This window comes from Chaetodon auriga, chromosome 11 (assembly GCF_051107435.1).
Source record: "Chaetodon auriga isolate fChaAug3 chromosome 11, fChaAug3.hap1, whole genome shotgun sequence".
Taxonomy (NCBI): Eukaryota; Metazoa; Chordata; class Actinopteri; order Chaetodontiformes; family Chaetodontidae; genus Chaetodon; species Chaetodon auriga.
Window position 1 is genome coordinate 22,809,569 of NC_135084.1, and position 143,822 is coordinate 22,953,390.

The window sequence follows — 143,822 nt, forward strand, 5'->3', positions numbered from 1 at the left end:
ATCCGAGCCACATTGGATTTCTCCCAGTGCTGCAATCACACCAAAGGTGAGAGGACAGGAGTGAGGAGGGGATAGTGTGTGTGTGGGGGGGGTGATGACAGCCATGCTGTGCTCTCTGCTGTGATGTCAGAGGGTAACCATCACATTGTCTCTGTTGCTTGGAATAAAGTTGTGTATATATATAAAAAACTGGTGATGACAGCTAAAACTGTGAAAAAGAGCAACTGTTTCTGTGATTCTGGTGTCATGAGCCGAGTCGAACTGCCACTGTGTCTTTCCCAACTGATGTGCAGCCAAAAAAAAAGTTGTCATGAACCACATTTGACTCAGTGGGAGTTTCGCTTGAGCGGTCCAACCTGTGGCCTGCGTGCTGCTGACCCCTGACGGCCGCACTGTCAGCGGCGCGCTCGCTGTCAGCATGGCTTTTTAACGGCGCTGGCCGGCTGACACGGAGGACAGCAGGAGCTTGACTGTGACACGGCCAGCAGCGGCACACAGCTGAGAAGTCTTTTAACATCAATAAAAGTCACATTCGTATTCTGGACGCATTTCCGTCCATCGTGATGGATGCAGAGCCAGAGGTCTGAGCTGTCGTTTACAGTCAGGTGGTTTTTTGGAGCTCTTTCCGTTTGTGGCGCTGCAGTCCCACGGGGGTCTCCGATCAGATCGCAGGGCGCTGTTAATTATCCAGACCGCATAGTGTTTGCTGGAGCACACACCATCATGAGAGCTCTCCTCTTCTTTTCTGCTCATCGCTTCTGTTTCAAATGCACAGTTTTGATTTATTTTTGTAAATGGCGGCTGCATGGACGGAGCAGAATGGAAAATTAATGTCTCCATTTAACCAGCACAGCAACACGAGCTCCACCAAAGCCTGATTCACTGAGCCTGAGCCTGACTGCAGCTCTCTTTACGGGCATCACGGCGGAGCGGACGGTTTTGTTTTACTGAACAGTTGCCCGCTGGTTTGTTGTGATGCTGAGGAGCAGACTGGCGAACCTTCTCAAAGTCTTTGCCACAACCCAGAGCAGAAACTTCACAACTTGACAAACTGCGGATGGTCTAAACTTCTGTCTTACCTGCTTTACTCTCTGAATCAATAACCATAAAACACACACTGGGCAGGAGCTGCAGAACGGCGCACATGTGATGAATCCAGACAAGGAAACCAAAGTATCCTTCATTGTTTCATGTAAGAGCTACATTTTCGCCCCAGTGCTAAGTCAGTCTGGATGTATGCAAACTAAAACTTTCCCTAACCCGACTTGAATTTGATGCAGACCTGAACCCAGATCTACATTCAGAGGTGGCGTCTGCTTTGTGCCCCTGAGAGAATCCGATCTGGTCTGTTTCGCTGCCGTGCAGCATAATGACGACAGTTCCTCAGAACAAATGAAGCTCACAGTCCTGGTGTCAGTTTTCCTTTCGCAATCTCATTTTAATAATCCAATTTATGGCAGCACATAATCCAGGTTTAGTTGGAACAACATACTGCTCATGTAATTGTCTTCATTTCAAATCACCGAGGTGATGATCTTGAGTTATAATCTGAATTTATTTCCCCTCCTCACGCCGCAGCGTTTGTCATTACAGCTCGTCCTCTTGTTGTTCTCCCTAATGAGGTGTTATTGGAGGCATGGATGCACCCCCTCTGTAAATAATACCTGCTGACAAACACCCATTCATCTGGATCAGAGTCCTGTGTGTGTGTGTGTGTGTGTGTGTGTGTGTGTGTGTGTGTGTGCAGGCAGTGGGAGGCCGCATCACATCTCAAAGCTTTGTCCGTGTTTCAGCCTGGAGAGAGAGAGAGGAGAGGTGTGCCTGTGACATCTCCAGCACCTGCCGACGGTGAAGTTATCTCCTCTCTGCAGACCGATGCATATTAATGTCCATCAGAAATGTCACACGGTAGAAAAGAAACAGCCAATAGCAACTTTTAAAGGGCCAAATATGCACAGGTGTGAATTTATGGTGATCGGATCTGCTGTGTTCCGGCTTCATATAGCAGAGGAATGACTTTGCTTTCTGCAGGTGTTTAAAATGTGTTCACCGACTGACCTCGTGTTCATTGATTCAAGCCAATCGTTTCACAAAGGCTCTGCTTTTACAACAGACGCTACTGGGAAAAAAAAAAAAAAAATCATGAATTACAACAGAGCAAAAAGATTAAAGGAGCAACAAAGGTGCAGCTTAAAGGAAAAAGATCCAACGTTTTATTTTCAGGCAACAGAAGTGCTTCTTACTAAAATATCTGTACAAATTCAGATCTTAACAGTTACCCTCCGATGTGTTATTATAGTTCAAAAGCTGATTGTGTCTGTTTGGTCGCTCGACTGGTTTGGACCTGAATAACACCTGAATCAGCCACTTTCCCAAAATCCTTTGCTCGCCATCAGCTGACGCGACATAATTTTTATTCTCACACTTGTTTTGCGTCTCTGAATCTGCCTTTCAGAAAAGGAGATTTGTCTTTTAGACATAAATAAAATGTTTTAGTTGGACTGATGATGGAACGGAAAGTGTAGTTTTAGCCAGCAGTAAAAACCGATCAGCGTCTGCCTCAATACTTTGACTATTCAAAACTACATTAAGAGCAGGAGGCAGGAAAGGCCCAGAAGAAGAAATCGGTTCAAAATAAATCTAAAAATATTTGACATGAGATGTAACGCAATGAAAGAGAATCATGTCGGATAAACGCAAAAAGTTCATGAGAAAATGAGAAATGTTCAATGTGAACGGATACATTTTGCTTCCAGCAGGCGCAAACAAACAAAAATATAAATTAAAAAAAACAGCAAAAAACACAAAAACAGCTGGAAATTGAGTTAACTAGGCTCACTCACTCAAGTACATTAAATCACGATTGTTTTCCCACATTATCCACATTGGAAAATGTATTTAAATCACCTCAAACCCGACGAAGCTGCTTCAACTTTCAACGATTCCATGAAAAATACAGTTCTTCATTTCAAACATGTCACTGAACCACAGAGAGAATCGATATAAAGTCAGAATTTGAAGATTTACATCGTTAGATATTTACACTCGTCCCACTGACGGTGCGGACATATTATGAATTCAACATCTTTGCAGAGTCTTTACAAAAAGAACCAACCACAGAAGCAAAAGCAGAACAAACCCAGAGAAGACGGAACATGACTGCGTGGTTCTGTTTGTGTCTTCCTGTCTTGTTGAGCCGCCGCTCGGGCTCAGTCTGTGGTGTAAAGCACTGAGGCTTGACAAGGCATCTCTGTCTCTGTCCGTCTCCTCAGCTCCTGCCCCGGGCAGGTCGGGCCTCCACCTAAATGAAAAACTCTTTCTGGTTCTCGCTGGGGCCGTTCTGGGAGCCGCTGAACGCCAGCTCGGGGCTCTCTTCGCTTGTCACTGTTTTCACTTCCTGGCTCTGACACGTCCCTTTCCTCCTGTAGAGGACTCGAGCCATGATGGCCAACGCAGACACGGTCACAAAGATGGCCACCGCGATCACACCTGCAAGGCAGAGAGAAGGAAGTTGGATCTTTGTCCTCTCGTTTTAGACAAAGATCACAATGAGTTCTTCTTCACGGTGAAAAAATGTGACACAATTAGCCTGAATTAGATGCAGATACAAACCACTGATTGCACAAAGGATTTCCCACTTCAGGCCAATACGTGCAGGTCTGTGTCTCAACAGATCTGTTCTGGATTGAGGTCTCGACTCCTCCAGGACATTAGCATAGCTGTTTTGTGGTAGATATTAGCTCCATAACTCAACCCTAAATTCACACTTCTTGCTGCTAAGTCTCAGTACCTGGATAATTTTATAACTGCCTTAGACTCATGGTTTCCACCTCAGTGTGTGACGTAAGCTCAAAAGCATGTCTGCAGTGCTGTATACCAGATTATAACCGAATGCATAGTGACTTTATAATCTTTGTTTTCAAATGGGACAGATCAGAAGTGAAGAAGCATAACATGAGGAAATAAAGCTTCTTCTTTTTAAAAGCAGCTGGTCAGTGGCGCAACAGGCAGAGAGAAAACATTACTTTCGCTCATCATTAGCAGCGCAGTCAGCTCATTTCCCCCAGGCTCTCCGGGTAATTTCAGCTATTAAAAGGTCTCTGCACTGATGTTAGCATTAAAAAAGTGCTTTTTTATGTGAACTATAAAGTCATTTGTATTCTAATTAGTTGTGGTTTCCTTTGTGTGCTCAGACGCAGACACGCTGTTTGAGTGACAACTCAGGGCTTTTTTTATACCGCTACACAGTATGCAAATTTCATGAAAAAGCTCTTGTCTGACAACCAATGAACATTTCAAAACAAATGACAGGTCTCCACTCAAATATATACACTGAAATGTGTAATATCGGGGTGCACATTGCAGGTGTTAAATTACATGACAGGAGCGAGTTTTGAACTGCATCTTAACTGAAACTGATCGATGATAATGGTAGTGTGACAGGGAAGATCGCTGCTGCTACAGTACCTCCAATCAGAGCTGAGTCACTCCTGATGGCGTTCACCACAGGCTCACCTGTTCCCACTGATCCAGACTGGCCTGTAGCACGCACAGACACAACAGATAGATGAAGAAGAGATGCAGAGGAAGCATCACAGGGGAGTAAAAAGACGAAAAGAAGACGAAGGGGATTGTTCATGATACGATAAGTAGAAATGGAGGAAGGCACTGCAGAGGGATGCTCAGTGGAGACAGGCAGAGGCAAACAGGAATCATATCCAGCCTTATTGGACACCGCAGCACATCCACACAATCCTCTGTACGAGTGACCTCAGGGGAAAGATACGGCAAAGGAAACTCTCCTCCTTGGCCTAAATTAACTGCCTCATCTCGAGGCCATTAACCCAATGCCATTACATTATTAGAGACCCAAAGGTCCCATTGTGAAATCTGAGAGGCAGCACCCACACAGGAAGCTGGGCACTTCCGCTTATGATAACCTCAATATTCATTAATTTGAGCCCCTTGAGAAAGTCGGTACTCTGTAGGCATACACCTTCAGGAGCTATCGCTATCCACCATTTCTGTGTTTGCTATTCATCCATCCTTATTTTTTGGGTAATGTGTGCCACAGTTTGCTGTTTTTTGTTGGATTTGAGAGTCTGCTGTGGAAAAGTGAGATTTGCAGTTGCAGCATGCAAAGTCAAACTTTACGAGTGCTGACGTCGAACTGAAGTTTGAATTCTTTCTACCTTTTCGTGTGAAGTAAAAATAAACTGATGATACTTCAGCTGTAATATTTAGTATTTAAAACCATTTTTGGACATTTAAGTCTGAAGCCTCTGTTGCATATAGCAGTGACTGACTGACATTTGAGAGCCGGCGTTGTTTGGAGAAGCACTTACAGCTTGAGCAGACCACATCATACTGAATATTAGAGGCCACGAGTGTTATTACAAGTCTTTGTTTTCTCACCAGGTGGTGACAATGCCAGTAAAGAAAACATCAGTTTCCTCTGACCTGATAGGTGGTGTGTGGTTTCTGCTGCGTAGGGATTGGCTGAAGTGGAGCCACAAACGGACTGGACCAGCGGGCCGGAAATGGTGACGGGGCTGGTGCTCGGGTGGAGCAGAGCAGCTTTCAGGGGGCTGACGGAGTTGAAGAGGACGGCAGACAGACAGCCTGTGAAACCCAGAGAGGCGAGCCGAGACAGCTCCGGGTCCAACTCAGCAGAGTCTGGAGACCAAGACAGACAGAGAAACAATCATATAGGCCTTCACTGAATATAACAGGCACCAAGCACTTTGCACTAGTCTCATTGATAACACATTTATCAATGCTGAATCAAGCATTACTTTTTACAGTGTGTTTGCAGTGACAGTGCAACACCTGCTTCTGTTAAGTCCCACAGCCTCTCATCGTATTAACCACCTATTTCTTAGCCTGTCTCCGAAGGCGCTGCTCAAAAACAGCATATCTAGGTCATGACAAAGTAAATTACAGAGGTGTTATGTCTCTCTCTCTCTCTCTATGACGTCTGAGCCGTTTAACAGGCACACCAGGCAGAAAGGAATCAAGAGCAGAGGTGTTGGTGGAATCGTCTGTCATGCTGGGAAAGGTGGACCTGCTGGTTCAGTTAATGAGGAGGTCAAATCACCCACATCGGCTTCAGACACTTTATCTGAGAGACCTGAAGTGTCTTTTGTCCATGTCGGATGAGAATCAGAGGCAACAGCATCATCGTGCTAAACCCGCTGTATGAGAACACTGTTCTAACGCTGCAGTGCAACCACTACACCCAGGTGGGACCAGATGATTGGTCCAAAGAAGATGCAGTATGCATGAGGTGGCACCATCGAATAACCTCACGAGAGAACGTCCTCCACACTTAGTACAAACACAGCAGCGAACATGAAAGAAAAACAACCCTCTCGCTGAGCTGAGCTGCAGACTTGAGCAGCAGGAGAATAATCAGAATCATCTCAGCAAACAGATCGGCTGATAAACACTAATGCGCACGCTGCTCTTAATGAGCAATGAAAAAGCCTGTTTTCTCCACTCGAGACAAATGCACTGTTATTAAGCACCGTATGAAACCCTGCATTAGCCGCTAAGTTCTCCGTAGCTCTGTTTTTTTGCTTGACTCGTACACCAGGAATTCCTCTAAAAGCCACGGTGGAGGGCAAACTGAAGCCAGATCATAAACATCCTCAAACTATTGCACTTTTTTAGTCACGTTACACTGTTTTTCTCCTGCTTAATCCTCCAGACAGCAGCTGTTCTGGGGAACCAACCATCATGATGATGAAAGTTTCCCTTCCTCACTGTGTGGTAACTCAGAACATCTCATCTCGATCCGTCTGTCTGAGCGCTCTGCAGCCTGAACGGCCTTGTCTGGGTCTTTTGTAGCCGCCTCACTTACCGTGCACTCTGCCAAGAACCAGCGACCTGATGGCATTGAACTCCACATCAGATGTCAGGTTGAAGTCCTCTTTGGTGTTCCGGTCAATCTGAGAGAAAATGACAGGTTACACTTGAAAATGAGTCTCTGAAAAGAAATAAAACCCTTGCAACCAAATTGCACCGTTTAAAAATAGGAAATGACCTCCTTTAGCTGAACGATCGACGCTCTTAAACGCCTCTGCAGAAGATGGAAGGTTAAAAAGTCTGAAACAGCACATCGCACCCTTACAAGCCAAATGTTAATACATCAGAAAGCAGGTAAGGAGAGCAGATCAGAGTACTTTTCTGAACTGATATCTGGAAACATTCCCAAAGTTCCCACCATTTTTTTTTTTTTCATTCCTTGTGTTAATTCTGCCTCTTTCACCCGGTTTCAACCATCACAGTGTCAGTGTGTGAGAGCACAGTCTCTCATATGAACTCCTGCATCTCAGACATCACCCCCACTAAGCTGCCGAGGAGTTGTTCCCCTGTTAATTAGCAGATTTTCAACAACTCTCTGACCTCTGCTTCTTTTCCAGACAGTTTTGAGCTTGCCGCTGTTCACCCACCGGCGCTAAACACACCTAACCCGTCATTAAGGGACTACAGAACAATCTCAACACTTCTCCCTCCGGTCGCTAAACCTCAGGTGACTCAGTGTTTAGTGCTGACTGAGATTAATTTTTCAATCTGTGTGTGTGTGTGTGTGTGTGTGTGTGTGTGTGTGTGTGTGTGTTACCTGCACAGAGACAGCGTCTGCCAGTCTGCTGATGGTCACAGCATGTAGCTGTCCGTTGGCGAGGTTCCTCACTTTGCTCGTCAGGATCTCGGCGTCTTTGCTGCTGTCCAGTCTGTATCTCACCTCCAGCTTGTCTGCACACACAAATCAAGAAAAGACACTCTGGTGTGTTACTGTGTGACCTCCCAATGAACAAATAAAGCTCTCACAACCAACGTTTAAAGGCCACCCGATCGCTTGCAGGAAAAAAATCACTAAAGTTTCCTCAAAATATTGTCTTTGCTGTGTCTGTCCTCGTCTACTTTGATGGAAATTTATTTTCGAGAGTATTAATATGTATCAAGAGAGATCTGGATGTTCCACGGCAACAGCAGCGGAATAATAAGCTGAGGAGAATTCAATATTGTGCCAAGTGCTGCCAATAATGGCATGCAGTGTCAACTTAATTTATATGATTTCCACATAATTTCAGATGGATAATTTAATTCCATTCACATGAATAGCATGTAATGTCTGCAGGCTGTGCGGACGATAAGACAGCCAGGAAGAGGCTGGAAAGTGGATTTTCCATTTTAGAGCGCAAGTGCATAATAACTAGTGCGTATTAAAACATCTGGACTGTTGAAACTCATACGAGCGTATCTTAATAATAACTGTGAACGCATGTAAACCTGGTGAGGCCACAGTGTGAGAAGACCTGGATATGAGAGCTTCTGCGATGGAGGCAGAAAGAGAGAAAGTTTTCCCAAGTTCAGACTGATTCATTAATTATATTCTGTATCCCTGCTAATTATTTTTCACTCTTGCTGCCTTTTGTGATGTGCTTATAGAGGCGAGAGGCAGCCTGGCGGTGCGTTCACACCGTAATGACCACGATTACAAGCCGCAGGAGGTGACTGACTGACAGACGCCTCTGACTCTGTCAGCCGCTCGTAGGTGGCGAAAAGCTGATGGCTCAACTTTTCACCTTTCAGCAGCTGTTAACAAGTTCCACAGGTCCTCATTCGCCATTTGGTTCTAACGATGGGAGCTACATCTCTGAGTCTAAAAAGAAGGAGCATATGTTTATATCAATTCACTCTTGTTCCCTCTGGTGCTGTCAAGTTTCAGTTGCTATAATAAAACATTTCAAAGATGATGCTCTTACACTGTAAAACGTCCAGCTGATGCTCCGCAGAGAGCTCGCAGAAATGACATCACGTGAAGACAAACTGTTTGTCAACTGACACTCGCTGTTACACCTTTTAACCATTTAAGCACTAAAGCAGCTGTCGATTAAATGTAGCAGCAGCAGAATGTAACCGTTCACTATCAGTGCAGATTGATTATAATTCAATGTCATTAACATAATGAGGGCTCGGTGGTGCGGCAGCAGAGAAACAAATCGAGGCATTTATGGCCCCATTTAGTCTGAAAGAAATGATCGCCTCGTTTGTCAAATAAAAAGGGAAATATGCATCTTCAGGCAGGCTAGTTTGATATATCCATTACTACATGGCAGGCTGGTTGTCTGTGATTATAGCGGGCTACCGACTGAGTTTGTGATGCCTTGTCAGGAGTGCCTCTGCAAGAAACAATGTAATTACAACAATATATTTTCTCATATTCATTCATATTTGTTTGATTTTCAGCTCTGCAGTCTTTGGTGTTTTCAGAAAGTGTCTCTGCTCACAGCTGCATTCAAACACAACAAAAAACTTAACAAAAGAATAGGAGGGACGGGAAGTTATCATTCACCATGATGGATCAGTGAATGAAGCTTCGTGTGATTCAGATGGACTAAAACTATCAGATTAAAAAGGACAAAGAGGGCAGATCCCGTAAAAAAAAGACCAAAACTAACAGTGTGTTCGTCTGTCTCTCAACGATAAAGCATGTGCTGGGGACTATTTTCAGAAGCGGACTGATACTCACCAATACACATTTAGTGCTCTAGCATCTCATCCCTCTGGCACAGAGGAGTGAGATGCATCAGGCTTTGACTACACAGACAAAACTTATAAAAGACCGAATGAGTGCAGAGTAGAAAATCTTTTTAAATCATCAAGGTTGAGGTGACACTTCTTCACAGGTGCAGCTACAGCTTCTCTGATTGCTAACAGCAGAGCGTCACCAAGTTAGTTCAGAGTTTTATCACCAAAACAAACCTGTTCCAGGGTTTTGATGGGGTGCTTCAGTTTTAATGCAGCTACCTGCCGACTACCTGATCATCACGGTAACTCTAATGACCCGCCGGCCATCAGCTTCCTCCAGTCGGGGTTATTAAAGCAGCCTGTTCACAGTCGATTTACAGCTAATGTAGGTGGAATCCTGCTTATAATAGCTTTATCAGCCGTCTTTGTCCTTTCCAGTTCAAATGACCCCACTTGCTGCTCTTCTGCGAGAACTCACGACAAGCTAATTAAACAGTGAAGGGAATGGCAGCAGAGGAGAGCTGGATGAGAGCAGTAATAAGAGGAAGAAGACGAGGAGGAGGGGGGTGACAGGAAGTTGATTCAGTCAGGATGTCTTGATATCAGCGCCTTCAGCGTACTGTTGTTATTCTGATGCAGTGCTGGATAACACGTCAGGTTGTTTCATTGATTAATGATGAGGTATGCACTCATTTGCCAGTTTATTGGCTTTGCGTACCTCATCGTACCTCACCAGGCGAAAGCTGCTCGGTTTTTGCTGAAGTTACAGGCGTTGATTCACCTGTTTGAGTGTTTTGGAGGATGCAGTTTTGTGTTAAGAATGAGATAACTGAGGTTCATTAAATTCCCTTTTCATGTTACCATGTTATTAATATGTTAAAAATATGTATGAAATGCATATTTACATGAGCATGTTTTGTTAAATGCGTTAATACAGTTTGAATTTATGTAACTTGATTATCTGAAAGTTAACAGATTTTACATTATCCATTTGCACTAAGCACCACAACCAAGTTGTCTAGTTTTTGTTCTTCAAACATGCTTTTTCATGTTAATTCAAAGGCTCTATAAAGCCACCAACACATTAAGCTTAATGTGCACCATCACTACTGACACCGTACTGGAGCGTTCAGGGTCTTCCAGTGAAATCCAGTGAATGAAACAAGATCAAACATAACAGGGCAAGTTACAGAAGCCGTGGAGCTTGTTTACAGGGTAAAGCAGACGAAGGAACAAAAGCCGCCTTCATTCAGTCGAGAGATTTAGCTCCTGGTGATGTGAAAGGCCAAGCCAAGCGATGGTGGTGGGAGGATGTGAGCGCTCACCCTGCTTGTTGAGCAGCAGAGCCAGGTACTCCCTGTGATAGGAGCCCACGTAGAGGAGCAGAGCGGGACTCTGGCTGGTCCTGAAGCTCAGGGAGACGTTTTCTGCTCTCAGGCTCATGTCAGAGACGATGGAGGAGGGCAGGGCGCCGCTGCTCCTGTTCAGCTCGTTCAACACCAGCTCCTTGAAGGCGTAGCTGACGGATGTTCCGGACTTGAAGCTGGCTGAAACCTCTGCAGGGAGGGAGATACAACGTCCAGGAGGTTAATTACAAAGCTTTGGCTGTTAAAAGCTGAGTTTTACTGAAGTGAAAGTTTGGTTCCCAGCCTTATTTCGCTTGTTAGTTAGGCTCTAACTTTTTATCCTGCGCTTACACCCACTGAACAGTCCACTTTTCCACATCAACATTGTCTCCCAGAGACAGTGTGACAGTACGATTTGCATTTAAATTTGAATGAGTATACAGTGTACATCCTCACAGGAACAGCTAATGTTTTAAGGGAACCGTATCAGTGATTCATTTACTGTATGTGCAGCGTCTGAGCCGCGCTGACAACACCTAATTAGTGAGCTCGAGAATAAGCAGCCGCAGAAAAACCGCCTGACAGGTGAAAAGTACAACACGAAATTTGGCTGCTAATTATAACACAGTCGTGTGTCAGGGTTGTGATTTCCGTCGCAGATATACCTGTGGAGCTCCAACAGACAACACAGCTGGGCTCGTTAATTATTGAATACATACGAGGCTGTGTTACGGTGCTGACGTGATGACTCAATGTTCCTGTGATAACTAGGTGTAAGAAAGTCTAGGTGTGCGCTCTTAGAGGAACTTTAAGGGACGCATGAAATGACAATAATCTCACAGGATGTCTTTCACAGGACGGCCAACCAGAGTTCCTTCACAGTCAATACGTTTTAGAGTCAAAGGATTTAAAAAGGACAAAATTCAGGCTGCAATGCTGCAAATGTACAAGAGAGTTGGAACCTCAGATTACTTGAGGTTTAATTAACCTTTAATTACTTAATGGTTTAAACACAGACACCTGGGTTGAGGTCTCAAGTTACAACTCATACAGCGTTTCATGAATCATTACAAAGATGGCTGAGGAAGAGCTGAACCCAAATCTGCTTCATCACTATGTTTCTGAACAGACCTTCAGTACATGTACACCACAACAGTCTTTTCAGGCTGCGGTGCATCTCCACAATGCGTACCTCTGTCGCAGAAGGCGCCGGTGTAAGCTGACGGGCCACAGTCGCAGGAGAAGCTGTTGGGTCTCTCCGCGCAGCGACCCTGGTTCTGGCACAGCGAGCCATAGCTGCTGCAGTGGCCCGGACAACCCGCCTGAACCCCCGGGGTGATCTTCGCCCTCTCCTCCAGGTCCAGGGTGACGCCGTTCAGCTGCAGAGCCCGAATACAACCCCGAAAGCCCTTCTGCCTGGACGCCGTGCCTCCTGAGTGTGTGGGGAAACATTTTGATCTTTGGACAATTTAACTGTAAAACATACAAATGTTTATTTATTGATGAGTCTCAGAAGACGACACACACTCTTTATGTTACTGTAGACCATTTTTCAAAGAATACTGTCGGGTTTTGTGCATTTTAATATATTTTTCCACCTTTTTCCTACCCTAACTGTATGTGTCATACCGTACAGAAACGAAGAGAAAGCATATCATATCATCTCTGTGATCAAATTGCCGAGTGACAGTGACTGATACCTGATTTTAACATTAACAGTCACGTATACTCTGCACCTTCAGGGAATGTGTCACCATCCTCTGATTTTCTGAAATGATGCAGTGATGAAACACAGTGAAACACAAACTGGCAGGTGAAAAATTCAAGCAGTTGACTTTTTACTGGCTTTCTTTCTGCCAGCCGAGCACCTGCTGATTGTTGATATCTGGAAGGTTGGTGAGCTGTCAGTCTGTCTGTCAGTCTGCGTGTCCTGCCTGGCTGGCAGACTGTGACAGAAAAACAGTTTTCCCTTTTCTAGGGCAGAATTTAAACTCCAAAAGTTATTGTTTTCCGACTTCTCGCGTTACAACCTCCAACTGTCCTCAGAGTTCAGGTTCTGCAACATTATAATTGTCTCAGAGTGCCAAACTGGCAACCTCAAGACTGTTATGATGAGATAAACAGCTTTCCAGGCCTGCAGAGTTGATGAGGTTCATATCAGGGCCTGCAGTTTCATCAGGAGCTGTCAGGAAAGGACTAGCTTAACTAATGGACTGAGTTCAAACACTGTTCCAAGGTTACTGCAAGGAAACTGACCACTACAAACGCAGCTTCTCACTGCATGGTCCGGAGGGTGTTTCTATCAATTTGTGAGGATTTCGTGTCAGTCGATTAAGTTTATATAAAGGAATTTCTTCCATCCACTCAGCCTTTATACCTTACATTGAGGTTCAGGAACAAGGATTGTTATAGCCTGATTGATCTTGCTTAAAGCTGTCACTTTCAACGTGGATCAATAACCAGAGACGACACTGCAATATGTTCCCTGCGCAGTATGAACTGGGATGGGTGATGAGTTTTGCTGAGGGGTTTAGTTTCTGTCACTATCTGCTTGATTCAGGAGGAGCAGAGGAGAAGGAGATGGAAAACCACCAGCCTCCCTGGGGTCAATGAAAATGTGCCGTGCGAGTCATTTTTCGTGTGGCATGTGGGTGAAAGAGAGACAGTAAAAGAGCGTGAGTAAAAGAAGGGAAGTGAGAGGAAGGCAGAGACGGAGCATTCGAGAGGTCCTACAGCCATTAACATCAGCACGCCGCAATAATGAGAGCTATCACATGGTGTTGTTTTCCAAACAGAAATCATAATTAGAAAGACAGAGAGATGGTGTGAATATTGTATAATAATCCTCGAATTGCATTTAATTTGTGCAGCAGCCCGTCTCTCCCACACACACACACACACACACCTATAAACAACTGGCTGTTGAGCTGCAGGTGGATGTGCCCATCAGCAGGCGCCTCCTGCGTGGCAGCAGGGAGCTCGTCGAGGCGAAGCGACGCCTCTTTAACGTTGCGTTCGGCTCGAATGCGATGCCACCTGTCGTCGTTCAGGGGGAAGGCGGCCTTCACGCGAACCTCCAGCGGTCCGTTACCCACATCGAAGGAGAAGAGGACCTCAGTGGAGGCTGCGCCAGGGGAGGGAGAAAATCAAGACTTAGTGCACATGTTCAGAAGTCTCATCTTGTCTTCTACGTCTCCCCTCAGCCTTTGCTTCACACGTCACACCTGTACACAGGTGAGGCGTGCTCAGGCATGAAGACACATGCACAAGCTCCTGCCCCATTTCTCCAAGGGCAAGGGCTGTGTTTTCCTCTTTCATGGTCATGTTAATCTACAGATGTGAAGCAAAACCTACAGTATTTATTTTTCAAACACAGAAGAACCGAAGAAAAAAGCCTCTGGCCAAAGGAGTTGCTGTAGCTGCACATACAATCTCACAGAAGTGCTAACAACAAACTCACCCTGCCTCGCTTCAAACACACCGAACCTGTGTTATTTACTCAGCGATTGTGAGACCATAAAGTGCCTTTTCTCCTCTCCAACCCTCTCTTGTCAGTGATTTTCTCTTATTACCCTCCTACCAAGGACCAGGCTCACACTGAAACTTATTCCCTGTTACAGTTACACCACATGCGGAGGGAAGAATGTGAGGTGCATTTGCAGAGCCAGTCGAGCTCTGATAAGAAATATATTCAGACTGAAGTCATGTATAACTGAAGTGATGCAAACCCAAAATGATACCTAACAGTTCACAAGGACGTCACACTAAAGAGCAGCTGTCATAGCAACACTTGAGAATGACTTCTTGACATCTAGTGGTCGTTGACAAGCAGGTACTGAGATGAAGAACTACTTCAGGCTTCCTGCAGCAACCAGCTACAAGGACGCGAAGCTCTTCGATATGATGATCGGCTACATTCGGTGCTGAAGGAACCGCATTACTTCTTAATTCTCACAGATGCATTTCTGCTGGATACGTGCAGACAAAATAGTTCCTGTTCTGGTGACAAATGTGTGAATCCTGCACCACAAATGATTTACAAATGTGAGTGCTGATTTGGGAGTAATTTGAGGTATTTTTACACGGAACATTCTGGTGTCATGTGGCTTTAATTTCGATAACTTCATGTACCGACTCACAAAACAGAAGCCCAAATAAATATATGAGATATTTACTTTCTCCCTGCAGAGACTGTCCTCCTGCTGTCCAAAAACTGCAAATTCATGTACTTTTGCTAACAAACACGCTGCACTGGTTCAAGGGGAGACATCGGATGAGCATCTGCAGCCTTCAGCCTGATTTCTTACATAACCTGGTTTCTTTGGGAGATATATTATACTGTATAGTGTTGTATAGTAATCATAAACAGTTACCTGTTCTTCTGTCAACACCAGCCGCAATGGTAGATTAATTGTCTTTGGCAAACAGATAAAAAGATAGAAGACTTAATCAAGAGTTGTCATAAAGGACAGCTACAACAGCACATGCGAAATACCATAAAGTGTTTCAGTGCGATGATACAGAGAGCTATAAACTCTGGTGGTTATAAAGGAAATGTGTCGCAGTGGATGGGAAAAATACCACCGTAGTGATTTCCCAAAGGAGGAAGAATAAATGGCAGCATTGCTGGAGAAGTATTTTTTTTTTTTTTTTGGGTGAGAAACACTGAAGTGGAGTCTGAGGCAGGACCGTCACCTCCAGCTGAGTTCAATCCAGATGAAACTTTAATTCCCAGGATGAGCCTTTCTGCCTGAGTCCGGATTAGACATCTCACCTGGAAGGTTTTACTCACAGCTGAGTTCAATCCGAATGAAGTCTTTGATGCCCAAGTTTTCCAGGAAGACCCCGGACGACGAGGTGGTTTTAAACAGGAAGGAGATGTCTGCGCTTAGCTCGCCGTGAAACGTGGGAAAGTGGAGGTAAGACGTCTCCTTGTCAAAGAACGCAGCGTTCCACACATTTTCTGCAACACAATGGAAATCTGTTAATTCACACGACAACCGCAGAGTGGAGGAACGAGTCGAAACATCAGCTTTCAGTCCGAAAACCAGGTGACATGTAGGACTCTGGGCTGGACTTACTATCTCCATGGCAGCGGAGATGCCCCACCATGTAGGCGCTTTCTGACCCAGGCCTCTGGACGTCCCCCAGCACCAGAGACCTGACAGGGAGGGTCTCCTTATGGGTCAGCAGGCCCGAGTCGTTGGCCCTGGAAGAAGGGAAAGGCCGAAGCAGAAGAAGAAGAGATGTGGATGTCTGATGGGAAATGTAGTCCACTGCAGTGATAAATAAAATGTAGCAACACGAGCAAAGAGGTCCAGGTTTTGTTTTTTTAGCAGCATCCAACACACCCCCTGGCTACCCAGTGACCGAGACCAGAAAACCAAGCCTCTAGTTCTTCCATGCCTCCACCTACATCACTGGACACGTCAAATGATGGCGCAGCATCCATCAACACTGACTGGACAAATGTGGTAAAATTTCCCTTTAAGACTTGAGGGGAGAAAGATAAACTTCAAGCACCATCAACATGAGACAGATAAGAATGAGAAGACAGAGCGTAAGAAGTCATTTGTTTATCACTGTTGTCAGCTGAGGGAGATGAAATAAACAGGAATAAAATGTCCTCCAGCAATAAAACGTCAAAAACAAAGAGAGGAGAGGTCAATCATGACGAACGACCACACCGTTCTTATTTCTTTAACGCAGCCTGATTCACCATCTCGATGTCTCGATGATGTCAGTAAATATGGAATACCATTCAGGGCGGTCAGCATCACAGTTGCAGTGGTGTCTGGGGTCCACGCAGTTCTCCTGCAGGCCGCAGGCACACTGCTGGCTGCCCGGTGGAGCCCCGCCCCAGTAAGTCTGCACCTGTCCTCCACCTGGACCCCCCACCCACCAGCTGAGAGGAGGGCCGTCTGCAAAACACAGACACACTCATTTTTTTTACTTGTCAGGACACTTTATTGGCTTACAGCAGAGGCTTTCCTGAACTTCAGCCTAATCTCAACCTCAAGAATCAAAGGCTAAAATTTTTCTCACACACCAGTTAGATTAGATGCACCTACTTTATTTAAGTGTACCTAATAAACTGATGCAGTCTGGTGCAGCATCCCTGCCATTAACGCTCCCTTCATGATGGTTATAACGTTCAGCTTTTGTTGGAAGTGTTTCAGTGAGTCGCTGATTCAACTTTATGGGCATTTAGGAGGCTGCAGTTTGTGCTGCTGTTGAACTGTGTGAAGAAGTGTTTCTATTATTTTTGTCACCCCATTTAAAACAGCGAGGACAGGCAAAACCGCAGGAGCACCTCATGCAACACACTTCAACAGCTCCACATGCTTTTTGGCTGCATTAGCTTTAGCCAGGTGTGCCTAATAAACTGCCACCTGAGTGTAAATAACCATTAATCATAATTAACTCTTAAAGGGTCACTCCATAGATTTTGTCCTGCAATCCAATAACGTTGCAGGACTTCAACTTCAGGTCAAGCTCTGAAAACACTGGATGCTGCTTTTTCTATAATGCAACTCAATAGCTAACTGTTTGCACAACTTTATTTATAGTGGCTTCATTAACAGACTCCGCAGCAGCAGCAGCCTTCACTGTGTTTGTCCCTGCCGGCAGCTGCTCATCCGACGTCCTTTCTAAAAGTTTGAAATGATATCTACGTGGTGCCGCAGAATATCAGCGAGCTTCACCCGGTGTGTTGAGGAGGCGTGACTTCCTGCAGTGGTAGGTCAGCTCCTGTTCGCAGTGCTCTGATTGGCTAATGATGGCCGCCAGCTGCTCCTCCTCGGACGCGTACTCAAAGTGAGCTGAGTGCTGATTCCTTCCCGCCGCCGGCCGCACTCTGGTCAGCTCCGTGTTATTGTGCTGGATCACCATCCACGTTTTGTCCTCTGGCGGAGAAAAAGAGGAGAAAAATACACAACATGCATTTTTTATTTTTCATTTTGTGTTTGTATGAGAAGCTCTTCGCTCTGCAGGACTGACAGACAGGAGAGGCAGGATGAAAGAGTGAGAGGGAGGGAGTGGACACGAGGGTGCCTGCAAGGTGTGTTTTGATGTGTGTGTGTGTGTGTGTGTGTGTGTGTGTGTGTGTGTGTGTGTGTGTTTTGATGTGTGTGTCAGCTACCTGTCATGTTGCAGTATATTAGCTGTGGTCTGATGGGCCCGCTGCCATCAACATCAATGTAATAATACCCAGACGTGTTGCCTTTGTGTTTGTATGCCTCACAGGACTGCTCGTATATTGCTGAGGAGAGAGAAGACACACACTATCATCATCATCATCATCATCATCTTCATCATCATCACACAACAACAACAACAACAACATCACAGCATGTTTACGCCGTCTTTTCTCTGCTTGGTTGCTGACTGCTTTGGAGCTTCAGTGTTTTGTTCACAGTGGAGATGACAAAGCTTCCTCCAACAACAGGCCTGCACTTAGACTCCTCGCCACAATTATTATACAAAGTGCAGGACTGTATGCAAAATATTAAAGGTATTCTGCTATCAAACCATTTTAAACTGCTTTTCTAAACTTTACGCTGGCAAACTGTAGTTAAAGTATTCACTATGCAGCTATGTAGGAAAGATATAAACCAGCTCATGGTGACGACAAGGAAGTCAAGAATATTCTCATTCCCAGTGTGTCAAATACTGATGTTTTGTCATGCCCTCAGAAACAGATCACACAGATGCACAGATCCTTTTAGCGTGTACATTAGACACACCAGGAAGTCAACTAACTCATATGTAAACTTTAATATTTGACATTCAGAATAATGTGATGTGGTATAAAGAGAAAAAAGTGAGCAAAGGGAGGAGGTCAGGGTGGATAAACAGGTAAATACGTGTTGATTTTAAGTGCTGTTAGACTGAGCCCGGCTAGTCCCATTTCCAGTCTTTACGCTAATCTAAGCTTATTAATCAATGGACAAATGTGACAGTGGAATCAATCTCCTCATCTCAGGCTCAGAAAGAAAGTGAACCCTCACCCTGACCCCTGACCCCTGACCCCTGACCCAAACCCTACAGGATCTGGCTGTGGGGGCTGACTGACAGGGGCCTTTCACAGACGATTGCCAAAGGACTTTTTTTTTTTTTTTTTTTTTTTACATCTTTATAACAGAATAATAACACTATATTTGAGCACTTTTGTGAAGTAAAATCCTGTTTTTCTGAAGAATAGCGCACATACATTCATTCTCAAAAGGACGGTGAAGAGGCAAAGAACTGACATGTTCCTCTGATGGATCTACTTTGGCTGGAAATTGGAGTATCTCTGACAGAAGAGCCATGTTATTTATCCCTCTTTTTAAACCTCTCCAGCTCCCTTTGTTCCCACTCCTTCTCCCCACCCCCCCCTTCTCTCCTCTCAGCTTCCCAAACGATGACGATTGTTGCGAACAGGTTTGATCTCAGCCTGACCTCCTGCCACAACGGCGTCTGCAGGGACCTCCAGTCCAAAGCAGCAGGTTGTCTCAGCGTGTCCACGAGTGCAAACCTTTGCATGTACACACACAGAGCCCATACTGTGTGCGTGACCTTTGAGCAACAATAACCTACGTACAGCTGTGACAGGTGGCGCCGCTGTAGCCGGTGGTGGAGCAATTACAGTGGAAGGTGCTCCATGATTGACTGCAGCTGCCTCCGTGTTCACAGTGACTCAGAGAACACCTTCGAGACAGAAAAAGCACACATTTAGAGCCAATTCTCCTCTTCACCCTTCCCCGTGTTGTACAGGCAACTATACTTGAAGGTACTTGTACTTAAGTATTTCAGTTTTCTCCAACTTCAACTTCTCCTTCACGAGTTCAGTGAGAAATATTGCACTTTTTATTCCACTGCATTTATTTCACAAGTTCAGTTACTTGCTACAGTGGCTCTTTCATGCATTTTTCATTTAATTTGCAGTATATGACACAAAGACTTTGGCTGGACTGACTCTTCTTTCATTGTTGGTTTTATCTTCTGAAGGAATTTGTTAATAATAATGAAATGACAAAATTGCACCAGTCTTATCTTTAAGTTGCGAAAGGATAAGAAAGACAAGAGGAGTGAATCAGAAATGCTCCTCCTTTTGTTCTTCCACAGGAGCAGTCATGGTGCATTGAAGGAGTTTTCCAAGCGTGAATATGTGTAACTACATGTGTGTGAGGCAGCGTGAAGTGTGTGTATCCCTCCACCAATGACAGCTGAGGCTTCCTGTCATCCGCTGCAGCTGACTGGAACAAATCTCTGAATACGATGCTCACACACTCAGGTGAATATTACTTTTGTCCTCTGTGGACGTGACTTTAGAGGAGCCGCTTTCCTGTTGATCAGCAGCGTGTTTGTGGGAACTCTGCTGATTTCTCTGATTGGAAAATAATCCCGGTGTTATTATTTTCTCCTACAGCTTCATGTGAGCTTCGTCATGGGTTGCGGCATCCGAAATACACACAGTGAAACGTGTTTGTGTGCATTTTGCTGCTGTTAATTGCTTTCCCTCCCAGTGTCAGCCCAGTGTCAGGAGTGAGCTGGTGCAGCAAGCAAGCAAAACAGGGAAGAGAGGGAGAAAAAAAGGGTTGGGACATGGGAAACAGTGAGAGGAATGACGGAGATACTGTAAAGAGAGGGAGAAATCCAGGAAGGGGAATTAAGGTTGAGACACGGATCGAAGGAGGGGAAGGAGGGAGGGAGCGACAAAGGGGATTGAAGGCTGGGATGAATGGAGCTCAGCGGCGACTGCGTAAACATATTTGGAGGGGAAATGAGGTCAGCGAAACGTGACTGCAGAAAAAGAGAAAGAGAGAGGGAGAGCAGCATGTATTTTTAATCTTTCAGTCAGTTGGAAATTCACTGTTAGGAAAAGCCTTACTCAGCAGGCTTGTCAGAGGGTTAACGTTTGCTTTTTAGCACCAATTTCTTTGCTTTCCTTTTCTGTAGAAGTTAGTTGGGATGGAGGCAGGTGCAGGACTTTCCATAGACTCCACCTCTTTGTGCTTTTAATAAACGCTTTCTAAACTCAGCCAGTCCATTGTTGCCACACATTTCTGCAAATATGCATATCCTGCAACACGGAGTCCACTGTTAAATTCAGTGTGCATATGACTAACCGAGCGGCGCTTATTGCAGCAAAAGTGTAGGTTGGAGGGTTGGAGAAGTGAAAATCAATTCTTCAAGATGACATTTTATTGAAAGAAAAGCTGCTCAGAGGATAATGTGTTCGTCGTATGTCGGTGGGCAGTAATGATTTGGAAAGACGTCTAATGTTATGTTCTGAGAGAATGTGTTATTACTCACACACAACACAACATTAAACTGACACAGCGGAGCTTCATGTCACATTTTGTGCAATACAGAAAGAGGAAAGAGACATGTTAGTATTTAATGATATGGAAACGTCCAGATTATTGATTCTATCCAACGGTGTTAATGGTTATGCTGGTTCAACGGACTGTTAGCCTCGTACATATCTATCTCATAAAATGTGATATTGTCCATCAAAAGCAAGATATCTGGATTTTTTATGAAGTGTGTTTAACTTTAAGATGCAACACCAATCCAACTGCTTTCTATTGTTCCGTACATCTAAACTGTAAGAGTCAATCACAAACATACGCACACAGTTAAGCATTAAGAACAGAATTATAATGCAGAGCTGATTCATTTGCTGAGATGTGTTTAATCTCCATATCAGGAAATCTGGCGTGCCGGACCTGAGTTCTGCAGATTCTCGTGAAATGTGTGCTTCACTCACGGCAGGGTAATAATACTTTAAAACTGCTTTTCTCCATGGAGCATTGGAGTCCAGAGCACATGAAACAATCGGTGTCAGAAAGATGGTAAAAACGATCGTGATCATCTGGCAACAGCTATTTAAAAAGCAGGAGCAGAAAGCAAATTGCACCAAGTAAGAGATGTTTTTTCTAACCTGCAAAAACTGAAAAAAATATCCCAGAATTCTTCCAAACTCAATCATCCAGAGCCAAGCATCTCTAAATGTGTGTGTATGCATGTGTGTGTGTCCTGGATAGTGTATTAATAGACAGATAAATAGAGCTTGGATGAATGTTATCCAAAGAATGGTGCTTTTAGGTCTGACCTGTCGATGATGCCACACATGTCGATCTGCAGGTGACTGTAGTTTCCCATCAGCCTCTGCTGCACCATGATCAAGTCCACCGGTTGGCTGTCCACGGTCAGCAGACGCATGCAGCCCTGGAACGCCCTGAAGGGGTTCATGCACTCCTGGCTGCTCCCTTCAGCAGGGCAACCTGCACGGTCAGCCAACCAAACAAGGTGAAACCCCCCCGAACATGTCTGAATAATGCTTGTTTATGCTCTGCTTATCTCCCTCTTACCACCAAAGAAAAGATGACTTCCTGTTGTAACAGGAAACGAGGGGCTGGCGTGTGCAGAGGTTCCTTCATCTCCGTCCACGACGACGACCAGATGTCCCCGTCTGCAGATCAGCTCCACAGAGTGCCACTGACCGTCATTCAGAGCCGAACCTGAGGATGCCCACATGCACACAGATGCAGTTTACTGTACGCCAAGACACCGGCTTGATTTTAGCTTCATGAGGGGTAAGATCAGAATTTCAGTCGTTCATTTATCGATTCTCTGTGTTTGCTTCGTCTCGTGGGAAGGTCAGGGGTTGGGCTCAGCTACAAAACAACGCTGTTGAAACTGCTGAGGATTCAGTACGGGGCTCAATCACTCGACTACGTCTTTCTGATCATCAGGCTTATTGGCACTGACATTTTCACAGTTTTATATCGTGCCAAGTGTTCAGCTTCCAATAGACAAAAGACCAATAACATCATTCAGAATAAAGGCATTCCTGTTCACGCTGGGTTACATCACTAAGAATATGAGTCCATCCTTGCTCTGGTGTGAATTTTTGAAAGATATCTGGACCTTGATGAGTTTTAACTGCACACAAATGGAGAAAATGAGGGTTTAAGTTGGAGGTCTGGGGTCAGACTGACCTGCACTGAGCTCCAGCGGCGCTCTGCCGGACTTGTGGATCTGTAGGTGGAGCCTGGCTTTGCTTAGGTACAGCCAGACTGCGCCGTCTTGTTTCGGGAGTCCAAAGGTCAGCAGCAGCCCCGCCTTGTTCCACGTCCGAAACTGAAGCCCCACTGATGCGCCCACCAATGACGGCTCTGTCATCCCCGGCAGCCAGAGGAAGCTCTGGGGGCTTGTGAACGTCACAGCAACAAAAACGGGTTCAGCACAAGAAAAGGTCACATTACCCTGAGATAGGAGGAGAAGAGGAGCGGGGAAAGATACGGAGAGAGAGGAGTTATTACAGCAAAAGAGGGAAAACATGATAAGGCATGAATATGAATGCATTTCCAAGGCTGCGTGGCGGCGCACTGATGCACAGAGATCTCAACAGCAAGTCTCCTTAAAGAGCATGAGCTTATTACCATAATGATAATAGCCAGGCTTAGCCAAACTGAAGGCACCAATGTCACCCAACAGCTTTCTAAGGTCAGAGAGGAAGTGTGGGGGAGCAGCAGGGGTGAGAGACAGAAAAAGAGAGGAGGAGAGAGGCAGAAATGAAAGTGTGATTAAAGGACTGGGAGCTGCTGGTTGTCTCTGTATGCAGGCTCATGGTTTTGAGACGTAATTGCAGTAAGTCTGATGCCATCGCATCAACAGTGATGTGTTACATCCCAGGTTCCCGGCTGGGTTTCTATTTTCAGTGGAGTATGCAACACACGGACACTGGATCAAATCTAAAAGCTCTTTGTGGGTTAGTTAAGGCGATATACAGTAACGCAGACTCAGGAGGAGAATGCTGGAGAGATTCAGCCGAGCACACACATGCACACACACACACACACACACACACACACACACACACACACACACAGGCAGATACACACGAACATGCCGTCTCATTTACAGTGAAGGGGATGTAAGTGAGGAGGTGTTTGCCTCACTCCTTAAAATTTTAATAAGTGACTTTAAGAGAATTTTTTTTTAGAGACAAAGATTCAGAAATGATTCTGAAAGGGGCCATTCTGCACAAAGTGTACTTTTACTTTTATACTTTGACTTCAGTAAAACTTGACTTTTACTCATAACAGAATATGCACGACTCTATGCAAGTAAAAGGTCTGAGCACTTCGTCATCACTGTCCATGGCCGTAGTACAGGTGCTAAATATCCCAAACCATTCTTCATATTAGAAGCATTTCATTTCTGACCAAAATTATTAATTATGTCGCTTTACACGCCCTTAAATCCATCTCAGATTGGGACGCTGTGTAAAACATGAATAAAAATCCAATCATGTGTTCACAAAGTGGTGAGCCTCGCTCCATCCTCACTTGTGAACCACTGAACTTTTCCAGGATGCCCCTTTCATAGCAATCATGATACTCTCACCTGTTACCATTGAACCTGTTCACCTGTGGAATGTTCCAAACAGGTGTTTTTGGAGTCTGTCTACAGTACGCACATGGTAACATACACACACACACACACACACACACACACACACACACACACACACACAGACAGACACACACACACACACACACACACACACACACACAGACACACACACAGACACACACACACACACACACACACACACACACAGACAGACAGACACACACACACACACACACACACACACACACACAGACAGACACACACACACACACACACACACACACACACACTTTTCATTAGCACTTTGTGAGCCAGGCTACCTTCACAGTGACCCGCTGGTCCTTCTGTTTTGTGAGGTCCACCAGATTCACTCCATTGTAAAGAAGGTTTTCCAAACAGCCGTGGAAATTTCTGTGCGACCTGACTGACCTCGGCGAGTCGAGGCCCTGCTCCGCTCCCACACTCATCTGTCCAAAGAAAAACATGAGCGTACCACAAATACATCTAAAAAAAAAACCTAAATGTGAGCAGGTGTGACAGTTGCCACCGACACAAACACACCTGGTCATGGTCCCAGTGGGTGAATCTCGGTGGGATCTGCACCCACAGCGTGCTTTTATCCACGGTGAGGTTAAGGTGAGTGCTGTGATGCTCCACTGCGACGTGGTGCCAGTGCTGGTCGTCCAGCAGGCTGCCCACAGACACCACATGCTGGGTGTCGGGAGATGAGCTCCTGCCTGGAGGAGGAAGACAGAGAGAGATGGAGATGTGCCGATGGTATATTTAATTTATTTTTTAAATAAAAGGAAATAAGTTAGAGTGGATGTTTGAAAACTGATATTGATGGCAAATATTTACAGCTGCTGAATTGTCTTCCCTCTGGCTGCCAGCTCGTCTCTTTTGTTAATTCCTAATGTTTTATTCAAGGAGGGAATCCTGCTTCGATATCTTTGTATTTTCCACAGCACAGTAGGAAACGCAGCCTGTGTGTGCACCATATCCCAGTTTACTCCTCATGAACTGGCAGTCACACTTTTCTGTTGGGGATCACATCTCAGGACCAGAACCTGATCTACACCTACAACTGAGAAAGAACCGCAACAGGTAGCTGATTACACATAATTAACAGGAAAAGAAGCAGCGAAAGAGGTAGAGATGCATGAATAAATGACAAAGGAAATGCTGCTGGTTCTCTGCGCTCTGCCAACACTTCTGGGAGTGCCGAGTTTCTGCTGAGAGGAGGAGCTGAGCTGAATCCAAACGGTCATTAAATATGAATTAGATATTATTTGAAAGGAGACAACGTTGTCTGTGAGGGAAAAGAAGCAGAAGAAGAGTGAAGAAGACGGAGGCCGAGACAGAGTCAAATGCGTTCGGTCGTCAATTGTCATTGATCTGTCGGGCAGATACCTGGCAAAGCTGAGGCGAGAGAGCGTGAAGAAGACAGACAGAGGTAGAGGAGGAAGGAGTGAAGTGCACTTAATCACCAGCAGACAGATAATAGCACAAACAGGCAGAGGCAAGTGTTTCACTGCAGCCCTGTCACCAAGAATTCATGCTTTCACATTACTAAGTTGCAGCAGCAAATGCGTTTGCTTTGCCACAAAATGCTGATGAAAAGGTGCAACTGTATTTAATATGTTTTTAAACGTTACCAGCTCTTGCAATTCAATATCCGCTCATCGTAAACAATATTAAACACTCACACTATTCCGCTTATCTGAAGGTGGTGGTGATGTGCCAAGAAAGGCAGGGAAGAAGAAGGTAGCATGAAAACAATCCCCTCTTCTGATTTCTCAGTTTGTACATCCTCGATTCCTTTCCTCACCTCCTCTCCTCGCGTCTCGAGGAGAGAGGAGCCGAGGCAACGTGCATTTAAGAAAAAGAGACAGCCTGGCTTCAGAGCCGTCATTTTAAAGCTGTGTAAATTAAATATGACCTGTGGTAAAGCTGCAGTCTGTCTACAGTCTGCTGCTGGATTTCATGAGCTCTGTCAGATAAATACATCAGCGTTCATGATGACTTAGATGTTTAGTCTTAATTCAATTACAACAAGGCTTCATGTGACAAGAACATACAGATCTCATGCATTTGTATTTAACACTCACACACACATAACAATATGGTACATGGTTTTATATTCCAGCTGTGTGTCACACCTCTTTTATACATCACAGGTGCTGAAATGAACAAGTTTACACCTGTGCATCCTTGCTTGCCCTCTCCTCATTTGCATTTCAGGAACTGAGACCTCCTTCAAGACGACACTCTGCAAACGATTTCCAGGTCGCAGGCAGGACGACGGAGGAGAGAGGAGCCACAAAATATGGAAATGAGAAGAGCTCAGGTTCCAAAATGCAAAGCATTCAATGGATGCACACAATGCTTTTCAGTGAGTAACACTGAATGTAAACATAACCTTTGTTTGTTTACCTGAAAACAGCACAGCGCACCTTTAAAGAAGTTATAAAAATGAGGTTTTAATAAGGTGCAGGATAATTCTGCCTCAGCTTTACCAGCTTAGGTAATGTTTGTTAAGTCAAGTCCTTCATGTCTGCAGAAAAGTTTTGGGAGTTCTCCAGTGTGAGAGTCACTGGGGTGATCTTAATGTTCAGTGAGTATCCTCAGGGTTCAAGCAGCCCCTTCAAGGGATTTTCACAGGGAACTCTGTGAACTTCTCCTGTTTTTATGACCTGAGAAGTGGCCAAAAGTTCCTCAAAGCTGTTTTTACTTTTTGCAGCGTAGCTCTCTGTTAGATCATTCCAGACAGCTCCCCAAGGCAATATCACCTAATCATCATCTGTCTGCTTCTGCATTACGGCTCTTCACTCCGACTCCAAATCTAATTTTGTTGGAAGACACTGACAGGTCTTATCAGATGACAGCCTGCTGTAATTGTTTCAGCATTTTCATTTTATTCCGTTCGGCTTAAATGATTGAGACTGTGCACACACTCAGTCAACACAGGCGTAATGTGAAACCTCTGAACACGCTCACAACAAGAGTTTCAGGAGAAAAGTTCAGAAATCCTGTTTCAAGACTTTTCAAGAAGCCTGGAGAAAAAAGAAATAAAGAGTAAACATTGACTTCATTGATATTCCACTGCTGTTTGATGTATACAGGTATAGAAAATATGAGTTTAAACTTTCTATTATTGTAGGTGAGCTGTCAAATTGTCAAAAAAAAAAAAAAAAAAAAAGCCTCGGTGCTGCAGGAATCAAGCAGAGATTGTTGTTCTTGTTTCTTTCTTTTCATTTTTCCCTTTTCATTTCTATGACTGTGGCCGTCTACAAAATCAATCAGCAACACAAGACTTTAAAACGTCAGCAGCAGTCAGCGATCTCCGAACCCATCCAGTGTTTGAAGAAGTCACGTTGGACTTGACACTGAACGAGCGACTGAATTTGAGCCTCATAGTTTATGCATCTAATCAGCTTGTCATTGTGAGTCAAACGCGGCCTCTGGAGTCGGCTGTGGGCTGCAAAACGAGGCACAGCTGGGTCTCTCTGACATGAGCGCGTTGCTCCTCGGATGAAGGGCTAAGCGGTTTATTTACAACCCTGAACGCGACTGAGACACCTTCCTTTAAATCACTGTGGATAGAGAATGACATGCTAAGTCAATACAGCAGCATTGAGCACGACACACAGCCCACCGTTCACTGAGACGGCTGATCTGACAGACTGAATCCAGGATGAGTCATCGTCTGTTTGTGTACGAGCCACATTTCAGATATGTGTAAAACACAAGGACAGAATGTAATCAATTGCAACTGTGTTTAAGTTTTCTGAAGTGTTCCTGAGTCCATGTAGTAACATCCTTTATCCAATCATGTGTTCACAAAGCGGTGAGCCTCGCTCCATCCTCGCTTGTGAACGACTGAGCCTTTCCAGGATGCCCCTTTCATACGAATCAACCTGTTTGCCTGTGGAATGTTCCAAACAGGTGTTTTTGGAGCTTTCCACATCTTTCCCAGTCTTAAGTTGTCTTCAGAACAAGCAGATGTTTCATTTATGTTTTACAGTCCAGCTTCTTTGGAGCTGAGGTTAAAAAAAAAAAAAAAAAAAGCTCTCAGCGCTCAAGATTCTCTATTTTGTGCTGAGGATAAATCAAAGAACCCAATAAAATAAAATGGAGCCGGACCCGACCTGTGCTTTTGACACATATCTGGTGCTTACAGTCCCATCAGTCTGTTATTACATGATGGAGGCTCCGACAGCAACTGAACCTCCAGCCCTAGCTTTTTTAATGCGACCACAAGTCAATCTTCTCTATTTCAACGGCTTCTATCTGAAACTCTGAGCACCGCAGGCAGCTGCTGTCAACCCCTTCGGGAAGAATTTGAGAGTCTTCCTTCAGGTCATAAGTGAACCACACGATCTTTCACATTTAGACTGCATGCCATGATCCGACACGAAATGCTCTCTCTGTCAGTTTCTCTTGTATTCATACATGCACACATACAGCGTGCCATCTGTTTGCCTTCGTGCAAACAAATTTCCCATTTGGGAGCAAATTAATGTTTAATCTTGAAATGTAGCTTAAATAACAAACTGCAGCGCAAGGATTTAATTTGCGTATCACTGTACATTATTTATATCTAGCAAGCTTTTTCGTATTTTATAGGGAAAAGAAACACTCAGCTAAATCCCGTCTTCCTTTCTGAAAGCTTCTTTCTTTAACAAACAAAAGCGCAGCCAGAAGGCACAAGATCAGTGAAACCTCGCATATTTACTTTCGCAAAACATTCCTGTGGCAGGAAAAAAAGAAAAGAAGCTGAGCTTAATTATGAGCCAGTGAGCTACAGGACTATAAACATTTTGATGAATGTATAGCAGCGAGGAAATGGGATGCTTTTGGAGAGAGCGCATGAATTTTAATAAGCCAGTGTATTTATTCAAACAGTTTGGACGGCTCCGGGCAAACAGAGTGGAACTAAGTGTCTTCTGTTAAGTGCTGCTGAAGGCTGCTTAAGCTACACGGGGGAACAAAACGCTCATAATGTGGTGTTACAGCGGGGCGCAGACCAGTGCACAATAATGAGAATTTAATGCAGGTAAAGGTGCAAATGAGTTAATTAGTTGTTTTCAGAGTTAAAGTTTGTTAATTGTTTAAGGAGCACACAGAGGCCTTTAATTAAAGTGCCATGGAGCAAAGACCTGAACCAAACTGCTTCTGGGACGCAACACCGTGAAGACATGTAGAGCTGAGAGCATTTGTAAGACTGGAGGGACATTTAGCTGTGAAATCTGTTTCATTTTACAAAAATGACACATTTCAGGATGTTCAAGAAGCCAATCAGAGAAGCTTGAAAACATGCATTTGTCAGCATATTTAATGAATTAACATCGTAATTTCATGGGTCGGCGTATTCACAGCGCACCACAGAACATGTCACGTGTCACATTTTAAGCTTTCTGTGGGTCATTTAACGCTGTGTTTGTTTTATTGGTTTTGGACATGCAGGAGATGACACCATAGTCATGTGACCTTCATCATCATGGTAACAATAACAAACGTAGTTAATGTATGTGATGAAAGTTAAAGGCGTTAAGTAAGTTTACTTAAAGACGAAAGTTAAAATAAATCGTTGATTCTTGGTTTCACACGGATCACAAACACCACTCTCATTGGTGAAAGTCTTGTGTTTGTCTTGTGTTTGACTCATCCATCCACCCCACCTCTTCCACGCTTTCTCACTCTTTATTCTACGTCATCCGATTTTTTTAATATATAGTATTTGTGCCTAAAATGACACATAAAATGGTACACAGAAAGTGAAAAATGCACCTCAGACTTTGGCCTGTTATTCATACACCATCTGGTGTGAGACCAGAGTGGATTTAAAACTTAATCATAGCTGACACTTTCATGGTTTAGCCACCATTTACACCTGATATTAAAATACCATCTGTATCCAGAAATGTTATCCAGATAAGGAAAAACGCATGTTAACACAAGGTGGAAATGCAAATTGCCTTTGGTTCTTAAGTTGGCGTAAACACAGTCTGTATGGCGTGCTGCCGTCTGTAGGTTACACAACATAAAGATATTTGTTTTGAGCCAACAGAAATTCAGAGAACGAGCAAGGGAGAAGGCTGAAAGAGACAGGCCTCTAATTACTGATTATCTGTCTATTGTGAGGCGTAAAAGTGCCAAAAGTTGTGTTATTGAGCAGAGCTGCATGAAAAATGAAAGCAATATGACGAGAAATAAAGGATATACAGTGAAATAACTGTCCGTGCGTTACAATGGACTCATCTGTGCAGCTCATCTGCAGTTAATAAGGCATTTAAATTATCGAGCCACAGGCGAGGTACTGCAACACACCGGCACAAACAGGTGCAGTATTTCTTATACAAAGGAAGGAACAACTTCATGTATTACACCTGCCGAATTTACAACAAGGGACAAATAATTAGGATTTTTTCATAGACAGTGTTTGACAAAGTTTACAAAGTTTCTCCTGACTCATCAACTCACAAACCTCCATGATTTTTAAGGGAATCTGGGGCTGATTTCCCGCTCTCACATGACTTTTCTGGTTTTGGTTTTGCTCTGGAGTACAGAGATCTGATGTCAGTGAGGACAACAAGAACGCATTAAAACTACCAGGTGTAAAGACAAATGCCTGATAAGATCGTTTATACATAATTAATTATTCATTTATACAGATTGTATTTTAATACCAGATGTCAGTGGGGTCAGAGAGTTTGATGCAAAACAGCCACTAACAACTCACCATTTCACAAGTGTGCTGGCGACTTTAAAATCCTAAAATCCATCAGTGTGCAAGTTAAGCAGCAACAAAGTCTGCCTCTGACCTCGAATCAGAAACCAATCCAACTCCCCCAACCTGAGAAAAACCATGACAAAGCCTCATTTCTGTGCAACAGCAAAGAAGGAAGAGATACACAATTAACCTTGTTGTCACTCTTCCAAGATAGCGGCATGTCGTTCGTTACCATGAGAAATCAAAGGAGCGAAACCTTTGCACATCTATGGATGGACAGGCGTGTAGGATAAGAGCCGGGACACGGGAGAACAGAAGACTCCTGCACAATATCCTTTACACCTGCAATCAGAGAAATGTATTCATAGCAATGTTTTGGGAGACAGACCTTCATCAGGTTAGTTAAAGGTAATTTTTTTTTTTTTTTGCCTTGTCCTGACTGATCTCCTTCGTGCTGAATCTTCCAAATGAAGCCAAAAGAATATGTTCCACATCACACCCTCCACCACCAACCAAGCTCAGCAAGCAGAGAGCGGGGAGTGACGATGATAACTTCTCCCTCACAGCCACATAATAAACAGACGCCGAAGCTAGACGGCAGCCATCATATGCTACTGCTACACACCTCAGAGAATAGGAGAATATACTGTTTAATGAATTCAGATGCATAAATCCAATCCACCAACTGCACCAGCAGGCTAAGACCTTTAATTATGCATACTACAATCACAAAAGTAATATAGTGGTCTGCAAGGAGGACAATCTCTCATGACGCCGTTCGGCAGACGACTTCAGAATAGAAGTCATGAGCGTAGAAGCAGCATTAACTACAGCACATGTAGAGCTCAGCAGTTCAGATGCAACTGGAATGAAGAATAGCAAAGCAAGGAGACGCATAAATCCAGTGCTGGTGAATGGAAGTGTTTCTCTAATGCTTGAATGGAAAGTATTTCAAAGCTACGTGAATAAACAGCATGAAGGAATACACGTGCTAAACCACAACCACTAGAAGAAGGGCTCAGCCACCAGCAATTCAGTATTTCACCGCCAAAAAGTTTGAGAACTCAAAAGATACCTGACTTTTAGTATGACCCTGGAAATTGTCTTTCATTCAGCCCTAAATGCATGATCTACGGAAGACGGCATCCCGAGGGTCATTTCCTGAGACTTTGGAAAGCCCCCTCCACAGCTAAAGATGACATTATACACCTATTCGCACTGCAGATGATAAGATCAGATCATAACGTCGTGTGCGCAGGTGTCTGAGAGCTGTACCTTTTCTCAGCAGCAGGAGAAGCTTCCCTTTGTCCAACTCCAGGGTGAGGCTGTGCTCGCTCTGTCCCTCTGCGTGAAGCAGTATCCCAGAGTTCCTCAGGGCTTTAAAGTTCAGAGAGATGCTCTCCCTGCTCATCTGCCTCAGCCTGGGACTCAACCTGTAGAGGAGGCTGCTGCGGCCATCGAAGCTCACCACGTCAGAGTCTGAAAGCACAGCAAAACCAAGCATTAAACCCATGGACGTCCAAAAATGCAGCTAGAACTGAACATGGCCAAAATGCCAATCTATCTAGTCTAGCACTTTTTTTCTGCATCTTCAACTAATGAACAAAACAAATAAACAATTCTGGTTCCACTCTGACTAAATATCAATGAATAAAAACCTTTTATTGCCTTCACTGTTCATCCTTAATATGGGCTTGTCTTTCTATTATGTGTAAAAGAAGCACCAGAAAGCATAAATCATATAATTTGATTTTATTTGGTGGTGAACTTTCATGCTTATGTATCCATGAACACATTTTTAACAAACTAAAATCTAATATAACGAATGTCACAAATATTTTTTTGGTAGCATCATTTGTGTTATTATTTCCACTCCATGACCAAACATTGAAGGCCATGAACCAAATGCAGGTTTTCCCATAAGACAGCAGGCCGAGCGAGTGAGTGATCACGCACAAACAAAATGCAAACACGTCGCAGAGGAGCTAATGTTGTCGCTGTTGTCTGAGTATGAGGAGCAGATTATAGACAATGGAGCATCTGTCATGTCACTCTAAAGGCAATGATACGCTAACGTTGCCTGTCATGGTGCTGAGTGTCGCTGTGCCGCGAAGCTCACGCCTACAGTGCCGCTATCGAAGCATCAAATTAGAAATGTCAGCCGAGATGCATCAATTGTTGCATCCAGTGCATTTGAGCCTTTGTAGCTGACAGTGATGCTGGAAACACAACAAAGCCAAAATGTTCATTATTCAAAAGTAAAAGCCTCAAAGTTTTTTTTCTCATCCTTTTTAACCTTTTCTAATTAAAACCTATTTAATCAAACCGAACCAACAGCCGAACACGCGCTCTCCATACACTTGTTACTCATCAGAGGGTGATTCATTCTTGCACCAGGTTCACGAAAAACATCTTATTTTCATCACAGTTTCATGCGCTGTTGTTGTTTTACTCCCTCATGTTGTGATATCGCAATGCAATTTAATTTTGTTGCCTGTTTTATAAAAGTCAAAAAGTCATTTTTTCTCATTTTTCATTGCCTGCCTTTGTCTGCAGAGTTGGACTGGATTTGTTTTTTTTGTTTTTTTTTTGTTTTTCTTTATCTAACTAAGGATTTGCATGACAAGTCTGTGGAAATACCGTTTGGGGCCGAGGAAGAACTGATTAACTCTTCACACTGGCTTGACTTCTTACAGACAAATTACTTCTGCCTGCATTCATGTAACATAATGAAAGTTTCTCTGCCGAACTGCAGACAAACAATCACGTCATGGCTGTCCTTCCTCCTCTGCCCTCACTTCTCTTCTTCCCATGCTGTTTCTGTGTCTTTCTGCCCATTACTCACCTGTCCAGCAGGTAGGCTCCTGACGTTTGCCACATCTGGCTCATTCCTAACCAGCGCTGATTTGCTGCCTTCTTCCCATGTGCTCCTCATCTCCAATTAGCCTTGTGTGTGTATTTTACACATATAAGGTGTCTTTCCATCCATATTTATTACAAATCTGCACATTAAAACCTGAAATTTAACGCGCTGGAAGTTTGAAATAATAAACAAATATTGGAAAAAGGTTTTGCAATAAACAGCAGATGTAAAAACAATGACATTCTGGTACTTTCATAGGATCATGCTGCAGGTCACCCTCCGCTCCTTTGTGTGAGCCACAGCAGCTGATCAAAAATGCCAAAGGACACGGGTGGATGAGAGAAGGCAAATTGAAATAAAACACTGTGAATGCCATCTTAGATAATGGAAATGCCATGACGTGTCATGGTGCTTGACTGATTGTGTAATCCTGGTGGAGTCTAAACTACTTAAAACAGTGCAAAGTGTCATTTTTGCAGGATATAAACAAGAAGGTGTCAGTATTTGGTGCAGGAGTCCAGGCTTCTTTAGCGTATGTCTGTATGTGCAGAGTAAAAAAAAACCCAGACTGACTGTAAGGACATCCGTAGGTCTCCAGTCTGAGTCCAATCCGACCATTGGGATTCCAGTCCAGGGGGATCAGGCGGACGTAGCGAGCGATCACCGAGTGCTGGAGCTTGTGCTGGACCACGCTGTCTGCATTACTGTTACCTGGAAAAGCCTGGAAAAACACACCAACAGCAGTGAGTTAGCCTGTTTTCTGGCTGTCCATCCATGCACCTGTCCACCTTTCGCTTGTGTGTCACCTCAGAGATAACTGTGAAATTTCTCCCTCTGGATCTTAACTGCAGTCAAGCTTAGTGCTCTGTAAGTGAACATGTTCTTTCATCTTTGTATAGAAGCTGAAGGGCAATCCCCAAGGCCTCTGAGAGAAATGATACGTTTGATTTTCCTCTTAATGAGGGGAATATTGTGGAGATAGGGCCACGTTCCTGGTGAATGGTTCCTCAATCAGGTAGAAAATTAGATTTGTGAAGCACTAGTTGTAGTTTTATATCTTTTAGATGCTTTGGTAAACACTCGGTCTGTGGAGAATAACATTTATTAACCTGTGCAGTGCTAACACACTCCTTCTGCAATGTTGTTTCCTTTAAGCTTTATGTTGGACTTGATCTTAAGCCCTTTTATAAACTTTCTTTATAAACCATATAGATAACTTTAGTCTTTTCTCTTTTCAGATAGTTGTTCGGTGAGTAAACAGTATTTTGTCTGATTGTGCTCCAGCCTGAATCTTGATATCTTTGTGACTTGGTGTCTGTTCCTCTTTAATTATCTCTGCTTGTGATTTTTGTCTTGATTTTCTTCTCTCTTGGCTCCTTGCCATCTCAGTGTTTCACTTAAAACTGCGTTCCAGCTCTGAACGCTTTATCCGTTTTTTAATTTATATGCAAATACTGTAAACTCAACCTACAATTAAACTGCAGGATTTCAGCACTCTTAGAAAGTAAAGGGGCTGCAGGATGACTTAGTGGATGATGTCCTTCTTCAAATGGAGGACACCTACACAGCTGAAATGTCCTTGAACACACCACTAAATCCATAGAGTAGCTCCAGGCTGCTGGTCTCTGGCTGATCCTGACCTCTGACCTCCGTATGGAGGTGGGCAAGTAAAGAGTATTTCTGAACAGGATCAATCTCATGACTTTGACATTTCCACCTGATACTGTGCTGCTGTTTCTGAACAGAGTCCAGACCTCCACAAATGACAAATGAGGTGAACACACTTTATTTTATTCATTTTGTCATTCAACACCGGTTTGAGGGAAAGTCAGAGAGCAAAGCAGGGACAGAAAAGCTCTGATAAAACGGGATTTTAGAGTAAAAGAGGAATAATGTCAAAACTTGCTGGAGCCATTGACTACGGAAAGGGTTAAGAGACAACAGAAAGCATTAGAAAAGCTAAATCTTTGTAAACTGATTGAATAAGAAAAATGGAATATACATTAAGGAATATGTCAATGGTTTCACTTGTTATGTGCAGTAATAGCTCAAATTTATATCCTCTGAAGATTTATTTAAAATCTTACGTATTTCTGTTTTACAGAAATATGTATAACATTAAATACACATGACTAAATATTCATAAATCAAAGCAACTCGGCACATATTTTCCCCTCAGGATGACGCTCATTTACAGAATCTGCCTTCACCTGTTCTATAGGGAAATCTGTACTATCACTTTCTTAACCTCCATTAACACTGAAGGACGCCGTATCCCCTGATTAGGAGAGTATAGATCCCGAACACCATTTGCTCTTTCACACCTTTGCTGTGGATGTGAAGAGAGGAAGAGGAGGAGGAAATTAGAGAAAGAGAGAGCGTTACTCAGCCTCACAAACTCTGGCCTCTAAGCTTAAAAGAAAGAGAGGTCCTGCAGGAATTGTGACTGATGAAGCAGCTCAGCAGCCGACTCTGTTCCCCGAAAGCCATAATAAACTAGGCTGACTAATATGTGGAGCTTTGGAAGGACTTTTGAGACATGCCGCGGATTTATCCTGATTTATGCTGAGTGTGAAATCAACAAGCTTTTAAGCCGTGAGAAGCCCTCTTCTGGTCTGTCTCTCTGAAGGAGTCTTAGCCTGACATTAGCTTTACCCTCGCTGTGAGAGTCTTACCTCTCATCAACTTTAAATTGAAGCTGTTTGCCACAGCATCGCTGTAAATGGGAGAATTTTCTGTCGATACCAGGAGCTGCGAGGTAATGCTCGACTGCCTCTACCTGCTATCTAAGTATAATGTGGTTAACGCAGCAAGTGAGAGAGCCCGGAGGTGCAAAAACACACAGTCTCAAAAGGAAATGAGATGCTAATTCCACTAGATTTGGTACTTTTGAATAAACTGGAAGATTTTCCTTGAGATATAGCAGGCGAGGCATTCTGCACAGCGGCAGAGCTCATCTGGAGAGCTAAATGAAAGCTGGTTTTTCAATTAGGACAGACCATCTTCTCATAGTTAAGGGGGTTTAGTTTGCCAATCTGGTAAACCGAACTCATCATTAATAAAGGGAGAGAGATTAATGATGGTTATTAATGAGCGGTGCACCATGGGAAAGGTGGTGTTCAGCTTTTCATGCTGCTTGTTCTCTTCAGAAGTTGTTGTGCTGTGTGCAGCATGATGCTTTCAATGGAGCTGTGAACAAAGCTAATAATGCTAATGATCTGCAGAGCTGTACAATTGACTACACATTCTAATAATACTGCACAATACGATTATCCAACAGTATCACTTCAAATAGTTTCCTTCTGGTTGGTGTGTTGCAGTACTTTTTTTTTTTTTTCCATTTTCTGAGTCTGAACACTTTCACTGTTCCTTTGTTTATGGCCTGAAAATGAAAAAAACTGATCAATGCTTTGGCTGAGGATGTTGAACATCTGCACATAATATCAATTATCAACAGATTACATACAAAGTTATTTGTGTCATCCTTTAAAGGAACGTTATTATTGTAATAGGGACTTTTTTCCATTTTGACCTGTCGCAGTGGGAAAACAGGTGTAAATAATTAAATTAATTTATCCGCTTCGGTTTCGGGGTATTGTGCATTGCTGTCACACTGTCATTACTCACTGGAACGCTTGCGCTCACAATACAACAGAACCATTGTTAATGGTATTAATAACAATTAGTTAGCTGTGACACATCAAAATGCCTGCTGGGAAAAGGGCCTTTCGTCTGCTGGTTGTGTCTTGATGACTAATTGCAGACGCTTTCCTCCTAACACTGATAAATCAGTTCTACTGTTGATTGCATCACACAGAGCTGTCTGTACAGTTTTTAATATGATGCACTCACCCCTATACTGTCTTCCTGTCGATACTGTCTCCAGTTGTGTCCCGTGTCGCTGAACATCAGCAGGTAGGCCGTCAGCCAATCAGAGCTGCCATAGCGGCCCTGTGTGGCAACAGCAGTGATTTGCGTCCGCCCACCCAGGTCGACCTGCAGCCACTGATATCTGTCTGAACTCAGAGGAGACCAACCTCCAGCTCCTGGAGGGAGAGAGAAACACCTTTGTATCACCCAAAAAATGTGACAGAAAAATCACATTTGGGTTCTTTTTAAAAAGCAGAATGAAAAACACTGATAGGAACATTAATTGCGGGACACTTTTCACATGAAAGAGTGCTGGAAAATCAAAGGGGAATAAGATTAATTAAACACATCAACTGAGACTCATGAAAAGATGTGCACTGCTGAATTCTTTAAATACTGTCACTGCACTAACAAGAACAAAAAGTTTTCAAACAAATGCAAATGCAGAGTGTTCAGCTGTTTCTTAAAAGAAGCCCAAACTTATTTCATCACACACAAACTTTTCCGTAGTCTAAAAGCTCAAATGCTTTTTCCTGTGATGTTTAATTTGGAGCAGTCAAAAGAGTTTAATCTGCAGTTTAAGGACTCTTCTGTGCATAATGCAAGCTGCAGCTGAGGCGTTCGTGGTCAACTCTGCAAGCCTTATACAATATTAAAGTGGCCAGTCCACAGCAGATGTTCATATATATTCTGAGTAACAGGGCAGAGGACCATGAGCTTTAGACACATTAAATAATTAAAACGCCAAAAGGTGTGTGTGTGCTTGTGTGCACAAGTGAAAGTGCTGAGTCATACCAAACATTTGTCACTGTCAGAACATCATATGGACGGATTTTGCATGCGTCTGGACTACTTTTATGAGGACTTTCATGACACAGTGTGTTCCCTTGACCCTTGACCCATTTCAGCCCTCCTCATTAAGTCCATCTTTTTCCATTGGCTCTCCCAAACTTCAGCCATGACTCAGGTGCTATGGAGTAGAGGTGGAGCAATCGACACGCTGAGTCGACTCTGGCCAGGACATTTTGTTAACAGACCAAAGCTGAGGTCAGACTCAGGCTCATCTAACTTCCCTCATTGTGCCCATAAACTGTCTGCACAGAGCACATTGAGGATGTTATATGGATTTTATTCATGTGTATCATATGTGACAGTTCAGTTGACCTGATCGTTGGTGGCACTGGTCTTTACATTAAGGCCTATAATAGTTTTACCTCTTAGTAGCGCGTGAGTGTTTTTGTATCAGTGACAGCTGAATGTGATAATGGTGCTGTTCTCAAGCTTGTCAGACTGGGCTTAAACACCACGGACCAGTGCCAGACCAGGGCTGGAGTCTTGTCCCTGGACAGGCTCTGCTATGGAGGAGTGCTTTTACAAGTGGGTCCCCACTTTGTTTCATGTAGGATACACATGCACACACTTAGCAATTTGAATTATTAAAAAAAGGAAATGCATCTCAAGGACACAAAGTTATTTTGGTGAAAAACAGTGAATGTGAAAGTAAATGTGTTTGTTTACAAGAAAACTCCACCACAGGGAACCTCTAACAATCTCCTTTTAGGAGATTCAACAAGCCCTGCAGCTTCCTCTGAGCATCTTATCCCACTGATCAATGCTTTGCTCATCATTAGCTCTCCCCATTTGTTAACCATTTCCGCTTGAATGCCTAACACCAGCATTTTCTCCCAGGAGCACCTCTGGATCTAATCCCCATGACCACCTTTGCCCTTCACCTCCACCAACATTAGCGATGCCATTATTCTCCCCTTTCTGTGGGGGAGAGAGTGTCGGGCAAAACCGGGAAAGCCAGAAGGAAACAATAAATTAACCCTAAAACCAAGACTTAATCAAAAGAAATGCTCCTCATAACGATGTAAGAACAGGAAAAAGTCCACCATGAAACCATTTTCTATTGTTATACAGCAGTCAGTCACAACCAGCCATAATTCACACTGATATTAAACAGGCATGCGCTTTTAGTTTAACAAAAGAAATCATTGTATTTTAAAAAAAGATGACTGCTGCTCACTTGTGGGTGACTTTGCAGACAAATCTCTCATTAATAGTGACAACCACAGAGCGTATCAGTGTCTTCCTTTTGTCACTACAATTCCTTTGGCAGTGACAGCCATAGATTGGAGAAATGTATTGATGTCAGTAACAAAGCTCTTTTGAGTCGGGGCTCCGTGCCAGTTGAGCCACTTGGTTATCAGCAGAGTTTGGGCGAGGGCCTTCAGGAAAAAGGAGGAAAATGGCTCAATGCTTGAATCTTCTCAAAGCAGCGAGAAGTTTCAAAACTTCTCCAGGATGCACATTAGAGGAATCAGACCCCAGTTTCCAGTGGAAAAACTTGATCGACTTTCCAGAGATGTCTGGAAGTTTTTTGCAACATGTCATTAGAGGCATCGCTTCTCCACCCAACTTGGATGTGCAGCTACAGCACTGCCAGAAATTAGTGTTTTGAAACCAGTATCAAGGCTTTACCCAAGAATCTCTCTGCTCAGGATGAAATGTCCTCTGCAAATTCTGAACAGTTAGGAACTGGCACTTTAGAAGTCTTCATGATGTGATTGATGATGTCTGGGCATCAACCATTCCAGGAGAGGAGGCTGGAACACAGTGCTGGTCAAGCTGACAGCTCCAGCAACAGATAGCTAATAAAAAGTCCCTTTGGCTGCTTTTTGGACGGAGAGGAAGAGACGAGACTGAAGCAGACAGCCCGGCAGTATCACAGTATGAGCTCTACAGGACATCCAGCACGGACAATAAGTTTGTATGCAGATATAAATCATTAAGGGTTTGATTAGCAAGTATACTAAGACACGTTTGACAGTGTATATGATTACTGCATTGACTACATTTGTAGTTCATGCCTCGTGGCACTTTTGGTACAAGACAGGACGAGGCTTGTTTTCAGTGCTCCACATGTTCAGCCTCATCTAATGTGTCCTACAGAAACGCCTGTCGTTGATATGGAACTGCCAGATTTAATATTGTAACTAATATTTGGCCATTTATTTGTATTTTTCAGGAGAAAAGACCGGGAGAAAAAGTGTGAGTTCATTAATTGATTTGATCTATAATGGAGACATGAAGCAGGGAGATCACAAACAGCGGCAGACAAGATTGCATGGTGAAACCGAGGCGTGTAGGGGACCAGTCTAAACGTCGACGGTGTCATTACTCTGTAGCCAATCAACATTTACTTCATAATGATACGTTAAAGCAAAGGAACTTGTCATTTGCCAGTCTGAATGACAGGCGACAGGCAGCGTTGGAGCAGAAGCAGCAATTTTGATCAATGGCGGTTCATTTTATTTAAAGGCGCCGTGATTAAAGCTTTTTTCACATTCTTCTGATGATGGCAGGTTTTTGTGGGAAAAAGAGGAAATCCTGCTGCAGTCTGTGTGTCGCTTTCAGCCCATTCACTCCCAGTGAAATTCTAAAATCCTAAATAGAGGCTTTAATTTATAAGTCAAACAAGATACGAGTCACGCTGTAAAAATAGCCTTGTTTAAATGAGGTTTTCATAATGGGAAAACATGCATCTTCTGTTCCATAGGCTTTGAATGAGTAATCAGTGACTGATCGAGGATGTGGCTGACGACCAGTTGAGGAATTGGGGTAAAAAGTGCATTAATAACATTACTCTTTCCTCAATGAATGCACAGGTTAACAGTTCAACAAGACTGAGTTTTGAGGAAGCAAAAATAGCTCAGTGTTTCTCTTCAGCTGAGCTGTGTGTTGCCTCTAAGACTCTCTGCTCATTTTGCTGGTAAATTAACTCAGAATGAGGCAGCTCCTCGGAGGATGACTATAGAGGATGAGGAGCGTTAGCAGCAGCTGGAGGAGACGGACCCGAGCAGGGGTTCGTAATTTAGCCAATGATTTCTACGGAGAACAGCTGGGAATGTGGAATTAAAGCAGTTTTCTTTTTTACATCTGAAGCGTGTGCTGTTACCCTCAAAACTGAATAAGATTTATTGATCAGTCTAATTTAGTTCTAAACGCTAATTTGATTCAATTCTCAGGCTGGGAATTAATAACGAAATGTAACCTGCGAGTTGTTATTCTTAGCAAAAATAAATAAATAAATAAAATAATTGAAAAGGAAGAGCTAATGAGCCAAATTATCACCAACACTGAACAGAATAAACTGCACGATTGCAGGATTTGTATATTACTTATTTACGCACATTTAAAATTTATAGCACATTGTGTGCATCTTTAAGTGATTTCATGTATATGAACAAAACAATAATTATTACGTGGTTACATTTACCAGCATCTTTATTTTCTTTGTTTGGTGTCAGATGAAAAATATAAAAATCATAACATGTCTGCACTGTCCTTCCTTTCAGTCTCCATTACTTCTTCATCTCGTTGCTTCTCTCGTTCTCCTGTGCAGATAAATAACTTATGTTTTGCCATTCGGATGCGTGTCATCGTCCTTTAGAAGCATCTGATTCTCCTTAACGCAGATCAAACTCGGATCGGTAAACAGACAGAGTGGGCCGACTGAAGTGAAGGAACACAGCGGGTGTGTTTGCTCACAGCTTTTGCCATCAAACACACCATGGAAACGGCAACCTGCAGGCTGTGCTTCCTGCAGTCTCCCAGGTGGTGAAAATCATTCAGATCCTCTGTTGTGTCGAAGACAAAGATATCACAGCGCTTCCATCGGATTCTTGTTTCTGGTACGAATGTAAATCAGCCAACTCTGAGGTGTGTTTCCTCAAAGCCTCGGCACATATGTTTTCTTATTCATCTTTCTTTTCAGTTGGTGATACGTAAACCTTTTGCAAAGTGTGTGATTCACTTATCTAAATCACATGCAACATATATACAGAAAGGAGCCAATGGCTGCTCCACTCTTTGGCCTTATCTGTCTGTATGTTTGTCCGTCATTCACCCCGTGGTCTCTGTCACTTTGTGTGAGTCCAGCTGAGACTTGTCTTTGATGTTGTGTGCTGTGTGTCCTGCAGGGAGTTGAATCATGAGGTGAGCAGTGCTGCTGCAACACATCAGAACAGAAACAAAGGGGAGCCTCCTTTTACATCTTATTTTATCTGCACAACTGGTTAAAACACTGGGGGCAAAAAAAAGAGAGAGAGCGAGAAGAAAAGAAGTCAAGAAAGCAGCGATAAGTTATTGATGTTAAACTGATGAATTTTAGATGTGAATACTGGGGAGCATAGCCGGGGAATCGTTGAAATCACACTGTGGTCGCGCTGACATGTTACAGGCCTGGAACAGTAACAAGCAGTCTCTCGATGATCAGTCAAATATTATTATGTCGTGCTAGTCCCTTATTGACCTCGATATAGAAATTTACCTTCAGTATAGTCTCGTTTACAGTGTATGCAATTGGTTTAGAAATGAAAATCTGGCTGAACAGCTACCATGGAGGTCTGTCTGGGCTATGAATGAGCACAACTCCCAACTGCAGTGGTGAAGTATCTAAAAGTTGTGTCTGGTGCATAAATCTATATACATATAATCAATAAATATGGAGAAGATAAAGATGGAAAAGAGCAGCTCTAAGCAAACAAGCACCCAGATCCTTCATAGGGGGCAAAATGACTCCAGAGCAAACACAGAGACAAAACCCTGATACTCATTTGGGATTACCACGTGCTAAAGGCTAACCCGCTAGCAAACAACCGCTTACTTACATATCCAGTAGACATGATGCTTCATGGGCACTACACTGGAATATTATGAAAAGATTCACTTGACTTAAAGCTCTTTTCACAGAGAAAAATATCAGTATTTCTTCAGCTGTTTCTTCATCCGCTGCTTGGTTATTGTTTTTCTATGTAGTTTTATGCTAAGAGGGTAGAGTAGCATTTAGAGGGCATGTCTAAGCCTGGTTTCTGGTGAGACTACCGCTGTGTGTGGGCTGCAGAAAATAAAGCAAGCAAGCAACCACAGTACAATACCATAAAAGCAAAGTTACTAGCTGCATAGAGCTGCAGACGTCCAGTTAACCTGGTATTGAATGGATCTCAGGCAGCGAGATCTCAAGTGATCTCGTGAATTCAGCTGCCTCACAAGGTCAGGGAGAGCCCCCCCCTCCACAGAGAATGTGCTTTGTGTTGTACAATACTCCACCACACAGATTTAATGACCAAAAAAAAAAAGAAAAAAAACATGAGAGACTCACCTTCTCTGCGGTTCAGCTTAGCAAAGCCCGGCCCATGGCTGCCAGACAACTGTGAGGAGCTTCTGAAGGACGATGGCAGCAGATTGGAGACCAGCGGACTGTGACAAACCTCTGTGAATCACAGAAGGAACAGGCGGTTTTAAATCATGAAGGAATTCACAGGGAACAAGTTACTGCTGACCGTGAACTGTTGTGGATCTTTCTTCCACCTTCACAATAAGAATGCCCTCCTCGACTTCAGTGCTGAAAATGTCTCTAAGATTTATGGGGCCTAATCGTCGATTATTAGGCCTTAAATCAACCCTGTGTAAACAGCTTTCAGATGCTAATGAGATCCTGCTCAATAAAAAATACATTGTGTCCTATCTGCCTTACAGAGCAGACACATTAATGAGACAAACTGGCCATTGGCGTGGTCAGAGGAGGCTTTTCATACCATACACACTCTGATGGTCACGGCCGCACATTTTATATTTTGGTGAGCAAAAGTTTATGGTCAGCTCATACTTATAGGCTACACAGAAACATATGCATTTATGAGCCTTCATGTTTGATTCAGTAGCTTAAAATAGTTATTTTTCAGTGTAATAAACTGCACTGTAAACTTAAGTGACCCCGTGTGAGTCAACCCTGTGTTAATGGATGTTTCCTCTGTCCCTGAGAGCCAAACATCTCTTAGAGCTGAGATATCTCTCAGTGAGATTATATTAATGAAGGATCTTGAACTGTCTTTACTTTGTTTAGTCGAGATGTAATCAGACTTGGCCCTGGCACTGTGATATTGGATTTCTGCCCGTTAAGGTAACTTACACAGAGAGTTTGACTTTGGTCTCTCTTTCATTAGACTTTGATTTAACTGCCTTTTGTTCATCGTTGTGTGCTAATTTGTTAGTGCTATAATAACTTAGCCATGCACACTAATGTTAAAATGGTTATTAAAACATTTATCACTGGGTCAATGAAAACCTGACATAGTAGCCATGTGTAAAGAAGGGAGCTCATGAAAATTAGTAAAAGCTTGAGTGCAAAGATGCAGTTCTGAGATTTTATTTAATATGTGAAAATCCAGCTCTGAAGGCTCCAAATCAACATCTGTGCACTTCATGATCGATGTGCGGCAACAACTCTGGATACAAAAGAGAATATTTGATTATAAAACCCTTGAAAAGCTGTCTCCAGAAATAAAATCCATGCAGAGAAGCAGCTCAGTTTTAGGTGTGTACATGAACATTGATAAATTAACAGTCTCTGTGCCTGTGACAAAGTGCCATGTGATACAGATTTCAGTGTTGGACATTATTGATCGTGCCGCCTTCCTGCACCTTTAAAAAAACTGGGTCTCAAGGGAAATAATCCTGTAACTGCTGCACTTGATATCTGTCCAATAGAACCTTTTCAGTTGTTGCTGCAATGGTCAGTTCTTCTGCTGCTGATTTTAACTGTGGTGTCCCTCAAGGATCCACCTTTGGTCCGCTCTTGTTCTGAATACACTTACATCCTCTTAGCCAGATCATCCATTGAACCATTGTGCTTCCACATCAATGTTATGCAGATGATACACAGCTCTCTGTTTCTCTCTAATCAAATAACTCCAGCAGTTTAGATCCTTTCTTCAGATGCCTCTGTGATGTAAAATGTTGGATGTCCTACAAGTTTTCAAACTGAGATGTAAATGGAAGAAAAGTCAGTGAAAGTGAATTGATGTGTGATAAATAACATGTGCAGAAATGAAAGTCCAAAGTACATGGAGAAAACCTCTCAGATACATAAAGACCGACAAGCTTAGATTCAAGGAATAAAAGAGGTTCTCTTGTGGTTCCTCTCCAGGCAATAGACTGATTATTTTACTTATATATGCGTAACTTGTTGTCATCTAATTCATAGTTTACTTGTTTTATCTGAGGGTTTTGTGTTGGTTTTGGTCTTGTGAGGTCTATGCCAGGATCTTGAGGGGGCGAGAAGGTTTTTGAAGGTCTATCAGTAGCCTTTTCTTTTTCTTTTTGTTTGAAAAACTCAATAAATTTTTAATCACTAAAAAAATATATGCCATATTTAGGACAGAAAGTTGTAATTGGCCAGGTTTGCCTGGAACACACTATGAGGGTGAGTATCTTCAAGTCTTGTTGCTTCCACATGAAACAGAATCCAACAGAAAGCACACAGTCCGTTGTGAAACCCTCAGTGCCTCTGGTTATCACTGTTGGCTCCATTCATCTCAGTTTTTTTCTCTGATTTTAGGCAATTTTGAGCACACCTAACATTGAAGCTTTCACAGTTTGGCAGTTTTAGCACAATTTTAACACGCTGCAGAAGCATTTCAGAGGCACACAGAGGACTGAGTGTTATGGCTGCTAAAGGAGCATCAGCTCGACAGCCTTTGGCCTAAACACAGATATTGTGAATCATTAGTCTTTCCCCCCTCGTCAGCTCTCACATCCAGCAGAGTGAGTTTCACCAGGGTCCTCTCACACATCCTCTCATCCACCCATCTCTGCATCAACAGCATCCAATTTACCATGTCACTGGAACAGCACAGTATCCACAACACTCATGATTTAATCAAGCCGATGAGCATCTTCCTCCACTTGAATAAACAACAGCAATCAGGAGATTTCCAGGTTCACAGCTCGTTGAGGGTCCTGGACACATCTGCATCTCTCATGGTGATACCATTAAGCCATGCATCTGTGAGCACAGTAATCACGCCAAGGTTGTGCCCTCAAACATGAACCATAATCCTCAAACAAAAAAAAAAAAATCACAGTTTTTTGAAAACCTTCACAACCTCAATGACAGAGAAGAGCCAAGGCTGCTCGACCCTCCAATTAAATTTGTATATTTGCTCTAAAAATCTGGAAAAAGGGCTTATTCTGAATTATTCTGAGGTAACATACACAGATATGAAATGTTTGCCTTTTCCCGGCATCTGACACACTCATTTATGTCTAAATGCAATGTAAGGGGGAAATGAGCAAGAGGGCAGCATAAATAGTGCATGCAATGTACATTTACATGACACTTTGCATTTTTGTTACGCAAAGCAACATTCTGAGTGCCTGAAAGCACTCTGAGCAAAACCCTCCACCCTTACTCAGCAGAGACACCAGAGAATTTCCACATGTGGCAGTCGTCTATTGCAGAAATAATAATAATAATGATGATAATACCAGGATTTTAGGATTTGTAATCAAGATCATGGAAGCTGTGTAAGCACTACCACGAGTGGATAAACAATAACTGATGTAATTAAGCAGTGAATATTTTCCTCCCACTCCTCAAGACTTATGAATAAGTACAGTCTTGTGCTGTGATGTGTTGTGTTCACGTCACATTTTTGGAAAATCGAGGTGAGGCAGAGCAGCGACTCGTTTAGCCTGAGATGTAATTACCGATGACTAAATATAGAATTGATGGAGAGGAAACGGAAAGTTTTTCTGCCCCACTTTGACCGGGGGTTTTTGTTGGCTGATAATGACGGGGCACTAATTTGACTTGGAGTGATTTGGGTGAGACTCATCTGTGTTCTCTGCGCTGACCTGCCTGCCTTCCTCCCAGCACTCTTTACCAGCTGGAAGAGGAGCCTGTCTGTCAAACAGCTGCTGAGCTGTGAGGATCAGCACATGCATGGGCCTGGATGCTGAAAAACAGTGTTTATTAAGCCGATTTCTCAAAACTAATTGTACAGTTTTATTTAAGAAATTGGGATTTTGTAGGTGGTTTCAAAGACACAAACATACATTGCAAAAGCTCATAAACACTCAGAGACCACAGAGAGACACCAAAAAGCAAAAGACATACAAGCTCAAGGTCCTCATCATGTCCCTCTTGATTCGTGCTACAGATTAAAAATCCCCCGCTCCCCTGCTCTTCAGCACAAAACCTGTCTGTCGTCTCCTCCCCCGGTGGGAGGGCCTGACCCTCTGTATGGTGGAGAATCCTAACGCTGTGCAAGTGTCTGCGCTCCATGCAGGAAATTAGAAGCAACAGCCAAGTCAGAAGTCTTTCCTGTTGGTGCTCCTCTTGTGTCCACTGATGCATGTCTTAAGTGTACTCACTGCCTCACCCACTTATAATTTAGGACAAGGGCAATGAAAAACACAGTAGCACCTTGGGAAACATGAGTAGTGAGAGATTTCCGTTCAACAACCTCACCGGTGTATAGAATCACTAAGTTTGTGGCGGCATCAAAAGTGCTCTACTTTGCAGCAAAACTTTTTACGAGCGCAAAGCTTCCAACCATTTACTTTAAATTAAGCTTGCAGCCACTTCAGAAACGCTTTTTCCTGCTGTTTTCTGACACTGACACATATAATTTACAGATTATTCTACTCATTTGATTACCAAAAGAGCGGCACTCTGCTGCAAATCCTTTTTACTACCAATTTGCCAGATTTACCTTTCATCCCATCTACACAGACAGAAAACTGAAAGCGTCACAGCTGCAGTGTTGGAAAGGTTACAGAATCTGGCTTGTGAAGAGAAAGTTACAGACTTTAATGGCCGTCCTGGCAGGAAAAATATGAGTGACATTGCACCCTTGAACAAGTCATTTCAAAGCCTTACCAGTGGAGTGATGTGGGGATGAAAGGAACAAAACAACAGCAAAACAAATCATTAGTTCATCGGTGGTAGAGCTTGTTTTTGGTCACTGTTTAATATTCAGAATTTAAAAAAACGGACTCATTGAACACTGAATGTAATGTAGAATATGTCTTCAAAATAGCTGGTAGCTACTAGTTAATGACATGAACAACAACATGATATTTTCTCACAGCAGGTGACTTTTTCTCATTTCAAACACATTTTACTTTTTGTCGTTTAGGCAAAAAGTCTCCAGGCTCTTCAATTTAGTCAAATTACAGGACAGAACGACGTTCGCCCCATCAGTAAAAAACATTTCAACAGCGAACGCTGCACTGCACCAACAGCAGAGCTTACACTACGCCGGACTCAAGTGGAAACATTTACCCATGCTGTTGAGGCCAGCTGGTCTCTGTACAATCCAGGTTTGTGCGACCCGCGTCACGTGCGCTCATTTAGCCTCCACCAGCACTGCAGCAGCCTGAATTATACATAAACATCAACGACAGACGGTGTGTGTGTGCTGCAGGTCAGTGACACGTGACCGCCTCATTTCACCGCCAACACTGGCGCTGCGTTCATGCTTCATAATGGCCTCTGCCCCGCGGAAACGTTGCAACATAATCACCTGTTGAGCAGTTCTGCACTGTTAGTCAACATCTCCTTCTCCTGTCTTACGCTATTGATTCCTGAAGCAGTGTGTCACACATTAAGCTACTGATCAGCTCTTCTGGAGTTGGCAGGCGTTCAGCTTCACACACAAACAGGTTTCGGAAGAGGCCGGCAGACATGCAGGACTGAACCCACACTTTCTGTTTGAAGGACAGACTCCGAAACTTCAGCCTGCCGCCTCTAATTTACTCCAAGGTCCCTGCACAAACATGCAACAAAATCTGCTTCACGATTAAATGAACATTTGCAATGAGAGTATGTAAGTGACACTGCTTTTTTCAGCATGTAAAAAACAAATGATGGTTGATTATTATGTCATAGTTTTTGACTCTACTCCAAGAAAAGCCTAATATCCTTATTACTGTCTAAACTGAGATTGTGGCTATAGTTTGTGTTACAGATTGTTTGAGCTCAGCATAATGTTTTTATAAATATGCAAAGCTCAGCTTGTGCATATTTAACGACATTTCCCTCCGTGGAGCAGAGAGAAATTTACAAGGATGCGATGACAGTGGCACAGACACTTTTCTTGAAATAGTTATGAAGTACATTTCCATTTCTGGAGAGGCGTTACAGTATGAAGTCGCTGAAAAAGCCTTTGAGCATTTTCATCACATTTAACTTGAATGGTTCCTTTATCATTGCAGAAGATCAGACTGGTGTGCTTCTTCAGCCTTGTTTTCATGTTTTTTTTTCTGACAGGCATGATGTGAGGAACTAATTTGGACAGACAGATATATTTCTCAGCATTGCATTATGGGAGGGGAATCTTTGATGCTTGCATTTGCAGCCATGGCTGTCAGCGCTTTGACAGATTTTAGGATCATTACAAAAAGTCCTCTGTTGTTTTGTGCAGCCCGTATAGGTTCTCTGTGGAAGTTATTAAGACCCATATTTATGCTCATTGTTCGGCGGTGGCTTCTAGTGGCTGTAGGTAATTATGACGGGAGGAAAGGAAGAAGTCAGGTGACGTAGTGTAAAACGAGCAAGAAAGTCCACATATGGACGAAAGTTGCATAACGTACGTAATGTTTTTCACCCAAATCATGACCTTAGCTGATGTAAAAGGGACGGTATGTGTATCTCTGGCAATATAATATGATAAAAATAATGATGAACTTTATTTGTATTGCACATTTCATACAGGAATTGCGGCTCAAAGTGCTTTACAAGAAAGAAATCAAATGCACCAAATAAGTGCCTTACATAAAAAAGACATGAAGTGGACATAAAAACATAAATAATGAATGTAAAATAAGATGGAGAATAAAAGCCACTTCATAATGATCATAAGGATGAAAATAAAAAATAAACAGATTGCATTAACCCCAGAATAAAGCAATAAAATATATAATCTGTCCTCCCTGATGTCTGCAGGTCGTTCAGAGCTTTGCTAACCTCCACTGGTCATGTGTGTTGTTAATCAGCCTATTCAGTCATTTTTGTATGAGCAAAGTTTGAAGAAAACTCCGGTACTGGAGGAACGGCAGGTGTGCTCCTCACTCTCTGCCATCTCTTACATCTCATTAGCTGAGTCGTTAAATTGCTCGTCAGATTCCTGATCTCTGCTGCGTCTCAAAGGCTTGGCTTCGGCTCAGCCTCGTCCTGTGGCGTTCAATGTCAGCTGCAGGCTTTAATACCGACGACATTTCTTCTGCACTCACGTTTACCAAGACACTGCATCTGATCTAATTATCCCCCGTGGCAGCCTGGAGTGAAGGAGGGAGCAGATGGCCATTTACAATCTGAAGGAAGATGGAGACGGCTCCAGTGTGCTGCATGGGGCCATGTTTTGTTAGATTGTGCCCAGGACTCCTCCAGAAGCCCCAGAAGAAGATTCAACTGGCAACTAAAGAACAACAAAGTTGTTATCTGCTGAATCCTGAATGCACCACATTGGCACCCTCATCATCCTTCTCCTTTTTCTTCATCTGTGTTTTCTTAATGTGATGACTCCTCCTCCTCATCTTTCTCTTTATCTTTATCATCTTCTTCATTATCATCGTATTCATCTTCATCATCTACTACATGTGCTTCTTTCATTCTTGGCCTTCTTCTTCTTCATTATCATGAACATCATCTTCTCAGGCTTCTTCAACATCATCATCATCATTTATTGTCCTTTTCTATCTACTCGTCTACTTCCTCTTCATCATTTTCATTATCTTCATCATCCTTATATCCTCAACGCTTCAGCATCTTCATCATCGCCGTCATCATCATTCCATTCTCCTCTTCTATGTACTCAATGTCTTCTTCTTCACTTCACTCTCATCATCATCATAATCTCCTGTCTTTTTCAACATCTTCATCATCAAAATCGCCATCATTATTCTTCATTATCATTAGCATCAGTCTTTTTTCCCTTGATCGTCTTCTGTGTCATCTTCATCATCACTCTCATCTTCTTCTTCTTCTTCTCGTTGAGGCCAGCTGGTAGATTTACAGTAATAATGATTCATCACTTCACTTGCAGCCTTCAGTGGGAGGTCGGAGCTTCAGTATCACACCAGCATCCTTGTAGCTGAGGAAAACTTTTCCACCACGAGGGTTCGAATCCTTAAAGCTGTAGCTCGTCTCACCGCCGCACCCGCAGCCAGCGTCGCTTATAATTCAGTCCAATCCAGGATCCAGAGCGACAGGCCGCCGTGACCTTAGCAGAGTTTGACAGATTCGCGGATCAACTACAAGTCATCTGAAGTGATGACGGGGCCTTGTGATGAATGGGTGTGTGTGTTTAGGGAGCCAGAGCTCCAGAGGGACTGGCCTTCAGCAAATATCAGTGCGTCACAAACTCAGATGGATGGACTGCAGGCCTCAGGTTTATCACTTAACTACTTGTCCCTGGGTTAATAAATCTGGATTCTTGACTGACGGTTACAAGTTTACTCCAACGTCCGCTGCTGCCATAATGTAGCCTTGACTTCATCAGATGGCATTCATGGCTCCTCTTCTCTGAGCACACATTTTCATAAATGACACTAAAGAAGAAATATGAGAGAGCGTTTCTCCTCAGCTTTCTCTCACTTTTTCCATCTCTGCTGTCACAAACTCCAATGCCTCATGAATCACAGAGGACAGGTGAGGTTTTACGGGGAAATGCATAACATATTCACACTAATTATGTATTATATCCACAGGTTTATGTTCCTCTCACGACATCCAGCTCTGGACAATATTAAATTCTGATATTCTGGCTGAAACGGGCTCCATTCCAGGAACTAGTGGCGTTTATTAAAATAAATCTGAGTCTGGAGTGGAAGACAAATAGCCAACGCTGTCTGCTAAACCAGACATTAACCTGCATCGTCAATGATTATCAACCTGAGGTAAAATCACATGTCCAGCAGTCCATATCTGCTTTACATCTCCAAATTACTGCACAATGCAAGCTTGAAACGAACCCGAAGCCCTAAATAATAAGACCCAGATATTATCAAAAAGTGTGCAAAAGGCAAGATTAGATTTTCTTCAAGCACAGCAAGTTTAAACCAAATTAAATTAAAGCTTCATGACTATGCAGATGGCTTTTTGGCCATGCATCCTCATACCTAAACCACTTACAACTGACATATATCACCATTTCATCCTCACGTCTCAAACTTTGTGAAATGGTCGTTCCCGAGGGTTTAGAAAACAAAATTTCTTGGTGAGCTTTAGGAAAAGATTCTGGGCTAAAATGTTTGACATCTTTACACTACGTCAACTGACTGTCTCCTTTGCTTTTCCCATCACAATTAGTCAAAACACTAGAGGTTGCAAATTGACAATAAATATAAACATGGGTCGAAATAGCCAAAGTCATCACAAAAGGCTGTTTTGTTTGTACATGACTGAGCTAAGTTTTCTCAATTCAGCTCCAGAGAATTAGCAGCATACAATATACGACTAATTTGCAGCAGCAAATGTGTTTTGAGGGGAACAAAATGCCGACCAAAATACATTTACTATAAACATAATGAGGAAATGTTGTTACTTAAGTGTCTCAATGATCAAATTTAAGTCTCAACCCTGTGCATCTTATCTTTCTCCTAAAAGGGAGGGTTAGGAGGAATCCAGTCAGAACTCAGTAATTAAAAGATTTATTTCTGATGAGACAAAGAAAAGAATATTGTGAGGAGCAAAATTTTCCTGTGGGTGAAGAAATGTGATCGTCTGAAGGGAGTGAAAGAGGATGTGTGGAGCTCTGCTCTCTGTGCGCAGACACCATCAGAGAGGGGCAGAATCTGGATGATTGGCACAGAATTAAATGCATTTTCATTATCCTTTAACAATCACACACTCCAAATATTCTCCTTCATCTGATGACGACTGATTTCTGCAAGACTGCATGTTCAAGTGAATGATAATAGTCGCCTGGTGGTAGTGATGTGATAGTTTATTGATTCGTCCCCACAGACCACACAGGGGCAGTCCGATGGATCTGGTGGGGGCTCAGAGTTTTGCTCATGAACATTTCTCTTCTCACTTCCTGTACAGATGCTCCTGTGAAGGTACTCTGGACAGGACCTCAAAATGATGCTGATGTCATGAAATCACTGAGCTGCGTTCGTGAAAAGTGAGACAGGCGGTGCTTTCATGTTGAAATGGGGCCATTTGTCTTCAGCTCCTACAATCAATGCTCATTAGACGCAAAGAACAAAAAGAGCAAAAGTTTTTCTTTTGTTAACGCGAGCGAAACCTTTATTCTCGCCTTAATTGGTTTTATTGGCTAACAAAAAAAAAAAAAAAAACTAGTATCCCTGTTTTTTAAGTTAATAATCTATACTATGCTTGTACTGCTGCTGCTCTGACACTTACTCCCAGACCATAATCTGTAACTTTAACCGCAGTCACTTTATTAGCCTAAAGCATTGACTTTCAGGTTCTGTATGAGTCTCTTGCTGAATAAGCAAACACACCTGAATCTACACCTACAGCCAACAATCCCCACCCTCAGACAGCTCTGGGACCAAGTCAGCTGACTGAACGCCGCTCCTTGGAGACTGCTGACTGTAAGTGAGTCATTTGTTATCTGTGCACACACATACACACACACACGCACACACACACACACACACACACACACACATGCATGCACACTCACTCAGTCTTCTTTTGATCATGTTTGGGACATTACATAGACTTCCATTCATTTCCTGGAGGAGCATAACCATAAACACTACTTGCCTTACCCTAACCCAAGTCTTCACCCTAAAATTTAATGATTTGTATGATGGGGACTTTACATACATCTACAAACACACACACACACACACACACACACACACACACACACACACACACCATGGTGCTGCTTTGCTGTTTAGCATTCACTTGCTCTCCTTGCATCATGTTCACACATGGTTTTTCGCTTTGTATCTCAGGACGCACACACAAATGTGCACACACACATATGTGGACACACACACACACACACACACACACACACACACACACACACACACACACAGAGGCATGTACAGGCAAACAGGTTCAGAGAGCAGCAGTATTATCCGTCATTAGTCTGCGGTTAAAACAGGCACTCCACTGACTCCAAATCAGCCGAGAGAAGAGATAACGATCCCGTGGAGGACTTATGCAACCACACTGGAGACGCACGGAGAGAAAGAACGGAAAGTCTCTTGCGCCTCTCTTTTGTGCGTCTAAAGTCGTGTGTGAATTTGCTCTGACAGTCGCAGCAGCCTGGAAGCGCACGTTGCCTCATCAGAAGCACTCGCTGTATGTCAGCAGCGAGGAACGGCGCTTCTCCTTCTTACTGCTTACGCTTTTGAGGAAGCGTTGTGCAGATAATTGGAGGGGATAAGTGGCCGTGGATTCACAGTTGGATCTAGTGGGTTCACACAATTTGCTAAGACCAATTTCAGGTGGAAAACTGTACATCTTCGAGGACCAGGTGCAAACAGCGTGCATGTGTCAAAAAAGAAGGCTGTGCACAGAGAAATAACTCAGCTTTTGATCTTAAAGACGACTGAAGAGGATGAAATTTAATGACTATTTAATTTAATGACCATCTCACTAGGTAGCTGGGAACATGTTAGTGTTAGCAAGGGAGCTCAGGCTGCTCAAGAGGCGTCTTTGGACCACCCTGTGCTTTCTCATAACTCTGCAAACTGCGTCCTTTCTTTGTTTATCAACAGTTTAAATAAACCTTGATGCTGCAATGCGGCTAGCCTGCTTGTTAACACTGGTGTCCCACAGGGATGCGTTCTGTCTCAAATGTTCCACTCACTTTACAGATATTTAAGTTTGCTGATGATGCCACATTGGCTGGGCTGTTCTCTAATCTCAGGACCAATTAAAAAAAAAAGCTTACAGGCCGAAGGTTTCATCCCTGGTGAGCTGGTTTGCAGCCAACAATTTGAAGCTGAACGTCTCTAAAACAAAAGGAGTAGTGGTGGACATCTGTGAGAGTCAGAGCGGTTGTCTGGTGATAAACGGTCAGGAAATTGAACAGGTGGAGCATAACAAATTCTTGGGCAACAATCTCCTCTTCTTTAAAGTGGGAAGTCAAGACTACAGCAGTGCTGGAGAAGGCTGAAAAAGTTCTATAAATCACAGGATGGTATGATGCAATGTTGTGCTGGGATAGACAGCACACCTCAGCACAAGTCAAGAAGCATCTGGACAAAACAGTCGGCACGGCATCAGAAACCCTCAGCCAGGAGCTTCACCCCTCGCTGAGATCTACACCGCTGCAGCATGCCATCTCTCTCTCTCCCCCGCCTTTCCCGTCTCTCTCCAGCCATCTTATCATAATAATACAGCAGAAAAGAAAAAAACTTCATGTACAATGCCAAATCACTGCACTCCGGCACCTGCACTCTTTTGATAAGACATTTATAGTTTGCATATGACTGCATTCACCTCAGCGTCCCAGTTAGACATCACCTGTATCAGCACCATCTCCTCCCTCCACCTGCTCCGCTTGGAGCTTCTCCTGCTGTTCTACAACCATAAATCCATTAAAGAGCGATTCATGCAGCACGTTATTTGTTCTCTGAGCTCGGTGATGTCAGAGAAATGCCACCTCTAAACTGCAACTGAGCCCTCCTGCACTCGCAGAACACACCTGAGGGCAGTCACAGGTGCTGCCATCAGGGGGAGACGACATTTGAATTAAATGCACTAATTTTCTCTGTGTTTGCATGTTGGTAACTTTGGTCCAGAGGGGTACAAATACCTACAAATGCTGAATTTTATGTGTCTCATTAAAATTAAAAGTCGACATAAATGTATATTTACTGTTCAAGAGCAGCCCAGAGTAACTAGAGTACGACTTTAATTGATGCAGACGGAGAGAAAACGGTGACATTCATGGTGCATCACAGTTAAATGAGGAGGTTTTATTCCTCAGCTGTGTCATTTAGCTCAGTAATGTGTGGCTTGGCAGCGTAAACATGTAGGAAAAGGTTTCAGTAATTGACTTGCAGTAACTTTCTACTTCACACCTGCAGTGAAAAGTTAGACATTCTCATCCACACCCAATTAACCTCTGAGCTTTGTGTTTCTGCCTCTCCCCAGCTCGGTTTCACTGTTACTGTCCTCGGCTGCTTTGCCAAGTGCTGCTCTGGCATGGAAGAGAAACCCCCCACCTTTTGAAGTTTCAGGATGCTCCGATCCCCAGCCCCTCCCCCATACCTGCATTTTTAATAGTACACGACTTTGCTTCGTGGTACGGCATATGGCCTCCTCTCCAGATGTTTCTGTTGTATGTCAACTCTAATTATCTAGTGCAGGTGTCTCTAATGTGGTTCGTGGTTTATAACGAGGTTATCAGCAAATGCTCAGTGCATTTCATGAGCAGATCTTATTTTTATTACTATACGTTTATCTGTTCTCATTGTTTTTGCATTCTTTGCAACTCTGTCTAAAATTTCAATCTAATGTAATCTTATGAGAAAGTTTTCAAGTCCATTTTCTGCATCATTTTACAGAATCTGGTGGCACTGCGCCTCAAGGTGGCGCTACAGTGGCCTGACGACTTCTTATGGCTTTAAGTCGGTGGTCGTGAATCTGTGTTGCTTTGTAGACTTTGTACAGTCCATCACTGCACAAAGCCCTAATGCACCCGTACCCTGTCGGCTAACAGAACATCGATACTGGGCTCTTCTGCAGAGAAACTCCACATGAGGGGGCTCTGCACCTTTTCTGTCTTCCTTTTCTCTTGAGGATTCTTTACGAAGAAAACCCAGGGTGGTCATGACTGACTTGTCAGCCATTAGAGGGCTCACACATCATGTCTCTCCAGCCACTCCACCCACTGCTTCCCCTGTAAGTACACTGCTGCTTCAGTGCTGAGCAAGGTCAGAGTGACCGGCTGCAGAAACAGAAACATCTGCCCTCTCACGACAGTTTTACCTCTTTTGTTCACTCTGACAAATAGCTTGAGTCAGACCTTGCCTGTGGCACTGGCTCAGCACTAACACAAAGTCAAATAAAGTGTGGAGAGAGGTCTGGACATCAGAGATTATTAAGTGGATGATATACTGTATGTTTGCTCTCCAACAGGGCAGAAAAGAGATTTGAGCGCTGCTTATTGATTTGAGAGACAGCTGCAATTTCTTGTCTTTTGGTTTTGGGTTCTGATAGGCACTCTGCAGACTCCAAACTACTTCCTTCAGGGCAAAGAAATCTCTTTATCTCCTTTATTTTACTCTTTCAAAGCCCATAATGTCAGTGTGTCTCTCTCCAGCAGCTGTTGTCTGTCAAGGGGAATATAAAGCTGACATTGTAATAACTACCATTTATCTGTCTGTCCTTACTCTGCCCACACGGGATCCCCCAGTGGCATCTGATTCCCTCTAATATTTAATAAATCTCATTTCGCCAGACATGTTGACTCAGAATACATTTTAATAAAGCATCAGCCTCATGATAGACAAACATTTACCATCTGACACCCACTTTATTAGGCTGTGTTAGCAGCATTGCCACTAGTATGCCAGCGTTTGGCACATGTAAACACTTCCAATTTGAAGTGATCCTTCTGTGGACATTTCCATCAACACGGTTTATGATGAGGATCCCATATGGAGCATAAATTATGTTGTAGGCTTTTGTGACTTCTTGGGATAATTCTTTTTTAATTGCAATTTTCCCATCAACCGGTATCTCAGATCTTACACACACCACCACCGATCCTCTGAAAAGTTTAATGCCGTATGCAGAGAAATTGGGCACAGATATGAAATTGTTTGAAATTGGAAAAAAGAAAGAAATTTATAAGGAAAAGTGCGTGAAAAGAAAAACAAAAAGTCCCAGAGGGCTTAAGAAACATCCCGCCACCAAAGAAGATTAGAAGAAAAATGAAGTTGATGGAAAATAATCATTATTTTAGTCTCATTTTTGCTTTTGAGTACAATAAAGCAGAGACAGGTGAAGAGTCTCTCTCCTCCTGCTGGTCATTCTCTCCTCTGTGATCAACACCGAATGAATTCTGGCATCAAACCTCTGAGAGGAAATTAATTATGAATAACGAAATCACAAAAACCTTCTCTGATAAGCAGCTGCTTCGCACTTCAAAGAGCCACCACAGACTTCTGCAGCCTGTGCAGCTCCACCGGAGTGAGGCTTGAGTGCCTTGCTCAAGGGCAGCTGTTTAATAGGCTGAGTCACATGCTTCCTATACCGACTCCCGCTGCCCATTTAATAACAGTGCCTGGAAAACTGTGCATTAAATGTATGAAATGACATCCATTAAAAGATGATAAAACCTGGTGCCTTTCCAAATGACTCGTTAGTTAACTCACAGTATACATGAGTAAAAACTAAGTTTTTACAAAGAGGGTGAAAATACCTGTATGATCAGTAACTCCTGCCTGCTTTCTAGCTGCAGAAAGCAAAAGAGCAACACTTTTCCCAACATTTTTGAGATGTAAACTGATCAGCATTCAGATTAGCAGCCCAACATCTGATCTCTGCTGTCACCCAGAACAGAAATGTCACCGCACTCACCTCCTCTTGCTGCCCGGTGCGAGCTGAGAAGTATCAGGACGACCGCTGTAATAATTCCCTGGACTTTTTTACTCCAGAGATCCATGATGAAGTGGAAGGATGCTGCAGAAAAGCCCACCAGGTGAAGGAGGGAGACAGCCTGCCTCTCCTCTCCTCTTTACTCCACTCCTCCTCCTCCTCCTCCTCCTCCACACTCTCACACTTTCCAGATCCCTGATGAATTTTGCACTTCTGCGTCTGCAGCGCTCAACATCAACATCCGCCCGGCTCCACGGCGATGACAGCAGAGGCAAGAGGCTACTTTCTGTTCGGCTGCACTCTGCAGAGGGAGGGGAAGGAGGAGAGAGAGGGAGAGAAACACAGGGAGGGAGAGAGAGAGAGAGAGAGAGAGAGAGAGAGAGAGAGAGAGAGAGAGGGAGCTTTCACTACTGTCACTGCTCCAGTGAAAGGTACTCTAGTCATTAAAAGGACTTGAAGACCCCGTGCTCTGCCAAAATCCTCCAGCAGAAAACCCACTGCAGGCTACGCTATTCTGCTCCGACAATGTTTGAGAAAAAGCCATCTCAGGTCCCATTAGGCTCCAGGCTGCTGCTCACAGTCTGTTTGTCATCATGTAATGCAGCAGTTCGTGTCCGGTGGTCACGGAAGGAATCCCCAGCACAGAGTCACTGCAAATCAATTGAAAGAATCCCACTGAGAGAGGATACAAGAATTAAAATGACTGTTTAAAATCTAATTACAGTTTCTATTCTCTGTATCGTGACTGGATCTCGTGTCAAACATAAATTTGCAGATTTCCCTTTCTGGGAAAGATGTGTGGTGAAATTTGCTCTGCTTCTCGCTTTTGTTTTGCTTAATTTAACGAAGTAAAACAGAGATTAAAATATTATTTCCAAGACTAAAATAAATCCAGATAAATTAAATAACAGTGCTCTTTTCAAAGTCCTTAAACACAGACTTGAATACTAATCACTGACATTTGAAGGCTCATCTGGACCTTGTTTCAAATGGAAAACGCGGCGTATCTGAAGACTAACTTCACCACCTGAAAATCAGGTCTTGTGGTTACAAGTAAAGGGCACACTTCTAAGAGGTCAACAAGACCCAGGTTGGCCTTAAGGAAGTAGTCATTTTAAGCGAAAGCGTGATGATTTACTGACCCCTTAACAAAATCCTGCTGCTCTACACAGACAAAGCAAATTCAATCCACTTAAATGGCGTGCAAAACAGAAAAACAGGAAGCACTCTGCATCCTGAGTGTAATAAGAAGGCGTTAATATCACGGCCTGTCACCAACGACGAAAATCAGGGTGTGAAAGTAAAACACAGAAAAGCATCTTTTTCAGTAGATCGATACACATCCCACTGTGACGACATGTATGATGTCTGTATTGGAAGGTGGGGCAGTGTCACGGCTCATGAAGTGCCTCCTCATTGATCTTCCTGCTGCCCTGCCTTCCTCTTGAAGTCCATCCATGGGGCTTTAACATGTGTCCTGTGGCATTTAAGTGTTTGTGTTTCACTTCAACACCCCGATGACGGCTCTCAGCTGAATCTCAATATGAAGGGCTTTTTATCATCCTCAGGACTCAGGGCGCTTTGGATTTTACCTTCTTTGAAATTGTTTAGGTCCTTGACGCCGCAGAGCGCCTTTGTTTGCTGAGACCGACTGATTCTTGTCATGCCACTATATGAATGCTGACATAAACTTCTTGTGTATTCACTGAATACAGATAATACAAGTATGCAGGACTCTTTGCTATCCAGCTATTGACGTCATTACATTGCTGAGCTGCAGCTGACGTTGTTCCATGTCATGCACCTGTTGCTTGATGGTCTTTTCTGCATGACTTGGGTTTGTATAGACTTATTTTCAAAATGCAGTATTAATAGTTTTTATAATTGTGGCTTAGGTGTTGGATATTTATCTGTCTTGTTGCTTTGCACGGCTAACGTGTGCAAACTGTGGTTAATAACAGTGTTGTTCATTGGTGCTCTGTTGCTCTGTGCTGTTTGCTCTGCATAAATAATGGTTATTGTATGTGTTGTTGAATCAATGTTACTCTGTGCTGTGCATGCTGATTATGTTGTCATGTTGGCATTTCTCTTCTTCTACTCTAAATTAAATATGCATTATGAAAAGTGTGTGTAGCTTGAAAGGGCTACACTTAAATTTTAGTGTGTAACCCAGTTTTGTAAAAAGACAAAAAATAAATGACTTTGATTATTGTCTTATGTTTTTTTTTTTCTGAATCTGCCACTTCAATGCTTTTAGAGTATCTCACCAAATAACTGCAGCCGCAAATTAACACCAGCGCTGGCACAGTCATAGAAATGTTAATTAATGTTGGTAGTCCTGATAAAAAAAAAGAGAAAGAAATCAAATTCAGTTCAACGTGATTTATGAGCATTTAAGTCCAAAATCTTCGGTCTTTTGTTCCTGATATGGGTGTAACTATTTGCTTGTATGCTGTATGTTTGACATAAACAGATAAAAATCATCAAAGTTTTAATAATGCATTAAAGCAGACATATGATAAGACACTTAAACCACAAGTTAAAATTACATGAAAATGAGAGAAATCACTGAGAAATGGATGGAATGATCTCAGTCAGAAATTCAGATAAAGAAGCTTTGAGCAAGTTTTTTTTTTTTTTTTGGTCACAACTTCCAGCCTTTGTGATTAAACACAAAGACGTGGAAAAGAGGATAGATGATATGTTTCCTTTGAAAGGATGGCTGCTTTTTTTCCTCCATCTGACACAATCACTCCACATTCATTTGAAAGGCACCACACAATGGCGAGGTGACAGATGTAATTTCTTGTCTGAATTGGGTTTTCACACACAATTCTGTGTAAATATCTCAGTTCTGCAGCGTGAAGACAGAGATTATGCGGCAGTCTTTATCAGGATTATCACAGTTAATATTACTATTCCTGCATCACGCCACTGTGCTTGTTTTATCTGCCGTGATGACTTACCATACAGCCACACAGGGATGCTGGAGAGGCTTTTCAGGAGCGGAGAGGCAGGCGGCATGTGAATGAGGCAGGCTTGTGTGGGGAGAAAGCAGAGACACCGACTAATTCTGCCTGTTTTAAACATTTTTGGAAGGCGAGAAAGCATAAAGCAGGCAGAGCTTGATATTTGGATGTTAACGTCTCAGAAATGTTTATAGACTCAGGAAACTTTGTCAAAGTGATGAGGAGACTGTCAGCTCTACTGTAGATTAATGACCAGGTCGACAGTGAATATCTGCATTAGAAAATGTGTGTGTGTTTGGCTGATTCGTGGTCTAAATACAGATGTGGGACTGAGACCATCCAGTAGACTTATTTCATTGCTGTGGTTTTGTATATGATCATGGCTAACAGTATATCTTCACCTCAGAAGAAAACAGCATCCTGCTTTGATGACAGGCAGGCCCTTTGATCATGAGAGCAATTTAAATGTATTATAGAAATGTTTTTTGCCATGCTAGCCACGCGGCTACATGGATGTCAGTGTTTGTCTGTTGGTCGTCAAACCTTCACTTTGGTCCAACAGGAAATGTTTTATAAATTACCATCAAATACCAACATTCATGCTCGTGCTGTACTTCGTGCTCTGTCCTGATTAGCAAATGTTAGCATGCTAACGTGCTAACCTGAGATGGTTGAAATGGTAAACATTATACTTGAATAAAATCCATATGCTAGCATTGTCATTGTGAGCATATTAGCACGCTGATGTTAGCACCACTGTGCCTACATACCGCCACACAGAGCTGCTAGCGTGGCTGCAGGCTCATAGTTTAAAGATACATTTGATGGAGTTATGCCTGTTGTTCTTATGCAGACATTGACAGACATGTTAATATAATGTTACAGTATATACACCAATCCTGCAACCCTTGTGAGATTTTGCATCAACTTGGAAAACAGAGGCTTACAGAAGCACATCCGACATCTTGATTAGCTCTCCAAAGAGTTTCCTAATGCTTGATTGGTTCTTAATAAATGGAGCATCTTACATCCTATATAAGTTCTTTAAACACCGCTTGATTCTTTTAAATATTACTGCAATTAAGTAGAAGTTTTAGCTCAAAGTTTTGGAAAAGCTACTGCAAATTCAGTGATTATGTGTCACAAAGAAGTCCCTGTGAGGTCCTGGAGGGACAGACATAAAAGGCTTTTATAGAGCTCTGAGATTCAGTCATCAGGCAATGCAGGTTTAAGTTAAGTTAAGGGTTGTCACTAATACATTCTTATGGTAAATAAACAACTTGCTTTGCTTTTCTTGCTTTCATTTTGAGTTGGAACTGTTGAGAAATGAAACAGCTGATGAACTCGCTTAGCTTGTTTTAAGTGAAACGGCTGACTTTGCTTTGACATTGAACTCCGTTTGGTGTTTTGTGGCAAATTGCTTGTTGTGCTTCGACTTTGTCGCTTTGCTTTGCAGCTGTATTTGAGCCCCTCCGCGGGCTTCTGCCAGGTCTCGTTTTGTATAACTCATTTTTATTTTGCATACCAAATGAAGGCGGCCAATGACTGATGCACTCACACTCTGCTTTATATTCACAACACCTGCTGCAGGCCGTGCACGGATTTTGGCTTTGGCCGGCAAGCTGGTCAGCCAAAGCAGAGAAGACTCTTCGTGTTTGTTCAAGAGGTGAGCAGAGGTGCTTTAAACTCGTGAAAATAAATATTTGCTCTCCATCCATGAATGTAGAAGCATGTTGTGGGTGATGATGGCTTGAAACAAATCCTTTTTCTGTGTTTTAGTCTGAAAGTGATTCTGCTGCTGGAAATTAGCTTGATCGTCAGCTCACAATTTGAGCTGCAGCCACGTCTTTCTTTTCGCGATGGATCAAATGAAGATCATATTTTACTGGTTTCATGAATGTTTAATGAACGACATCAACATTAGAAAGATTCACCTCAGTTTTCTGATAAAGACGACACAGCAAAGAGAGCCAGAGGGAGAGAGTGAGCACAAACTGTGGAGAAAGACAATTATACTTGTGAGTTTTTTCCTCATGTCATGTAATCCTGAGTAATTCTGCGGTTTAGCAGCAATCTGGATGGAACGACTGACAGTGACAGCAGTCTCTTATTATGAGTCAGGTTGAGCTTGGTGTAACACAGGTGTCCAACATGAAAGGCACGGATTGATAATTGAGTGGTGAATTGAATGGGTGGTTAGGTCAGCTGGAGCACTTCCCAACAAAGGAACAAGTCTGCAACCTCTCAGACGCGTTCAGCACATTTCAGCTTGCATGAGCCTCGAACGTCGAGCTCAAGTTTAAGATTATAGTTTGTAAAAAAATTAATAGAATACCAAGCAGTCTCATATTGTAGTATTTGGAACAATTTTGAGCCATTTTTTAGATCAAACCGTTGTAAAAACTAATGTCCATACCATGATCCCATTATACTGTTACTTTATCCACGGGGATATTTATCCAGTGTTTTTTTGTGGAGGGATGACTTTGATGATATCATTAAAAAAAGTGCTGTTGTACCAGAGAATAAGAAAAAGAGAGATGCCGGCATTAGTTTTTCATTCCTCTGCTGCTGTTTTTAAGGGTGATACACAGACTTTTCAATGTCTCCTTGTCTCCCTGTCACAAAAAGTGAGACGCTAACGTTCAGTCTTCGGTCACCTTCAGCATGAATCAATCAATATCAATCAATCAATATTCCTTTATTTGTCCCGCGAGGGGAAATTTCAGAATGAAGAATGAAGGGAAGACAGCGCGGGCTCGCCTTGTTTTTTGGGCTGCATGAAGCATCCCCCTCCTCAAAAACTGTATCCTCTTGCAGGACTGTCCTTTTCAATTAACTGCACAGCCGTCTGTGATAACAGTATGACAAATAGCGGAGCTCCTCTGCATGAAGACTCCAGGTTTATGTCCGGCTCTCCACGCCGGTGCTGCTCGTTCGGCAGAAGTGGCTTCGTTTCCATTATTGACTGCACTTTGTTTTCCATTATTGACCATGAGAAATGTTTGCTTTCTTTGTGCCACATGCAGCTGACCTCCAACCAGCTACCTTGAATAATATCTCCTCATGAATAATGTTAAGGAACATCAATGAAATGAGTGATTCAGTCTCTCGTGCTCTCCCTTTGAAAAATCCATGCCTGGAATCTCTGTATATTGTTACTGTAAGCTTCATCAATTGTGTATGATGTGCTGTAGTTTCCCCTCAACCTGTCTTGAAAGGAGAGAGGGATAGCATCTAAGCCTTTTACTTTACAAGAACAGACAGCAGCAGTGTTGTGGGTTGAGCAAAGTTGATCAAAACACAATGAAGCCATAGAAGCAGAGGATGGATATCATGCCAACAGTCCCCAGAGACGTAAGCCGGGGCCGCGCTGCATTCAGGTCTTTTTTGGCCGCTGCCAGCAGAGAAGCTGCCATCGCCGTATCTCTTCGGCTTTCAAGCTTTAAATGGCCTTGCTCAAAAAATATCACAGATTTATTGACTCCTCTGCTTCTCCTTGGATCAGACGATGCGGCTCTGCTGGTTCTTTCCAGACTTTTGCTGTTAAAGTTGCCAAACTTTTCAACTCTCCCACCACTGAGATCAGAACAGGAATATCTTTCATTTCTTTTAAATCTCTTAAAACACACATGTTTCCTGTGATGTTTGTCTTTCTATTTTAATCTTCTTTTAACATAAATGTTTTTTTCCTTGTGTTTTTTTAATTTCATTGCTTTTATTTTCTGCTTTGAGTGCTTCTTTCTCCATAAAGCTCTTAGTAAAGTTTTTAAATAAAACTAGAGTACAAATGAAGTTGCATACTCTTATTTTTATACCCTTAAGAATAATAGTTAGAATAAGATTTCAAAAATAAATCCTAAAATGCATATCGGGCTGCTGTGTGAGTTATCTGTACAATTTGTCAGTTTCATTATGTTTTCAATGTTAATCTACTTTCTCTGTGACTAGTAGTAGTTGCATTATGTTCATAGGCTCATGCAGTGGCCAATCAAAATGTAGATATAATTTAACGTGACTTTTAATTATTCAATTTAATGAAAACTGAACGATTGCATAAACAACCGTCAGAGTTTGTGGCATGGACTCAAGAACCCTTGATTCTACAAGCTCTGACATTTTGACTACCTGACTGCACGACCAGCTAACAGGCTGTTTTACTGACTGACTGACTTCCTCACTGACTGACTGCTCTTACACTCTCCTCCAGACAAACGACAGCTGACTTCATGTCGGTGGCTTTGACCTCTGTGAGCAGCGGGGGAAATAGTGTGTGTCCTTTGGTGTTCTGGGAGCATTTAGGCTGAGCTGGGCTTTTTCGAGGTGCTGCGGGGGTATTGATGGGGTTGTGAAGCGTGATATTAGGTGCAGGTCTCGGTGCCGCGACGCCTCAGAGCCTTAACGATCTCGGAGCATTGCTGACCTGTCGGCAGTGACTGACAGGAGCCGCTCAGCTGGAAGAAAACGCCGCTTTGGGCCACGACTTTCAGTTAGACAACAGGGGGAGAGTCAGAGGCTAAAACTGCTGTCAGAGCACAGATTACTGCACAGCATGGGACATACAGTACAACACACACACAACGACACACACAGAAGTCAGTGTCCTGCCAGTGTCAGTGTGTTGTTAATCAGGGAATCAGACAGGTCACCCTGCCCAAAAGAGCCAAACGAATATTTTAGTGAAGATTTAGAGTCAAATGACGATTTAAAGGCTGTTTTTTGTTATTTTTCACAACTTTCTGGCTTTCTTGAAAAGGTAAATGAATGATTGAATTAGCTTCACCTTTGATTTAACCTGTCGATATGCAGACAGACGGGGTCTCACAGCCTGATCCGGTTCAGATGATTTGGTTTAATGTTTAGATGGCTTCTTAATTCTTAATTCTTGACCTAAACTTCTGAAAACAGACTGAAAGATAAATTTGTCAACGTATTATTTGTGCAAACTTCCTCATTATCATTTCTGAAGGTAAAGTTGGAGCAGGGCGAAGCGTAAAATGCACCCAGACTTGGATATAAGATACATAAATATACAAAGCATGATTAGAAATCGAGCTTGACGATCAGTCAGTCAGCTCTTGTGGTATTTTCCAATCAGTGTATTCAGAATCACATTCAATTGTTTGTGCCTTACTGTACTGGATCCTTTTGGTGGAAACTGATAATGTAATGCATTAGATTTTCAATCGCTCCATTCTTCATCAAGCCTGAACAGAATGTTAAAACATGTAAGACTGCTGTTACGTTTGCTTTTCATATCCTTTTTTTATTGCTTTGCTTTTGCACAAACTGCAACCAAGAGACAAATGTGCAGACAAAATGGCCCCAAAGTCTGCTTGATATATGAGACTGATGTGCTCTTTTACACTGATGGATTTACTTTGCATTTCCAAAACATTTCGGAGTGTGCCTTTGAGCCGCAGCACATATGCTCCAAACAGTCTTCAGCTGCAGTCCAGCTGAGTTCAAGGACAATAAGAAACAGCTCTCTTCTCTTCACTCTGCTGTTGTGCTTCAGTGGCACATTAGCATTTTACACGATACGTCTCAAATGCATGTGATCATTTTCCACAAGCTGCTCAGTGAAATTGGTTTAAAGATTGATATTGCTCTGACTGACCTGTATCTCTGTTAGCAGCATTACACCCGGTCAGTAAATCAGTCACGGTGGTGACCCCTGACCTCGGCAGTGGGTTTGTTTGTGTCTAATCATTCGATGGATCTGACCCCACAGATTTCTTTTGCTTTCTTTCTATTTGTCTGATACAGCCGCACTATAAATATCCCACATCCCTGGCTGTTATTTCATTTCTCTGACAGTGCTCCACTAAATTTATGGAGGTGGTAAAAATCTCTCTGCGCATTTCTCCATACAGCACGTATCTCTGCTGCTCAGGACGCTGTGATCAGGAACAGGCGAATTTATAACAGAGACAGAGATAACCTCTGCTCTGCAACCCACTCGCCATCCACATCCAAGCTAACGATTCTCTCCCCGTCCGCCTCAATCCTTCGCTGTCGCTCCCTCTGTGCCTGCGTCGTTTCCTCGATGTCCTTCTCGTCTGTCACTGCCAACACCTGTTTCCTCTCAGCCAATCTCCCGCTGACGAGAGCCGACAGCGTTAATCTGAGCAAACTGTTTTCCTCTTGAATGGAAGGTGAAGTTTACAGCAGGGCTTTCTTTTCGTGGCCTTCGCTCTCAGGCAGAGATGGGAAAGTGTAACCACTTGATAAGTGTGAATAAACTCTGTCTTTTCACACAAAGTTCGGTACCAGTGGTGTTGTAAAGCTAGACCGTGACATTAAACTCACAAGTCAACTGACAAGACGTAATCAAATATTTCTTCACTTGATTTCTTTTCCTCTAGTTTTCATAGCTCACTTTTCAGAGCATTAAAAGAGCAGGAATGCACAGAACCAGTATAAGACACACAAAACTAGGAATCAAATGATTGAAATGTTTATTATTGTCCCCAATTAATCAATTAATCATCCATCCCAGCATCTCAGATCCAAAGGTGACATCTTATCGTTGCTCATTTTGTCCAACCAATCAACTAAAATGCAGAGATTCATCTTACTCAGACACATTCTCACATCTGAGAAGCTGGAATGAGAGAATATTGATCATTTTTCATTGATATATGGATTCAATGATTAATTGATATCATAATTGTTGTCTGTTAGCCCTCAAATCAAGCAAAATCTTGTAAATGCCCGCTTTGGTTCACCAAATGGGTCGTAAAAGAGTCCCACTCACAGAAAGTCAAAAATGAAAACCCCGCAGTAACAACCAGCATGTCAGCAAACACAAACATGTCAGGAATAAGCTCTGTGAAGATGATTATTATGATCTCATGTCTTAAAATCCCCTAAATCCCATGTAAGATCACCAAGTTGATGCTCAACAGGACAACCTGCTCGCTCTCAGTCAACATATTTCAAGCTCTCAGTGGTTAATTCAGCACTGCGATCCTTTAAAAGAGCTTCCACAGGCACGCCTTGGCCTCTGAGCCCGGCGTTAACGGGGCTCTGAACCCGTCCTCTGCAACGAGATACATCTCAATCGCTAAAGACATGCACATTTAAACACTTGGCTGCCTGAAATGCCCACTGCCGACAGTTTACTGTGGTAAACCAGCAGAGTCCGCAGGTGACGAATTAATGGAGATCCTAACGACTGTACAGGATGGTAATGGAGCTCTTTGTGCATCAGTGGCTTCAGGTTCACAGGGTTAATGGAGTATTACTCGTCTAAAACCACGGTGGTAAGTACTCTGCTACAGAGGGCCGATGTAGAGCAATGCAGAGAGGAAAGAATGGAGCGTGGAGGTTAGGAGCAGGGGAGGGGAGAGGAGAGCAACGGAGAAGAGCAGAGAGGGAAGGAGAGAGATGAGGAGGTGATAGAAACCATGAGTCAGACAGGAAGTGAGCAAGAAAGTCTGACATCCACAGCTTCTGTCCATCTGTCCCAACCACTGTGCTATTATTCCTCAGATGTATAAATAGAAATGTTCATATATAAATGAAGGCTCGTTGTTACACATTGTTTGTTCATCCTCAGTGTAAATAATAGTCCTACAAACCATTTTTTTGCACCAGTATATCAAACTGAATACATTAGTGGCTCACTAATGATGGTGTTAACATTTAAAGGGTTATTAAATATTAGGCATTATCAAAGCACTGTTCAACTCGGGTCAAATACATTATTCTAAAAAGTAAACAGTATTTCAAACACTGTCGTTGAGAGCTCCACACAGGGTTCATCGGTGTGTGTATTATCACAGCCATCACTGACTGTATCGGCGGAGCTGTTAGCAGCATTGACGTTCGGCTTTAACTGCCATTGACTGCTTGTTGTTAATGCCGTTGATCTTCTGTTGCTGTACCTGCAGGCGGTGAGATAATGATGCGTTTGCGTTGGTCAGTTACATAAAGAACTCCACTGTGAAACAAGCTCGGAGAAAGTTGAGCAAGAGCTGAAAAAAACAGGACAATATGTTGATCTCGCTCGCTCTCAGATTACATAAATTGGAGCTGTTGTACTTACAGAAGTGTGTCCATATTGTGTGAAGTAGGCTGGATACCGTTCTGACGGCCTGCCCATGGGCTGTAGGAGTATTTATTATTTATTTTGTTGTTTCTTATACGCTACATACGCTGCATAGATGCTACATTCAGGCAACTCAGTGATGGCGTCTCTCAGCGATCCACAGATCGATAACACTGGTCTGGTAACATCCACAGAGGTCCAGACGATCCACTGCAGCCAAAATATTTAGTCCAAAACATGATAATAATCCTTTCAAATTAGCAGGCGATGTGCTCATCTTCCTCTCCTCTTTTCTTCTCTTTTTCACCGTTTCACCTTCACTATCTGTGGAGTGTCAGGTTTCCAATCACACCTGTCGTCTGTTCCTTTGTCGAGTCCTGACAAAAAACAGGATGTCAGCGTGAGCTGAAGCAGTGCGGCCACAGCTTTGTCAACATGTTATTTTTTTCTGTTTGTGCACACATCCGCACAATGCCAAACTTAATTAATAAGATTTTATTTCTGCCTGCAGGAAAGATTTGTGGAAAACTCCAGGAAACCTTCGGCTGCCTCTGCCCTTTCATTAGAGCGCTCTGACTCCTCAGTGTTTCTGTTCTGTGCTTTTATACACATACATGGCAGCGCTGTGCTTCTCATTGCCTCTCTGTTTTGTTTCTGCTCACTGTTGCACTGAAGGTCGTCGTGTGGGCAATTTTTCATCTGTGCTGAAATTAATTTTGGCCGCCTGCCTCTATCTCTGTCTCTCCGTGTCTGTGTGGAGGAAATGGACGATAAATCAGATAACTTTTCCTTTTGTCTGCGAGGGCAAAGTGGTCTACACAGAAGAAGTCAATGTTAAAACTTTATTTTTGCTGTAGTGAGACAGTGACACATCCCATCATCTGGGCCGTCCACAGTGAAGTGTTGCAGAAGAGCTTGAGTGCTTTGTTGTTGGTTGGTTTTGGTGTATGAAGTCCAGGTTGAGGCCACGTTCAGTGCAGAAACTTTGCAGGGGAGCTGTGAATCCTCTGTGTGTCATGTATTCAAGATAAATCGTGCAATCTGTTGTTTTGATGTGTTTATTTATTTTGATACTGACGTTACAGTTATTTTCACATTATAAAAATAGGATAAACGCTCAGAGAAGATCAGATTAATTCAAAATTGATCAGCCTTTCCAAGTTTGCTGTATCTCTGTTGCACCTGGAGGCATGTAATGAATGACTTTAACTGTGTTTGTGCATGTGGGTGTGTGGGTGTGTGGGTGTGTTGTGTCCTTCAGTTTGTTTCCCGGACTTTTAAACTAATTCCCTCTCTCAACGGTTCTGCCAAAAACCAACATGTACTTGAAACATTCAGGAAGAGACAAACACAAACGACTGAAAACTGGCTCCGAACAGCGTCGACATTAAAGCGTCAAATTATCAACAAACAGCTCAAATTTGGCCCTTTGTGTCCATTTAGCGATAATCAAGTAGTGGTGACAAAGCTCGAGCAGATGAAAGGACTGCATTCAGCCCGGGCCATGCAGCGAACAGCCTGTCTAATGTATTCCTGTCCCTTTGTACATTTGTCATTTGCTGCATTTCAGTTTGCTGCTTGCAAGCACCGATAAGGGAAATGGGAAAAGGAGGCTTGGATCTCCTCCAAGTTTCTAAAAATGATATTTCCCTCTTGTCATCCTTCATTTTGGAAGGTCTCTCACACTCGAAGATTTGGAGCTTCGTTAGAGGTACTTTAAAAGTCCAGTGTGGAGGACTGAACGGCATCTAGCGGCGAGGATGCACATTACAACCAGCTGGATACCCCTCGCCTCAGGAGAAGCGACGATGGGCAATAAAATCACAAAAAATGTGAAAGGCGATCTCTCCAGCCTGCGTTTGGTTTCTGTTCTGGAAACATGGCAGACAACATGGAAAGGTATCCACGTACCTCATTATAAGGTAACAATAACACAAGAATTCAATTTTTCAGGTGATTTTACGCGAATAAAAACATTTTTCTGACTATTATATTCAGTTTCTGCCAATAGATCCTGGGATTGTACCTTCACTTAGAAGATAAATAAAACATAAATGCATTGAAAGTCACTAAAATTTGGGTTTGGCTGCATTTCACAGTGTGGTTGTTGTTTGGCAGCTGACATATTTCAAGTTTCAGGCTGCCCTTGAATGCATCACACAAGGAGATTTTTCAACAAAGGTCCTTTCTGGCAAATGCGTGAACAAAACTTTGTCCAGAATAAAAAGCAGAGTGAAACAGCATTTGCTCTGTATCTGCTGCTTGATCACTGACATGACGAGCGAGCTTCAAGTGCAGGTGGATTTTTGAAAATGGCCAGCAGTAATGTGAAGTACAACTTTACAACTGATCCTTAATTATTCATAAAACTATTATCGTACCATCACAGTCCCGCAATCTTCTGCGACATTCTCTCATTGCAATCCAAAAAAGTAAAAAAAAACTCTCTAAACGTTCTTTAAAGCATTTTCTTTTCAGAGCGCAGCTGCTCCACGCCGCCATTTGGTATTCTGTTTATGACTGTGGAAGCAGGTACGGTGTCATTTTGCCGCTCAGCGAAATCAAAGCCGATCCAAGAGCTTTGATTACATTTTAAAAACAAAAATAACAGTTTTTGTCAAGCCGGCAGAGGAGTCGGCCTGCCTCGTCGTGATTTAGCGTCGTTTGTTTGTTCAAAGGACTCCGTGATTGTGAAGTTTACCTGTCATCAGCTCCTCTCACAGCCACACACGCACACACACCGGCGCACACTTCAAACCAATCAGTAGTCGGGGCAGCTGCCGGCACTGCTCCATTAGTGGACTATGAAATGGAAGTTAACAAATTCGTACCATGAAATATGGCCGGCAAAGGCCAGCTATGATAAGACTGTGCTGAATCACAAGGCTGCTAAAGCTGCTGAGCCTGAACTGTGCTGAAACTTCAGCAGACTCCCACATGTGCTCTGTATCTGCACTAATTTGCTCCGTCCTGCTGTGCATATTTCAATCAGTGATAGAAAATGAGAATAATTGAATAGCAGAATCATGAACCAGCTGCAGCGGCGCCGTCGAGCCACACTGAGTAACTGTTTACGATGATAAATAATTGGCTGTTTTATAAATTGCCTGGTCTGTAGTAAATTGTGTGTACATACAAATGGCTTTGCCACACAATCTCATTAGAGGGAAGAGGTGTTCCAAAACACTCTTAGCATCATATCGCCTGCGTCAAAGGCACAGAGTGTGTGTTTACTGCCTGCTTTCTTTAGCTTCTCTGGAGCTTTTAGAGCTGCGTGTCACTTCAGCTTCAGGCCTGATCCTGTTTCAAGGCAGACAGCTCATCAAGATGAGTGACAGGAGGGATGTGAGCGACTGAGGTCAAGTATAACTGAAATCATGCATTCAGTGGTTCAAGGCGAAGAGTTGCATAAAGCAGCTTTAATCAGAAGAATGTACTTTATTCCTCCCTGTGGAGACTTCACACTTTTCCTCCTCCACGGCATGCAGAGGTCATGGCCAGCAGCAGAGCAACGCCACTGAAGCTGCATAAGACTGAGCACCTTGCTCAACGGCACTTGAGCAGTGCGTGCGCTTCATGCTCAACGCCGTGTCCTGCTGGCCTCCAGCTCACTCTGGGTGACTTCAAGGTTTGATTTCTTGCTGCTGAATAAATAACTGGATTTCCCCCAGTGCTTATTGCAGAACTTTCATCATCCTTTAGATCTGTATTCAAAGCTCTTTCACATAGATCGAGTGTAGAATAAAGATAAATGGTGATATATCCGTTTCAGGGGTCTCCTGCCTTATTTGAACATCTGCTTCATAGGACTGTAAAACGGGTTTGTTTTGCTGTTTTTGTGTTTTTGTCATAGTAGGTTTACTGTGTCAGAGGTGGGCATCATGCACATTAAGTGATAAAAGCAGAGTTCAAATATCATCAAGGTCAAATTTCGGTTAAACTTGAAGGGTTGGGTTAAGGTTAGGAGATAAGGGGTGAGGGAAAGTGATGCAGATCTGAACTGATAGAAAGACCCAACATTTAATAAAAACAGGCTTTGTTTGATAAACCTCTTTATCATTCATCACCATCATCCCAAAATGTTGCTTTTTCAGAGATTTAATTGCTTGTTGGTCCACTTGTTGTCATGAAGCTCGGTTAACAGTTCAGTAAGAAGATCCTTCTGCCTTCATTCCTCCATGTTCTCCATCACATCCACTTTCCCACAGTGTCAAAATCCCTACACTCACAACTCCAGCGTCAGCAGACCTGACCAACCATCAAACCCGCATTCCTTCAGCCAATCAGAAGCTGCATGCTGTTCTTTAAATGTCACCGCAATTCTGTCATTCTGTCATTTTAAACCGACCGCCGTGACCTCCAGGACGTCCAGGGAGACTCTGCTGAGTTTCCATCACCTGCTGGTTTTACTCCACCTCACATGGAGCCACGATTAATGGAGGAACTTTCTTTGTTGCCGACTTCCTCGAGGAGTTTTACAGGCTTCCAGTTTATCTCTCCATACTGAAGTGAACTTTGCTGTCATTCAGAGTGGTTTCTTAAATTTGTTGAAATGCAGCTGAGAATAATTGTAATTTTTTAGTCTTTTATCAGTTATTTTCAGAGGAAACCGTCAAAGTCACACTTCCAGAGTGGAGCAAATCTCTAAGGGACCAGAGAGACAGTGTTTTTTCTTTTCATTTAACTCTGAATCCGCTGTTGAGTTCCACACAGATATGATAAAGTAATTTATAGCTCAGTATGGCCTCACGATGGGTCAAGGTTTATTTATGCTGTTTTTCTCCATCTCCAGACCTGCAGTGATTGGTGGGTTGGTCACTGCTATAAAACAGTGATTTAAGGACACTTGTGCAATTAACAGAATTAACAAATTGCTTCATAAAGAGGTAAACAAAGCACAACATTAAGCAGCCAGTGAACGACTTTAATCATAAGTGGTTTATGGCTGTAGTATCATGAATATCAGTATCCACATTGTTATTTTCCGTATTGTAGTGTGAGCGCGCTGAGAACAGCTGGCTGATTGAGTTTGATGCCTGCCTCCTCTCTCCCGCTCTGAGCCCTGGAGATCTGATGCGGTTTAATTAATGATTTGATAACTGTTGAGGTGTTAAGAGGAGCACAGGCATGAAATACGACTGAGGAGTAAAAGCAGAGCTACGCAGGATTCCTCTCCACCTGGTTCTCCATATGCTCTGTGTCTTGTTGTGTTTTCCCTCTCTGTCTCTGTCCTGCTTCCTCTGCTTTCCATCTGTCTCCCTATTCTACTCATGCTTTGTCCCTCACACACACACACACACACACACACACACACACACACACACACACACACACACACGCATCTCAAGCAGCTGGAGGCATGAAATGTGTTAAGAGCCTCGCAGACACTTTACCACCCGAGCTAAAAGGATATATGTAAGGAGAAGAGTGTGTTACTTTGTCTCATTAAAAAGCAGCTCTGGTTCCACTTGTATCAGGACAGTGTCAACAGAGCACCAGCGATGCTATCTGTGAGTCAACTCAGCTGAATAAACAGCTCTGCAGTCAGAGTAACAGATGATTACCAACTGCGAGTCTGAATCTGCTGAACTGGATCTTATCAGTGTGCAGGTGTGGAGTGTTAAAGAGGAGAAATGTGTGGCTTTTACTTTTGGAGGTGATACTGCATCACTGCAGTGATCACCGCATACGTTGTGACTAATACCACAAATAGCACAGTTTAAATAGATCTTTCCACTCTTTAGGTGGCAAAATCACAAGCATAACATAACTTTGATGCCCTTAAGCTCCCCCCTCCCTGGTTTAACATCAGATTTCTCTTGGAAATGTCCTTAAGTCATTCAGTACTATGTCCAAATCATCCCTATTCTTTCAGTTTATCTGGTCTGGTCCTGATACTGATACTGGTGACCTGTCCAGCACATGCCAGTGCATGCTGGGAGAGGCTCCAGCCCCCCTTCCAGCATGAACTAGAGCAGAAGTACATCAATAATGACAACACTGCATTACAAAATGTATATTCAGTGACAGTATGAAGCACATTCAAATGCGCAGAAATGCCAGGGCCATTATTAAAAAGCGAGCACTGCTCCGAGAAGCAGTCCAAATGTAAACAGCCAGGTGAGGTGTTGAGAGGATGAGAGGGAGAAACTAGCAAGCGCTGCCAGCTCTAAGAAATAATGACCAGAGGAAAAGAAAAACACGACTCTCCAGGTCAGGATAATATGTCATTAAAATTTTTGTGTTTTCTTCATGTAAATTTGTACCCTTCATCCTTGAACTAACTGGACTGCCCACAGAGAGCCTCTATTTTCAGTGCTGGCTTGGTTCCCTTATTAAATTCAATATTTCATATTCTGTTCAATTATATATGCACAGGAAACACTGTTGCATGTTTCCAGCTTAGCGTTTTCAGCGGCTGTGAGACAGGTGCTGAGTTTATATTTCACACAGTGTGATTGAGAGGATGACACATATAGGCTTGAACATATAAAGCTATAAACAACCTAAATCCCACCAGTGTCAGCCTGGTTGTCGGACACTTTGGCCTGGATCTCTCTCCACTTTGCCCTTGTCTGCCTGTGTGTGCTCGGCTGGCAGTGTGTGAAGAGCAGCCATCTGTTTGGGAGGAGAGCTCATCCTTTGGCTGCCTCTTTGTTGTTAGAAATAAAGCATCCCTGCTCTTTTTTTTTCCTCTGTTTCACAAAACTCGGCATTGAAATGTCATCGATAGAGGAAAAGCCTCCGCGCTGTGCATGTTGTGATCGCTCCTGAACTCCTGAGTGGGGGCATCTCGTTGAACCAATGACAACCGGAGTGTGGCGTGTGTCCACATAGAGGCCATTGTATCATGTCATTTTCCTCTCTATTCAATATTTGCTATTGCTCATAGATAGGTGTAAATGGTAAATTATCATTTTTACTCTCTGGTTTTTGTTCAGATTGTCCAAAAGAGGATATAATGTGTTCATCTGTATGCCTCAGTGGCGCTGATAGATGGATTTTGTTGTTACTTTGGGCCGAGCAGACTAGCTGTTTAGCCCTGTTTCCTGTCTTTATGCTAATCCTCTGCTGGCTCCAGCTATATACTGCATTTAGTGTCCAGACGTGAGAGTGGTTTCAATCTTTCCTCCACAGACGCTCTGTTTATCGGCAGATTCACATTTAAACCTCAAGCTGACAATATTTAAGTAAAAAATTCAGTCCGAATGTTCTTCCAGTGGTAATCAATCTCATATAACCTTTGGCAAGAAAGCGGATAAGTGTACCTCCCAAAATGTTGACCTATTGGTGGAGGACATTGTAACAATCAATAACAAATATGTCCATCCACAGCAAGACAGGGCGTCTGTTGACCTCTGCTCTCCATCCTGCTTCATTCACATTAAATCAGTTGTTTTGTCTGACAGCACAGACCAACAAGAGCTCTGCATCAGCAAAGCACAGGTGACACCCTCATGTCCGGAGGGAATAGTGACGTTAATGGAAACGACCTACACAATGGTTTTATTGGTTTTATTGGTTTCATTAGTGCTCCAACTCGTTTGAAAATGAGTCTGTATGTTGGTGTTAAAAATGGCAACTTCAGTAACAATTGGATGTTCAGCATCCAAAAAATACTGTTTGATAAAGAGGATCAGACACCCTCCAGAGCACAGCCTCCATCTCTGAGGCTCGGGAGGGAATTAAGGTGCTTATATGCAAATAATTATCCACTCTTGTCTCATTATGATGATGCTCTGGAAAATAACAAGGTCATGATTGGTGTAAAAAGCAGCACACCTTTATTTCTGCTAAATCGTCTCATTATTTAATGGAGTTCTTAAAATGTGTGCATAAAGTTAGAGAGGGAAAGTTGACCTGGATGGAGCATCTGGTTTTGTTTACAGAAACGCCAGCGTGACAGCACTCCGCCTGCTGTGTACTGCATGAGCACTTTTTGACATCCTCGGCTGTCAGCTAGTCACTGCGAATAAAAGTTTGCATCAAGGTGCCGTGAAAGCACAACAACTTAAAAAACAAATTACTAAACGTAATGTGTCATGAGCTGATATTCCATCTTACGTACTGATGGTGACAGACTGTCACAGTCAATGTGGCCACGAAGTTTTTGAAGGTTTCTGGAGGAAAATGCTGCGATGCCCCTAATTAATGTCACAAAAGAGGCTGTAATATCCAAAACATGTAAAAGCAAGTTGAATACTAAAGTTTAATGGAGGATGTAGCTGTTTCACACTGGAAACTCCACGAGTTTCTGTTTGCTGAACCTTTAATACGCTGTGTATATTATTCAGCATGTAGGTGCAGCCATGGCTTCATTAGCTGCCATTAAAATGCCTAATTATCGTTTCAACAGGCCCTTCATTATTGCACCCTGTATTTTGCAGAAGTGCCAGGTTTTATCTAATCATCTCGCCCTCAGCCCGAACAGTTCCTCTATAAAAGGTTATTGTGCTTCGGGTCATTGAAAACCTTTCACAGGGCCCTTAGAAGTAATTATGAATTCTTTATTCTGAGCAGCTTAAAGTCACAAAGGCATGAAGCCGCACTGTCCTCTGTACTAAGCCTGAACAATCTGAATGGAAGCTATTGAGTGCAAAGGATGTTTCCTCTTAAATCCCACAGATGAAGGTGCATTTTATTAAAAAGGATTTAAAGCCCACACGGAGCAGAAGAGGCAGCCACGAGGACTCTTCGGTGAGACTGTCGCTGTGTGGTAAAGTGTTTGAGAGTCCTTTATGTTTATGAAATGAGGATGCAGACTTCAAAAGGAAGCCTTCATCATTTTAATTAAAACCCAACATCGAGGTGGATCCTGATGGTCAAGTGGTTAAGATGCAAATCTTAAAACCACAGTGCTGCATGTCATACACCTCTTTATCTTGCCGTGTTTCCTGACTATTGTTCCTTTTGTCCAAAAATGCCCCAGAAATAACAACAAAAAGGCACCAAAAGAGAAAACATTAAAGGACATTATATGTGGCAGATGAATGATTTTAAGACCTTTTTTTTTCTGAAGAGTTCAATCAGCCAGCTTAACATGTAAAGCACTGACGCTCGGCCAGTTACACATTTTTATTCATGTTTTTGAATTAAATTCCAATTAAGGTAAAATATGGATATTGCATGTAAATAATTTATGAAAAAAATTTAAATTCTGCCATCCATATCTGTAGATATGTCTATGCTTGCACTAGTTTGCACTAGTTTGCTGGATTAAAGCCTTAGAGAGTAAAATAACAGCAGTGCGTCTCTGCTGGAAGGTCTCACCTCTGACCAGCGGTGATGAGTTTGCTCTGGTGCACTTACAACCACACAGTGATGTTGCTGGACTGTATCTGTCTGTACATTACTGCCGCAAGGTGAAAAGTTCAGCCACTGGAGGTCAGCAAATTTACTCTGTCTCTGGCATCTGCAGATACCACATTACAGACTGCACTTGATGCTGATGCAGCTGCTGCATGGTTCAACCTCTTCAATCACCAGTTCCCCTTTAAAGTTCCTCTCAAGTAGCTTTAAAATGACAAAATGACACCAAATACATTCTGCAACTGTTTCTCCCAGCTTTTATATTTTCACATGATAAGAAAGACAGATGTCTTGGGCATCATTTTAGACATCTTTGCCTGTAATTTAGTCTGACGTATTTGTTCACTTTGGAAACTTTTGGGTCTCCTCCTGAATTTGAATTGAATTTCTGTGGGGTTTTGAGCACTGCTGGCTACACAGCATGAGTTTGTATAATGGACCGAGCAGTAGGCTGACCGGGGTTAAACAGGTTAGGAGGGGAGCTGCCAACAACCAGTGCTCTGAGGCATTTTAGGAGAAAGGCTGAAAGCATGTGTTCACGAGCTTAAAGGGCGAATAAAAATGATCTGTCTCAATGAGAGTATTTAGTGAGGAGATACATTTTCCATCATCAAGCTTAATTATCATATTCATGACAGTTAATTTGTGATGTTTTTGCAACTCCTGCTCACAGGAGATAAAGATAAACTGTTAATATTTGAAATAACAGTCATGTGGTCAAATGTAATTGATCATATATTGGGACCAATTAAAATCTTCCTCTCAGAACAGGATGGAGGAGGATGAAACTCCAGTTTAGGAGACGATGCATGAAAGTGCTGCTGAAATGTGTCACGAGCAAGTAAGGAGTCCACTTTTAGATCTTAGATCATCTTGTGTTTAAGCTTATTGTCGGCCTCTAATGTCCCTCTGATCATCTGAACTCAAGCCAGGCGACACACAGAGAGGCAGAGACAGAGTGGAGATCTGTTTTTAACAAGACTCCGAGTCTCCGCGAGGCTGTCAGCGTGCAAACATGCTCAGAACAACAACACGAACATACTGATGCTGAGCGGGTATAATGTTCCCCCTGTTCATTGTCTTTGTTCAGAGGATGACACAGCAGGAGGACGTCACGCTCAAGCAGCTACCCAACAGCATTCTCACCCAGATTTGAGCATTGTTAGCGTTTCATTAACACTCAGCTTCATTTGAGCTCATTATTTTCATTTTTTTTGTATATTTTATCAGTAAAAATATCCAGATTAAAAGGGCAGATGCGTTTCAGCTGATTTCACATATTTCTTATTGTTTTATTGTATTGTATTATTCCTACACAGCAAAAAGTAGTTGCTGTTGTTCTGCCGACAAGAAGACACTGTTCCACTCTGTTATCAACATAATCTCATAGTGAGAACAATATGCATCCAATAATAGGAAAGAGTGGTAGAAAACCCACAAGATTTGGTGAATATGCTGCTAGTCAAACACCAAATGATAAAAGCATAAATTATTTTTTTATAACCTGATTATCTCTTATACTTTCTGCATGACTTCTTTCTTTCAATTACATTTTAACCCACTTTATTATTCTTTAGAATTAAAATTTGCAGGGGAGAATTGAATGAGTTTCACCTAAAATACCCACACAGCTCTGAAGCCCTCACAGGCCACCAGGTGCTCTCTGCTTGGCAGCAGCAGCGTGGCAGAGCAGAACCAGCTAATCAGTCCTAAACTAATCTGCTCCAAAATAGCTTCACTTAAGCGGCGCTGCCTTTCCTCGAAGCCGTTAACATGCCTTACATGGAGCAAATTGATTTTTCCGGCCTGATTAAACTCACCTTCCCTGTGATTGGTGCTGTTGATTGACTGCTCAGTGATTTCCCTGACTGATTCTGGTGGCTGTGATTGCCAAGGCCTGTTGTGTTGGCAGAGACTTCATTTGAACACTGATTAGTGAAGGGGTGCATGGAGAATACACATCCTTGCTTTCAAAGCCAACTCTTCTGTAAACCCTCCTCTGTTCTTGTATTGTGTTTGTTACTTTCTGCAAAGCACAAAGACTGTAAACTCACTGATGGGTAGTGAGCAGACAGAAAATCTGACAGAAAAACCCACATGTGGAATCAGTCTTGGATTTTAGTTTAGTTATTTCCTGTTTTATGCTGAAAGAACTTCTCTTCACGTGTTTTATTTTACTTCCCGCCTTTGTCTCTTTACCGCCCTTGTGATTGCAGATTAGCTCCACCTGCCCCTCGTTAGTCTCCTCTCTTTTGTTTTGTGTTAGCCTTTCCTCCTTCAGGTTTTTAATAAAAAGAAATGTAGAAATAAAGAACATCCGCACACAGTACCTCTTCCATAAATGGGGAAGGGTCTGATGGAGCAGATGATTATGGAGAAAACATGTCTGCTCTTTCCTGTGGAGACCAAAGACTGGAGGTGGAGAACGTGTTGAAATAATCACCGGAGGAGGCAGAAACTTAACGCCGACATGGGAACAAGCTCCTGTGAGGGTGTACAATCACAACCTGTCCTCCAACTCAGACACACACACACACACACACACACACACACACACACACACACACACAGAGTAACAGATGGCAGATGCTGTGGAGATTTGTGGTATTAATTCAGTCCCAAATGCTGCAGGTTTAACAGGTTCTACTCTCCAATAAATCACAACCCCAATTTCGTGGCAAGCGAAACAACACTGTACAGAAATTCATCATGAGGATGTGCTGCGGATACTTTTTTTTTTTTTTTTTTTTTTTGGATCTAATGCAGTAAATGTGTGTGTAATGGATTGTGTTTAGCAACTTGTTTTCACCTTTGTTTCCTTTCCAAAACTAAATCTCCATCTTTATAGAAAAGGGGCAGCTTGGGAATGAGAGTTACACAGTGTGTAAAAGTGGCTGTTTCATCTCGGCTGCTTCTGAGCACAACACGTAAAACTGATCTGTGCATCAGTAGTCATGAACTTTGACCATTAGTGAAGCTTCATTCTGTAAAAAAGTTACTTCATTGAGTAAAAGTGAGCCTCACTTACAAATCAATGGATATATTTTGGATTTTGATTATTTCACTGACTTTCTTTCATAGAATTTCATTATTAATGTGTTTGTGATCTTATACTGAATGTAGAATGACTGGAAATCTCTGTTCAAGTGTAGAGTTGTAAAATGGGAGAGATTTGCTGCTGGACAGGACAGAGGAGGAGCACTGCAATTATTCTTTCAATGAACTTGCAGTGATGAATGTCCAAAAGATTTGTTTGTTTCCGACAGGATTCACAGTTCACAGCAACAGCCAATTCATTTTGAGGGAAAATGTAATGATGATCGAATTACATTCACATTAACATAATGACGAAATGTTATTAATTAATGTGCCGGGAAAGTGGAAAATGTCTTCATACTGAATGTATGTTTAATGACAACATTCATTTCATTTTCTGCCAAATAGGCAGTCATGCAGTGCACTATCCACACACAGTGACTACAGTATTATTCAAGTCTTTAAGGTTATGTTTAGGCACTGGCAGCAGGAGTCTGGACCTGAAGCCTGGACTCTGAATGAAATGTGAGTGTTTCACTCAGTCGAAACAATGTTACAAAAGTTAATTTCAGACATTTATTTTATGTTTTCTACTATTTTATTCATTTTTCCACAGCTTTTTTGAACCTTAGACTTGGTGGTAAACCCATTTCAAGCACCAAAACAGCTTGTCCATAAAAGTACGTTTTCACAAGATATTTCTAGAAATCCAAAAACTGGACTGCAACTTTTCAACTCTAGGGCCAAATTATCTCTTTACACAGTGTTCTAGGACAAACGGGTGCCTCATTATACAGAGTTGAGATTTTTCCACAAAGTTTTATGTGTAACACATGGGCCCAGATGTGTTATATTACATGCTGTAAAAGGTGAAAATCAGTTGTTTATACACACACGTGCTGGCTGAAAATGATAAAATTAAGACATATTAGAAAGTAAAACTGACCACAGTCACTGCAACTTCACTTGTTGACTTTGTAAGAGTTTGAGGTCCAGGGGTTCTAAATACAGCCAGCAGTGTTATTTATTTATTTATTTATTTATTTTTTAAATATACTGTAAAATGTGTGAAAACAGATTCTTGACGCTTGTATGCTAATCTGCTCTAATATCTGATTAGCATTTGTCCTTGGCGGAGACCAGTGAACCCTCAAGCCTGTTGGTTATAGAGTGAAAGGATTAGTGTCTGCCATCAGGGGAAACACACACACACACACACACACACACACACACACACACACAGAAAAAAAACACAAATACTATCCACACATGAATAAATAATGCACAAAATATCATACACACACACACAGCTGAACTGCTGTACAGTACATGTGAGGACCTTCAATGACATGAACCACATGAGCCCCTTACCGATCAAAGCCAAATGTCAACAACAGGATTTCTACTTGATGCAAGGGGCCAACGGCAGTCCTGTCATAGATACCTTCAACATAGGTTCTGATTTATTGTTCAATGTCAGATTTCACCCTTGGATAGCACCATATTCCCCACTCCAGCTGAGCACACTATAAAAGGATGGGTTAAAATTTAAACAGTGTGGGGTGAAAATAGCACACACAGCACTTGGTTAATTTTAGTCAGTACTAATGGGTAGAAATCCACCTGAAAGAACAACAGAAGGGTTGTTTTGATCCGATGACCCAACAGTAATGTAAAAATTGCAGTATATGGATAAATTTGGAGAAAAAGAGTGAAAGGACTTTAGACATCTGTGTCACAGTTCTTTTAACATGATTTCAGTGTCTACATTTGGATGCGTACAAATCTGCTGCGTGTTGAAATACAGCCATTTATACTGTGGTTCCATCTAACAGTCTTCAAAACTTTCATTTCTCAGCCTAGTCCTACAGCTCATTCAATCCATGCTTAATGAACTGTTTCTTGTACTGCCAAACGTCCTTTTTGTTCCTTCAAACTGCCAAGAAATCAAAACACCTTGTTCTGAAGGTTAAAAAGAAAACAAAACAATTGGTGGGTTTCCTCTTCATAAGATGTTCCTGTTGGATCTCTCCTGTTATTAGTTATCCTGCTTTTATTTGTTGTCTTTGGTGTCATTTGCTGTTTTCGCTCGAGGAATCGGGATGAGTATTTCTCTCCTTTTAAGTCTCGTCATGTTGTCAGCTCTCGTTTTTGCATGAATGAATAACCCTCATTCCTAAAGGGTTCCAGTCATGGATTTAATGGTGTGAAGTTGGAGTCTTGTCCTCTTGTTTAGCCTGTGGGCAAAGTCTGCTGTTCTGGCCACTAAATGATCAATCTAAAAGGTGAAGAAATGCCATTCGATCAGCAGATTGGCCTTTCTGGATAAATCTCATTAACTCAGGAACATGCCATTCCCCCGTCACTCATCAAGCCAAAATGTCGCAGAAAATTGGCACCTTTGCTCTGGATGCAGAGGGAATTCATATGAGCCTGAAATGTTCAGAAAGCCCCTGTTCATCACTTCGAATGGCTGGGAATGGCTGATCCTCACTGTGTTCATCTGAGTTTTCCCTTGACTTGCAATATTGTCTGAAAGAATCTCTCATCCGATCAATAGCGGAGAGGCAGCTTGTAATATTTCACATGATCCTGAAGAACCAAACAGGTCGAGGTTGGAACAAGAACAGTGATCAAAATACAGAAGGTAAGCAGGTGTGTAAGCTATGTCATCCAAATTTTTAAAAACATTTCACAATCCATCTACATGATAATAGTGCAAAAGAAATAGCTTTAAAATTAAGAAATCATCGTGAGCATCACACACATCCAAACACCACTCTGAATTATCTTAATTTGAGATCTAAAAGAGTCTCTCGCTTACAGGATTACTGTCTGCACAGTAAATATGAGGCTACGATCAAGAGATGGTCATCTTAGCTTAGCATGAAGACTCAAAGCAGGGGGAAACAGCTAGCCTGAGTTGCTATTAGCGCCTATAAATTTAATTTTTTTTCAGTATCACATAAACAAGATCTAACGTGATAATTAGTGGGCTTTGAGGTGCTAGCTGTTTAGTCTCTGTTCCCAGTTTTAATGCTAAGCTAAGCTAACCATTGTCTGGCTGTGACGTCTGATTTAACAGGCAGATGTGGGAGTGGTCAAACTATATATACAAAGTAATGTCAAACTATTTGTCTGAAAGCTACCGAGAGTCATATCAATGTTTTATTTTTATTGTTATTCATGTGTGCAGGCATGTAAACATGCTAGGTGAGCAGCTCTCACTGTCAGAAATCAGCTGCCATGTTTAGAACATTCAGGGTCAGATCCACTTCCTACACTGGCTGAATTAATCTGAGCAGAGAAAGATGAATCAGTCATGCTCAATTTCCTCAACTGTTATCATCATGATATCCTTGAGGAACACATTCATCTTTCAGCAAGAGATGTTTAGGTGCACTGGGAGGCAGCAAGGTCATGGAAAAGGTCTGAGATCAGCTACTTATGCCAGATAATTCATAGGATCTTAATACCTCTCTGTGCGACTGGCAAGGGCAAAAGTATGTGTGTCAAGTATGTGATGTTATCTTGAAAGAAATCAAGATATATTCTTAGAAATGTGACACTGACAGAGGGCCAAGATCACTGCTAAACCTTTGCTATGCTAGCTGCCAGTCTTTCAAGCTAGCCGTCGGAAAGGCAAACTCTAAAATCTAAATAAAGCAAAAAAGACAAAACATATGCTAGACAAAAAATAAAAGCACACAGGCAAAGTGTGAAGACAAGTGAAGAATGCTAAGAGGAAGAGGGTGAGAAAACAGGAAGCTAGCTAACGTTAAAATGCTATTTAGCCAGCCTAAATGTCAAAGGTGCTGCAGTGAGATATTAGCTTTGCGATGGTAAACATCTGCTGAGAATCGATTGAGCCCTGCAGCAGCTCGTGAACTCTGAGGAGTGTTTAGATATTTAAATAAAAAACAGCATTGAAATGGAAGGTTCAAGAAGTCAATGTGATTCTGTCAATATCAAAATCAATCAACAGGCACCTGTGTGATTGACAGCCCAACGTGTGTATGAAACAGATATTTAAACATGACTATGCAACTGTATGCCATTCACATTCCCTCGGATTCATCCAGATGAAACCAAATAAACACCCATTTCCCAAGATTGGTCGGATGCTTCACTCTGATGTGTTGTTTCAAATGCATTTTCATTGTGGGTGACATTCAGACTTGTTTTTTCAGTCCCAGCAGGCACAATTTGCGTAAACAACTGATTTTTTCCATTGAAATCTGCAATGATTTGTTTTTAAAACCCCTTCAAATATTCATAGCTTCATCTGAATTGCCAGTTGCACTGGCCATGCATGCATACCAATTTTTTTTTCTCTTCCCACGATGGGAAGTCATGACCTGCCCTTCTCTACCCCTGGTAGTACTAGTACTCCTTGTTGCTTGGGTTGGTTTGGTTTAGGCATAAGGATTGAGATTAGCTAGGGATATGGTAAACCAATCAGAGTCCAGTTCATCATTCACCAAAAACACGAGCACATTCGAGTGGCGCACTCTTTCAGTGCATTCACTGGATATCTGTGTCAAGGTGAAGCAAACTCATGATACTTGAATGTGTCTCACAGGTGTACTCACCACCCTGCGTCACATTCTGATAATCTGAATGATGAAGAGAGGGATGAAACTCAACAGAGAGTACTTTCAGAGGAAGAGAATGAAAATGCAGTCAGGCATTTTGCAGTTTGTTATATTCAAAATTTGAAAAGATGAAGAAGAAGCAAGACAAACTAAACAAGCGCAACGGGCTGACATTCAGGGAGAGTAAGGATGTTTTTTTGTGTTGATCCTCCAGGTGTTTTTGCTTTTAAGCCTGAAGTCTTCAGTGCCTTTACCTTCAGGGAGGGAATAAAAGTTTCAAAGATAAAAATCAAAATTTTTGAGACATTTCCCAAACACGGGAGCTGACAAAGAGAAGAATCTGGGAGAGTGAGGCAAAAAAAAAAAAAAAAAAGAGGCTGCTCTGAAAAACCTGCAACACAGGGACTTATTAGCGAGACAGGCGGATGCTAAGCTTTCTTTGGCCTGCAAATACAGCAGCTCAAACAGAAAGGACAATCCCAAAGCTGTCATTTCTATGTATTACTACATTTACTCTCTGGATGCAGCCCAATATCAGAAAGCTTGACTACCAACAGTATTAGCGAAAATGCAGGTCCACTGTCTCTTCAAATGAAATCATTGATATAGTTACACACAGTTTACACAGAAAGAACTGTGACCCCTGTGACATCTCCATTGAGGAGTAGATGTCATTAAAGTGAGAGTTGAGAGGAAGGAGAGAATAAAATGAACAAGCTGTTTATGGATTTTAAAGTCTTTTGTAACAGACGATAGTTGAGATGGGAGGAAATGCACTCATGGGGATTGATACTGTCGGCTGCACAGGGGCAGTCTAGTCGATGGCTGTAATGCAACACTTATCGATGCCATAAATTTCAACAGAAGAAGAAGACGTTGGGGAAATGGCCGGATGTACATGCACAAGGTGGAAGATGTCTTTTATTATTTTCAGGAACATGGCAGACAAGTAGTGTTTTTGTGACGTGTTTACCTCCTGTTCTGAAATGAACAGATACTCATAGATGTTTTCATCTATGATGGCTGCTCCTTTTCATACTAAACAGCCAACTCTTTGTTTATTCCAAACAGCCTTTTGTTGCACCATGCCAGATGTATGTAAATGCAACACAGTCTTACTCCCAACTCCTCACATATGGACGCTTGTCCAGGACCCCCTTGGCATCACTTTTTGAGGCACAAATGACAAAAACCTCAATCTCCTGGATGAAAGTGCTGCATTTGACCCATCCAACCAGTCCAACCTCCTCCACACCGGTGGACTTTTCTGGCTCTTTATACCGCATCATTTGATGTGTTGTGAGTGAGAACGGGCTGTCTGCAGGAGTCTATCGGACTGCACGTTCAAAAATGATGCTAAAGAGGTACCCAGTGCCATAAAAAGTGACGCCATGGGCTCCTAACCGAGCATCCAAGTGAATCATTATCTTCTCTGCGCTGTGGGATTCCCGACTACTGAGCTGCATGAAAGTAAAGCAAGGGAGTGCTTAAGAGAAAGATGCATGCACAGCAAGTCTTCACTGTAAACACAGGTGAAATATATGAAACAAAATGTTCGGCCCTTTGTTCTAATGGAGTCCATAAATAGGACAAAAGAGTCCATAAATACGGAGCAGGGCTCTGTGAAGCACTACAGCTTCCCAGGGGTTTTATTCAGCTGGTGCTACGCTCGTCTTCCTCCCAGTCCTGTGTCAGCCTACATTGAATTGCTTCCCATTACGGGCTGGAGATAGGCTGCTCCGCTCTTAAAGCCTGCAGTCACTCAGGCCTATCTTAATAGAGATCTCCCTCTCAGACTGAACGGTCGATTGAATCTCATCACTTTGGCAGCGAGTGCCAGCTCTAAACAAAAGACAGTTAAGAGTTAATACCTGTCGTGTGAGCGGCGACGTCACGTGGCCGGACACACAAATAAAGATGCAGTTTCACAGCATGGATCGAAGGTTCACACACTTCATGCTGCATGCGAAGCAAGTTTTTATTGTGTACACTGTGTCGAGTAATACCGAGTATCTAACGTTGATAAGTCAGATATTTTCTGATCAATATATATTTATTTTGGCAAAGTTGTCTCTTTAAAACTGACTCATAATTTCATTAATGTAGAGAGAATTTGAATGAAGATCAAAATAAAATGTTTACTGTAATGAGATTGCAGTCTGCATTGTATTAATGGATCAAAGAGTGCAAGGAGCTGTACATGACTAGTGGTTTTAGCCGTGCTACTACTAGTAGTGAAGGATTCCAGGTCACCATTCATGAAATATTAATGTGGTACTTTCATTGATCACACATTCTTGCATGTGGTCTCCTCTTTTGAAACGCAGGCAGACTGTAAATTGACTGAAAATCGAAAGGCCAGCCAAAGTGAACAATTCGCTCCCACGATGTATCTGTGTATGACTAAAACATGGGAGCTGATCTGGTAAATTCCTACTACTTTCCCACTAGATACCCATCCTTTGAAATTTTCCACCACTTGATTTTCTTTTATTCTGAGAAATGCCAGATTTTTTGTTTTGGAGGTGTAATCTTCAATCGCCATTGGAGGAAAAGTTAAGTGACGCTGCAGACAGAGGTGATTTTCCTCTAAGACGCCGTGTGCTGCCCTGTTATTTCTCTCCTCAGCCTTTCCTCTACCTGGCATCAGGGCGCAAAATCCTCATAGATCACACAGCAACACCACTGCGATCCGTAAAAACAGCCTCTTCTTAACGGTGTCTCATTTCAGAATGAAATAGGTCAGCCCTCAGCTGGAGGTCTGCACTGCTCCGGAAAACTGGAGGCCAATGAGATAGATAGATAGATAGATAGATAGATAGATAGATAGATAGATAGATAGATAGATAGATAGATAGATAGATGTGGACAGACGTGTGTCCATCTGGTGTGACAGCCCATGGTGTTCACACCTGTATACAACACCTTCAGGTGTTTGGAAATTGCCCTCAAGGATGAACCAGACTTGTGGGTTGAGGCCTTGACAGATTTTTCAAAGAGGCGCTAAGTTTGAAGGTAGGCCTTAAAATACATCCACAGGTTCACCTCCAATGGACTCCAGATGTGTAGACATCTGACTTGTAGATAGATTTCACCTCTTTGTGAAGTTAGTTTTATATCTGTCGTTGTTCTCTGCCATCATCTATCATTGCTCTCACTCTCTTGATTAAAAGGCCGATCACTGCAGACTTAATTCAGCGGTCAGTCAGTTCCTTCTGTAGAGCCAAATATGAATTAGACTGAGAGCAGCAGACAGGCCGCACTGACAGAACATAATTACAGTAAAAGGTCAACAGAGACCCAATCTGCTCTAATGACAGGATGGGAAATGTTGGCCGACCCGGAGAGCGTTCGACGCTGGCAGAGATGGAGACGCAGCTGCTGGTCGTTACCAAGCTGGTTCAACCAGCGTCTACACTTCAGGACCTCTGTTGTTTTACAGAAGAGCAGATGAACCTGTGTTATTGTGATGCACTACGTGGTTCTTCTGATGCCAGAGTTTCTGTTTGTGCTCTTTTCCTCAGCTGCACGCCAGTTTTTCTACAATCCAACAGTGAACTATGCTTTGCTAAACTTATTTTCATGGCTCACTGGTTTTAAATCATATGGTTTTCATTCATATAGAAGAAATCAAAGAACTTTAGTGCTGTGTACTGACAGGAAATGATGCAATATGTGCACCAAAGGATGTTGGTAGCTGCCACTGGTAGAAAGAAAAACACTGAAGAATATTTCTAGAATTAATTCCTACAGTATTTCTTTTCGAGGAAAACATTGTAAAAGGGGGAAAGTCTGAACAGTTAACTTGGAGTTATATGTTATGCTCATAGGTTGATTTAATGTGATGTGCATGTTGAACATTCCCATAGGCCACTGTAGCCGACTGCACAGTCATGTCTCCTCTGCTTCCCACTCGCTCCTATCAAGCAGCAACCTCTAGGGCTGGAAAATGAAGCCAGTGTGCAAGTGCCAAAAACTGCAGTTCCTCATAGGGCCACTTCAGTCAATCCCCATAGACCCCCATATTAAAATCCCCAACTTTACATCAGGAACAGCCATGTTTACAGCCTGGTACAAAAAATGGTTTTGGTCTCTATAGGTGTGATTTTTTATATATAGCTCACTCATTTAAATGATATTAAGCCTTTCGTTTGGCATAATTATGGGCATGGGTGGTTTGAGTGACAGCTAGCAACTCAGTTCCAACAACCAGGATTCAGCTCCACATCTTCGCCCATTTGTGGATTAGCCAGGAATTGGTCGGAGCCACTGTCACTGAGCTTTACAGTGACTCTTCAGAAGCCTATGGGTTCCATGGCTCACATGCGCCTTCGCTCCGTTTGTGTCTGTCTACTCCAGGTTTCTTCCCACTGAAAGCTCACAGGGGAGAAACTGTGCTCTGCATTTAATCAGAGGTGGTGAAGTGAGATGTGCGCCTGATCAGATGTGTTTTCAAATAGTCGGCTTTGGTTTTGAGCCTCGCACAGCTGCTTCCCTAAATTCAAACAGGGTTCTCGTGTGTCTGTCAGATGGTCGTGTCTCTGCCGGTCTGAGTGGGATACACTCAGGTTTAATCACATGATGCAGTGACTTCGCTCTTGCCTCAGCTCTCTGGAGGAAACGTCCCAGTTGTCCTCCAGCTGCTGCCTCAAAACACATCTGGTTATTGACTCATACGTCATGAAAGTGGTTTCATTTGCTCTGATAATAAGGTACGATGCTTATTGGTGAAACCTGTAACTTCAACATTAATCACTGGGCACATGAAAGACAGACTGTGCTCATCTGTTTACTGCAACGGAAAAATAAAATGTAGACTTCATTCTTGTAATATTATGACTTCCAAGACGGTGCACTGTTTCCATGCAGTCACTCAGAAACCCAATAGATTTAATATGCATATGTTGACTTTTTGAGTGAACCTGACTTTTACAATATGATTGCATTACATACTCACAGCCTGTATGCAGTTGATATTGTGGCCCAGCCTTTGTCTGATTAATATGGTGGATGTCACTGCTCATTGTAATTATCTAAATCATCCTGTCTTCCTGCCAAACATACTGCTGTGGCTGCTGCTGCTGCAGGAAATGTAAAATGCACTCACTTCATGATTTTTCTCTGCGAAGACACCATGGGGGGGATTGAAACAGTATTAATGAAATTTTAATGGGCTGAGCGTAAGTGGCATCCATGTTAAATCACATCATGACAACAGACCAGTGATTATTTTAACGATGAATGAGAACATGTCAATAAAGCACATTTTTTTTACCTGAAAGATGTGAATGAGATACAGCAGCTTTAGCCTGTGAGGGTGTAGCGCAGAGCTAGAGCACTGTTCAGATGAATTTACTATGGCAGACCTGCACTGAGACACAGCATCACTTCGTTGTTTAAAGGCTGAGGTGGATTCCAACAAGAGAAAACAACACGTTTGGCAAATAAAACATTGATGCTTCTGTTGCTTGTATGTGTTTTTTTGATGTGTATCGTGCAGGTGGGCCTCACGGGGTCGACGCAGTAAAACAGATAAGGCATTTCAAGACGAATACAGAGAATACAGACTTATATCCTGGTTCTGGAAACAGCGTAATAACAAGCTGTGATCAACAGTATTGATGGAGCAGTAGGAGGGCAGAGGAGTGGCCTGAGACATCGATAACCAAAAGATCATTTGTTTTTCCAGCCAGTGCGGTTTCGGTGGAACGGAGAGATAAAAATCCAGTCTTGAATTTGTCAAAAAGCGTATCATTGGATTAAAAAAGAGGTGGATTTCTTGACTGTGACCGATAAGAGGTCACTATTAAACCAAGTGAATCAGATGACACCATGTGGACTTACAGTGAACTCATCAAGGTCTGATTGTGGTGAGCTTGTGTCTATTTTTGTGCTTGTGCGGCAGGTTGAATCAATATGAAATCCTTTCTACCTCTCCACCCTCATGTGTCACTGTCTGCACCGACTCTACCGCAAACTTATGATCCTTTAATGCTGAACTCTGCCTCTGAAACGCTCTCTGTTTCTCCCTCATCTCTCCACAGACAGCAGCTACATTCATCATAGTCTTCCTTCCATAAATTTGATTGAAAGAGAGAAAAACAACCGCCACCCGCACTTCAAGCTGTTCTGAGGTTCACTGGCTGGCTGCTGAGTGACTGAGCAGGTCTGTCTGGCTGCCTTTTTTTAATCTATCTTTGTTGTTTCTCAGCTTTTAGAAACTAAACAGACTTCTGGCAACTGTCTTCTCAGTCAGAACAAAAGCTCTACAGTACGATCTACTGAGCAGCAAACCTGGATGTTTGGGGGAAGACGGAGTAATGAGTGCTGTAGCATTTTATATATTGTGCTGTGATTTAGTTACATTACCATACCCCAACTGCAGGGTATATTTGTGTTTATACTGCAGAACAAAGAGGCCTGTAGCCTACGTATGGGGTGCAACATTGTACTTACAGGGGATTTCAGAAGCCTGAGGTGGTTCAGGTTTTTGTGGATTGACATTGTTGTTACTCAGTAAGCAGAAAAGCTTTTTTTGCAGCTTCATCTCTTTTGAAAAAGCTAAATTCAGTCTATCGTGCTGCCTTGCGGTTTGTAACCAGTGCAAGTGTCCGTACGCATCATTGTAATTTATATGGAACGGTTCAATGGACTTCACTGTGTTTAAGGAGAGAAAGACGTGTTCGTTCTTATTGCAGAAGCTTTACTGGGTCACTTACAGCAGTTCACTTTGCTGACATATTGCTCCAGTAGCTATAACACTAGATCATCAGAGGAAATTCTCCCAAGGTCTGCTGGGTAAATCTGCCTTTTCCTTTCACACAACGTAAGCTCGAAAGGAGCTGCAAGGCATACTTAACTTGGACTCTTTACCGTCACTTGACACTTTTAAAAATGTGTTAACATCAGTTTTTACAGAACAACGTTGCTGGTCTCTTTTTGTTCTATCTGGTGCGTTTCACTACGTTGTTGTGATGTTACCTGTTATACTTTCAACCTGTTTCAATTCATCGTTGCTGCCCATCTTGACCAGGACTCCCTGGCAGAAGAGATATTGTATCTGAATGGAACCTTTCTCGTAAAGGATGAATACAAATAAAAAGCAAGCATAAAAGCTTTTTTATGATGCGGCAGTTGTAGAAGATGGTCGATTTTATGTCCAGTCACGGTGTAACTGTCATAAACAGCAGAAAACAAAAAACACCGTAGTCACTGAAAACTTGATTGAGCATCAAAGCACAAAATCCAGATCAAAACACGAAACGACGAGCTGTGAGTCATTTCTCAACTTTTTCTTCAAACTGCTTCAAGTTGCATCCAAGGCTGAGCAGACCTAATGCCAAAACCACAGACAATAAAAGCTCCGAAATGTCACGGCAGACAGAATAGGAGACATCAAAAAGCATCCATTTTGCATCCTCCAAAAGCAGATATTTTCTGTTTTGTGAATCCCACACACAAGAGCCGTGGAAATGTTCAGCAGTCAATCTGAGAAAACACAAGGGAACAAAGCAACTGGGCAAAGTCAAAGCATCGATCTATCTCTCCAACATCTTAAATATTTCCACTGAAAAATAAAACCAACTCATCCTCCATTCTTGCCAGCGTGGATTTGAGCATTAACTCATACGGCTATGTTTGGAAATGTATGACCTCCGAGGGTTCAGCCCACACCAAACTCACATCAAACTAAGCTTCGCGGGTTGTGTTGAGAATTTAATGAGCTGTTATAGATTCCGGTCGTGATCGGGCAAAACGCACAGAATCCCAAAGACGAGAAGAGTTAAAGAGAAGATGTGTTAACTTTGTAACGATATGAACCATGTTTTGTTTGAATGTAACCAGTGGTGGCAACTAACTAAGGACATTTACTCAAATATTGTTCTTGGGAACAACTTTCGGAAGAGTTCGTCCAACTCACAACTTCTTCCCTCAAGAGAATGGGAGAAGAGTGAGGGAGCTGTGTGTGTGTGTGTGTGTGTGTGTGTGTGTGTGTGTGTGTGTGTGTGTGTGTGTGTGTGTGTGTGTGTGTGTGTGTGTTTTTGCCTACATGTGTGATTGATGGATGGTGTTGCCAGTGCTGGAGAGCAGAGATCTGTGGCTCTAATAAACTGTTACGTGTTGCTATCAGGGTGCCGTCATGTTGCTCACCTCTTTGTGAAGACTCATTTCCACTTTTTGGGGGTTTTTTTGGGGGTTGTTTTACTGTTTTGGGGTTTTTTTTTTGTGGAGTTACTGTAAGAAGCAAACGCAGGCTGTGGTCAGAGGTTCCCTTCTTCTAACAAAGGGAGCACGGAGGAGACGTCTCAGTTACACAGTCGTGACAGAAAGTGAGCTCACCTTCTCAGTAAAAGTGTGGCATGTCAGCAGAGGAAATACTTCAGAGAGGTCCTGAGAGGCACGTCGCTGTTTAAACTGTAATGAGACAGATAAGGTCCAGGGAGTGTGGTGTCTGCTTTTCTGTCCACACAGCAGGTTGGCTTCAGGTTTGCAGGACGATTGAACAAATTTACAGTTTGGACACCGCAGAGGGGAGCCAAATGCACTGTATACAGTGAATGAGCTAAAAGTGGCTTCCTGTCCAAACTGTCATTTACTCCCCATGTTTCTTCTCTTCTGCATGGCTGAACTGAAGCTGAATTTTCCTCTCTGTGTTTCTGAAGCTGATTCTCTGAGTGACTGAACTGAAGTGCGTCTCATCAGCTCTCCTGACATTCAGCGGCGCTGCTCGGAGGAGAGTGAATGATGACATCTCCAACCATTCTGAGATGACTAGTGCCTGGATGAGGAAGCTGTCTCTCTCCCTCTGTTTTCACCTGTCTCTCTCCCTCGGTTACTCTCTGTGCAGACACCGCTGCTCCTCTCCTGAAGAAAAATAATGACGTTATTAATTATCTCTCACTCAGGGAGGAAGCCCCGTCCCACTGCAGCGGCCCACTGAACCCACACCGCACAGCTGAGCAACAGTTATGTCACAGCGTTTTGTCTCTGAGCAAAACGAACACTGGATGAAGTGAGATGAGGGACACAAAATGCAAATTGGGAAGCTAATAAATGCTCTTATAGGACTTTAAAGGAAAAAATAATCATTCCATTGATTATTTCTTTTGAGAGAACATTATAAAAACTGTGAAGTGTGAAGCATGTAGATGGATGTGTATTTTAGAGGAGGGAGAGCGTGTCATGTGAAGAAGTTTCCTATTTGAATGCGTGCATGGTGCGTTGTTGGACACTCCGTCATTTCGCATTTTCCTTGTGTTTCTCGGTCAGAATTTGACCTGACCTTGCCATTGAATGTGCATGTTTAATTTAGTGAACCACAAATGATGGACAGCAGCTCTTCCTGCGAGTGAACACAGACCACACTGCTTTATATTCAGCATACTCTTCAGAAACTTGACTGTCACTGTTCAGCTTGTACTCCCCACTTTGAATTGAAAAAAAAAAAAAAAAACTGGTTTCCATCTGGCTTATATTTCACTGGCATCAGTTTAACTCTCACCTTGCAATTGTATATTTAATTCAGTAAATCATAAATGATGAAGAGCATCTCATTTTCTGGGAAAACAAAGAAGCTCTCGATGGAGTGGCAAACCCTCGAACAAAATACAGTATGTATAATACATACTGCATACTCCACTGGCCACAAGCTATATAGTATTAAAGGCTGTGGTCTCCATGGGCTTAATTACACACCTGGTATCAAATTTTAAACAATCTAAACCTGTCAGTGTGGAATATCTGGTTGACATATGAACACTGAAAGTCAGTAAAGCTGCAAATCAACACCGTTATTGTCGTATAATGGCCACAAAGCTATGCTGTCCACGCATGCAGGTTAGTGTATGTTTTATCCTAATCATGAAAACTGTCCTGCTTACATTAAAGTGTTCCACGATTCAAATGTAGAAGCTGTTTAAGCAGCATTTTTTGTTCCTCGGGACCAAGATTCAATTTATTCTGCTGTCAGAAGACCTCACTGGTTAGCGCTGCAGCATGTATAGACTGTTTCTGACGAGCACATGAGCGAACCAGAGGACACTGAGGCCGATCAGAGGAGAATCTGGGCCAACCAAGGAGGCCCTTTAGCTGATCAGAGGGACGTTTAGAACACACTTGGGGAGCAAATGATGTGCCAGAGCCAGGCTCCTCGTTGGACTTTATTTGAGCAGCTAACTCCACTCCACTGTCAGGTCCCTGTGCTCGGGCTCTGAAGTGACGGCAGCATTTGGAGATAGCCCTGGGGTACGATGGCTAACTTTTCCAGCTTTGAATTAATCTTTCTGTTCATGCAGCCATCAAACTTGGACTTAAAAAGTCTGACAGCCAGTGTATGCTCGAAACTAACTGGTTTGTAAGATACGTTGTCTCTCCACAGCTAAAGGCGCGCTGAGGAGGATACGACTGGCTCGAAATTTCAGATCAGTCTGATCTTTGTGGATAAATCCTAAGTGTGTTAATTATCACAGTTAGGAAAATATTATGCCCTTATTTCTCTGCTTTCTTGCCCTTTTGCATACAATTTAGATTACATGTTGTGTCCTGGTTGTCAGCAGCTTCATGGTCTTATTATATGCACATCAGCTGTGCTGCTCTGGGCCTGTCAGCAGCAGTGCAAATTGAAGATGAAGATCTGGTTCTATATAAAAACATGACCCACGGTGCACTGAAACACAGACAGCTGCAGGACAGTCTCCACAGTCTCCTCGTGTTTTTGTGGATGCTCTAGCTTCAAACAGTCTGTAGCATTGTTTTTATGCAGAATGTAAAACCATGAAAAGCTCACCAGGACTGTTGAAAACCAGCAGCAGCAAACTTATTTGCCATTCTGTTTGTGCGCACTCTTAATGTGACGTATTAAGCTCTCAAGCAGACAAGCTGGTGTCTCAATTCTGCGTTGTGGAGACATCTTGCTTCAAATTGTGGTTCTCTTCTTCCGTTTTCAGCCCAAAATGCAGGTTTTTGGATCAGGTATAATTTCAGTGGTACCACATTATGTGATTTATGGATTTCTTGGAGAGTTTAATTTCAAAGAAATGTGTGATGGGGTTTTGATCTTTTTATTGATCAGTTGTCTGTTTTTTTCACTGACTTCAGCAGCTCATTAAGTCTCTGTCTTTGTCATATAAGATTTCTTATTTGACGTGGTCACCTGTGCCTCTGGTAACAGGAGTACAATGTTTTGTTGATGCTGGCAATGGACATACGTTACTAACAATAATTGTGCACACACCAATCTTCCTGTTCCTCACACAAATTTGACTATAGTTAGCGAAATGAACAATTTAGAGGCTGAAAATGATCTTATTTCATAAACGCCATCTTTCATTGTACCAGCCATATAAAAGGTGGAATTGTGCATCTTCAGGTTATCAGTCCAAATTGTCACAATTAGGAAAATATTTTGCCCTTTTCATCAGCTGCTGCCCTTCTGCATGACATGATGTTACACATTACGTGTCACGTAGGTGTCAGCAGCCATATGCAGCCTCATTATGCACATTTTTTCAAAAGGTGAACATGTTGAAATCAAATTATTCGTATTGACCCATCTCCTGCATGTCCATTGACTTCAGCAGCTCATTAAGAATCTGTTTTATTGAAATCAGGGCGGTGGATGTGGCCACAGGCGCTGCTGGTGATGCTCTTGTTACCGTCGTGCTGTGTACTCTAATCTTAATGGATTCCCACTGCTGCATTAAACAGAACAATTTGATTTTATCATTTTGACCGTGAAAAAGTGACAAATACATTTCTTTGTGGGATCTATATTCAGTGGTGGAATTTAACATTAACTCAAGTATTGTAATGAAGCACAAATTCAAGGTGCTTGTACTTTACTTGAGTGCTTCCAAAGTACTTCCAAGAACCTAAAGCTAAAAGAGTAAATATGAGGTACTGACTGTTGCTAATCCACTTACTGTATGTTCAGTTGTACCAGACAAATCACTGCTGTCGTGATCTGTTGCTTGGCCCCAATTTCATCCTCATACGTTTTCCTCTGTTTTCATTAGTCATCCTGTTACTGGAAAAAGGGTCCCTGTCCCTTCACATACAGTTACAAAGAGAATGTGATCAGAAGCAGTTGTAAGTCAGATCAGAGAGGTCTGATTGTGGTTGATGGTGTGCATGAAATTAAACCGCTCAGTGTGTCGTCGTTTCTTTTAACCAGTGTTACTCCAATTTCAGTTCTTCAGCACACTGAACACTGTCATCGCAAACTGCCAAGACGCGGAGGCAGCTGAATTAATCACAGCATGGCCTTTCCCTCTTAATAGAGCGGTGAGTTTTGTGGTTTCTGGGAACTAGTTTTGGCCTTTGTCAGTATACTGTCAATGTACTGCAGGCAAAACAAACTTTTAATGAGTTACTGTTGAGGGCAAAAATTGTCAGATTCTGCCACCTGTAGGAGAAACGAGGAGTCACAACCGGCCATTAAAGGAACGTTTCACCCCTTTTTACAAGACAACTGAAACAAATAAAACATGCATACACACACATAGAGCTACACCATCTGAAAACAAGCATTTAAAAAGGTGAAAGAAAAAAGCACCTTGTCAGCAGTTTCTTTTAAAATGCCTTCCACCTCCTTTCATATGCATCATAAACACCTATTTATTTACAGGAGGGACTTGAGGATGCAGTCATTGTCATTTCCACCCCAGAGCTTTAGACCACATTACCTATAGATATCAGGGAAGCCAGCTTGCTGATTATTTAAATCTAAAATCGTATGTCTTCATTTTAGCCTTTAGCTGTCTGTGACTGCTTATAAAGGCCTGAAAGTGTGCATTATGTTTTCCATTTATGCACACCTGTACTTCTTTTAAAATGCTGTATTCAACTTGATTTTCTGTATTTTTAATTTTATGTCACTACTATCATTCAGTGGATTTATTTTCTATCTATTCGCATACATTGTCTTCATTTTCATCCTAATTGTCTAATTTTCACGAGTAATTATTATTAAGTTGGATTCATCCTCCATCTTATTTTACATTAATATTCTATCCCTGCTTTCATGGTCCCTCTATGTCTTCTTAATGTGATGACACACTGGATCTGGATGTATGTGTTTTGTTTTGTTTTTTTGGTGTATAGCACTTTTACCTGCATGTCTTGTATGACAGGCGCCATACACATGAAGTGTATTACGGGTGGACTGTCCCTTTAAGACTTTCCTCTCTAGCGCTTTTGGCCTCTGTCGCTTTCCGTTATTTCCGTTATTTCAGGAAGTGTTTGACTTGTTGCTAGTTGCGCAGTCCGCTTAACTCGGTGCAGCACCACTGGTCGACATTAAGAGACGCTCTGTTAAATTTGGAGTAGATTATCGTGTAAAATGTCTGGAGGAAGCCGTTTGGAGAACGCAAACCCTGTGATTTTCCAGCGGTCTGGGGAGAGGCTGCTGACAGCGACGGACGAAGATGAAGACGTCCATGACCCCATCGACGACAGAGAAATCTTCGATATCCTGTTTTTGACTTGAGCGAACTGTTTTCTCTATTTCAGACTGGTTGTATACTTGACAGACGTGTGTGTGCTCGTTAAACTGTGTTTTAACTGCTGCTCCGGACACCAGCCGCATGTCTGTTCCTACAACATCACAGGCTGTTGCGTCATCTGTACAAATAACAGTAAATAGTGCAGTTTTGTATAATTCAGGGTCATTTTTACTGCACTGTGTAACTGACAGGCAGGAATATCAAGATAATGAGATTAATTTAAACTGATATAGTTAAATACTGCCAGTTTAAAACAGTCATATTTTCTGTATATAGTCTTGCCTCGTCTTTGTGTCATACAGACATTTGACGCCATGATGACTGCCTGAGGGAATGTTTAATTTATGCGTTATTGAAGGCAGGTGTTAGCAGGTATACATGTGTACCAAACATGCAGACAGTGTTGAGATGTACAATGAAATACGAGACAAACGTGTCTTAATGCACTTTATGCTTTCAGGTTATGGACAGCAGACATGCAGTTACATAACTTGGGTGATGTGATATGATGTTGTCTTCAATTCTTTAACTAAACTTACATCTGATCAGATCCATCAACGACCCGGAGCATCCTCTGTCCCTGGAGGAGCTCAATGTCGTGGAGCAAGTCCGGGTCAAGGTGGGCACCGTTTAAACTTTGTGTCTTTGTGGGTTAAGTTAGCTTTGAACCGAGCCACCATTCACCTGTCTGTATCTGTCTGTTTGTCTTTTTCTCAGGTAAATGATGCAGAGAACACTGTGGAGATTGATTTCACGCCCACCATCCCCCACTGCAGCATGGCCACGCTCATCGGCCTGTCAATCAAAGTCAAGCTGCTACGCTCCCTGCCAGACAGGTTCAAAGTACGTGTGTGTGTGTGTGTGTGTGTGTGTGTGTGTGTGTGTGTGTGCGTGTGCGTGCTGGTACGATAGATGCACATTTAACATCACCGCCTTTGACTGCGTGTTAGTCAATGACCAACATGTCGTACAATGTGAGATTTCTCAATGTCAGTATTTTGTTATTATATTAATGCTGTGTGTTGTTCTGTTTCCACTCAGATTGATGTCCACATCACTCCTGGGACTCACGCCTCAGAGGAAGCAGGTGAAAATGTCACACAGACAGCAGGAGTGATGGGATATTACTCATAATGCTGTAGTTATTGTTGCGATTGTGTGTTATATATGCTTTTCTTTCATTGTGTATGTGCAGTGAACAAACAGCTGGCAGACAAAGAGAGAGTGGCCGCAGCTCTGGAGAACTCGTCTCTGCTGGAGGTGGTCAACCAGTGCCTGTCCAACAGGACCATCTGAGCAGCCAGTCAGCTTTGTCGTCTTCTGCTCTCAGCCACTTATTACTGCAGCAGAACTCTCTGACCCAGTCGTGTTTGGCTCTTTGTTTGACAAATGAGATTTGTCTGCCAAGCTCTGTATCCACCCATCATTAATCCAGGTGTGAATGGCTGCAGTTGGTGGTGGCAGCAAAACAAAGTCCGGATCAGAGTTCACACACACACACACACACACACACACACACACACAGCCTGTTTCAGTGTTTCCTGGACAAAAGTACAGGGAAACACAAAGCTTGAATGTGTCCACCTAAAGAGTGTAATATAAACTGTTACTCATAAGGCAGAATAGTTGGGAGAAAGCAGAGAAATGATGCTTGAATTCGGGGTCGGCAGTGTGGAAAAACTTGAGAATCTCTGCCAGTTAGATCATTCAGTGTTATTCCTGTTTTATCAGATTTGTATTGTAACATATGCACTGGAGTATTTTTAGAGCAATATTTGGACTCACAGTCTGCTGAGAATCTGCAGCAACAACCCTCAGCTGTATATAATATTAACGCTTTGGACATTTTATTTAAAAAAAATGAAATAAAATTCAATGATGGATAAAGATATGTGTGCTTTTTCTTCAGGGATACAAAAACATTTTATCTGACATTGCACCTTATTGAAACCATTTATGAAAGACTGCTGGAAGCACATTTAGATTGAAAATCTGGAAAACATGCAATCTAAATCCAGTCATTAAAAGAAAATTTAATGTTCTTTGCACAGACTCGGCTGATTTTATGTAAGTTTTCTCTGGGGAGATTAACGAATCCAGTATCCTTGTAAACAAAATAATTTGCAGCAATCATGAGTATTTTACGAGCAATTCATTTATTCTCTGATTCTCTGTGTTTTAGCTGCACCTGCACAATCTAATGCAGTTCAACACAACAGCCCGGCAATAAAGGCTGTGTTTGTGAAGCTCTTTATGTTCACGTTTTGTTGAGAGAGACGACAAAACATTAGTAACACATTTCAATTTAGGTTTTATCGGCCTCTCTTCCATTCATGCCACAAATATCAAAGCGAAGTGAAACACTTGGACTGTTGAGTCTGCAGCTCCACTGCTCCGTATGCACACACGACTGAACTTTAGCATCAATAATTGATTCAGCCAACATGCCACTCAAGATCATTTTAATCATTTAGTCAAGACAAAAATTTATTGGTTCACTGCACATGTGGATATTGCAAAAGCAAGACCGGTTGTCCTCAACTATCCACAGACTTAACATCTCATTTTAATGTCTGCATTCATCCAGCAGGAGGCGCCCTGCTCATGTCCCCGCACCTTCAGCGGCAGAGAGATAATGAGAAGTTTCTGTCCATCATATCTGAGGAGGCAATCTGGCAGAACACACCACAGAGTCGTCCAACATGCTTGTCCACCCACTCGCACCTCACTGAGCTCACTGTGCAGCAAAGCTTTCCTTTAAGTCAACCAGACGAGCTGACTGAGGTCTGAAAAACAAGAAGGGAGGTCAAACTAAATCTGGAGAACCTGACAGGTTGAGAAAAATACAAATTGAAGGACCGCAAAATTAATCTAAAATGTCACTTTTCATGCAGTTTACACAGAGATGTGGCTGCCTCACAGTCTCACAATAAATAATTAATGAAAAAAAAAAAATTAATAAACATTTTGACATCTAGCTCTTGATCCTAGAGAGTTTAAGTGCACTTATCATCAGTCGCTTTGCACAAATATAATTGAAAGTTCATGATGAGCTCACAATAAACACACCAGCACACATGTATTGTGCAGCTTTCATTGCAGGAGAACAAACACAAAAGACGGTTATGTAATCCAGCTGTTGACAGTCTTGACTCTGTCCTGATGGTGTCCAAAGGCTGCGTCTTAGTGATACTGACATAGAATATAAGTTCATTCTTTTAGGTTATATTGTAAAAATCTATTAATATATAAAACTGCAACAACAAACAAACAAAAAAAATAAATAGACCTTTGAAGACTACCGGTAGCACCAGAGGAGATTATAAAACACTCCTGAGTGCTGCTTGCACTCCACTGAGCCTCTACACTGGTATCACAGACATACACAGTAAATATGTTGGGGGGGATAATTGTTGTTCCTCATACTAGACTAATAAGGATTTTTCTCTTGTTCCACATCTGGAAACATTGCATCACTGCTAAAACCTCGGATCAGAGCCCCAGCCGGCACAGCTGCATTAGCCGAAGCCAGAGCCATGCATATGCAGAGTTTAATCAACCAAAGCGGTCAGCAGAGGAGGAGGAGGAGGAGGAGGAGGAGGAGGAAGGCAGCTGTGGAAAGACGTTGTGCTACTATGATGTGTGCTTGAACTACTCTTATCTGCTCTGTTTATAATGGCAGTATATTTGTCTGGAATGGGAGGTGGCTGTGATTCAGGGAAACAGGAGACCAAGGAGATCGGAATCAGGACTGGCTTTATTGGCCAAGTGTGTGTGCACATACGAGGAGTTTGACTCCAGTTTAAACACTGCATTCAGTGTACTGAAGTAGTGCAAATATATAAAATAAACAATAAATGCAAATAATGATGGCAATAAAAAATATATACAAAGAAATAGATACAGCATTAGCTCTGCAGAGGGTCTAAAAATGAAGCTGGGCTGCAACTGACGTCGATTAATCTGCCTATTATTTCCTCGATTAATCGATTAGTTTGGTCTATAAAATGTCAGAAAATGCCGATCAGTGTTTTCCAAAGCTGAAGATAACGTCCTCAAACGTCTTGTTTTGTCAAACATATTCAGTTTACTGTCACAGAGGAAAGAAACCAGAAAATATTCACAGTTAAGAAACTGAAATCAGATCATTTTAACTCACTCAAATACTCAAAATAGTTGGGGATTAATTTAATAGTTGGCGACAAATCAATTAATTGTTGCAGCTCTAAAAATAAGTCATAGCTAAAAGATACTGAACACAAGCAGTAAACTCAAACTAATCGGTATTTGTGATATTATATAAATTAGCTACACTTCGTTTTAATTAGCTACTTGTTAGCATTTGCTGTGTGCTCACCAACTACAGCTAATAATCTATTCTGCTCTCTTTTTTTAGTCTCCTTCAGCTGATTTAAATGCTCAGTGGTGTCCAGCGCGATCAAGAGTCTCCTCTTACTCCTGAAAACTGTCATTTCCTCACAGGATGTTTCCGCAGAGAGGCTTGACTCAACCGAGTGTGTTCACGGCTCTGGATGAGGCCCGTTTAGCTGGCCCGCCTGCCCGCCTGCCTGCCAGACGGACCTCTGCAGACTTCAGGACGGGCTGCACGCAGATCCTCAACAGCAACTTCAGCGCACACGGTCGATGGAAGAACATTAGCCGTGCACAGCGTTTCACACTTCCACAGGTATGTCCTGCAAACATTACGTCGACTTTGGTCAAAGTTTTTGTGCGTGTGCGTGTGTGGAAAGGAGCTCAAGTGAAGCGGAAACCGTGAGACCCGAGTTCGGTTTACAAGCAGAAAGAAGTTGGCATCTTCCAGAAAGCAGCTGGGACTGATTCCAGCAGTGATGGCGAATGAGGAGAGGCGAACTGAGGGCTCGAGCCACTAAAGACGCATTTAGTCGGTTACAGACGTCCTGCACGCTGGTGCAGGGCTCTGGCAGGGGTTTGGGCAACAGGCCAAGGTTTGTTCTTTCTTCCACACGCAAATGATGGTCAGTGTGAGTTTGTATTAGCATTTTTTTTTTCCTCGAAAAGTCTCCGTTTGCGGAGACTGTTGAGTGCTGTGAGGATGGAGCTCGTCACGTAGAGTCCAGCTGAGCGTCAGGCTGCAGAGGGAGAGGGGAGCTGGGGCAGTGGTCTGCACCGGGTTCACATATTTGGGTTTTATTTCCAGAGAGCATTGAAGGAAGTAGGGGCCACTGGTGAGTACACACACACACACACACACACACACACACACACACACACACACACACACACGCACACACACGCACACACGCAGATGCAACAAAAATGCCCTTGACTCTTCAGCTGGACATATCATGCTCAGTGTTGAGTGGCATAAAATCAGAGGAAGGAAAAGGAATTTGTGTGTGTGTGTGTGTGTGTGTGTGTGTGTGTGTGTGTGTGTGTGTCCACAACCTGTTTGCCATTTGACCCTAAGCAGTCCCTCTCCATGCACTTACATAGACACACACTTTCAGGCTGAGCCGGCTCTGTAAACATTTAGTTTATGGAGATCTGCTTGTTTTGAGTGAAGGAATCGTTACGACAGTAACCGGACGGGAATAATGAGTCAGCTTTGCTCTCTCTCACAGCTCAGAGGCCCGTCCACTCACCGTCTTACAAGCAGGTCTTGCTTGTTTTGAATAGGCGTCATGCTGAAATATGAATCATGATATAAATCAGAATATGTTTTCCTGATCTCCTGTTTCTCACAATATGGCAGACAGAGTAACCCCACGTAACAACGTAGCTCTCATTGAGAGTGCAACACTATTTTCCTGCTATTAAGTGTAATTTTGTCAGATTTTATTATGGTTTGATTTGTGGTGTGATCATACCATCAAAATAATATTACACTCAAAGCTAAACAACAATAATATTGAATTATTGTCTAATAATATGATGGGAAGTGTTCAGCATTGAATTGTCCAGAGAAAGATGAATATTTCAGCCGTAATCACGATGACTCTAACCAAGTTGATTCTGAGTGTTTGGCAGCCATGTGGACGTAAGAATATTGACACACAAGGGTGTGACTGTATTGACATTTGTGTGAAGTGTTGCAGGGCAGTCTCACTGTTTGCTGTCTGTGTTGTTTCTGGATTAGTGTCACATGTGCAAATTTGGTTTTTCGATTAAAAAGATTTATTCATTTCAAATGAACAAACTCGTTATTTGTCTAAGCTGGAGCCGGATCCTCCTCAGAAGGTCTCACTCAGCCTTGTTCAAGCAACAGCCACGATAATATGCAGGTTTTATTGCCTCCAGTGTCTTTGACCTGAGAGCTGTTCAAAGCTCTGGAGCAGTGCTGACTGAGGTGTGCTGGCCTCGATTGGCGGTTCATACACAGCCGTGGCTGCCACTCTCCACACCAGTTCTCCAAATGTGGATTTTCAGGGTTTGCATTGACCTAAACCTTGTCTCAGTCTGCAGAAGTCCTTTTAGGAACCTACGGGTTGCATCACTGATGCTGTGTCAGTGTTTCTCTTTCCTATCAAGAGCCATTTCAGTTATTAAAACATCCTTCAGGGGCCATGCTGCATTATTGAACACATATATTAAACTAATCTCTAATGCGATGACTGGAAGTGCTTTCTTCTGATGTCTGATGATGATGATGATGCTACTCACAGCTGGTTTTTCAGGGTTGGATCAGTCAGGCGCTCCTTCACAAGTTCTCCTTTTGAGTGAAGTTTCAGCTTCTTGGCTGTCAACTCACCACAAAACCTGCCTGTATACCACTGTCTCTGTCAGACTGTGGTCTGTGAAAGCTGCTTGTTGGACACCTAAACTCCACTGAAGAGCATCAACTTTATCCAGAAGCATTTGTCCCTGCAGCTCATCCAGTTCAGCGTGTTTGTAGCTGTAATCACTCTTGAGATCAACCTTTTTCATCACTGTGAGCTCGTCCCCACAAACCTTCGTCTTCAATAAGAAGCTACTTTTGTCCATGTCTCTTGGGAAAACGTAACATCTGCTTTTGTTTTCTTGACAGTCGAAATGATGCGTATCATCATGAAACGTAATGCTATCTGTGTGTTGTGTTCAGGGACCACCTGGAAGGATGTGTCAGTGTTTGAGCTCGAGTTGACCTCATTTAGTTCTTTTAGAGGAATTGGATGTCATAATAAGGAACCTACACTATCTATAGACACGTGGTGTGTGTGTGTGTGTGTGTGTGTGTGTGTTAATATTTTGGACTAAGCTGGTTCCGCTGCTGGCTGTCCCCCAGCAGCTGCTCTGCACACTCTGTTCAGTAATTCTTGGATTTCATCAGCTTCTGTTAATGTTTCATAAAGAATGTGCTGCAGTCATTGCACAGCAGAGAAGAGCCTTGTTTACGTGCTCGTGCTGCCTCTGGTTGTGTTCTCATTCATGTGCTTTGTCCCAGAACGAGTCGTAGATCGTCGTAGCTCTGAGTTCTCGGCATTCCTCTGCAGCGCAGAGGGACAGCGTTGGTGAGGAAGTGAGGGGCTGAGTGAAGCTCGTCCATTTATTCAAGCTAATCGTGTCCACCCTCAAACTTAATTCGGTGGTGTTTTAAAGGGCCTCTCATCATTTCCTAGCATGCACTCAGAGATGAACAGATACGACGTGAAAAGAATTGCAACACTGTGGAGTGTGTTTGCAGCCAGAGGACAGCATGTGCATTTGTTTAGCGTGTGGGGGTAGTAGTAGAAACAAAATGTAAGACTGTGGTCTCTGTTTGTGCTCAGCGCTGTTTCCTGTGTAAAGCATGTGATCCTGGCATCTCGCTGTCCGTCCGGCACTGAAACTCATGACCTCACCTCATGTGCTGTGAGTGCGACAGGTCACAGTCGTCACCAGCAGCATCACCACGGTCATGATTGAACCACAGAAGATGTGTGTGGTCAAGTAAATTTGAGAGTCATAAAAATACTGTTTGTATTCGATGTGCATTGAGGACTCAGCTGAGGGGCTGTTGCTCAGTTTGATTCCCTCTACTGTCACTTTGAGCTGAACGGCCAATATGACATTTCAGTCGTTCTGTCCCATCTTTTGAATTATACCAGCGGGAATGGAACATTGTGGAATTCCCCAAAAACTGTGGATCATTCCACAGGTAAACAGTTTGATTGGTAACAGGTGATAGCATCATGATTGGGTATGAAAGGGGCATCCTGGAAAGGCTCAGCCGTTCACAAGCGAGGATGGAGCGAGTTCACCACTTTGTGAACATGTGACTGGATAAAGGATGCTGCTACGTGGGCTCAGGAACACTTTGTGAAAATGTTGTCAGTAAACAGTTTGTTTTTGTGTATGTTTCACACGTTTTAAGAAGACAGTTGTTTTCCAGGGTGTCTTGGCATTTGAATTAAACCTGTTGCATGTTTCAGAGTTCGTTTGCACTCAGCTGAAGAAGCAGTCGAATGACATTTTGTGGCGTCTCTGCTCGGCCTACAAGTATATGAGTCATGTGGTGTGATGTGTGATCACAAAGCATCTAAAGTGACTGACTAGCCTGCAGGCGAGCTGCACTAATATTCATGTGACTGTGACATACAGGATGGGGGGCATTTCAATTCTCTCCTTCTGTCCCGTCTTCCTTCTCCTTTCGTAGTCGTTTAGTCCGCTGGGTCTAATGGCTGTTTGCCCTTCGGCTCTGTGTTAACGAGGAGGACCACCACACTCCAGATTCTGTGGTCAAAGTCTTGAACCAGAGGACATTACTTCACAGTCTGTTGAGGCGCAGGGACTCTGCAGGGCTGGTGCTGATGTCATTGGGTAACGAAGTGCGATTTGGAAAATGTTGAGACAAGCTGGCTCCTGTTGCCTCACCAGGCTGCAGCTTTGAAACAGCTGAAGTTGTGGAAAGACTAAGAGGAGATGAAATGATAATATTATGGTTCTGAATGTACGAGGTACATTACAAGCCCATCTAGCATTTAGCGTATGTTGAGTGATATGTTTTTTCCCTTTGCCACAATGTTGTTATCTCATTGAAGAAACAGTTTGATGTTTTAGGAAATGTTCCTCTTTGATTCCTGGTGCAGAGTCAGACGAGAGGATCAACAGCACTCTCATATCTGTCAAAGAATGAAGCTACAGCCAGCAAGTTAGCTTATCTTAGCACAAAGGCTGGAAACCATAGTCTGTATAAAACATGGATGTTGTCTGTGACGTCGCCCAGAGGTTTCTGAAGAGCCATCGCCATCTTTGCGGTGCCAGACTCCACCAAACTCCCAGCTAATCCAGAAATGGGCAAAGAGGTGGAGCTGAGGCGGGCCGAATGAAGCCTGGTGGCTGAAACCTAGTGGCTAGCTGTCACTCACAAAAATCATGTCCATAATTATGGATAAGTTTAAGCCTTAATATAATTTGCACCTTGTACGGTGGTCTTGAACGGGGAAATTAGCTGGAGACCAAAACTGTTTTTTTGTATGAGGCTGTAAACATGTTTTATTTCTGGTGTAAATTTAGGTGATTTAATATGGGGGTCTATGGGGATTGACTGGCTTTTGGAGCCCGCCTCAAGTGGGCCTTTGAGGAACTGCAGTTTTTGGCACTTTGGCAGTAGCTTCATTTTTCAGCTCGTGGGTTTCTGCTTGATACATAACGGGGAAACAGCTAGCATGGCAAAGTCGTAAGGCAACAAAATCCACATATAAAAACCTCTGAAGCTCATTAATTAACACAATGTGTTTCCAGACAAAAACCACAGTGTTAGAATGACAATCCCAGATATGACAGTGAAAGCTGACTCGTTAAGTGGTATTCAGCTAAACGAGGCTCACAAAATGTTCATTAGTTCCACTATTGCTGTCACAAAAACACTGCATAATGACGTAATGTGGTAAGACGATCTGAGACGCCATGACGGCACAGGCCAAAAAAAGAAAGTGAATTCAGCAAAAAGGAAAAAGAGTCACAGACACCGCCGTCATCTCTGCATCCACAATGTCAAAATTCAGAGTTCCATCAGCGCCATGATGCTGACGGATTGCCTCTTATATCGTAACGTAAGGACTTTCAGTAGCTTTGTATTCTTGTTCTGTGTTTCTCAATAATGACGTACCAGATTAAAGAAACAGTTTTGTTTTGACGTGTTTTGAGAGGATCTGGAGGATGTTTACTTTGTCATGTCATCAGTCTCAGTTCCAGTACCTGCAGGGCTTGAAGAGGCTCTGGTCGCTTTACTTGCGGAGTCCCTTAAAGTTCCTGCTGCACATTTGTTTTGTGTCAAGTCTTGGTGCTGATTCCACAGCGTGAGCATTTTTTTCTCGGTGCTTCAGCCAATTGCCATGGCCTCTGTGGGGAACACTGGCCTTTTTTATGGTTAACTGAAGCACCAGCTCAGACACATTTTTCCCCTCACTGGTGAGGAAAAACAGCTGAGTCCAGGGGAGAAAGCCAAGGTGTCTCTTTAAGACTCAGCTCAGGCGCTGTCGTTGGCTGGAAAGAGGAGACGAGGGAGAGTATTGAAGTGCAGCCGATGGTGGGTTGGCACACCGCCCTTGACTGTGTTGCGAGGCAGGAAGTGTGACACTGAGAGCACAGGAAGTGGCTGCTGCGGAGCTATGCTAACCCTTCGTCCAGCAGCTTTAAGGGCTGGGATCAATTCACTCTCTGTTAAATCGAAGCTGGTCTTCATTTTCTGACAGTAAAACGCAGGGCACGGCTCTCCCTTTAAAAGTTTCTTTTTCTTCATGCTTGTGGTGTTTTAATGCCTTCTCATGTCTCATATATTTCAGAACACATTCTGAAGGAAATGCCCCAAAAAACAGGTTTATTTTTCTGGGTGTCTGAAGGATTCAGTGGCAGAAAAGTAACACAGGAAATCAAAGACATTTGTGGAGTAATGCAGAAAGCTGAAACAGCAGCATGGACGCATTTGCTTCAGCGGTTGTCCTCCCTTCTTGTCTCTGCTTTGTCCTCTCCTTCAGTTTTAGCTGCTGCTTCTTCTTCATCTTCTACTTCTCCATTGCGGTCGTCAGTATTTTCACACACACTGAAAAAAACTGTAACCAAACTGGTCACCTTTTCTCATACTAGCTGTGTGAACAGTTCACAGAGGAGTGAAAAATCACTGGTCTCTGCGCTGTGATGTCTCAACCTTTTGACATCACGGACTGTCCTTTCTTCCTCCTCCCAGGGTACAAGGAGGAAGTACAGCGTGCAGCCAATCATCAATCACCACTTCGGGCGTCACTGACTTCTGAGTGGATGATGGATTTTAACATTGTGGTCCTCTGATGCAAGAAGTGTGCTGATTTATTCGATGTTTCCCAAAAACACCTTTTTTTGTTCACCTTTCGAAGCAAATTGGGAGGATGAGTTTTTAAATTTGACGTGAAAACACGCTTTTGGCCGTGCAGTTTTCACCATACATGACAATGCTGGTGCATTACTGTGTTTAAGTCTAAAGAGTGAAGTGTCAGAAAGAAAGCCTGAAAATGGTGGATTTGTGTTTTTGTAATCACCAGTGGGACCCCAGCACCCCTCCCCCAGGTGCGGAACTGAAAAAGAGGAAGTGGCGTGTGCCATATATATGGTCTGTGTGCGTTGAAGCGGGACTTCCTCTGAATGTGAGACGTCAGTTTAGAGGAAGAGGAATCAAGAACTTCTACTTGGTGCAGAGTGTGTGTGTTTTTTTTTTAAGTTCTCTAGATGCTGCTGATCTTCTGCTTTTCTTTTCTGATTACAGCTGTATGTGGCTGCTCTTCACATTTTGCACTTTTATGAGGAATGAACTAAGGTGCTTCTTCTACTGTCTTCTGAACGTGCTGCTGATTCTTCTATGGACACAGATTGAGTAAGTAGACGCTGATCTTTTCTTTCCACTGACGGCTTTTCACCATGTTGTAGAAAAAAACGTTTCTTCAGGGGCGTCTTCTGGTGACAAAAGTCAAAATGAAAGCTTAAACCAGTCTACTGACCTATTTTCACAGCTGTGTTTTGCCTGATGTGATGTAGTTATGAAGGAATTATGTGTTAAAAGCCTGCTGATATGTTTGGTAGCAGTTTATTAAAGGGCTGTCTTTAAAACCAGCTGTTTCATGTGCGTGAAGCTGAAACGATCAAGTGATCAATCGTTTAGTCCACTGAAATGTTTTAATGATTGATTAAGTCCTTTTTCCATCAAACGTGCAGTTAGTATGTTTAAATGCTAACTGACATGACAGACGTTTGGTTTTGAGTGTGAGACACTTTACTCTCTTACTTTACTCTCTTAGCGTCTTTGTTAGCATTGTTGCAGTGTTACAGTTGCACCAGTCTTGGCTATCCCAGAGGATTATGGGTACCTGTGATCATTGTGATGTGGACTCATCATATGTTTTGTCTCTATTGGACTTTACTGCCATCTACTGGATGTGAGGTGCCTGGCATTTATTCCGCTCTATCTCGCGATGTTAATCAAAGTGAAAAATAATTTGCGTATCTGCTCGGTGATTCGGATCCGCTCCAAATTTTAATGAGTTCCTCCTTCGCCCATCCTGCACCCTTCCACCAAGTTTCATGAAATAGGTCTGTAGTTTTTCTCAAATCCCGTTGACACCAAACAAACCAGACCGAAAACATAAACTTGTTGGGGGTAATGATGGTGTGGTTTTTGCCGGGGTCTTTACCAAACAGGCATCTCTGGAGCACCACAGTGCTTCACTGATGATGGCGTGTTTTACCTTTATCAAAAAATTGCAATTGGATATTCTGATTGTGATAGTATTTCGATTAATTGTTCAGCCCTGCTCTGAGGTTAGACTCTACTCTGAGGTGAGTTATGAGACTGTTTCTTTGTGGGAGCAGTAAGAGTAGATACACAAATGAGAGGGTCCTTTATGGTGTGTATGGTGCCTTTGTGTCATGTTGTGTATTTAAGCTGATTAGTGTAATGCGGATACATACGGCGTATTGTTGCCGTGATTTGGCTTGACACAGTGTTATACAGTCGAGATCAGAGGTGCTTGATATACAGATGAATAGAGGGCTTTATTGGTGTCAATTTAGCCTTTCTGGCATGTTTGCTAAGATATGTTGAAAGTAGGACTAAACAAGAAACGACGATGAGATTTGAACGATTTCACCAGGAAAGTCAGACAGAACAGGACTTAAACAGTAAAGATTTCATTGTCGTGCTCTTCGTAGAAAGTGTTGTGTGCCATTGGAAAAACAGTGAAGGCGTTTCAGCTGCAGCTTTCTCAATGATGTGCTCAGCCAGGTCTGGACGTGTGATCGCTTCCAGAAGCATCTGTGAAACAAATGCGTGCAGGAATCCCGTCTAGTCTGCTAAAACGTCAACGTCCATATTTAAACGTACCAAGTCACATCTGGTTACACAGCACGTATGTCAGCAGAGGAAACACGCACAGAGAAGCCGTGCTGAAAACTAACCCGTCAGTCAATAAGACAAACACACAAGGGCCTGACTGCACATGGTCATTTGTGCACGTTTCCCCTAGCAGGCGAATTCAGCACTAATTTCTTTATTTGAAGAATGTTGAAGAGGTAAAATTAACCTGCTGAGTCGAAGTCTGAAACAACAGCAATAGAACCACATCTGTGTGTGTGTGTGTGTGTGTGTGTGAGTGAGAGAGAGAAAGTGTATGAGAACACACCACAGGATGTTAGCTTAGCCACTCAGCACAGTTCCTGCTCAGCTGACACATTTATTGCTACCCTGGGTTACATTCAAAATGTCTAAAATGACCTTTTTCCCCTGAGCTCGTGTTCAGATCCACTCAGCAGCACCGTGACTCGTTCTTTGTTAACTTACACGAGGTGTGTTCGATTTGTCTCGTAGTTTTCTGGAACATTCACGTTTACTGTTGAGCTGTGTGTGAGCTTGGGCAGAGTTGAGTCCGAGGTGATGGGAGGTGTCCACTTAATGATACAGCCCCTCCAACCAGCACCCCCCCCCTGGAAACCACGTTTCTGCATCGAACTGCAGGCTATTCTAAAGAAAATGACTTGAAACATTTCTGCCATGTTGAGAGTTTACAGTGTGTGTGTTTGTGTGTGTGTGCATGCATGCATGCGTGTGCAGTCACTGTAATGAGGTGGAGGAGCACAGGAGGTTCAGTGGCAGGATGAAGAAGCCTTTTTTATGGCCATTTGTAAACTGAAACATATGTGAGCTTTCGTGTGTGTGTCTGTGTGTGTGTGTGTGTGTGTGTGTGTTTCTTCAAAGGATCCACGCCCAGGGATCCCTCCTATCTCCTCTCTCTCTCTCTCTCTCTCACTCTCTCTCTCTCTCTCTCTCTCTCTCTCTCTCTCTGTCAAAGGAGCCATTGTGAATGCTTAGCTAATATTAGGCTCTATGTGTGTGTGGGGCGATTTTAAGGCCTGTTTCCGAGGGCGGAAGTCGACGTCTTTCTTCACTCAGGGCTGCTTCGGTATCATCAGCACTAAGTGAGAGTCAGTCATTGGTGGACACAGTTTGCTCGTTTGTTCATTGCATCTCGGTGCGTTTTGAAGAACATTGTACAAATTGTCCCCCGTCTTCCTCCCTTGCAACACATAAGAAGCTCGATCTCACTGACGCTCGTCTTTCTGCCTGATTTCTGCTGCCACATCTGCAGCTCTGTCACTGTCATTTCATCACTGCTGCAGGAAATGAGTCGATGCGTTAGTCTCTACATCCTGATCAAAGCTGTGAAAGCCGTTAAAGCGACTAAAGTAAGACTCGTTCAGGCTCGGCTCCCTCCTGACGATCAGCCCGTCCGGTGAGTAACGTCAGCGTGGTCTGCTTAAATGTTAGAAACTCAGCACGTTTTGAATTAAGTCGCCCCGACACAGAGCGGCAGAGGTGCATTTCCCTGTCACACAGGGTTCAGTCCTGGCGGAGGTGGAAATGTTAGCACAGTGGAAACATGCACAGGTGCATCTGGCTTTAAATCTGACAGGCAGCAAGCAGGCGTGACATTTTCCTCTTCAGCTGAAGTTTGGTTTATTTCGCCAAAACATAAAGTAACCAGGATTGCTTCATTTTCACTCTGAAATGTGACTCATCACTGATGAATGGTCTCTCGAGATTCTTATTACGTCTTCTTCAAAGGATTTTTTGATGAAGTGGGTCATCTGTCGGGTGTGTGACAGACATCATCAGACATCTTGATGTGAAAGTGTGTGCGTGATGCTGCCCGGCATGTTGTGACGGTTCTCTGCTGGAATTCAAGATTAGTGTGAGTGGTTTGTGCCACATGCAGTCAAGTTTCATCTTATGTTCAGTGAAGCATTTCTGAAAGAAATTAAACATTATATCATGAAAAAGAAACCAAAAATCCACAGTGCAGTGTGTTTTAGAAAGTTAATTTGTCAAATGTAAAGTCACTCAAATCTGAGTTTTAAAAGATTTTGGTGGTGTGACTCTACAAAATGTGTAATGAAAGTTTCCATTGACTCCAGAATCCTCTTTAAGTTAAGTTTTCTGCCTCAGCGTCGGCACATGTCTGCATGCAGAGGCCTTTGGACTGTCCGTGTCCTGTTATGTTTGGCTCTCACTCGTTGTTCAGCCTTTCTGTGTGTTTTAAGGTCTTTATTGGGAATTTAGATGAATTGATTAGCAGTCAACTCATATTAATCGCTAACTATTTTGATAATTGAATAATCAGTTTGAGCATTTTTTTTAAGGAAATAAAAGTTTCTTCCAGCTTCTTAAATGTGTTTTTTTTCCTAGTTTCTTTACTCCTTTATGACAGTAAGCTGAATATCTTTGAGTTGAGATAAAAACATTTGAGGACATCATCTTGGGCTTTGGGAAACATTGATGGACATGTTTCACCAGCCCTGATCTTTAAAAAGACCTTAACTGATTCACGAGGGATCGTGTTGGAGGTTCTGTATTAGGTTCAGCTCAGTATGTGTGAATATTTTCAGTAAACATCACGTTAGTCTGTGTAGGCCACAGCTGGAAAATGGAGGTGAGGTTGATTTACTCAACAGTATCAAAAAGGCTTATTTTATCATTTATTCAGTTATTTGTTGTTATAATAGCAAACATTTGTGCACCAGCAAAGATCTTGGTTTAAAAAAAAAAAACTAACAGGAGTTACAGCTTAAGCGTAACCTTTTTAAATGCAGCAGCAAATTGGTGGAGAATTTAAATTCCAGTATAAAACATCTGCATCAAATGAGAGCGTGGAAACATGAAATCACACTAAACCTGAGAAACTGAATCACAGGTGACAAAACTTTGAAAACCAACAGCGACCAAAATTCTTTGTAAATGTTTAGTGGCACGGAGACATAAACGTAGAATTGAACCGAATAGATCGGCCTCATTGTGACCCGATCCAGCTGTTTGAGTCAGAAGCGGACCAGTGTCCAAAATCCAAGTCTGGATGGTTCGAACAGATGAAGAGCAGCAGGAAACAGGGAGCGAGAGGTGACGCACAAACGCGGAGAGATGCACGATTTAAAGAGAGGAAGGGGGAGAATGTGAAAATGATGCGAAGCTGAGACGTAGAGGTATCATCATCCTGGCAACCGGAAAGCTGCGGTGCTGGAGCCGCGTGGTGACTTCCTGTTTGTCAGCAGCATACAGGAAGCAAGAGGCCCCTGGAGGACAGTCTGACTGTGTGTGTGTGACTTAAGATGAAGTGAGAGGCCGAGCTGCGTGAGTATTTGTGTGCAGGGGGGAAAAAATGAAATGAATTTGAATGTTTAAGTGTGAATGTGTGGGAGGGAGCGTCTCTTACATGTTCTGTCCACCTTATTCTTCTTCTTGGTTGGTATCTGTTTTGTGGCATTTTACCTGACCTAACCGCTGATCTCAGTGCAGTTAGCTCTTTGCCATTAAACATAAAGGAGCTTAAATTAATGCCATAGAAGTGATACTATGGGTCTGAAGTGTCGCTCGTGTCCAAGTGTCAGTGAGTGTGTTTTAACACTGAGCATGGTGTCATTGATGTGATGAATGCATCTTTGCCAGCTGCAGCAGTCACAGTTTCACTGTGTTAACGTTTGTTTGGTGCCTTCAAAGCTTTCAATCTAAGCCCTTTTATAGAAAATGGATTATAGAGAAGTAGTGAAATACGTCCCCTGAATTCTTGTTTTGATGTGTGTATCAGACCGTGCAGTTCAAATGGGGAAGTGCTGTGCCTTCCTATGTCAGTAATGGAGTTTGGCAGTTTGACATGCATGTTGACGGCTTTTGAGGCTGTTCAATGCAGGTTGTGTTTTTACATTTTCTAATCAGTAGTTTTATCTGCAGGTGCTTTCATTGTTTCCTACCTGCAGTGCTGAAAAGTCTCTCCTCCACATCTTTTTTTCAGTATTGCAAATTCATGTTGCTTAACCTGTGTTGCACACAGACAGCTCCAGTGCAGAGTCATATATTCTAAGCAAATAACAAATGTCATTCATAAAGGTAGAAGATGAATGAGGATCATTCTGCTGCTGCTGCAGGTGTGGTTTGACATTTTCATGCATGTTGCACTTCTGGCCACACAGGCGTCCGTGATGTGTCCGCGGTCGTGTTTTTGTCAGCTGCGTTCACTCACTCCTATTCCTCTCTTGTGTCAGCTGCCTGATGGAATGTGGCATTAAAGTCAAGTTGCAGAGTGAATTTTGAGCATAAGTGCACTCTTAGCAGGCTGAAGTTAATATTGCATTCCATCAAAAGTTGTAGTGACAGTGTCAGTACACTGCAAGTAAGCTGAATCTGATGTCTGTAGGATGGGACATTCTGACTTCACGTCACCTTGAACGCTCCCTGTTTCAAATCCCTCCCATTTTTCCACAAAAGTTGATCGACGTGGATCATCATTTATTCTGCAAACTGATTTTCAAACTCGTCACCAAGACGCGTTTAAGGAAGTGAAATTAAGTGCTGTAACCGCTGCTCATCGTGGACAAGATGCTTTGACTTTGTATTTCCAGAGACGTTCACGGTTTTCTCGGCGACTCCAGCACAGTCCGACGTTAGCACTGGACGAGCTGCAGCTGAAGGCATGCGAGCGGTGGCCTCAGCAAACGTCCCATCTGTACTGTAGATGGAAAGATGAAAGGAGGGGACACCCTGGAACTGTCTCAAGAATGTACAACACTGCTAAAAATACCTTGCAACGCCAGTGTTTCATTTGTTGGTTCATGTATTTTATTAAGTGTGTGTCATCTGTCCTCCAGGGTGCGGCGTCCAGTGCAGATAGAGTAAAGCTGAGAGAGAAAGATGCCGGTCCCGCCTCCCCCCCCACCCCCAGGGCCCCCCCCTCCTCCCACCTTTGCTTCGGTAAGTCATTTTATGTGTCTGTCTTTCAGTCCAGTGGGATCTCTTCCCTCTTGAACCTGCTCAGCAGAGACATCTAGTGGATGAAAATTGTCATTGCTGCCTTTTCCGGTTTGGTCGATGTGATCATGGATTTAACAGACAAAGATTAATAAAGTCATTAATTGTTTTGCTTCTTTCCGGGTGTTTTGCAGCTTTGCTTTGTCCGTCTCAATGACTGTATATCACGTTTGTGTTTGTGTTTCAGGCCAACACAGAGAAGCCAACTCTAAACCGTACAGAGCAGCATGGAAGGACCGCTCTGCTGTCCGACATTTGTAAAGGAGCCAGATTAAAGAAAGCTGTTACCAATGACCGCAGTGGACCCTTACTGGACAGTAAGTCAAGACCCCTTTATGTGTATTTGTACTGACTCTGGAGAGGAAAAAAGACTCCTGGACCGGCATCAACCTGAAGACCCGTTAAAGTTATTTACATTATCCATGAACAGTTCATTTAATATTGTTTGTTTATCCTTTCAGAACCCAAAGGAGGTGGTGGTGGAGGAGGAGGCGGTGGCGGCGGCGGCGGTGGTGGTGGAGGAGGAGGAGGCGGAGGAGGTTTTGGTGGTGGTGCCCCTGGTGGTTTAGGAGGCCTGTTTGCAGGAGGAATGCCAAAACTGAGGTCTGCAGCAAACAGAGAGTCCAACGGTAAAATGAATAAATACATAAATAAATAGAATTTGGTTCGTTAGTGACTCTGCTCATCGGTGTGAGTGTGATTGCGAATGGTTGCCTCTCTGTGTGATTGACTGGCGATAATGAACAACACAGAAAACACTGCACCCAGTAACGCCTTTTCTCTCCTCCAGACTCAGGACCCAGCCGAGGGCCCGTGCTGCCCCCAGGAGGTCGCTCCTGTGGGCCCACCCCCTTTGGTGGGGGTGGAGGTGGAGGCCCGCCTAAACTCCCAGGAGCACCGGCTGGCATCCGTGGCAACGTCCCTGATCTTCCCAAGGGCCGACCCAATTTCTCATCCAGACAAGACACTCCAGGAGGTCCCCCTCCTCCCGTGCCGAACACACCTCGACCTCACCAGAGCTTCCAGTCTCGTGGGGGCCCGCCTCCACCGTCGTTCCCCGGAGGATCCAGGCCCAGCCCGACTTCTGCATCCACACCACCTGGTCTTCCGCCAGGGAGGCACGGGCCTCTCCCTCCGCCACCAGGAGGCTCCTCAGCTGGATCAAGACCAGGATTCTCTGCGCCTCCTCATCCACCCCCAAACAACAGCCGACCTTCCCTTCCTCCCACTCCTGGAGGGAGGCCTCCGCTTCCTGACGACCGACCCCCGCCACCGCCAGCTCCTGTGGGAGGTCATCGGCCATCTATGCCCCGCGACGTGCCTCCACCTCCTCCCTCTGTCAACTCCAAACCTTCTTCCTCTGTCTCCTCCTCTTCTGCCTCGCGGTCCTCAGCCGGCGGCGGTCCGCCCCCACTCCCACCGGGCCGACCGGGACCTCCGCCTGTCCCACCCACGCCGGCTGGAGGAGACGACCACAGCACCCCTCGTCTGCCCCAAAGGAACAGCTCCCTCAACAGGTATTGGCGACGTTTTGACTATTTTTACCATTTTCTTCTTCATGGTGAAGCTTTCTGCAGTGAGATCTGCTTGACTGCGTGTTCTGTGTTGATTTTTTACCCACACTTATCGTACAGTTGACACACAGATTAAAAGTCTGTTTCTCTTTGCCAGCCACGGCCCAGCTCCGCCTCACGGTCGGTCGGGACCTCTCCCTCCTCCGCCAAACGAGAGGCCGCCATCTCTTGGAAGGAACCAATCCTCAGTACGCACAGGTGAACAGCCTTGATAAATTCATTAAATATTGGATGACTGCTGTATGTAAACAATATAAAATAACTGAATCGCGTCACTTCAGCTAACATGTAAATTTTTTCTTCTGCCTCCAAAGGGCCTCTTCCTCCTCCTCCTCCCTCAGGGCGGAGCCTTGGAGGGGGCAGCATAAGGTCATCAGCAGCTCCTTCTCCCATTGGTCGGCCAGGCCCGGAGCCCCCTCGTGGCGGACCTGGCGGCAGACCTCCCCTCCCTCCGGACAGGCCGGGGACAGGAGGCGCCCCTCCGCCGCCGCCTCCCATGGGTAACGGCTTGCAGAACTCTCACCACAACCAGATACAGGGTGAGTTAATCCCTGAAGGTGCTGGTTTGGTTCAAGGGAGCATGAATGAAAGAGTTTGTTTGAAAATTGAGAGCCGAGAGAGAAAAAGCCCTGCACATGCTGTGTTTCACCAGTGGAGAGCAAGGAGAAACTGAGGAGGAGGAGAATGACACAGGGAAATAATAAACTCATCCTTTAACAAAACAGAAGTCTAATGAGTTCACGTGTGGCAGTGACAGCTTTGCAGGCAGTTAACACAAACTGGTCGCCTTGCAGAGGACTGACTGTGCTTCTCACAGACTGTCCTCTGCAAAAGAAACGTGTTTGCCCTCAGTGTTGTTTTTACCACATGAGTTCCAGTGAGTTCAGCTATGGCAGAAAAACCCACTGACCTCCCGTTTGTGTTGTTTTTATCCCGTTGAACCAAAGGAGTGAGTTTGATTTGGAAGGCAAGCGGGGACAAGAAGCGACAGGGGCTCCCAAAATGTCCTGCTCCGGAGCAGTCCGACAGTCTTTAATCACATTTCCTCAGGTCGCGATACTCTGTGACTGTGCTGTGCTTTTTAGCAGATTTTAGACACAAACACTGTCGCAGTGCTGGGTGGAAACTCGACTGTGGCTCACCAAAACTTAAAAAGCAACAAAATAAAAAAAACCCAGATGAGCACGGATGAACGCACAGAAAAGGTCACAGCCCAGGTCACGTGTTAATGTCTGTGGCTTAAATTCAATCAGTCACTTTGTGCAGTTAAGAACACTGATGGCACTTTAGACAAAGGACTTCTTAAATACTCCTGTTGTTATCAAAGGGACTCTTTAGCGCCTCCTGGAGCTCAAATGCCCAAACTGGCTGAGGAGAGTTTCCCATGTATGCCAGGATAAAATACAGCTTGATAAAATTTTACATTTTTCGTAATACTGAAATAGTGATAAGATTTATAGTTTATGGCACAAGCAGTTTTCTGTTCATTGGAGTTTGTTGAATGAGATAAGCCTTCTCATAAATTTGGAACTGATGTTGAATTAGCACAAAAATCAGAAAAGCAGTTGTTTCCCAACTTTATTTACTTTGTTGGAATGAGTTTTAGTCTTGTTGCTCTGCACCAGCTGATCCCCGTTACTGCGTCCTACAGAAACCTGTTGAGCTCACTTCATTTCTAATCTTTCTTTGCATCGTTCCGAATCAGAAGAATCCTGTTTTAAAATGAGCAACGAACCCGCTGCCTTCCATTCATGTTCGCTTTAAACTCAAATACCTGAGCCTGTGATTGAAAAGTCACCGTCTGGTCACGCACGACACGACTACAGTGCTTCTTTGATGCGAGTTTTGTCAGTTTGATTGAGAGGAACCCACCGACCTCCATTTCTCTCCACTGACAGATGAGTGGGAGTGTCGATTCAATTTCCACCCTGTGTCGGACTTTCCTCCACCTGAGCCCTACGTGCCCTTCCAGAAGACCTACCCCAGCAAGATTGCCAAGACTGAGGGCAGAGGTCGGTTTGACACACACACACACACACACACACACACACACACACAAAACTGAGATTATACAACTCCAATATGTTTTTTAGGAGCTTTCTCGTTTGCTATTGTGATGTATATCTCTCTGAAGTTTCCTGAAAGCTGAATTTTGTCAATCAGTAAAATGAACCACAAAATCACACATTTTTACCTTCATTAGCTTAGCCTTTAAAATTGCTAAGAAATTAAGAGATGTCCAAAAGTGGACTGCAGACAAGTGAGAGACAAAGCTCTTAATAAAAGCAGACAGTATTCACTACAGCACACTCTACCTGTACGCCACCTGGTGGATGAAAGTCATTCTCAGGTAAATACTAACTCTGTGCCTTCACTTCTCTCCAGGTACTGGTAAAAAGGAGAGAGGAGCTCCTCCACTTCCTCCTATACCCAGGTGAAGAAGAGGTGGCAGCGAACACAACCCCTGGAGCTACCTTCTCTGTTTCCATACCCGTCTCTCCCTCTGTCTGCTGCGCTCATTGTGCTTTTACCTGCGGCATGCGGTTCATCTATGGACTGCAACGTGAAAATGGACCTACAGTATGGTTGACCAAGTAAAAGGACAGACTCACAACGTGGAGCTTACATCCTGTGCCTCTGAAGCAGCAGAATGGCTGCGTTCAAAGACCAAAGCCTGTTTAAACTCCGGTACACTGTGTTCAGATAAAAAGAAAAACCAACCCTGCACCTCTTTAAGCACAATGTGTTATTTTCAGGTGTACAGCCGTGCTGTAGCTGGAAGGTGCTTTTCAGTGTTTCTTTGACCTGGTTGCTGTCAGACAGCGATCACTTACAAACAGCAGCATTTTCATAAGCTTTCGTGCATCAGCTTGCATTCTTTGCTTACAGTGGTTGATAGATGCCATAAACTGCTCGCAAGATGATATATTTTACCAGCCAGCTACAGTTTTAGAAAAGAAAGCAGACTCTCACTTGACAAATAAACCAGCATTTGGCAGGAAGCACATGTGACTTTCCCAGCATGTTGGCACAGCATCAGGCAAAGCTAAATCTACATCTTACGGCAAATAATTGTCACCATCGGAGTCCCGGGGCTTATAATGCAACCAGTCAAGAGTGTCGACAAGCTGTTTCTCCTTTTGTACCATCGCTTCATCTTCTTCCGTTCAGGATTGTAATTTTCAGGCTGCTTGAATGAGTTAAGGGAATTAGCCTTTTGTGCCTTAAATTGCGTACTTACGATAATTCAGCGGGATCGGGTCGCCTCTGCTGATGTAAAGGTAAAAACAGAAGCAATACAGCAGCTCCATTGCCTCTAGATTATTTAGCATAGCAAAGTGTCTGAAGCACGATGTCAGAACATCGACGGACGCGGAACCAAACTAAGAATGACCACGGCGTCCTGCTACGGCTGCAGAAAACATCAGGGGAAATGCGGGTGTTTGATTTGCCAAAGCCACATGTGCCTTCACAGTATGTTTATCTACATCTGTGTGTTTCTGTTGGAACCACTGAACGGTACTTTACATTTGTTAAATGTGACGTGTGCGTGCATTTAATGCTTAAGGTGGAGCTGTTTTGAAGGACATTGTATGGTGTTGCGGCAGCATTGGTTTACAATAGAACTTGTTTTGCTGTTTTGTTGAACGCTGCCTTGACTTATTACGAAGGACCTGTGTATGTATCTGTATGATTTAATCAAGCGGTATTGAAGGACTGTATTATTTTAAGTTATGTGTCTGAAGTGTGCAGTATTATGTTTTTTGCTTCACCCAGCACTGCTTTGAGTTGTCTTTTGTATACGGGATGTATTATTATCATGTGTTTCTCAAAGAAGCATTTTCTTAAAGACAATCATACGGAAGTAAACCTATTCACATCAATAAATAAAATGCTTTAAGATGCTTTATGTGCTCGACATGGGCTGAAATGTGCTTTCATTGGACTGTACGCTTTAAATAAGTTGATATTAAATGCACAAAGGACGAACATTTGATCACAGACAAGGACAGCACTGTAATGTAATGTCAGCATCCAGGTGAACTGATATGTATTATCAGATAAACAACATGCATCACTTAAATTGTTCGTGCAATAAAACTGGACAACATGTTGGTACGACAGTGTGTCATGACACGAGGCATTGGGATTTTGGCAATTATGTAAAAGCACAATAAAGCTTAAATGCTGTTGTTTGTAGAAGGCATCAGTCAACAACCTCTAATGCCCTTTTCTTGATTGTCTTGCCTGTAGTTAATTATGATCCCAAGCATATTGTTTTCAAGGTGTTAAGGCAAAAATATAGCGGTATAGTCATGTGTGTGTGTATATATACACATATCTCAGTGTTTTTGACTTGTGATTGGTTGGAGCGTTCTGCACAGGTTCTAAGGGACTTCACAAACTCAGATAAAAGGTCTATCGATTGTGAAAGTCTCTTTTGCAACATGCAGAGATCGTTCCCTAACTGTTTGACATTAAACTGTTTGCCCATAATTAAACTGCCTCATGCCTGAGGATTTTGGAATAGAGGAGTCCACAGAGAGCCGTCCTTTAACAGCTACTGCAGGTCTTCAGTAGCCTGCACTAAGATTTGCAGTGTATTTCTCGCATTGCTAAACCACAAACTAAAGAAAATCCAAATATCAGTGTTGGCTTGTGGACCAATTAAATTAGATACAGTGTGTTTGGTGGAGCTGCAGCTCACTGATATTTAAATATTCCATTTCATTTCATTCGTTCAGTTCATTAAGTTGAGGTTAAAAATTGCAAATCATGGACTGCAGGGAGGATTACCGTGTCAGTATTCACATGTGACTCTTCTAAAAACTCCAGACCTTCACTGTGGGTTTTTTTAAGACACTGGTGTCAAGTTAACAGCAATTAGAAATGTTCATTCTTTCATCTGTCAGGGTGTGATGGTTTGACAGCAGAAAGGAAGCGTTGCACTCTCTGGCTCCTTATGCATTTCTTTTATTCAGATGATGTTCCAGCCCTCGGGTCTTCTTCAGGATCCACAGTCATAGTTACAGACACCGAGCCCTGTTTAACTGGTATGTCGAACATGGCTCACCCTAGTAACACATCTGATGGTGGTTAGATAATCGTGTTCCACCATTCGAGTGAAAGTCATCATCGAGAGGCCTCAAACGGTCTTTTTAAGAACAATACAGTGACAGGAGCTACAGCCAATCACTTAACTTCAAACATAAATGACAAAAAGCGTCTGATTCATGTTTTTGCATCTGATAGTTCTTCTATGTTGAGCATTTCAAGTTTTCAGTGCTCAACTCATCTTTTCAACATATGACTTATGACAGGGGCAAACGATAAAACAAATGAGTGATTTAAAGTGACATGAAATTATTCCTTTTAATGGGATCTCCTGATCTGTGTGGAAAAAAAAACACCACAGGAGCAGTTGCCCTCAGGAATAAAAGGCAAAAGTAGCTTGAAGTCAGACTTTCCCTGCAGACCTAAAGCTGAAGGTTGGTTATCTACAGCATGGCTCAGAAAGGGATGGGTGTTTCCAGAAAGCTAGACTGACCAATGTTTGCATGTCAAGAGGCAAAATTCAGACACAAAGGTCTCGGATTTTATGTGATTGTTGGAAGGAGAGAGTGAGCTGTGATGGCCGAGTGGTTAAGGCGTTGGACTCGAAATCCAATGGGGTTTCCCCGCGCAGGTTCAAATCCTGCTCACAGCGTAGCTTCCTCACATCTTAATGATGATTAGTAAATGATTTGGAAGTTGCAACTTCTGAACACTGACAGCAATAGAAGCTCATGCTCTTCTTGAGTAGAGAAAGTTGCTTCTCATATGTGTGATGCTGTAAATGTCAAGAGGACTTTATTATAGGCAGATTGTGAGAACATTACAACCCTTTTTTGTTCATCTAATCACAATCAAAATCGCCTTCATTGCCCAAAGATGTGTGCACATACATGTGGTTTAAATATTACACTCAATGTACTTTCATAGAAAAAAAAAAAGACATACAGCTCAACGAGGATGAAAGGAAGTACTTCCTCTGCTCCACCTTCTTGATGAAGCTCTGTTTGAAGTCCACCGTAGGTCCTGGCAGATGATAGATCCCTTAAGGTTTCTGTAGCAGACACAGCGTTGTTGAGGATGGTGATGGGGGGCAGTGTTGAGGGACTTCCTCCTGAATTGCAGTCATCTTCACAGTTCTGAGCGTGTTTGGCTCCAGGTTGTTCTGACTGCACCACAGGACCAGCTGTTTGACCTCCTGCCTGGATGCAAACTCGTCACTGTCTCAATATGAGGCCGATCACCTTTGTATAACCTGCAAACTTCAGGGGTTTAACAGGGGTGGGAGAGGAGCTGGGGGCAGAGCATGCATCCCTGGACGGCTCCAGTGCTAATGGTTCGGGCGCTGGATGTGAATTTCCCCAGCCTCACCTTCTGCTTCCTGTCTGTCAGGAAGTTTGTTATCCACTGACAGGTGGAGGCTGGCATAGGGAGCTGGGTGAGTTATGGGTGGAGGATTTTAGAGATTATGTGTTGAACTTTGAGCTGTAGTCCACATATGTCCCTGGGTGTCTGAAGCATGATGGAATTTCACACAGCTCCAGTGATTTGTTGAAAATCTGTGTGAAGATGGGTGTCAGCTGGTCAGACAGCAGGGCGGACACGCCATCTGGGCCTGACGCCTTCCTGATCTTCTGTCCCTTGAAGAGGCGACACACGTCTTCTTCACAGATCCTGAATGTTGGTGGGGGGTCAGTGTGGAGAGATGAGAGTGGTGCAGGGAGTGTGAATGGTTGTTTGATGTCGGGGTGGGTGATGGGTATTGATGAGGGCCTACCAAAACCTTTACTAAAATGTATTCAGGTTTAGTTGATGGCTCTCAGCTGCAGCTGCCAACTACAGGAGATGAATGACAAAATCACGGTTAAGCACTTTAGTTTTACTGGATTTCATTGGGTATTCACACCGTAGCTGTTCCCCTGCAATAAAACACATAATGAGCGTTGACGTTCAACGGGTTAATCATTCCTTTTATCACATGAATGCAGCATCTCGACCGCACGCTTTTGTCCAATCAAAGTCGGAGTTCGAATCGTATCTCGACGACGATTGGCTGAATCGCCCGTCAGCCATCTTTTCAGGGCGTTGCCAATCTCGGCAGCTGTCAGATTCAAGGGAAGAGCCTCTCACACGAACTGTAAAAACACGGGTTTGTTCAGGCTGCAGGACAGATGAATGTCGTACATATCTGAGCAGAAATGATCTTCTAAGTAACAAAGGTGAGCACGTCATTTCTAAACAAGTCATTTCAGCTAATTCGTGAGCACCAGATGTTGAAGGCACGTCTCACCGCGCCCTCAGGTTTGACTAACGCTGTATATTCCTGATGTTTTTAGCATGCACCTAGCTAGCGCTAACGGTCATCTGACAGTGACAATGGTGGTGTCATTGGACAGCAGCTGGCGTCTGAGGCTGTTCGACGTGACATAACGTTTGTTTTAGTTTGCTACGGCGTCGTTAGGTCGAAGAAGTCTCCTGTCATTGAATGAAGAAGGGTAACTTGATTGAGCTAATTTAGCTAACGGTATGTTCATGCCCAGAGGCGGAAACAGGGATTCTTGGCACCCTGAGACAGTTTCTCAGCCAACAGCTCCTCCTTCAGCTTTTATATTAAAACAATTAATCGTAGTTTCTTTTCTGTTCCCTCCAGGAGACGTACGATTTGCAGTTTAATTCTCTGTTCTGTTTCATTAGATTGTGTATTTCTATCGTGCCTCTTCGTGGTCCTCCATGGTGTTTTTTTTCCACCCATGCATTCCTCCAGAGAGCTGATACTCCTCAACCATCACCTGACCGCCCTGACCCTTGTCCCATCATCAACATGGAGACTGCCAACAGCTACGTGCTGATCCATGGGAAGAACATATCCCATAATACCCTGGCGGGCTCCGCCGCGGTGCCCCACATGTCCATCGACAAGCTTTTCCCGGCTCTGCTCGAGTGCTTTGGCATCATATTGTGTGGCTACATAGCTGGCAGGTAGGACTGTGCAAGTTGACACACCTGAAGTGATGTTTTTGCCCCAATTTTCCAGGAAATCCTAATGGAAGCTTTGATCAACCCTTTAAATGAGTGCAAAATGAACAGCAGCCCTCAAGCAAATGTCAGTGTTATAAAGATAAAGACGATCATTCTTCTTACATGTGATCATCTCCATTTCTTCCACTTCTACCCGCAGGGCCGATATCATCACAGAGAGCCAGGCGAAAGGTTTGGGGAACTTTGTGTCTAAGTTTGCTCTTCCAGCCCTGCTCTTTAAAAACATGGTGCTGTTGGACTTTGGAGACGTCATCTGGGCGTTTCTGTGGAGCGTCCTGGTCGCGAAGGTCGGTGTCTGTGCGTCTGTGTGCGTGGTGTCCTAACAACAATCAAACGCCCTGACGTTGATGCTCCCGTCCTGTGTGCAGGTGACGGTGTTTGTGCTGGTGTGTGTGCTCACTCTGATGGTGGCCAGTCCAGACAGCAGATACAGCAAAGCTGGCCTGTACGCCATCTTCGCTACGCAGAGCAATGACTTCGCCCTAGGATACCCTATAGGTCAGGCGGACTCAACACACTGATGTATATCCCTGCAGATCATCAGTGAAGAAACAGTGTCATTAAGACTCAAAGAGAACTCATTCCTCTCTCGTTTTCTCTCTGTCTCTTTGTTTCTAGTCGATGCTTTGTATCGGAGCACGTACCCAGAGTACCTCCAGTACATCTATCTTGTTGCTCCGGTCTCCCTCATGCTCCTCAATCCCATCGGCTTCGCCTTTTGTGAGGTGCAGAAGTGGAGGCAGGCCAGCCATTCACAGCACAGCACTCTAAGCATCCTGGGAGTTGTAGTCCTGCAGGTATTTTTCTTACAAACTTTAAGTCAGGCTTGAAGCTCTTATCCTCTGGGCTTCTGTCTAACCCTCTTTCTGTCACCTCTCCAGGTGTTGAAGAACCCAGTTGTGTTCATGGTGATAGTGGGAATCGCCGCCCACTTCGCCCTGGGCCAGCAGATCCCTGCTGTGCTGTCAGAGTTCATAGATGGCCTCGCTAACTCCTTTGGAGGGGCGGCCTTGTTTTACCTTGGCCTCACTATGGCGAGTTTGATTTGTTCAGTCTTGATTTATCTCCACTGTACATTATTTTTTTAGCTAGATATTAGTTATCTATTTTTAACTTATTTTCAACAGTTTTGAACTGCGTGTAAATATGAAGGATATCACCTGTTTCTGTTGCAGGTTGGTCAGCTTAGAAAACTAACCAGAGACACTGGAGTCGCCTTGATCCTCCTGATCACAGCCAAACTGTAAGTGTCCACATGCAAACGTGGATTAGTGCATTAACGTGGATTCCTTAAAAAGCTGGTGATTAATTAAAGGTCGTAGATTTATCTTCTGGCCCTTTCTACCTCCTCTCTCTCCAGCCTGGTGATGCCACTGGTCTGTAAAGACATGGTGGATATTCTGGATGTGGGAGTGAACAGCACGAGCGCCAACCACACCAGTCTGTCTAACTTTGCTTTCCTATATGGAGTCTTCCCAACCGCACCTAGTGTGGCCATCTATGCTGGACACTACAACATGGAGCTGGAGGTGGTAAGTGGCACCGATGCAGTAATCCCACTTTAAAAAACAATTCTGTCCTCTGAGGGTTATTTCCATTTTAGACGACATATTTAAGATTCTCTCAAGGCAGTTTTCAAATGAGTATCATCAGATCCAAGTTATGATTAAGTGCAGCTCTCTTGTATCCAGATTACTGTCAGCTGCCTTGTGCTATTAGATTTCTTCCTCTCCGTCCTTCCTTCAGGTAACATCAGGGATGGTCATCAGCACGTTTCTGTCTGCTCCCATCATGTACGTGTCGGCCTGGTTGTTAACGATCCCTCTAATGGACCCGACCCCCCTGGTGACAGAACTGGAAAATGTTAGCTTCAACATTAGCATTGTCAGCCTTGTAGCACTGGTGAGTATGTTAGCAGACATATCCTGGAGCAAGACCAGCAGTTTTCCCTCAGTGGATCAATCAGTCTGACAGGAAGGGATGTTGAAAAGAAGCATGGCGAGATGAGAAACACATGAGAATATGATTAAAGGTTTTCCATTAAGTTTAGGTTACATGGAAGCAGTGGTTCGAGCTTATGGACAGGAAGTTGTTACTGACAGATGATAAATAATGGAGTGATTTCCACATTACAGGAATATAATTCGTGATCATGTTCCCGTTTCTCCTCTCAGGTGTGGACCATAATGGTGATGTTGCTGAGCAGGAAATTTAACAGACTTCCTCACCTCTTTGCCTTAAACCTTTTCCTGGCTCAGGTCAGTGTCCGGTCACAAATCAAGTCATTTAAAGCTTCAAAGAGTGCATGAAGTGTCGTTGAGCTTCACCAGTGATGCTTTCTTAACGTGATATTTGGAGGTCATTTTAGAGTTTCTGTCTCTGCTCAGTCATCCAGGAAATGTTAACTGAGGTATTCACTTTCCTGTTCTTGACCTGCTGTACTCTAGTTTTTGGTGTGCGTCAGTATGATCCTGTGGAACTTCTTGGTGAAAAAAGAGGATAATCTGGTCGGCAAAATTCTCACCTTCACCCTGCTCTACGGCTCTCTGTACAGCACCTACATTTGGACAGGTAGGTGTGTGGATTTGTGAGCTGCGAGGAACACCTCTATTTGACTCACTGCTAAAATTAATGGTGCTCTTTATTTACACGCGAGAGTTTTGTTCTGTTTTTTCAGGTTTAATCCCTCTCTGTCTGGCTCTGACGAGCAGAGATGATCTGCTGAGACTGCGACCTGGAGTGTTCATGATTTTGGGCTGGGGGTAGGTCAGCACACCCAAACACCTCAATACTCCTCTGCAAAACCTTTACAATCTTTGATTTTTCAGTAATAAAACATTACAAATCTCAGATATGAACAAAAACATGAAACCTGTATGAACAGCGTTGTGTGTGTGCGTTCAGGGTCCCCTTCCTGATGGTTGGAGGTCTTCTGATATCAGGACAGAGGACTGATACCATAGACTCTGCCTTCTTCTACGGTCGAGCTCAGGTTAGAAAAACTCCTTTTTTTTCACTGCTCAAGTCTGTTTATTTCCCGTTTGGGCTCTCTATTTCTTCTTATTTTATCTGGATTTTTTTGTTATAATTTTATATTAATCTCAGAATAAACTAAAAATGAAGCAGCCCAGACAGTTTTACTCATGTTCTGTTCTCTCTTATTCCAGATAATCTGCACAGCAGTGGTGCTCGCGGTCAGCCTGCTGCTTGGAGCAATATCTCTGATGGGTCTCAGCCAGGGAGACCGGGAGCAGAGAGGCTACCAGGCCCTGAGCAGAGCTGCTGTAACGGGCATCAATGATGAGCCGAGGGCCCCTGGTGGCCTAGAGGATCCACAGCAACAACAACAACAACCTCCACAGATGGTAAATTCACCTGCCTGCAGCATCAACTCAGGTAACTCTGCTCTGAAATCCCACTAACATTTCTGCCTGAATAAAACACGTTATCTGAATGTGCTGTCAGCTGAAAGGAGTTAAATCCACACTCACTGATGATCTACAGCAGATATTTGTACGTTTTCTGTTGTGTTTCCAGACCTCCACAGCTTCTCTTCTGTCCAGACGTTACCTGACATGATAGCCAGCACACAGAGGGAGCGCACAAACAGCACAGGTAACACAGTTTCTTTCCATCTGTTGAGTATGAATTGTGGCAAAATATTTGCATCATAAAAAGCACATTTGCTCTGTTTTATGGTGATTCTTACATATAAGAAATGAAACAGAAAGAGGTTGATCTGTAATTCTGCTCATTCATAACAGTGAGAGCTGGGTCGTTACTTGTGGTCGTTGTTTCGTTTCCCCTCCAGGCCACAGTGGGGCGCTGTGTGACGGGCAGCAGCAGGGTTCTTCCTCCTCTGAGCAGCCCCTGAATCTGCCACCACCTGGGCCTCAAACCACTGATGACAAACAGACAGTCCGACACGTTCTGCTCTGTCTGCTGCTCTTCGTCAGCCTGCTTGCGGTGCGCATTAAACACTCATTAAGTGTGTGTGAATGTGTGAGTGTAATTAGCAAATTAGCAGGAAGTGAAAAAATGCATATAGTAGATGTGTGGAAAGGCTGATGGAAGGATGGCGTTTTCCACAGTTTACTGAGGTGGTGGAGGGTTGCATGTCATCTGCTGAGCTGAGATGTAAACTGTAAAGAGAAATGTCCTGATGTCTGATTGGTGAACGTCTCTGTCTGCAGAACCTGTCCAGCTGTCTGTGGTGGTTGTTCAACAAAGATCCAGGAAGGCTTTACCTTGAACTGCAGTTCTTCTGTGCCATCGCAAACTATGGACAGGTACCAGTGTTTGTCGTCAGTGTTAAACGTGTGAACGTCTGAACTTTAAATCCATAACTCTCTGTCTCTTTGTTCCAGGGTTTCCTCTCCTTTGGCATCTTTGGTCTGGATAGACACCTCATCATCCTGCCTTTTAAAAAGAGGTGAGACTTCTAGATGATCAGATGTGCACATCAAATAATCAAATGAGACGCTCAGAATCAGAACAATGTGTGTGCCAGGCTGCTCGGGCTGTGGCAGGGCAGGGACAGCCAAGACCTGAGTCCCTCAGGCGTACCAGAGGAGGTCCGGCTCACCTGTACCCAGTTTGTCCGCTACCACAAAGACCAGTGTGTACAAGACATAGTACACACACGCAGGTATGAGTAGTTTCTCTGCTTTGTTTTTGCATTTGCATGCGTCCTACAATCCGTCTCGCCTTCTGTTTGGAAAGCGTGTGCTGAAAGATTCAAATCAAATGGTTTCACATTCCTTCCATATCTTCTGCTTGCATTATTTTTTTTCTTAAAGTGGAAACACATTTGAGTGAAGCTTGTGGAAATGGAGGTTTCATGCTTTGATTTGGTTTGGTTTTGGATCTGAGCTGCTTGGCTGCGTCCCTGCCAGATGAATACTGACCCTGTTAATTTCCACGTTATGACTGCTGCTTATTATCGTGTTTTCCTTTTGATTTTTCAGCTGTTTTTCTCTGCATTCTTTTTGCATGTTATCTATCTGTTGATCTGTTTTGCTGCCATCACTGAGCATCTCTATCCACCAAGTGTTTCTTTTTCTTAAAGCAAGTTTAAGCTGAAGATTACCACCTTTTTAAGTTTCATTATGGTTTGCAGTACAGTTATGCAGATATGAATAATATAGAAGAAGCATCAGCTGTGACTGACGATACTCATTCACAAGTGTTTTAACCTTTTCAGCATCATGCAGGTTATTGTAATAGTTTGATTTTTAAGGACAAAAAAAGAGCAAAATTAGCTCAGCTATTTAGATTATGTTCCTCTTGTTTACTTATTAGCAGTAATTAATGTGAAATCTTACAGTTTTAGATGATGAATATGAATTTTAGCCGTTCTGCTACCAAAACTCAACTTACTAAAACACTCTGGATGTTTATGAGTCTTGGGTGCTTTTCTTTTCTTTTATTCTAACACAAAATACTTTCCACTATTCATTTCCCCTTTCTCCTATTTATTAATGCTTCTTCTTTCCTTTCTTCCCCTCATATTTGCTTTTATTTCTCCCTGCTTCCCTTTGCCTGCCCTCCTTCTTTTTCACTTCTCCTCTATCACCCCCTAGTGGCTCAGGGGAGAGTGTGAGCGCTTCGACAGGTGAATCCTTCCTCTGATAATGACAGGTTCGGAGGAGGAGGCCTAGAGGAGGAGGCTTTGAGAGACTCCCCCTCCCATCAGCCCCAGCGCCTGCACCCACATCCTCAGGAGCAACTTACCCACGAGGAGCAGAACCTGCACCAGATTCACCAAAGTCACGATCCAGCTGAATCCTGCGGCCAGTGTTCGCCTCCACCCCGGCTTGAGCCTGAGAACGAACACCAAGCACATTCGTCCGAGTCTGATATCCCAGAGGAGCTCCAGTCTAACCAAGCGAATCCCTACCACCTACACCAGCATCTTCCTTCAAGCCCACCCCATCAACACCCCCAGCCCCATTTAGAAAGCGTGTTTCGGGGCAGCGACTTGGTGGACTGGCTGGTTGAGCGGGGCCTTTGCACCAGGCGAGCCGAAGCCCAACTGTACGCCGTTCAACTTCAGCTGGGAGGAGTGTTAGACCACCTGTCGGGTCGGCACAGCTTCAGGGATGAACCCACCCTGCTGTACCGCTTCACATAGGGGGGAGAGAGGGGAACATGAGGAGAAAGGCGGTGAGGTGTGCATAGCAGAGGAGGATGGGAACAGGAGTAAGATGAGACAGAACAGGAGATACCAAGCGGCAACCACCAGGGCCGAGAGCCAAAGCAGAAGTGCCTTATGGTGCAGTTTTTCCAACACACACTAAGGAGGTGGCTCTGGAAAGGCTAATCGCATTGAAGTCACTGGCACATACCCGCTACTTCTCTACAGAACCTGACTCCTCCGCTCCTAATTTCACCTCCTGTAATGTGTGTCGGTCGACAGATTTGTGGTACTCATGAAGGAGTGTTTGCTTTGATTGGCAGGTTTCTTAGCTTATTCATGGTGGTTGCTGCTTGCTTGTCCACTCAGGCTTCACCCAAATGTAAGAATATCTCCCTCCAGCTACTATGGGAAGAAATTTCTGGAGCTGTGATGAAGGAACCAACTGTCAGAAGAAGTGATGGTTGGGATCGTGGAGTTTGTTAAGATAGAAGAATCAAGCGCTCCCTGCTGGGACTTCATCTCTCCTGACTGTGGAACAAGTCTTCTTCACTCCTTTTTTTTTTTTAAAAGATGTTTTTGTTAAAATCTTTTCACCGCTCTGACCTGAGCTGGCTTTGATCACGGCTTTTTGATTTTAGCCACTTTCAGATGTGAAAAAGATGCTCTCCATAACGTGACAGGAAAGCGGGTTTTCGTTTTCGTCTGCAGGTCTGCGAGCCAGTGAATTCACATTTTCAGGGTGTGAAAGACAAATCAGATTTGTTTCAAGGACAAGGTGCCATTCATCAGCCTGTATTTATGTGGCGTTTGCGTGCAGGTGGTGAGAGGACCATAAAGCAGACCAGTAAACTGATAGTACTGTAAGTTTGCTCTGAGCCAATGAGCTGCAGGGCCGCTTACTGAAAGCCGACGGCGTTCTTGCCTCCTCGTTCTGTTTTATGTCGTCTTGTTTTCTCTCGGATGGAAGAATCTGCCTGTTCTTCCAGTATTTGATATTTTGCACGCTGTGTCTTTTAACCACTCTGGTCTACATTGACTGCTTGCATGACTCGGAGCAGCACGGACTTCTGCTCAGCACTGAACCTTTTGCACTGACTGGATTTCACGTTTTGAAATTATGCAACTCACCGGATGTTTGTGTTGTGGTGATGCTGCGGAGGGTGTCTGTCATCTTTGCCTCGTTTAATTGTGTTACCGCCGTCAATTTGAAACGTGTTTGGCTGACGTTTGACTGACTGTGGTCATGTCATTAAATGTAAGAATTCAGCCCAGGCGAGACCTGAACTCACATTACTTTGACATTTTCTGGGTGACTGACTGTATATTGTAGACTAAACTGACTTGGATTGAGTTTCTGAGTCGAGGCTGTAATTTCTAACCACGACTGAACTGTTTACAGATTGTTTGGCTCCCAGTGAGCGACTGGCAGCATTAACTACACTACAACTGCTGTTTGCCTGCTAAGTGCTGCTGATCTGTGGTATTACGATGAAGTTTACAGTGTGTTGGCAGAAGACGTCTGGATGGTGATATATGCACACGTGACACAAAGACCACGCTAAATGTCAAAAACTGCTAGCAGTGACCCCTGACCTTTCTCTTGAAGCGTTGTGTCCGATGAAAGTTTCTTCTTCTGCATCACTTTTCTTCATCACAGACCTCCCACAAACTATATGTGCATATATGTCTGTCTGCATGTCTTCTGCTGTGTGACACCACATTTAAAAGGGACATTTTTTTTCAACCTGGACCCTCTTCCTCGTGTTTTCTGTCCAACTCACTAATGGGTAACCTGATGCTCCAGATGGTTTGTTACACAGAACCATCTGGGAAGTCATTCATGGAAGGAAAAAGGACAGGCACTTTCAAAAAAAACACTTGGCAGGTGATTGGATGAACCATCTGTCTATCATGGCCTAGCTTCAACCAATCAGATGATCCAGACTTAGTATAGGAGAGCGAACCTCTTGCCAAAGCCAGTCAGGAGAAAAATGAAAGCATGTTTTCAATGGAGAAAAGCCTTCAGTGCCGCCATAGTCTCCAAATGAACAGTCGCTTCTCCCGCCGCCATCTCACCTAAACCACATAGCTGCCAGTAGATCCTCACGGGACGCTGATATTGCATAACAATTGCAAACTTCAAGCCTGGCAGGATGGATCCTCGGCCCACGTGATCTTTTGTGATCTTGCGTCCTTGCGATGGGGCCACCATTTTTTAAAATTGGTCCAGTATTGAGGTAGAATGTTGCAGCTGGCTGCCGGCTCGCGTTTGCACCATCAGTGTTCACTAAAAATGTTTTTTTATTTCATGCCTTTTGTTTGATCCGATCTTTTTGTTATTTCTCACAAAGCGTCACTCAAAGAGAAATCTCGTTCTGAAGTCTGGCGAGGAGTTGCGATGTTGCCAGAAGACATCGATGAAAGCCAGAAACCCTTTTAATGTCATGGCTGAATATTTAGCTGATTTCGCCAAACAAGCAACAAGTCAACTCAAGCAAGACTTCAGGAGAATCCTTTTATTTTCCTGTAGTCTCCCTTCCATAATGTTTTCAGACACTCAGAATAACAATCTGAGCCTGTGAGCTGCAAAAACAAACACTTTTAGTGGACGTACATTGACGGTGCGCGAACATCTGCAGGGATTACACTGCAGCCTGTCAGCAGCTCTCTCTGCTCAATGCTGGAAGATCTTCAAAGATTATTGGCTCCATTAGACGCAAGAAGTGGAAAATGGAAAATTGGGTCCAGATTGAAAAATGCACAAGTTTCCCTTTAAGTTCATGCAATTCACATCAGGTCCTTGTGTTTACGGAGCTGTTTAATGAGTCGAGGGCCTGCCTTTGCCATTGTGAAGGTGTGTGTGTGTGTGTTTGTGTGCATGAATAAAAGTGTCTTTGAGTTTCTGTGTGATCTGTGTGTGTAAGTGTAGGAAAGCACTGAGAGAGAACAAGGGAGATTTTAAAGGGGGGGTGTAACTGTTGTTGGTCGGCAGGATCAGTGTAATGTGGATGTGTTTGTTCTAGTGTGTTGCAGTAAATCAATCAGGGTCAATGACTGTGACCGACAGAAAGGCACAAATAAACTACTGTTTGCATCCAAAACCCCTCGTTTCAGATTGTCACTACACAGATAATTAATGATTCTGTTATTCACAACTGAAGCCCAGTAAACGCAACAGTCGACAGACTTTATAGATTTTATTCCACTTTTACACATTCCACAAAAAACCTGCATCATGCTCAACATGTTGGATTTAAAAAAAGATTTTGTCTCCCCTGAGCAGACTGGAGTAGTTTTTTTTTCTTTATCTTTTTTTTGGTCAAAGAAGAGCAGAACAAAAATCTGTCATACCGAGACCTAAACAAAGTCCTTTAAAGCTAAAAGCAGCATTAACAAGGAGAAAACATCTTTATCTTTGCCTCTGCACTGTGCTGACGACACACCTCCATTTATTTTGTTCAGCTGTCAGGAAGTGAACCGCAGATAAAAACAGCACATTTGGCACTTGGGTCTGTTTGACATTCACAAACGTTTCCACCGTTTGTGTTGGGAGCAGCTAGACGGGCTGTAAAAATCCTAATAGATTTGATATCCAAAATACTACATACACATTTAACAAAAGATTTATTAATCATGAAATACCCCTAAAATACGCAGTCCACCATCCAGATCTTCATTCGATAGCAGACCTGAATTCAGAGCAAACGGTTGCTCCTGTGCTTATGTTTTTGATAAGCTACAATTTAAGACTATTCTCTATACACTCACTGCGATGCAAAACACTCATTAAAAAATAAATAGTACATTTCAGGACTCAAACAGTCTATTAGTTACACCACTCTAAGTTAAAGGCCTCACATTCACCAGGTGTGATGTTCTCATGACTGTTTCAGAGTTAAATCCAATTCGGTGTTCAAATGCCTTTTGTCTTCACTTTGTTTTCAGCATCATGAGGAGATCACACCTGATCTGCACCCGTAAAACTAATCTGTGAATGCAGCCACAGCTCCATTAAGACACGAGTAAGTGCTTTCGGAAAAGACAGAGACACACTCAATCTTGAGACATTCAAAAGTCCAAATAACATTTTTTTTTTTCATGCAATTCCTGGGACTGTAATGGCTGCACACCGAGTTGCTGATGTGTAAGGAGAAGAAGTGACAGTCAAGGTGATTTAGTTCATTTTAACGGGACAGTTTGGGCTATTTGAGCAGCAGAGGCTAATGTACTGTTGGACAGGGATGACAGCAGCATGTCAATCAATGCTATGATATATTTAGAACATTTCCACCACTTTATCCAGCCGTCATACAGCCATTTCCAAAAGGGAACTAAAGCTGTTCTATCATCTAAGCTCTGTTCAAAGCTACCAGACTCCCTTAACAAAAAGAGCAATTTAACCTCACAGAACACAGGAGTGAGCAGTCTACTGCTGCCTCAATCGGTTCATTTGTGTTCTTTTAAAGCACTGAAGGCACGCAATATCACAAACAAACCATCTGATTGAGGCCAACAACTCCCATGTTCTGTGAGCTAAAATGACCATTTTTGTAAATGGAGTCTGGTTTGGACCGTGGCTTTAGGGAGAGCCATATTAAAAGGTTCATATTTCATTGGAAAAAAGGCTGAATGATGGCAAGTTAAGAGTCCTACACTGCTGCTCCTGCTGCATCTCCAAACTGAGGCCATGCTGACCGCCGTGTACTGTAGATAAAACACTGACTATCGATAAGCATCTCATACAACTCCACTTCAAATAACCTAAACTATCCACTTAAAGCTGCTGCCTTACCGTAACATCAACATAAGCTCAGCATTTCCCGAAGGATGTGAACTATCTCGCACCTTTAAGAGCAACTTTTAAGGCTTATTTCATTTTAAATTGAAGGATTTTCAGGGCCCATCTGAAACCTAAGCTCTGTAGCTCTCTGTGAAGATTTTCCCTGAAACTTAAGCTTTCTGTCTTAGCATTGAGAGATCTTTGGGAAACTGTAGCCTACAGCCGAGAGTAACACGAGCTGAAGACATTTCCAGACGTTCAGAGAAGATCATGCTGTAGGTATGATGAGCCTCTGCTGTGACCTTACAGAAATCACAAGGCTGCAGAGGACAAAAGGTCGCATGCCTACCAGCTGAGAGAGCTTTTTCCATCTCAACTCTTCTTGAGAATCAAACCAAACCTGACAACTCTTCCTCCATCCCATGAATCATCGTCTCTTCCGGTCCTGCTTGATTTCAGTCTGGCAGGGTCCATTGCTGTCCATGTCGTCCACCTTAAGGTGAGCTTTGCTGTACTGTTTGATCAGTGCTCCAGGGACAAGAGCCATGAGGGCGATGGCCAGGAGCTGGGCCAGCGTCCCCCACGAGAAGATATCATCCAGAGAGGAGATCTCCGAGAGGATGGAGCCCGTGCGAACACAGATGAAGTTGTAGGGGATCAAGCCTGGAGGAGAAAACAGCAGCTTAGTGTTTGTGGCTGTCTGTGTGTGTGTGTGTGTGTGTGTGTGTGTGTGTGTGTGTTTGTTTTAGAGTGTGTGTTGTCTCACCTATGAGCACAGAGAAGAAGAAAATGGAAATAGGGATGTTGAGGACGGGACAGGTGATGTTAAGGAACCAGTTAGGAGTCATAGGGAAGAAACGAAGGAAAAGGAGGAAGAAGAACAAACTGCTACGATTCTCCTCCACCTGACAGAGGGGAGGGGAGGAGAGGAGGAGAGGAAGAGGAGGGGAGACGAAGGAAGGAAGATAAGGAGGATGAAGACGATCTTCATTTGTCCAAACACCTGCAAAACTGCTCACATCACCTTAGCTGCACTATGCGTTAAGTGCTAATTAGCAATTGTTAGCCTGCTGAACATAGTAAACATTACATTCTTAGCATAAGCAGGTTAACGTTGTCATTGTGAGCATGTCAGCTTGCTTACATGAGCCCTGAGGCTCAGACAGCAGCTGGCACAGCTGCAGAATCTCATTACTGAATGGAGACGCCTACCTTCCTCTGCAGCAGGGCCACCTTTTCCGGAAAGACCTGAACCACGTGCTGCTTTCCAAACGCAGAGGAGAGCAGGTAGCAGAACGTGGAGCCTGAAGTGGTGAGCAGGCAGGCCAACAGCAGACCCTCCCAGGGCCCGAATATCGCACCAGCGAGCATGTTCTGAAGGAGGATAGATCAGTGGATGGAGGTCAGCCGAGCAGCATTTGTCAGAATCATGTCATTGCGTCTATGGTATGTACAGTGTGTCTCACCAGGAAGGACGAGCCAGGTATGGCGAAGGACTGCTTGTACAGGTACGCGCTGCAGAACAGCAGCAGAACGTAGCTGTGATGTTCTTTTTTATAAAACTTGAGCATCTCTGCGAGCTCCCGCAGCTCATCCAGGTCCGACGGGAACTTCAGCCTGGATGGAAAGACACAACAAAACTTGGTACATACATCTGCAACAACTTCGGCTCTGGAAAATTAGCATTTGTTTGTGGATTTTAATTTATAATTATTAACAGTACTATTATCATTTTCCTTATGGAGCGCCATCAACAAAAATCCATTCGCTGTCATTGCGTTGGTGCAGCAGCAGCATCGTTCGATTGCATTATAAAAGAAACTGTTTGTTAGAGTGAAAAATCTCTGCACAGCAAAACATGGCTGCTAATATTTGTAACGTTTCTGAGAAAAGCAAGAAGAAAGATCATCTCGAGGAGGGAGTAGGCAGCTGTGTATGTGTGTGTGTGTGTGTGTGTGTGCGCCCTCGAAGGCGAGTGGGTGGGTAACAGGATACATTTGATTGAGGGACAGAAATAGTGTGACTGCCTGTAGACTTTAGCAGAGGGTAGGAAAACACCCCTCACACACACACACACACACACACACACACACACACACACACACAAACCCCAAAATCCCCCCCTTGAAACTCAAGATGCCGACTTCCTCTCCCACCTGCTCCGACATTCAGCATTCCTCGTTTCTACTGGTCCCTGGACAAACACTCTGTTCTGTCATTGGTCAGCAGGTTGATGATGTGTAAGCGCTCACATACGTGAAGCTGCATGAATGTATGCGAGTATTTAAGGAGGGAAATGTGTCATCGTTGGCACTTTTAATTTGGCTTACACATAACCCCATGAGACACACACACGAGACACACATGAGACACACACATACATACACGTGTATTCATACGGGTGGCATCAGGTTTAATGTTGAGAGTCCTTAAAGAAAGAGCTACAATAATTACTTTTTGATGAACTGACACATTAAAAAATAATAAAATAGTGAAATATAGGCAGGAACAGTTTCCTGAAGCCCAAGACAGCGTCTTTAAAGTCTGTGTTGTCCAACCAGCAGTCCGAAAGCGGAGGATATTTAGTGATATAAAACTGAGCAAAGCAGCAAATCTTCACATTTCAGAACCTGGAACCTGAAAAATGTTTGGCTTTTTAACCTGATAAATGACTCAAATGATTAATTGATTGTTGGAAATTAATCTTCTGACAACTTTCAGCCCTAAAAGCAGCAGCAACGACTAACGGCCGTCACAAAATTCAGGCCGCTTAGGAAAGACACAGAAGGAGACCAGAAAACAAAAGTTCATTCCAGGGTTTAAAAGATGTCAGTTAACTAAAAAACATTCAGAAACGCAGTATTATTACTTTGACCGTGCTCCTGCTGTTACTGTGACGGACTGTAATGCTCCCAGTGCGTCACACCTCACAGGTAACTGACTCCTCCATCACATCACTGAGGTCATCTAACCAAGTCTGTCCCACCGACAGGGCGAAAGCTAAAAGCCAATCATGTCTTTGTTGTTGCTGCTGTAAGAGGTTTTATGTACTTTTTATTGCCTCTGCAGCTTCTGATTTACGGACCCTCGCTTGAATTCAGTGTTTTCTTTTCTTCTGTTTCAAACACAAACTGAGGCAACAGGACAAACCGACGAACGCAGCTCCACTGGGTTCACTCATGTCACGTTTAAACGACTCGATAAGTAACATTATAATATGATGAATATCGAGTGAATGGGTGCAGACACACACACACACACACACACACACACACACACACACACACACACACACACACACACACACAGATGGGTCCCGCTCTTGGCTGCAGACTGTCTTGGTCGGCGTTATTCTATCATCCCCCGACAACCTCACACTTGACTGTCTGGCACATTGCAACATACCACTTACGAGACTCACACGCCCATACACACACACTAATACACAAAAGCACTAGAACACACTAAGACACGCACGCACACACACACACACACACACACACACACACACACACACACACACACACACACACACAGTTTGAGGAGTAATGTGATCAGTCCAAAATGTACCGAGAGGAGAGAGAATGAAAGGAGATGTGAATAGAAACGATATTTCATATTTAGTGCCATACTGACATCATGATAATGATGATGATGATGATGATGATGATGATTGTAATTTGTGGCACAGATCTGACAGACAACGCCAGTCTTTTTAATTCAAATATAGGACGCTGAGGTGAGAGACTAGTCAAAAAATTGATTAGAGGGGTTTTTAATTCCTTCATCTGTTGGCTGTATTTGTATTCACCCTCACAGGGATCCCATCCCAGCATGCACTGGGAGAGAGGAAGGTAAATACAGCTGATGGGTCACTAGTCCAGTGGTCTCCAATCCCCCCCCCCCCCGCCGGTTTCATGGTAAATATGAGGGGTCACGATGACTCTACCACTTCACCTTTGACTTTTCTCTTATTTTTGCTTTTTTCGTTCACGTCCTTCTGGTCTCAGATGCTTCAAAGGAAACACTCCGAGGAAGGAAACGACTCTTTGGATCGCAATTCATGTCCACATCCTGTGATGACAGGTCATAAAGAGACTGAGTCATGATTGGGGGTCACAGGCCAGAAAGGCTGGGACCCATCAAAGGGGGGACACGCAGAGGCTGGACTGGAGTTCGTGAAGTTTCAGAATGATGGCAGTGACTTCGATTCTCAGCCTCTCGATGTTCTCGTTACTGTGACGCTGAGAAAAAGCCCACAGCCACCGATCACTGAGTCACTGCCAGCGGTGGAACAAGTACTCAGATCTTAAGTAAAAGTAGCAATACTGCAGTGTAGAAATACTCAGTTACAAGTAAAAG

The 143,822-nt window shown here is 43.2% G+C and overlaps 5 protein-coding genes and 1 non-coding gene across 11 annotated transcripts in view; 4 read left to right on the top strand and 2 right to left on the bottom strand.

Moving 5' to 3' along the window:
• Nucleotides 1–2,190: 2,190 nt before the first annotated feature.
• LOC143328508 (contactin-associated protein-like 4) lies at nt 2,191–59,456 on the bottom strand. Its single transcript, XM_076743685.1, has 24 exons — nt 59,136–59,456; nt 43,926–44,036; nt 37,742–37,935; nt 34,463–34,610; nt 32,302–32,505; nt 24,855–25,030; nt 24,614–24,760; nt 22,874–23,141; nt 22,244–22,393; nt 21,985–22,156; nt 19,468–19,574; nt 18,025–18,144; nt 17,588–17,788; nt 16,642–16,804; nt 15,965–16,092; nt 15,676–15,846; nt 13,789–14,007; nt 12,076–12,315; nt 10,863–11,093; nt 7,625–7,758; nt 6,863–6,950; nt 5,461–5,676; nt 4,468–4,539; nt 2,191–3,489 (listed from the first exon to the last, which is right to left on the bottom strand). The coding sequence occupies exons 1-24, from the start codon at nt 59,218–59,220 to the stop codon at nt 3,302–3,304; spliced, it is 3,933 nt and encodes a 1,310-aa protein (XP_076599800.1). The 5' UTR covers nt 59,221–59,456; the 3' UTR covers nt 2,191–3,301.
• A 40,879-nt stretch (nt 59,457–100,335) lies between these two features.
• On the top strand, nt 100,336–102,213 carry ciao2b (cytosolic iron-sulfur assembly component 2B). The gene is made up of 5 exons (XM_076742257.1): nt 100,336–100,584; nt 101,160–101,239; nt 101,338–101,463; nt 101,662–101,707; nt 101,816–102,213. The coding sequence occupies exons 1-5, from the start codon at nt 100,458–100,460 to the stop codon at nt 101,914–101,916; spliced, it is 480 nt and encodes a 159-aa protein (XP_076598372.1). The 5' UTR covers nt 100,336–100,457; the 3' UTR covers nt 101,917–102,213.
• Nucleotides 102,214–105,188: 2,975 nt separating this feature from the next.
• Nucleotides 105,189–124,928, top strand: wipf1b (WAS/WASL interacting protein family, member 1b). Of its 5 annotated transcripts, XM_076743894.1 has the most exons (10): nt 105,189–105,307; nt 112,298–112,405; nt 118,717–118,819; nt 119,064–119,193; nt 119,338–119,505; nt 119,667–120,393; nt 120,548–120,648; nt 120,765–120,989; nt 122,349–122,462; nt 122,836–124,928. In XM_076743894.1, exons 3-10 carry the CDS (start codon nt 118,760–118,762, stop codon nt 122,886–122,888), a joined length of 1,578 nt encoding a protein of 525 aa, XP_076600009.1. In that variant the 5' UTR covers nt 105,189–105,307; nt 112,298–112,405; nt 118,717–118,759; the 3' UTR covers nt 122,889–124,928. The 5 variants fall into 5 exon arrangements, with proteins under 5 accessions (XP_076600009.1, XP_076600012.1, XP_076600008.1 ...); XM_076743897.1 differs by lacking the exon at nt 112,298–112,405 and having other exon boundaries at nt 105,193–105,307; XM_076743893.1 differs by lacking the exon at nt 105,189–105,307 and having other exon boundaries at nt 112,162–112,405.
• Nucleotides 124,929–126,075: 1,147 nt separating this feature from the next.
• On the top strand, nt 126,076–126,157 carry trnas-cga (transfer RNA serine (anticodon CGA)). The gene has a single exon. It is a non-coding gene; the product is annotated as a tRNA-Ser (tRNA).
• A 1,435-nt stretch (nt 126,158–127,592) lies between these two features.
• Nucleotides 127,593–137,887, top strand: gpr155b (G protein-coupled receptor 155b). 2 transcript variants are annotated; one of them, XM_076743347.1, is made up of 20 exons: nt 127,593–127,721; nt 128,267–128,481; nt 128,681–128,828; nt 128,910–129,039; nt 129,160–129,338; nt 129,423–129,575; nt 129,717–129,784; nt 129,902–130,073; nt 130,288–130,443; nt 130,716–130,799; nt 130,989–131,112; nt 131,219–131,303; nt 131,446–131,533; nt 131,709–131,937; nt 132,079–132,156; nt 132,353–132,507; nt 132,735–132,830; nt 132,909–132,973; nt 133,052–133,189; nt 134,124–137,887. In XM_076743347.1, exons 2-20 carry the CDS (start codon nt 128,324–128,326, stop codon nt 134,170–134,172), a joined length of 2,355 nt encoding a protein of 784 aa, XP_076599462.1. In that variant the 5' UTR covers nt 127,593–127,721; nt 128,267–128,323; the 3' UTR covers nt 134,173–137,887. The 2 variants fall into 2 exon arrangements, with proteins under 2 accessions (XP_076599462.1, XP_076599461.1); XM_076743346.1 differs by having other exon boundaries at nt 127,599–127,721; nt 134,182–137,887.
• Nucleotides 137,888–138,117: 230 nt separating this feature from the next.
• Nucleotides 138,118–143,822, bottom strand: part of LOC143328280 (transmembrane protein 41A-B-like) — a 6,467-nt gene continuing 762 nt past the window's right edge. The window contains exons 2-5 of the mRNA XM_076743348.1: nt 140,927–141,077; nt 140,673–140,834; nt 140,227–140,365; nt 138,118–140,123 (exon numbers count right to left, since the gene is read on the bottom strand). Coding sequence (XP_076599463.1) covers nt 139,888–140,123; nt 140,227–140,365; nt 140,673–140,834; nt 140,927–141,077 — 688 coding nt within the window. The 3' untranslated portion in view covers nt 138,118–139,887. The remainder of the gene's footprint in view (nt 140,124–140,226; nt 140,366–140,672; nt 140,835–140,926; nt 141,078–143,822) is intronic.

What these genes read in the sequence shown, in the direction of transcription:
- wipf1b (XM_076743894.1), top strand. Translation starts at nt 118,760, where the DNA reads ATGCCGGTCCCGCCTCCCCCCCCACCCCCAGGGCCCCCCCCTCCTCCC. An exon ending in CTCCTCCCACCTTTGCTTCG is followed by an intron (nt 118,820 to 119,063) that starts GTAAGTCATTTT and finishes TTTGTGTTTCAG; the next exon opens with GCCAACACAGAGAAGCCAAC. An exon ending in AGGAACAGCTCCCTCAACAG is followed by an intron (nt 120,394 to 120,547) that starts GTATTGGCGACG and finishes TCTCTTTGCCAG; the next exon opens with CCACGGCCCAGCTCCGCCTC.
- LOC143328508 (XM_076743685.1), bottom strand. Translation starts at nt 59,220, where the DNA reads ATGGATCTCTGGAGTAAAAAAGTCCAGGGAATTATTACAGCGGTCGTC. An exon ending in GCACCGGGCAGCAAGAGGAG is followed by an intron (nt 44,037 to 59,135) that starts GTGAGTGCGGTG and finishes TGTGATTCACAG; the next exon opens with AGGTTTGTCACAGTCCGCTG. An exon ending in CAACAGCCAGTTGTTTATAG is followed by an intron (nt 12,316 to 13,788) that starts GTGTGTGTGTGT and finishes CCACACACTCAG; the next exon opens with GAGGCACGGCGTCCAGGCAG.
- gpr155b (XM_076743346.1), top strand. Translation starts at nt 128,324, where the DNA reads ATGGAGACTGCCAACAGCTACGTGCTGATCCATGGGAAGAACATATCC. An exon ending in GGAGCGTCCTGGTCGCGAAG is followed by an intron (nt 128,829 to 128,909) that starts GTCGGTGTCTGT and finishes TCCTGTGTGCAG; the next exon opens with GTGACGGTGTTTGTGCTGGT. An exon ending in CGCCCTAGGATACCCTATAG is followed by an intron (nt 129,040 to 129,159) that starts GTCAGGCGGACT and finishes CTTTGTTTCTAG; the next exon opens with TCGATGCTTTGTATCGGAGC.
- ciao2b (XM_076742257.1), top strand. Translation starts at nt 100,458, where the DNA reads ATGTCTGGAGGAAGCCGTTTGGAGAACGCAAACCCTGTGATTTTCCAG. An exon ending in CGACGACAGAGAAATCTTCG is followed by an intron (nt 100,585 to 101,159) that starts ATATCCTGTTTT and finishes AACTAAACTTAC; the next exon opens with ATCTGATCAGATCCATCAAC. An exon ending in TCACGCCTCAGAGGAAGCAG is followed by an intron (nt 101,708 to 101,815) that starts GTGAAAATGTCA and finishes GTGTATGTGCAG; the next exon opens with TGAACAAACAGCTGGCAGAC.